Below are 144,179 nucleotides of genomic sequence, written 5' to 3'. Positions count from 1 at the left end.
GTGATTTATTTTCCAAAGGAATACACAAACATTGAAATGCTTACATAAAAAATTGAAAATAAAGTATTCAAAATGACAGATACTGTTAAGAAAAAATATCATGTAAGCTGAAAACCTCTCTGTTTCTGGCAAAGCTCTGTCTTTAATGTTTCTGGCTTATATGTCCGATCTTGAACTTCAGAGTCCTTAGAAGTAAAACTTGATTTCTGTCCTCAAGAGTATCATCCCAAAAACAGTATCTCATGTAGCTTTTTTACTTGTGTTATTCTGAATTAACACCTAGTTCTGCTACACATATAGTCCTCAAACAGGATTTTGTGTAGCTTTAGTTTGAAATTTACAAGATACCATCCTGTTTCCACAGTTACATACTTGTAGAGGGAGGCATGAATAAACTCTGTACAATTTACAAATAAGGTATTACCATGAGATGTAGCCAGAATATTCAAACAACTTTTAGTTGCTTCTCTAAGCTGAAATACCTTTCACAGTGGAAATTGCAGTCTTATAACATTTCTAATTTTTTCATTTACACATTACATTTTTTGCTAAAAAGGAAAGTATAATACGACTTGTTTTACTTTTATGTTTTAAACACTTATGTACACATTTTTTAATTTGAAACACTTTCAGTACAGTTAGTTCATTTTTCATACGTTTTTCTTTAAAAGAACAGTAATATTTCCTGCATTAATACAGTTGTTTGCATACATGGTAGCACAATTTGGGCACTACTGTTAACTTGTCATTTTCCCATGTTTCTGAGATTCACCAATCACTTGTTATGGTTCTGGTTTCCATATCACCTATACTTTTGTTCCCAAGTGCCCTAGTTACTCCTTAATTGTGTTCTAGGATATTCACTTTTGGGAGCACGTTAGGTCTCTTAAGATAGTTTCAGAGACTGTAAAATGATCAAAGTAAGTTCTGCAAAACTACATTCAGTGACAGTGGAGTTATGCATTTTTCTCTAGTGTTGTGTGACCCCAGAATTAGTATATATAAGTTGGGGGGTATCCCACCACATGGGTGAGCAGGGGGAGGATTGCCCCACAAACAGTTTCCTTAGGATGGTCACTGAAGGTAGTTTCAATGAAGATTTGTCAGTGTTTTTGTGTTTGGTGAAACTGCCTTCAATAACTCAACATGAACACTTCACTTTGTTGGTTGGGCCTTCCATATTCTCAGAGGATGATGCATTTTATATATTCCATCATTCTACAACTGTCATTTAATATTCCTATCACAGGAAGTGATGATTAATGATGTCATGAGTTTAATTATGTCATGGTACATACAGTGCACAATTTTACAAGCCCATTCCCCTGCCAAATGAAGCTGTAATTGTAGGAACCATGTTCTCCCTCAGAGCTTAAATTACGGCTAACTCCCATACCATTCTTCTGACATAAGAGAGCTGGTGAATGGCTGTTTCAATGTGTACAAGGTAGCTATACCTTCAAGCAGCTTCATCTACTTGCACTACCCAAGGCACCAGCAGCATAGATGGACATCTCAGTGTTGCAACAGCTAGCCAGTTCAACTATTTTTATGTAGCTGTAACCTGTATACCACCTTAAGTTATAACAGGTATCAAATCTCATCAGACCAAGATACTAAAGTAAATATATTTCACTAGTTGCAATGTAGACCTTCTTCTTCTTTTGGCTTTTCCCAGTTAGGGGTCACCACAGTGGATCACCTGTCCGCTCATGATTGGCAGTGGAGTTTTATGGTGTTGAGTTGCCAGCCTGGTGCCCAACCTTCCACCGAAAGCACACACACACATGCACTCATGCTTAGGGCCAATTTAGATTGTCCAATCCACCTACAGCATGTCTTTGGGATGTGGGAGGAAACCTACACGACCACAGGGAGGACATGCAGACTCCACACAGAAGCCATCCCAGGCGAGGATTGAACCAAAGAACCTTTTGCTGTGAGGTGGCAATGCTAACCGCTGCACCACCACGGCTGCCCCACTAGTTGCAATGTAGACCAAAAAAGTATAAAATTCTTATAGCATACATCAAACAAGATAAGTCCCTTTAATCTCTTCCTATAATTTAAATAATGGACAGTATCATATGCACTGCAGGCAAGTTATCCTGCTCACCAAATAAGTGATGACCATCTACTGTTCACATTTGCTGGCTGCACCTTGACTCTGATCATGCTTTTTGGTTCTGTCACAGACAGCCTCAAGGTTACTGGAGTAAAATAATAACTCGGACATTAGCCATACTCTCAGAAATGTTTGTGAATGTAAGTCTGCATATATACAGTAGAATCTGACATTTGTAATAGCACCCTTCTTGTGATAATAGACCTATATCCAAGTCCTCAGTTTGTTTTTCTCTTTTTTTCTCTCTTTTGTGTAAAAGCTTTCCTATGCAAACCTCCTCCAATTGCACATCTATAAACCTGCATGGCTTTAAATTGGTAACCATGTGAAATGGTGAGACTCACATTGTCGAGTCCCAGAATGTGGAGACTGAACAACCAAAAATCTGGATTTACACATATCAAATCCAAGATTGCCTTTTCTCTTACTATTCCCTTTTCTCTGAGGTATGGGTGCTTTTCCTCCATATCAGGATCATATGGGAGATTGCCTCCATGAAAAAAAAACAAGTTTAAAGGGAAGAGCAATGTTGCATGTTTATTCTTTTCTTATATTTTTGATCTTTTTTTCTTGCTGTTTTAGGACTCAGCATTGCAAGTTCCATCATTTCAAAAATAAGCCCATTAAATCTAATCTAGTGAGCTGACAACCTCTTCCTCCTAGTTTTACATTACCCCTTTCCTTAGCTAACACCCCATAGATGATTTTACATTCTACAACTGACATTTCTAAGGATGTTTAAAAATCACAGGGCCCTGAATCTGACTATGTTCCTTCTATATTCCCAAAATGGTGATGAAGGCTTTAAAGAGTGCAGTCTGCTTGTGAGCTAACAAAACACATTGTTGTATTGGTCCACTAAGTTCTAGTAAAAAGAGCCTCCTTAAATTCATAAGATTACTTTACCTCCTACCCAGTTTCAGAAGTCCTAAAGGCATAGTCTATGGTCTTCTTTCATTTTAAACCACTTGTGAACGTATGCTTAGAAACCATTTTACATATTCAGTACTCAAGCTCTCCTTGATATCCCTATTTCTGCAGGTCAACAGCAATTAGATTTCTTGATCGAAAGCAATAGTCCAGTCTTTCCATTGTACTGTGACAGTTATATATATTTAATTGGGCATGCGGTACGCTGTTTTTGTTTTGTTTTGTTTTTTTTTTTTTTTTTTTGTCTTGCTGTCTTTCTCTCTTTTTGAATAATACTTCACAAGCAGAAGAAAATTGCCACTGGGCAGGTTATTTTAAGCCACCTATGCTTATCAACATAAGGTATTCAGAAACTTCAATCATCTTTTTTCCCCTTCTTTGTACACAATCTTCATCTACTTTCTTAAGGCTAGAATCGCTGTTTTGAACTATTGCCCTGTTCTCTAAAGATTTTAACTCATTACTTAATCCCTTAACTCTCAACTTCAGTTTGATATCCTTAAGGTTAAAAGTTTAACCTAGGATAATATGAATATGAGATTTACATCAGACTGATGACTGATGCACACTTTTGGCTCCTGTTTTCCTCCTACAAACTTTCCATAACCACCTTGGTATTGATATCAATTTGCAATCCACTCCTAATACCTAAGCAGCACGCTTGCTACCATTAATACCTAGGCAACACATTTGGTATCGTTAATACCTAGGCAACATGTTTGGTATCATTAATACCTAAGCAGCATGTTTGGTATCATTAATATCTAGGCAACACGTTTGGTATTGTTAATACCTAGGCAACACGTTTGGTATTGTTAATACCTAGGCAACATGTTTGGTATCATTAATACCTAAGCAGCATGTTTGGTATCATTAATATCTAGGCAACATGTTTGGTATTGTTAATACTTAGGCAGCATGTTTGGTATCATTAATATTTAGGCAACACGTTTGATATCGTTAATACCTAGGCAACACGTTTGGTATCGTTAATACATAGGCAACATGTTTGGTATCATTAACATCTAGGCAACATGTTTGGTATCATTAACATCTAGGCAACATGTTTGGTATCGTTAATACCTAGGCAACACATTTGGTATTGTTAATACATAGGCAGCATGTTTGGTATCATTAACATCTAGGCAACATGTTTGGTATCGTTAATACCTAGGCAACACGTTTGGTATCGTTAATACATAGGCAGCATGTTTGGTATCATTAATATCTAGGCAACATGTTTGGTATCGTTAATACCTAGGCAACACATTTGGTATCGTTAATACATAAGCAGCATGTTTGGTTTCATTAATATCTAGGCAACACGTTTGGTATCATTAATACCTAGGCAACACGTTTGGTATCATTAATACATAGGCAGCATGTTTGGTATCATTAATAACTAGTCAACACATTTGGTATCATGCATTTCTTCTACTCCCCTTTTGATTCTACTACATCATTTACTAACACAGACTGGATAATTGCCCCCCCCCCCCCCCCCCATGCAAGAGAGTGCTTGCCATTTTAGGACTCTTTAAAGCTTTCTTGAACTTCTCTTTCTTTTCATGAGTTAATGTCATGCTGCCACAAACCTCCCAGACCGGTTATTTTAACCCATTAAATCTAATCTAGTGTGCTGAAAATTCTCTTCCTCCTGCTTTTACACTCATATACACCTTTTCTCAATTAGCACCTCGGAGTAGATTTTACATTCTAAATCTGAGATTACAGCTCTACCTTTAGATATCTAGTGTTTATTATCAGAGAACAGGGAAGAAATTCCAACTTCATATCTAACAATTTTGCACCTTTTTATCTCTGGCTTATTTAGTACACTGGATCTTAACTTTCATTCTCTGTCCTTTCTCCTTTCCACCCAGAATGTCACTTTCTTGTTATGTTAAGTCACCAGTCTCTGTAGTCTCGTACATACCTAAAGCATGAATGGAGCTACCTCCTTGCTTTTTATTACATTTCTTCCTTGCCACACCAACTTGCAATTGAAAAGTCACCTCAGAGACATTAACCTTGTTATGTTCACTGTCTTTATTAAACACATATTTCTACCCTATAATTTAAAATCTCTCTCTCTCTCTTTCTTTCTGGCTTTCTGTATGCCCCTTGGTTTTTGAAAACAAATTTTATTACATTGGCTCATACTAAATTTGCAAACAAATTTTGTTACCTTGGCTCATACTAAATGTACTCCTTCAAATGTACTATTTTCACATTTATACTGGGTGGTCTCTGCTGTGGATTGTAACCATCATCATTTTGTGTTCCTTGAAATTACTTTTTTTCCTTTTACTTAATTATATCCTGTTACTACTGATTTCAGCTTCAAGCCAAACATAAAATGGCATAGCACTTGTCAAGTAGGAATCAAAACTAAACATAAATGATCAATCACATATTAAATAAATAAAACCATGTATTTCCACGTAAACTAAAACAGCTGAAATGTTTATGGAAAAGGCTCAAAATACAGGTCAATTTTAATTTGAAAATTATACAGTTTCACTTAACTGAAAGCTGTGTAATGATACAAAATATTCTGTTTAAACACATTCCATGCAGGTACAAATATTAACCTAATAACGTCAAAAAAAGCTGTAGTAAACATCTTTTGAATCAGTCCAACAATATTTTGTAATTACTGAATATACTTATTTTAATAACTCCTAGTACTTCCTTGTTATTAGTCTTGTTTCATAACTATATGACTGTTACAAAAGCAAAGCTTATGGACTGATTCTTATTTTTTTTATAACTCTTTTTGTAATGTGTGCTTTTTCTTTAAATGCAGGTATATTTACAGCTCTCATCCGAGGCGTGTACTGCTTCAGCTATACATTATTTCGAAGTAGTGCTGGTAAAGTGGCTGCCAGTCTTATGAGAAATGGTTCCCAAGTAACATCTTCCTGGGATTCTGACACCAATGATGTCAATGACAGCTACAGTAACACAGTTATTCTAGAACTCGACGTGGGAGACAATGTTTATATGCGTCTGTTTGAAAATAGACAAATTTATGACGATCAAGCAAACTACACATGGTTCAGTGGCTTCCTTTTGTATCCACAGTGAATGTTGCATTTGAGAAGTATGCAAGACAAGAGTTTTGAATTGTTATAAAGATACAGCTAGTCCGAGTTCAAACATTTGCATTATCTTCACAATAAATATTAGAGGAAAGTTATATTTTAGAAAGGTATAAACAGTGAGTCTTGAATTTTTACAATTAAAGATCCAGCTATTGAGAATTCAAATGCCTGCATTATTATTGCACAGGATGTGGTGAAAACACAGGACAACTTAACATATACTTGCTAGGGGCAATTACTTAGAACATGTTTTAAAGTAAAACTGTTTGCATTATCTTCATACAGGGTAACTGTAAAAAATCTCCAGCAGTTGAATGTGTTAGTATATATTATGGCCAAAACAATGTAAGAAACTTCTCTGTGTGGAAGATTTTCAGTCCATATATTTCTAGTTAATCACTGTATATTAATCAGATCAGACAATAGTAGTAGAAGTAGCGACCGTAAACTCGTCTTAAGTCAAAACAAAAGAAAACAAAAAATAATAATAGAAAATATATAATTGTACTGCATTACTAAATATTCGAAAGTAATCCAAGAAAGACAGGCAGTCTGTATAGGGCAGGACCAACTTGAATGTCACAATGAGGGGGGAAGGGATGTGAATAACATGTGTACCAATAACACTTTCTTTTACAGCACAATAAACCACTCCCATGCCTGATAAAAAGTGTATATATATATATATATATATATATATATATATATATATATATATATATATATATATATATATATAAAGCTTGTGAGGAAATTATTACTCTATTTTTGTTTTACTTGGATCGCTTGTCTGTGTACTTAATAAAGGATTTCCGACTGGAAACAGACTGCCTGCCTTACTTGGATTACTTTCGAATACTTAGTAATGCTGTACAATTATATATTTTCTATTATTATTTTTTGTTTTCTTTTGTTTTGACTTAAGACAAGTTTACGTTCGCTACTTCTACTACTATTGTCTGATCTGATTATTATGCAGTGATTAACTAGAAATATATGGACTGAAAATCTTCCACACAGAGAAGTTTCTTACACTGTTTTATTTTTGAACCCACTACACTTAAGTGGGTTGTTTTGAGACTTCGGGTATACCATGTAGATTACTTGTTTTATATATTATGGCCAATGTTTTCGTATGTATTTTTCAGTTGTGTATAAAGTAGCAATAACATTCTGTGCTTACAGTACATCTAAACAGCTGCACACACTCCCAAAGAACTGAGAAGAAAACTGACTAAGTTTAGTTTTTGTGAGGCAGACCAAGTTCCAGGCACTGGCAGCACTCCTGCTTTTATTTTTCAGAGACCACCCAATCCCTCAGAGTCACCCTCTCCAGGATTTAAACCTTGTCATCACAATGAACAAAACATGCTGATGGGATAGGTTCCTGACCCAGAGACTCCCCAGACCCTGGAATAGACTGCCCATACATGTCAAGCAGAGCACCTCCTTGGCCCTCTTCAAAAGGAACCTTGACGATTGGATGGGAGAAAGGAAATTCTCCCCGGGGATCACGTCATTCACCCTGCTAGACAGGGGTCCAGGGAAGTAAATATCGTGGGAAGAAATATCCAGGTAATTGTTATGGCTAAGCTTGTATAGGCCCTAGGGCTGATAACCTAGCACCAACCTATGAACCAACTAGTCCTTCATCTTTCTCTAGCTGTGTCATTGTGTGATTAAGAATATACATATTTCCATTCAGAAGCTGCCAAACAGCAAGAAATAAGGCAGTTGTCAGGCATCTTTTGACACCTGTTAACATTCTTTAATCTAAGCCACGAATACAGAAAATTTGCAGCAGTAAATGGACAGGCTGCAGAGGAAAAGGAGTGTGTGTGTGTGTGTGTGTGTGTGTGTGTGTGTGTGTGTGTGTGTGTGTATGTGTGTGTGTGTGTGTGTGTGCGTATGCATGTGTGTGTGTGGGGGGGGATTTGGAGATTATTTATATAGCATGTGTTGAAGAGCACTGATAGCAGATGGTGATTTCTTTCACTAGGATTTCCAATATGAGTTGCATTTCATTATTTGGATCTATAAAATGCAGATGTGTTCCTTTCATGGTATTGACATATTCAACTACCTTGCGGCCTCTAGTACAATAAAGGAAGCACATTGCTTTGGCTACGTACTCACAGTTTAGTTTCAAATCATGTGACACTCTGCTTTGTCTTAATAGTACATAAATAGGTTGTTGACTAATGGTTTATTAATAGAGGATTTCCCCCAATTTAAAATTTATTCTGTGATGGAGAAATAATATATCTATGGCAAATATCAATTTAATCTATTTAACTCACTCCAGTGAAACACAAAAAGCACAAATACAGCTTAAACTAATAATGTGATGTTGTCAATTTCACCTTTATTCTCACGGATGGTTCGCATCCAATACATTGGATCTGTCTCGGCTTTTCCAGAAGTTCTAGGTCTTCAGCAAAGCTTGTGGGCATCCTTCTTTACACATAACAAACACCCTAATACTGGGTGATTTCAAGTACCCTGCCATTAACTGGGACTACTCGTGTACCAACACCTTTGCCCAACGGTTCTTGGAATTCATAAATTCCATCGCCCTGGATCAACTAATCCATAGTCCCACCAGGGGCTCCAATATCCTAGACCTGGTCATTACCAACATGGGAAATCGATGGTCCACACCTATGGTCACCCCCCTCGTTGGTCAGGGCTGACTATAAGCAAATCACCCTTAACATCCACATCCCACCCCCACACCCCAGTAAGGAAACCTCCATAAAAAACTTCTCCAAAGCCAACTTCATGCTACTCAAGTCAGAAGTTATAATCTTCATGACACCCATGCAGACAGGAACTGAAAGTTTGACTGCTGAGTCCTGCAGTAAGGCACTGTACGAGCACTTCCACTCTTGCATGAATTGTGCCATCCCAAATAGACCCAAGATGCTCTCCTCCAAAAAAAGAAGCCAATCTGGTGGTCCCCTGCCATAAACAAACTTTACAACAAAAGGAAGAAACTGTTGCAGAAAAGAGGAAAATCCCAGGATGCAAAAAACTCCCTTACCAGCCTCAGTAAGAAGCTGAGATCCCTCATAAAATCCTCCAAAGCTAGTTACGAAAATAAAATTGCCAAAGATTCCAAAGACAACCACAAGGCATTCTATAACTATGTCAAGAATCTAAATGGCAATGCTCAGATCTGCTCTGAGCTACAACAGAATGGCATTAAATATACTGATCCCAAGGATATTGCCAATATCCTGGCAGATCGATTCAGTGCCAACTTCACCCCCTCTCACTCACAAAATGGCCCATCTCAATACCGGAAGATTGCCAAATTCTGGTAATAATAGCCACACGTAAAAAACGCACTCTCCAAAGCTAAGAATACTGCATCCATGGGACCAGATGACATCCCGGGCTGTGTACTACATGAACTACAAAATGAACTGGCACCTCACCTAAGTGTCATGTTTAATTATACCCTCACCTCAGACTTCGTGCCCACAGAGTGGCACACAGCTAAAGTTATCCTACTCCACAAAGGGGGATCCACCTTGGATCCTGGGAACTACCGCCCCATCAGTCTGACGAGCCTGATCTGCAAGGACATGGAATGTATTATCATGGAAACAAAGATAATGGCAACCTTAAAACACTGGACCGCACCCAGTTTGGGTTCGTGAAGGGATGATCTTGTCTCCTGAACCTGACTGACTTCTTCAAATCAGTCTCCAGAGCCGAGGACAAGGGTAAGGACAGCCTGTCTGGACCTCGCCAAGCCTTTGACACCATCCCCCACTCTGGAATTATAAATAAACTTACTAAGCTGGGCATTAATCCCTACATCACTCGATGGGTTGCCAACTGGCTTACTGACAGAACCCACACTGTAAAAGTAGCTGACTCCAAATCCAGCTCCAGACAAGTGATAAGTGGAGTACCTCAGGATTCAGTCCTGGGACCTCTCTTGTTTGGCATCTACTTCTCTGAAGTACAGGCCAACACTAAGCTACTCTGGCTAACAAAGGTTGCAGATGACTGCAAACTGGGAGCCATTATTGAATCCCTAAATGATTTGGATACTCTACAAAAGGGCCTTACAGAAACAGATGCTTGGTGCCAGAGCCATGGGCTCAAGCTCAATGCCAAGAAATATATAGTTATCCCCTTTAGGAAAAACATGTACCCGTGAATTACCACATAGGTGGCAGTACACTAAACACTGAAAGTGTGATAAGAGACTTAGGGACACAGGTGGACAGTGGTCTCACCTTCAATAACCACATTGCCACAACAGTCAGGAAATCCTTCTATGTGGCACACCTCATCACTAAGGGCTTTTCTCACTATACTCATCCCTCATTAGACCCATTATAGAATACAATGCCCCATTTGGTATGTACCTCTCAAGACATCTGCAACAACTGGAAAGGCCGCAGAAATAACTCACTAAAAGAATCACAGGCCTAAAGTAGATGCCCTATGCTGACAGCTTTAAAAAACTCCAGCTATACTCTGCCACATATCGTCTACTCCGAGGCGATCTCTGCTTAATATACAAGGCCGTGTCAAACCCAGAGCTGTTGGGCATGCTACACTTAAAGAAATCCCAATCCCTGAGAGCCACATGCTCCAGGGATCTAAACCTTGTCATCACAATAAACAAAACGTGCTGCAGGGATAGGTTCCTGACCCAGAGACTCCCCAGACTCTGGAATAGACTGCCCATACATGTCAAGCAGAGCACCTCTTTGGCCCTCTTCAAAAGGAACCTTGACGACTGGATGGGAGACAGGAAATTCACCCTGGGGATCATGTCAGTCACCCTGCTAGACAGGGGTCCAGGGAAGTAAATAGTGTGGGAAGAAATAGCCAGGGAATTGTTATGGCTAGGCTTGTATAGGCCCTAGGGCCGATAGCCTAGCACCAACCTATGAACCTATAACCCCCTAGCTTCCCCAGATCTTGTTTGCTGCTCTAGGAAAAAGGAGATTCTACTAGCAAGCTCCGGTCTGAGTGTTTATAAATTGGTTTCTTGTACTTTCTCTTAATTATTCTTTTCTCAATGTTTTTTACTTTTAGACCAGTTTATAAACCTTTAGTGTGTGATAGGCTTTTTTAGTGCTTTTACATCTTACTTTCGGTTGTTAGCATCCATTTAAGTTAGAGGGTATCTAACTAACATCTGTTTTAGTTAGAGGATATTTCCTTACCCCTTATTGCTGTTCCTTTCTCTCCTTTCATCCCTTTAACTTAGAGGATGATTAATTAAAAAAAAAAACTTCCCCTTCCCTAACCTGTCCTGTTTCTGTTAGAGGTCCTTTCTTCTATAAGTGTAAGTGTGTCTTTTCTTACTTTCTCAAATATGTCTCAAAAAGAAGGGAAGCCTCTTGGCTTCAAAAAGTGTGAGCAATGTGGAAAACGATGCCCTTTAGTGACTCGCACACTTTATATGTGTATTGTTTGGGACCTCTTCATCTGCAAGACTCCTGTTCAATTTGCCATGGTTTTAACCAGAAAGCACTCATGGAGCACAAGAACAAGTTTATTCTAAAGGGGTTGTTAAAAACTCCATTTTCTGGAGCTATAATAATCGAGTCTTCTTCACCAAAATCAGAGAAGTCTTTAAAATGATCTTCTTCAAAGCCAAAGCAGAAAGTAACTAAAGTGTCATCTCCAACTGAACCATCCAAGACTCCCTCGGAGCAATCACAACCTACAGCTTCAAAGTCTACCTTATCTGAATCTTCAGCTTCAGTGTTGACTTTGCCCACTGAATTTAAGTATTGGAGCCAATCTCCTTCCTTGAAAATTATTCCTTCTCATCTCCCTTCACCTTTCTTAACAAGGTCAAGATCTCCTACCCTCTCCACCCAGATGACCAGACGTCTCTCCAACGAAGATGTGGATAGGGTGGTGCAAAGGCTACTGAAGACACCATCCTTGGCCAAATTGCTATTGGATCCAAACACAGGTATCAGATAAATTACAGTCTTCTCCCTCGGCACCTGCTCCTTCTCCAATCCATCCTTTGGTTTCGGAGCTGGAAGATTCCAACATCCAGCTAGTGTCTGTATCGGATCGAAAACCCATACATTCCTTGGATCCGATAACTCTCCTGACTGTTTCCACCCAGTTGGAGCAGGAAATCTTTGGGAGTAAACACTCTCTGTTTGGATTCAAGGAGCTGGTTTGGCTCTCTCTGGATCCAGCCCTGCCTCTGGAGGCTTCGGTGCAGGTAAGTTTGGCTCCTACCTCTGCTTTGGAACTTCTATCTTCTGCCATGGAGATGCCTTCAGCTCCGACAACTCTTTTGTCTGATCTTTGGATTTCTTCAGAGCAGGGGCAGACAGCTTTTGAAGTCATGAAGAGGGAGCTGATTACTTGCCAGTGTCAGACACAGTCCCCTTTGGATCTTCATACCAACTCTGTGCATGTGTTTTTGGCCTCTCACATACCCTGTCCAAGGGACTGCAGAGACCCCAGGCCACAGGATATCTAACAGGGGACTCCCTCCTCCTCTGAAACCTATCTAGAATATTCCACTGAGGAGGTCCCTCAGAAGAGGACCTGTAAGAGGAAGCATCTTGACTCCCCGGAGGAGTTTATCACTTCGGTCACCGATCTTGATGAAGCAGAAGGGTCCCCATGGTCACTTCCTGAAGATTTCTCCTTTGGAGACATCCTGGAAATTTTAACTCAGAGAGGTGACTGGCAGTCCACAACCCCTTCAGCTGAGGAGTTGGTGTACCTGAAGGCATTTGGGTTTCACCCTTCAACCTCTTGGGTGACCCCTCCTTCCAATGAGCTTATTGAGTTAATCTATCAGACGGCTTGGGAGACCCCAGACTCCATAAAAACTACTCCTAGGAGGCCAAATAAATACATTAAAGCCCCCAAAGACAAACAATTTTGACAAAAGGTGTAGCAGTTGATGCCATGGTTGTGGCGGCGACCACCAATGAAGGGGTCTATATTAGATATTTGAATGCTTAAAAGTTCGAATCACTAAAGATCGAACTTTAGTGATCGAACTTTCAAAAGTTTGAATATACATAAAAATTTAAAAAAAAATAAGAAAAAGAAAAGCTAAAGGGTGTAAGCAGGGGGCAAGCCCCCCTGGACCCCCCACATCCCTCGCTACTTAAATATACCAACTCCAAGATTGCACTACAGTGTAGGAAATGGGAAATTTTCCATTTCCGCACTGTAGCACACTGAAGTGCAGTCTCGGAGTTGGTATATTTAAGTAGCAGGGGGTTTGGGGGTGCAGGAGGGGCTTACCCCCCTGCTTAAACTCTTTACTTTTTCTTTTATTTTTTAAATATTCTTTTTCTAGTATTCAAACTTTTAAAAGTTCGATCTTTAGTGATTCGAACTTTTAAGCATTCGATTATCTAATATAGACCCCCGATGAAGAACTGTCTGAGACTAGTTCCTCTATCCACCCTTCTAGCAAAGATTCCAGGACCATGGATAGGTATGGGAAGGGCATCTTTTCAACAGCAGCCTTTTCCTTGCATTCGCTGAACTGCCTTACCCAGTTCACAAGACTACAGAGGGATCTGTTAAAGGAACTTACAGACTCCATCCAAGGAGCTGTAGCTGAAGTGTTGGCAGATAAAGTCAATGCTCAGCTCATCACCATTAATTCTGTCATCAACTCATCCATGAGACTCATATTGTATGCAGCAGATGGCACAAGTAGAGTGGCAGGTTTAAGCATTTCTCTCAGGAGGCAGGCCTGTATGTGCCTTTGCAATTTTGTGGAGCCCTTCAAGCCTTCCTTGGTGAACACCCCCTTTGATGACTCTTCTCTTTTTGGGAAGCTCACCAGGTGTGAACAGGAGGGGAAGACCCTATCTGCCATTGGAGTGCATTTTTCCACATCCACCAGACCCTTTCCTAAAGGTCAGAGAGGTAGTGGGAAAATGTGGTTCAGAAAATCACAAAGGTCTTTTCAGGACACATAAGGTGAAAGTTCCCCTAAAGGTAGGGGGGGATAACAGAAGATGCTGCCCTCACAACAGGAGAGGCCTTCAAAATCAGGGCTCCAGAGAATCTTTCTTTGGTAGATCCTTCCAGCACTCCTGAAGGACTGCCCAATTGCTCACCTCAGGAGGCAGTCGGAATCGATTATCCCTGCACTGCAAAATCTGGCAAAAGATAACAAATAACAAATGCATGCAGGATGTAATATCCAGAGGATATGTCATTCCCTTCTCCTTCCCCACTCCCATAAACAAGTCAGTTACAGATGTTCCACCCAGTCAGAAAGAACAAACAACATTAGAAATACAAAGTTGCTAAGAAAAAGTGTCTTCCAAGAAGTCTCTGCAGAGCAGAGGTGATCCGGAACTTACTCAAGATTCTTTTTAGTTCCACAGAAAACAGGGGACTGGAGACCCATTTTGGACCTCAGCAATCTGAACAAATCTGTGAAAAAGACCAAGTTCTGGATGGTAATCCTGCAGTCAATACTTCCATTCCTGGAAAAAGACAATTGGATGTGCTCTATAGACCTTCAGGATGCATACCACCACATACAAATGGAAAGCTAATTCTGAAGGTACATGCACTTCTGGCTAGGAGCCAGTCACTTCCAGTTTCGAGCTCTGCCCTTTGGCCTCACTACAGGCAGTAGTGACAGCTTACCTGTGATGCCTTGGATTGTGGGTGTTTCCATATCTGGATGACTGGCTTATAACCACCCTGACCAGGCATCTTCTGCCTAAAACCAGGGACTATATCCTTCAACTCTGCTCCTCCCTAGGTATTACCATAAACTATGAAAACTCTGCTCTAGAGCCATGTTAAAACTTAAGCTTCATAGGAGTAGAGTTAAACATAACAACAATAGTATCAAGGCTTCCACAAGATAGTGTAGATGATCTTTGCCATTATGAAAGATTGATAATCAGGAAGACGCAAGCATCTGCAAAAATGGTTCTTTAGGTAGCGGGAAAAATTACTGTGCCAATTGTAGTCATTCCCCTAGCTCATCTTCATATGAGAATTCTTCAATGGTTACTTTCTGCACAATGGTCATTTTTGGAACTTCCAATGTCACACAAAGTCATGATAACCAACTCCTGCAAAAAGGATCTTCAATGGTGGATTCACTCTCCATTAGTATCTCAAGACCATCACTTCATCCCCCCTCAACCCCAGGCCATGGTGACCAAGGACGCTTCCCAGATAGGGTGGGGGGCATTATCTAGGAAAAACAGTCCAAGGCATCTGGCAAGAGCATGAGGCTCACTGGCACATAAACATCCTGGAGATGAGGGTGGTGCCTTTACTGCTGCATGCATTTCAAGACACTCTCCCTCTAGGAATGATAGCAATCCAATTGGACAATATGCCCATATTCTGGTACATAAATAAACAAGGAGGAATAAGATCTTTTACCTTTTGTTGAGAAGCTATGAGGGTCTGGCAATGGGCTACCACCTCCAATGGTTTTCTGATAGCAATGCACATCTGGGGAAATCCAATGTGATGGTGGAAAAGTTGAGCAGTGCTATTTTATGGCATCACGAGTGGTCCCTCAACCAGAAAGTAATGGAAAAGATGTTCCGGAAATGGAGTCAGCCTTGCTGCAATCTCTTTGCATCACCCACCAATGCCAAATGCAGCAACTACTTTGCCTTGATCCCCTCCACAGGGGAGTCACCAAGGGATGCACTTGTTCACAATTGACCACTGAGACGTCTTTATGCCTTTCCTTCAATCCCTCTAATACCCAACCCTAATTCTGATTGTCCCTATTGGCCTCAGCAAATCTGCTTTCCCTTTCTACAGCCTCACCTTTGGGATGAACCATGGATTCTGGACCCTGCTCTGGACCTTCTGACTCGCCCGTTAGGAATGGCTCATCCAAACCTGGGCAGTCTCTGATTGCCAGGTTGCCATCCCTTTCCTCTCCAGTCAAACATATTTTGTTATCTTCCCATACTAAAGCTACACAAAAATTGTACCAAAGTAAATTGAGGAGATTTGTTACATGGGCCAGCGAGAATCAGACAGACCCTTTTTTTGCACCCATACTTTCTATTTTAGAGTTTTTGACAAAACGTTTCAGTGAAGGAGCTGCTGCATCAACTATTAGGGCTCAGTTGGCAGCAATTTTTAATTTCTATATAGGAGAAAATGGTTCTGGAATCATGTCACATAGACTTTGTAAAGCATTTTAAAAGGAAACACTATGGTAAGACTCCCATATAAAGATCCAACACCCCCCTGGGATTTGAATATCATCTTACCTAACATTATCTGTCCTTCCTTTGAACTATCAGCTATGTGTGAGTTGAAGTACTTCTCCTGGAAAACACTATTTTCAGTGGCTATTACTACAGCTAGAAGAGTTTCTGAATTGCAAGCTTTGTCTGCTAAATCCCCAGATGTAGTTTTTCATAAGGACAGAGTTTTTTTTATGCACTAACCCCTCTTTTCTACCAAAAGTTGTCTCAGAAAGTAACCTCAACAAATCTATAGAGCTGCCAGTTTTGTTTCCTGACTTCCGGAATAAAGGAGAATATTCACTGCATCTCCTAGATGTTCATGGACCGTTAGGTTTCTACTTACATAGAACTTGTGAAATTAGAAAATCAGATCAGCTCCTCATCTCTTATTCTGACATTAAAAAAGGTCACCCAGTCACAAAAGTTACCTTATCAAAATGACTTACACTTTGTATATCCTCCATTTATAATTCAAAGAATAGAAGACTTCTAGATAAGGTTAAAGCTCATTCCACAAGGTCTGTAGCCACGTCTGCAGCCTTTCAATCTCGATTACCATTAGAAAATATCTGCGCTGCAGGAACTTGGGCAAAGCCTCATACTTTATTACTCATTACAAAGTGGATTTGGCCTCTAGGAGTAGAACCTCTTTTGGTTCTGAGGAATATTCTCCCATGAGCCACCCAAGAATCCACTAGCTAGGGACGTGGTCCCACCAGTGAAAATAAAGATGAGATTGAAAACTTCACATAAAGATGTTATGTATTTACCATGATGTTCCATGTGTGTTTTCCATCTCATACTTTATTCTCACAACCCTCCCTCCATACTCCCCTACCTATACTCCTGGGAGACAGAGTAGCATAAGTTGGCTGCTACAGAGCCATATAGCCTCAGAATTTACACTCTGGTGTATATCTTGATATATTTATACATACATAGTTTTTCTGTCTTACCTCTGTAAGAGTGCTAGGAGCAAACAATATCTGAGGAAGCTAGGGAGTTACATTATGGGTGATGAAGGATGCCCACTAGCTTTGCTGAAAACCTCGAGCTTTTGGAATGGCCGAGATGTTTCTGATGGATTGGATCTTACCCATCAGTGTGAAAAAAGGACGAGATGGACAACACACATGGAATGTTATGGTAAGTACATAACTTCTTTTTTTATTCCCCTGATCAGATGTTTTCCCTGGAGCAACACATGTGGGTCTCATGCATGTATCCAATCCTTCCTACATATTTTAAAGTGACTTCAGTTTTCTTTAAAAAAATTCAAAGCTTAAAACTGTTAGACATTTCTGCTAGTGTTATAAATGCTTTACTTGTATAAGGATAAACAAGAACAATGATCTGATTTTTTTTTCAGAAAGTGTACTATAGTTTTCTTTAAAATACTCAAACCTTAAAACTGCTACACATCTCTGCTACTATTATGAATGTTTTCTTAGTATAAAGATAAACTAAAAATGATCAGATTGTTTTCAAAAATCTCTAACTAGCATGTGGTACAATATTAAATTTGACTCCTAAGCGATATTTCAAATGTTGCTGTTAGCATTATATGAAAGCATTCGAGTTCTACTTCACAGGAAAATTATAACTATGCATATACTTCCTGTTCATAGGTTCATAGGTAGGTACTGGGCTATCTGCCCGAAGGCATATATTAGCCCAGCCACGTTGTGCGGTATTCACAACCCCTTTAGTTAGTTCCCTAGGCCCTTGATCTAGCAGCTAGTACCCTTGGCCCCTATCTAGTAGAGCTGTTGGTGTGATCCCTGGTGTGAACTTTCTGTTACCCATCCACTCGTTAAGGTTCCTCTTGAAGAGTGATAGTGAGAGGCTCTGTCTTATGTAGATCGGGACCTTGTTCCATAGCAAGGGAAGTCTTTGCGAAGGGAATCTATCCCTCCAGCATGTTCTATTCATTGTTGTGCTGAGGTTTATATCCCTAGAGCATGTAGCTCGAGTAGATTTTATTTTGCTAAGATGGAGCATGTTCAGCAGTTCTGGGTTGGAAATGGCTCTGTATGTTAGACAGAGATTGCCTCTGAGAAGGCGGCATGCAACAGAGAAAAGCCTTAGTTTTTTCAATCGTGCTGCATAGGGCAACTGTTACAGGCCAGTAATCCTCTTAGTGAGGTACCTCTGTGGTCTCTCCAGCTGTTGGAGATGCCTAACCAGGTACATTCCAATTGGTGCATTGTACTCAATAATGGTTCTGATGAGGGAAGAGTAGAGGGGCACCACTACATCCTTAGATCTTGATGCAAACCCTTTCGTGATCAGATGGGTCACATAGAAGGATTTTCTAACCACCTTGGCAACATGGTTATCAAAGGAAAGCTGGCTATCTACTTGGATCCCTAGATCCCTTATTACTTCTTCAGATTTCAGGGGGTTACCTCCTATGTGGTAGTTCGCGGGTACTCTGTTTTTCCAAAGGGGATTACTACACATTTTTTAGCATTTAGCTTGAGACCATGGCTTTAACACCATGCATCAGTCTCATTAAGGCCCTTCTGGAGGACATCCATGTTACATCAGATCATACAGTACTTAAACTTGATCAACTGAGAATGTTTAACAAACATGGGCACTAAAAATACCTACAAGACTAATACATGGTCCACTAATTCTCAAAACGAAATTTCAGACAAAACTGATCCATGTTTTTTTTTTTTCTGTAGGCCATTTCAGCAAGCAGTCCTGGGGAGAAACCTCTGTGTATAAACATTTTTAATTCCTTCTTATCTTCAGGTCAACCATGTCTGTTATGAATATTAAGAAAAATTATGGGGCCATCAAATTGTGGTTACTTAGCTTGAAAAATGCTTGATATAGTATGTCTCAAAAAGTATAAAATGTCAAAGTCAATCCATCCTCAAACTTCTGCCCTAGAAATATGCTGGATTAGGACAGACATCCTGGGACTACCCTTCTGAAGCTTTCTGTGTGATCTGATGCAACAATTCTCTATTCTTCTTGAGTTGCAGTTTGTTAATGAAATTACCTTATTTGCAGGATTTCAGGCTTCGTAAGATCATCAGATTCACTTTAGGAAACATTTTGCATTATATTCTTACATTGTGTTTTCCTTGAACTTCTTGAATATTTCATATGTGGAAGAGAATCTTTTCCAAAAGAAGAGATGATTAGTTTTTGATTACCCAGATTTATAGGTAAATATCATAAGTTTGTTAATGTTGTTAGTCAATATGGAGCCCAGTGGCATCTTTACCACTGAACACATCTCAGAAAAATTGCTGTAAGATGTTAGCATAGCATTTGTAAAATGTATTGTCATAGCATGTACTTCATGTCACTCATCTAGTCAGGACACAATAGACGAAACTTCGTGGGTTCTCTTCCAGCAGCTTTATTATGTATAAACACATCATAATTGAGGTTTAATACTTTAACTTAAGTAAACATAAACAAACTAGCTATTACATTCATATATGTTCACTCTCTGGCTGCACTGTCAAAATGGCACTGGTATAGCACGTGCTCACTATTTATGTATGCACATTCAGTCCTTGAAATGCTTCTTAAAGGCACAGCACACACACTAAGTTCTACATCCTTCCTCTTTGAGAAATACATCATGCAATGTTAAAAACAGTAATTGACATGCAATCAGTATAAATAATTCTTGGTCATGCAATTATACAGAACTAAATACACATATATACAGTTAAGTCCAGGTTGCTGTGTATTTCACACTAGGTCTGGAAATGCGACCAAATCGTGTAACATAGAAATTAGAAACAGATTTAGCAACTTGGACCGTCTCTGTGGAATGTTCAACTTTTGGGACATCAGGAATATCATCAGAAATGGAAGTAGAAGTCAACACGCATTCTGGAACAGGAACATTGTCTAGGTTGCGCTGAGATCTAGAGTCTGTATCAGAGGAACAATGCTGCGATATTGATTCTGATACAGGTGGAAGATGTCTGAGATTTCTCCTGTACTCCACACCATCAGATTCTATGAAGTAGGATCTCGGCATAGTACATATACCTGTAACTTGATCAATCCAGTCGAAACCTTTCACCATTTGTATCCTCACTGTCTCTCCTTCTAGGATGAAGAAATCTACTTGATTTATCATAGCCGGACTTCTGGAAAGAATGCTTTCTACACAGTTGAGCTCTAATTGTCTTGTTGTTCTTAGCTTTAATCTTCAATAAACTGGAACTGATAGGCAATGTTATTCTGGTTTGCCTAGAAAGAAGTCTCTGAGCAGGTGAACAAAGTATATTGTTATGTGGTATATTTCTGAGATTAAGTAAATTCAAACAGACATTGGTATTGTCATGCTTTGACCTCACAGGTAATTGCTTTGCACTCTGCACTGCACGTTCAGCTAGACCATTTAACTGTGGATATTCTGGACTACTACTAACATGTACAAAGTCCCATTCTCTTGCAAATTTCCAAAACAACTGATTAGTAAATGAGTGCCATTGTCAGAAATAACTTTGTGTGGACTACCATGGACTGAGAAATGATGTTTCAGCTTAGTAATAACAGTGGACGTTAGGTTAGGTAGTAAATCAATCTCAAACCAGTTCAAATAAGAGACTACCAATATCAAGTAATACTGATTGTTCCACTCGAATATATCAGTGGCTACTGTTGACCAAGGTAGTTCAGGAACTTGACTTAGCTGAAGTGATTCTTTTTGCAAATGCCGTTTAGTACAATTACATACTGAAGAAGATGAAAGTATTTTATCAATGTCTTTTGCTACAGAAGGCCAAAATACTAGTCCTCTCACCCTTCTTTTGGTAGATTCAGAACCTGGGTAACCACGATGCAAAATCTGGATACATTCATGTTGTTAGGAAGCAGGAACAACAACTTTAGGACCTTTGAAAATAATGCCATCTTCCATCAACATCTCATCTCTGTAAGGCAAATAAGTTTGCACTTCATGTGGTACACTAGATTGCTTTGACTGTCATCCAACATTAATATAGTGGTTGACCTTTTAAAAAATTGGATCAGTCTTTGTATGATCTCTCAGCTCATCAAGTCACGTGGTAGAAAAATTATGCAATTCCATGACATCAAAGTCAAAATTCTCTCCATGAAGCTGTTCTGTTGTATTTCTGGGTGATCTGGATATGATATCAGTCAGATAAAGAAGTTTGCTTTTGTATAGACCATTTTGAAGTTGTACTTTTGCAATTTGAGCATTATTCTTTGTAATCTTGCTGGAGCGGAATGCATAGACTTCTTTAAAATAGTAACTAGAGGTTGGTGACAAGTTTCGGTCTGAATAGCTTGACCATAGTTATAATCATGAAACTCAGAACACACAAACACTGTTGCCAAAAGTTCTTTCTCAATTTGAGTGTATTGCATTTCAGTTTGGGTAAGAGTTCTTGATGCATAGGCTACCTGTCTGCTTTCTTGAAGAATGACTGTGCCAAGACCAAATTTTGAAGCATCACAGGAAAGAGTTACTGGCTTATTAACATCATAGTATTTTAATGTAGGTGGGGTGGCAATTTTCCGCTTAAGGTCATCAAATGCTTTCTAGAGGTGCTATAACCAAGACCGTGTAACATTTGTGCTCATCAACTCTCTCAAAAGTGCTGTCAACTCACTGAAGTCTGGTATAAACTTGCCTAAATCATCAACCATACCAAGAAACCTGGTTGTTAGAATTTGCACTTCAGAGGACTGAGCTTTAAGTTCACTTCACGTTCTTTGTCTAGAACTCTCTTAAGGTTTCTGTCATGCTCTGTTTCATCATTGCCTCCGACCAATAAATCATCTACAATTATGGCACAGGGATAACCTGAAAAAAATTGCTCCATTGCACACTGAAAGACTTCACTTACAGAATTTATTCCAAATGGCATCCTTAGGAATCTCTATCCCCAAACGGTGTACTGAAAGTAGTCAGTAATGAAGATTTGCAATCATCACTTGCCAAAATGAACTCTTTCCATCTAAGACAAAAAAAAGCAGTGACATTTGGTATTAAGACTGCAACTTCTTTGTATGCATTAAATGATGTGGTCTCTTCAATGCTTTGTTCAAATGTCTTGAGTCAATACATGTTCTGTTTTGTCTGATCCTTTTGTGAGAGCTGCTAGCGTAGATGACACCCATTCAGTTAGTTCTTTAACTGGACAAATTACACCTTGCTGCACCATTTTATCCAGCGGAGCTTTGACTCTATCTTGCATGGCTATCAGAACTTTTCTTGCTGGTCTGACCACTGGACTGACCTCTGGGTCTAATTTCATAGAATATACAACTGGAAGTTTGCTCAACTTGTCATCAAAAACATCAGCATTCTGAGAAAATGGCTTTGGTGAAATTAGAACTAAGATATGTGCTTCTCTGATGAACTTCTTTGGTAAAAGAAAGCAAATTCATTTTCAAACTGTCTCTGAGATGCAATAATGACTACACAGGCCTTCAGACTATATAGAATAACAAGCTGTATCATTTCTTGGCCAAAGAACATGAAAGTTCTGTTGAGCCTTCGGTTTGAATTTTTTTACCTCCATAAGCAACAAGTTTTGCACAACTGGCCACATTGAGTTGCTCATTAGCTCTCACTTTAGCAAAAGTATCCACTGACATAACATTACACTTTAAACCAGTGTCTGTTTTGAACTCGGTGGATTTGCCATTGATCGGACAGTACAAAATACTTCATTTCTTGTTAACAAATTCACTGCATTAACCTTTTCACCAACTACTGATACACCATATGTGTAAAAAGTGGACTGCTGCAATTCTACTTGATCAGTTGGCTTTCTTGAGTGACCTTCCTTTATAACTGTGTGTGAGCTTTACTTGATTTGCAAAACTTTTCAGAATGATTCCATTTTTTACACTTTTGGCATTGCTGACCAAATGGTAAGCATTTCTTTCTTTTAGACTCATGATTGGCACCACAATTGCAACAGTTAACAATAAAACTGGACTTGGGTTTTGCTGACTCATGCCTGTACTGCACTGAGCATGCTGCTTTCTTAGAATTTGCTGGAAAACTATGTGGTTTCCCTGGTGAACCAGCAGGGGCTGTGGCTGCCATGTGCTTAGGCCTGCTTCTATTTGCCATGTTTTGCATGCTATCTATGTTTGTTCTAGAGTTTGTTGAAACCATACTCTTAACACTTGCAAGCATACTTGTGTGTGTTTCTGTACCTTCATGGATTTGACAAATCTCTATAGCTTTGTTCAACATTACATCACTATCATGAAGCAAAATCTTTCTCACTGCAGCATTTAATAACATACATAAGCCTGTCCTTTATCAGCTCATCTTTCAATTCACCAAACCAACATATTTTGGCTTTGTTTCTTAGGTCAGTTAGATAAGCTGCAAACGTTTCCCCTGGTTTCTGATCTCTTGTGTAAAACAAGTTCCTCTCTAATGTAATATTTGTCTGGGAGTTACACATCTCTCTGAATTTGCACTTCAAACACTCAGGGTCTTTCCTTGATTCATCCTGTACAACAATATGACAGTTTTCACGTCCTCCTTCATATACTGCTGGTGCATAGACAAATGAACATTTTCTTTCTTTCTATGGTCACTGACCCATCTAGGTTTATCAAAATGAATGCCCTAGTTTGTGCATCTTTGTCTGAATAAGCTGCTTGTATAAAATTATCATACTCTTACTCAAATATTCTCCAATTCTCTGCAACATTCTGATCAAATACAAGTGGTGAGGGCTTTTCAAATCCATCTGCCATATTAACATATACCAGTGAAGGGTTTTGCAAATATGCATGAAGATACACACATACACATATGCCAGAAATTTATGCCAGTACTTGTAACTATGCCCAATACCACAAGCAGCCTTTGAATAACTGTACTTTGCGAAATAAGTCTCCTAGGCACTGTAATACTCTTGAAATTACTTTACTGTAAGAAATCGCCTCTTATCAGTGTAAGAAACATTTCAAATAATTGCACTGTGCAAAGGAACTGGGCAGAAGAAGCTCAGAGTAAGAAACATTTCAAAATAATTACACTTTGCGAGTAAACAGTACACAGCACATTGAAACTTCCCCCAAATGGTGGTACTTCACTAAGTAACTCTTTACAGTACAATAGACGCACACTGTAATGGCGGCACTTTGCAAATAGACACACCCAGCACAAGAAACTTTTCAAAATGGCTGTACTTTGACTGTACTTCACTTAATAGTTGCACTTTGCACACTAACAGACTCTTCAGAATGCATACACAGTAATAAGCACACATGGTAAGCACTTTTACACACTTTGAGATACTTTGAATAACTTTAGTTATGCCCTAAATACAGTGCAAAGTCATGTGAAAACAAAAAAATGAGAGCGGATTTGTAGAACTAAACTCCTTTATTGGACCAATAAAGGAGTTTAGTTCTACAAATCCGCTCTCTTTTTTTTGTTTTCACTAGTTTTGTTTTTTTGTCAGTACAGTACAAAGTCATAGTTATGCCAAAACACAGCACTTTGCCCAAACAACATGCAGTCACCTTGCTTTATTTATGCTTAATATACCCTTTTTGCCCTTATTATATTTGTTTTGCTAGTTTAATCTCTTTTCATTCCCATTGTACTTTTCTTGTACCCATTTTGCTTTAAACATGCTTGTTTTGCAATCCCGAGGTAATTTATGACCCTTTATGTGCTTTTCTGACAATTGTTTTATCAAATAACTTAATCTTAAACATTTCACTTAATCAATAAACCTTTTGTGCCTTTCGCTTGTTTAATAATGCGGTTTGTGCCCTTGTAATGCTCCGTTTCATCTTTTTTATAAATTAGACTGCTCGTGCAATTTTTCATTACCTTTAGTGCTTTTCTGGTTCCTTTTTGTGCTCTTTTCTCTTTGTTTGCCTTCACTGTTATCTCTACGCCTCGTGGCTCTGAATATCAGTCTCTGGCATCCATCTTCTGACTCCATGTCACTTGTTTAGTCAGGACACAATAGATGAGACTTCATGGGTTCTGTTCAAACAACTTTACTATGTACAAGCACATCAGGACTGAGGCTTAATAAGTAAACTTATAAACAAACTTGCTATATATACATTCATACATGTTCACTCTCTGGCTGCACTCTCAAAATGGCACTGAGTATAGCACGTGCTAGTTATTTATATATCCACATTCAGTCCTTGAAATGGTTATTAAAGACACAGCACACACACACTCTGTTCTATACTTCACCCACTCTCTTTTTTTTAATGATGAATTGTTTCTGTTCTTTAGTTCTTCTAAAATGAAGTTATGTACTCACCACAATGTTCCATCTATGTTGTTCATTTTCATTCTTCCTCAACCTGTGACTCTCAGATCCAGCCCTTGGATCTGACTCAGCTGCTTTCCAAAGCTTTAGGCTCCAAAGCTCGAACTCCTCCCCTACCCATAATGCCTCATTCCCCAGATTACCTCAGATCGAGTTTGCTGCTAACATATTGCAGACTATATACAAATGTACACATCTAATAATGTAACTACTAGAAAGAGAAAGAATAAGGTCCAGTAGCACAAGCAGGAACTTTGGTTCCTATAAGCATATCCATCAGGTCTTTCACAGCCACGGGCAGGGGGAAGGAGGGTGGGAAGGTTAAGGAAGAATGAAAATGGACAACACAGGTGGAATCCTATGGTGAGTACATAATTTACTTATCTGATGTTGTCATTTTCATTGTTTTTTCAACCTAAGAGACAGAGTCCAAACTACAGTAACCTTGGGTAGCCCTCATGGAAGGATATTCCGGAGCACTACAGAACCAAAGGCAGTTCTATTTCTGGAGGTAATATCTAGCTTATAGTGTGAAATAAAGGTATGGGAGTTTGACCATGAAGCTGCTGCACAAATATCATTAATCAAAATCCTACACCCAAAAAGCTTGGTAGGTTGACATGGATCCGGTAGAGTGGTCTTTGACTTGTGTGGGCAAATATATACCCTTAGATGCATACACAAAAGAAGTGAAATCTCTTAACCGGTTGGCTAATGTGGTCTTAGAAAATGGTTTTCCTTTTGATATTGGCAAAGGATGCAAAGAATTGGTCAGACTTTCTGAATGATTTTGTCCTGTTCAGATAAAAATGCAGCTGTCTATGCACATCTAATAGATGAAGGATATAATCTCCCTTGTTTTGAAAATTGACAAAGAAAACTGGTATGTTGATGGACTGGTTAATATTGTTCAATGTAGCAACTTTGGATAAAAAGGAATGATTGGTATGTAAAGTGAGTCTATCTTTATGGAAAATCAAATAAGGAGGATTGGAAGAGAGGGCTTATAACTCAGAAACCATTCTTTCAGAAGTGATGGCCATCAAGAAAACAGTTTTCCATAAAAGGAATTTCAAATCTACTTTAGCAGAAGGTTCAAAAAGAGGATGGACTAGTGCCTGAAGAATCATAGCCAGATCCCAAGAAGGAGTGAGATTCTTGACAGTAGGGTGAAGCAAGAAGGTACCTCTAAGAAAAGCTTTGCACAATTTTGAAGAAGGTAGCAATGAAAAAGTTTCTCTGATGTGATGATTTGAAATGGCCGCCAGTTACACTTTCACAGTGGAGTAAGTTGCCCCATTTTGGAAGATATCAGCAATGATGTTTAGGACTGCAGGAATGGGAGCAATAAAATGATCCAACTGCTTCTTTTGAGCCCATATGGAGAATTGTTTCCATTTGTTCTTATGAATGTTCAAAGTGGATGGTTCGCGGGATGAAATCAAAATCTTTTGGATAGTGGAAGAAAGCCTGGAATGTCTAGCCATCATCGGAATTGGAGAAACCATGCTGTTAGTTTTAGGCCTGGGAGATCCAGGTAAATCTGCCCTGATGGGTGAGACAGTAGATCTGGAACCAGTTCCAATGTCCACAGAGGGCAGATGAGATGAGACTACGGGAAGGCGAACCAGAACTGTCAAGACCAGAAAGGAGCAATGAGGATTACTCTGCTCTTCAACCTGTCTGCTTTTTGAGGAAACCTGGGAATAAGTGGTAGAGGTGGGAATGGGTAAAGTAGACAAGGGGGCCGAACATGAATTAGAGCATTTCTTGGGGACTATCCCTGATGAGGGATCAGGGCAAAGTACATGATGCATTTGTTGTTTTGAGGGTATACAAAGAGATTGCAGTAGGGTTGACCCCATTTATGAAAGATCATGTTTGCCACTGATTGATTTAGAGGCTACTCATGAGGCATCAGCAAGACTCTGCTTAGCCTGTCTGCTAGATATTGCACTCTCCAGGAATGTGTGTTGTAATTAGGAAGTGGTTGGTAGAGATCGCCACTTGCCACACTCTCATTGCTTCTCAACACAGGGGGTAAGACATGGTTTCTCCTGGCTTGTTGATGTACCACACAACTGAAATATTGTTTGTTTGTATTACAATAGTCCCTAGAAGAAGAAAGCTGTGTAGGGCTTGCAACACTAGAAGGGCTACTATCATCTCTAGGATGTTGATATGCAGATTCGTCTCCGGTGCTGCCCACGTGCTTTGGATTTTCCATCTCAGGAAATGCCCCCCCAACCCCAGCTGGGAGGCATCTGTGGTAAATGTGGCATTTTGGGGGAGAAAGAGGAATGAAGCCACTATAGATGTGAGTCTTTGCACAGTCTTGAAAGTTTGATCAGATAGCTTAGACAATGTTGGTGCAAGGACCATTGGACTGCTAACATCCCTTGCAGAATTCTCATATGTAGTCATGCTGTAGGTAACACAGTAATTGTGGCAGCCATAGACCCCAATGGTCTGAGTACTAGTTTTGCTGGTGGATTCAGTATTGAAAGACTCTGTCTGATATGTAGCCTTAGAGTAGAAATTTTGTTTGGAGGGTGGAAGGCTAGGGTTTTTGATGTGTCCAGATGCACTCTTATGAAGCCTATTACTTGGACAGGGTCCAATTGCAATTTCTGCATGTTGATGGTTATGCCTAAGGTAGGGGCTAGGTTTAACAAATAGTCCCTGGCTTGGATGAGTAAATGCCTGGTTGGAGCAGTGGGAAGCTAATCATTCAGGTCAGGAAACACATGGAATCCCTGCAGTCTTAAGCGAGCTGCAACTACTGACATACATTTGGTGAACACCCTGGGGGCTGCGGTGAGACAAAAGGAAGGACTGAATTGGTAGTGATTGGCTCCCAGCCTGAAGCAGAGATACCTTCTGGAATGTCTGTTCATTTTGATATGGTAGTGTGCGTCCTTCAGGTCTATCAAGCATATATATTAGTCCATTTGCAGTAGAGGTAGAATGGAGTGAATCATGACCATCCTGAATATTGTGTTTTTTACTGACTTGTTCAGGAATGTCAAGTCCAATACTGGCCTCAGATCCCCTGTCTTTTTTGGTAGTAAAAAGAATCTTGATTAAATTCCTGATCTGATCTGGAGGGACTAGCAGCAATTTCCAAAGCTACTGATTCCCTCTGATTTACTGGAACATCAGGGAGAGATCTCTTTGTTTGGGATGTTTTAAAAAGGGAATGGAGTAACCTCTGGATATGATCATTTGCGATGGCTATCCAGGCTTCTGGATGCAAGGATAAGCACCCCCTGATGGTCTGCAGATAGGGACAGTCAGGCAACCTTTCAGGACTGCTGAAAGGGTCTGTCCTAGAATGGATCTTGAGATCCTTGATTTACCAGACCTCCTCTGCCATGTGAGCTTCATCTACCATTATTAAAAAGATGTTGAGACTTCTTGAACTACAATTTTTTTACCACCATGCTGATTCCTGGACAAGGATCTTTGTGGGGTAGAAAACTGGATTCCAGTGGCAAACAAGGTCTTTCTATCTTTCTTGCTATGGAAGAGTGTGTCTCTGACAGTGAGTCCAAACAATAATGAGCCATCAAAAGGTGCATTGAGAAATGATGCCTTGAGATGTTCCACAGAAGCACACAGCCACATGCACGCATGACACCTAATGACAATGCCTGAAATGGCAGCATTTGAAGTGCCCTCTGCAGCGGGGAAAATTAACTTCATGGAAGGATTGGGAACTGATTGTACAGTGGCCATTCTGGAGGAGAAGACCTTCCGTTCCTCATCAGGGGCAGAGCTGGAGAGTTCTTTGATTTAATCCCTCTGTAGCCTAGTAAAATGAGAAAGATAGTTTAGCGCTCGTAGAGTGAAAGCGGTCTAAGCATAAACTCTCCTGCCAAATCTGTCCATGGCCCTAGACTCCCCATTAGGGGGATAGACAGTGGAGCTTTCTTGGGCTAGCATCTTTTTGAATACTGCCGCAACAACCATGGCATCTATCAGAAAGCCTTTAATCCAATGAGCTCAGTCTGTTGGGGCAGTAAGAATCAGATCTGGACATTTGGCGATAGGCTCTACAGTGTCCATCTCCTTCCACACCCTTGTTGATACTAGGTTGGCATGTGTATCAGGAGGGAGTGATACCTAAGATGTAGCTGGGCCAGACCCAAAAGCCTGCAAGAACACCATTTCCTCAGGGGTAGGGTTTTGGGTAGACCAACCACCTTCTTGGCACAGGATTTCTAAGCTGTCTCCAAAAGAGACATCCTCAGGTGGAGATCTCAGGGATCCTTCCCCTTCCTTGAAATTGGTATTTTCCATGATGGTTTCTTGCAGAGAAACTAGGTGCCTCCTCTTGCACCATCTCTTTCATGGTACCTCCTCAAGGGGATGTTGCAGAGAGGTATTGAAAGAGACCAGGAGTACCAGAGTGGAATTGCTTGGAGATTTTGCTGGGCCAGTTGTCCTGGAGGTGGCAAATGTGGGGTGGCAGATGTGGGGTCTCAGACACAGTATCCAAGGAGGTAAGGGGCAGATCCAAAAGTACTGGAGCCGAGGATCTCCTTTTTAAGGAGACAACCCTCACTACCACCTTGAAGGCAGATGACCATGGAGACAATGAAGATATTCTCCCCAGAGCAGAAGCTGTCAGGGTAGAATGCACTCAAACCTCATCAGTTGTTCACTCTGAAGGGGGATTCGGCACTGAGCCATTGAATGCTGAGGCTCCAAGGGGAAGTAATAGTTCCAAACACTTCAGAGTTGAAGTCAGCCCTATGGAACTGATGTTGAGGCTTGGTCAGAGCAGAGCGAGTCAGAGAAGCTGTCAGAGTTGGAGTCAGAGAGATAATCACTACCGGCTACAAAACCTTGACTCTTGAGGCTTTTGGATTTTGGATCCAAAGACTCTGAAGCAGGAGGTCAGATTGGAGAAAGAGCAATAGGCCTGGAAGAAGAAAGTCAACTCATGGACCTGGTAGGGGACAGAGCTAGTAAACCCCCCATCTGGTTCTGTGTCTGAAGGAATTGCATCATAAATCTGTTCAACTCAGATCCAGAAAAGCTATGAGAAGACCTGACAGAAGATGTGGAAGGATGTCTAGAGGACCTTTTAGATGACCTATCCTGAAAGGGAGATAACAGTTCAGCGGGAGTCAATCCCAAGGAAGGAAGAGGTGCTCGGGTCTGAGGAGATGAGTTGGCAGACTTGCTCGGGTACCGAAGATTTTGGATCAGATGCCCTGGGAGCCTTTTTAGGAGACTCACTGGGTGTAGAGGCAGACTTGTCCAGGGAACGTTTCCTGTGTCTCCAGACTTCTTTATGCTTCTTGGCAGGGTTTTGAGATCCTGAAGTAGAAGAACCTGCAGCTGAGGCAGAAGAAGGAATCAGGCCCTTTAAGATAAGTTTATTTCAGTGGTAGCCAAAGTACGTGGCTGAAAACCCTCACATATAGAAAAGGTGGTTGCAAGATGTGCAGGGCCAAGACAATAAGCACATGCCCTGTGGGCATCAGATAAACTAATCTTGTGCTCACAGGAAGTGCACTTTTTAAACCTTAATGGTTTATCAGACATATTAAGGTCAGAGAAAGAAAGGGAAAGGAAGGAGGAAAAGAAAAGTCCTGCAATAACGGACCAATGGATGATTTATTTATTTTTTTAATATATGAACCAGAAGATACGGAAAAGAGATAATAAAGACAATAGGAAAGAAAAAAATTACTAATCTGTAAAAAATAGACAAGAAACTCTTAGTAGAGCTCAAGCTTATGGATCAGAATGCTTCCTGACAGAGCAGCAAATGAGATCTGAAGTAAACTGGGGGAATGAGGCATTATGAGTAGAGGAGGAGCTTGAGCTTCAGAGCCTAACATTTTGGAAAGTGGCTTTGTCAGATTTGAGGATCAGATCCAAGTTCCACAGGTTGAGGAATGAACAAAAATGACAAGATCAGATCTAAAGTTATTAAGTTAAAAGTGTCGATTCCTTTATTCTGCATATCATGCACTTCAGTTCCTTTCCTCCAAGATTTACTGTATATATTGAATTGATATATTCTGTCAAGGCCTGCTTTAGTAATACGTTAAACAACCTACACTCTAGGGCTTCACAGCCTGAACTGGCCTCCCAAATGTTCCAAACTCTTGTCACTTCTTAGAGTTTTATTGAAGTTTCATATTTGAAAATGAATTTCCTATTAGTAAATGTCTTGAGACTGAATAAGTAATGGTGGTTCTTTATAGTTCTAATAAAGATCCCCACCTCCACCCCCCCACACACACAGACACAGCCTTATTCTCTTTTAGCATTTGCCAAACTTGATGTCTACAACTCCCCATAACATAGAGTCTCACCATGTCTAAGTCTGGCACTGATTATGTAATCATATTACTTATGATTGAGAAATCAATTCCAGTTCTTTTAAACTCACTTTCAGTGAGCTACTTAATTCCCATTTATGTCTTGCGTGATGTGAGGCTTGCAAAGTGGTATGCAGTATTTCATAGGTTCATAGGTAGGTACTAGGCTATCGGCCCTGGGGCCTATACAAGCCCAGCCAAAAAGGCACCCTGGCGTTTGGCACCCAAGAAAATTATTTTCCTGTGCCACTGTCGAGCAGAGCCACAGAGGTGATCCCTGGGGTGAATTTCCTATTTCCCATCCAATCATCAAGATTTTTCTTAAAGAGTGCTAATGAGGAGCTTTGTTTGATATAGATAGGTAGTTTATTCCAGAGTATGGGAAGTCTCTGGGACAGGAATCTATCCCTCTGGCATGTTCTGTTTATTGTGGTGACAAGGTTTAGGTCCCTAGAGCGTGTAGCTTGGAGGGATTGGGATTTCTTTAAGTTCAGCATGTCTAATAGCTCTGGGTTTAACATAGCTTTGTATGTTAGGCAGAGATCACCTCTGAGTAGGCGATATGCGACAGAGTAAAGCTGGAGTTTTTTGAGACGGTCTGCATAGGGCATCTGTTTGAGGCCGGTAATCCTCTTTGTGAGGTATTTCTGTGGCCTTTCCAGTTGTTGTAGATGTCTCGTGAGGTACATACCAAAAGGGGTGTTGTACTCTATAATGGGTCTAATGAGTGATGAGTAGAGGGGAACAATGACCTCTTTTTTTCTGGATGAAAAACCTTTTGTGATGATGTGCCATGTTGAAGGATTTCCTGACTACTGTGGCGATGTGATTATCAAAGGAGAGACTACTGTCCACCTGTGTCCGAAGGTCTCTTATCACACTTTTGGTGTTATGTATAGTTTTGATTATGGCTCCTAGTTTGCAGTCATCTGCAAACTTCGTTAGCCAAAGACATTCTGTGTTAGCCTGTACTTCAAAGAAGTAGATACCAAACAGGAGAGGACCCAGGACTGAACCCTGTGGTACTCCACTTGTCACTGGTCTGAAGTTGGATTTGGAGTCTGCTACTTTCACAGTGTGGGTTCTGTCAGTGAGCCAGTTGTCAACCCTTCTTGTGACAATTATTTATACCTAGTTTAGTGAGTTTATCTATAATTCTAGAGTGGGGGATGGTGTTGAAAGCCTTGGCAAGATCTAGATAGGCTGTGTGAACCACCTTACCCTTGCCTACGGCTTTGGTGACTGCTTCAAAGAAGTCTATCAGGTTTAGGAGACATGATCTGCCTTTTACAAACCCGAACTGGGTGGGGTCCAGAGTTTGGAGGTTACCAATGTCTTTGTTTATATGTTCCATGATGATACGTTCCATGGCCTTGCAGACCAGGCTCGTCAGGCTAATGGGGCAGTAGTTCCCGAGGTCCGTGGTGGCTCCCCCCTTGTGGAGTGGGATAACCGTTGCTGTGCACCATTCAGCAGGCACAAAGCCTGAGGTGAGGCTATGATTGAACATAGTACTTAGGTGGGGTGCTAGTTTGTTCTGCAGTGCATGTAGAACACAGCCTGGGATATTGTCAGGTCCCATGGATGCTGTGTTCTTGGCTTTGGAGTGTGTGGTTTTTACCTGTGCAGCCATGATTACAGGAACTTTGCATTATTTCAGTATAGAGATGGGCTCTTTAGGGGGTGAGAGGGAGGTAAAGTTAGCACTGAACCTATCTGTCTGGATGTTGGCAATATCAGTTGGGTCTGTATATTTAGTGCCATTGTGCTGTAACTCAGAGCAGATCTGAGTGTTGCCATTGAGATTCTTGACAAAGCTATAGAATGCTTTGTGGTTGTCTTTAGAATCAGTGGCGATTTTGTTTTCGTAACTAGCTTTGGAGGATTTTATCAGGGATCAAAGCTTCTTACTGAGGCTGACCAGGGAGCTCCTCCACTCGTGGGATTTTACTCTCTTTTGCAACAATTTCTTCCTTCTGTTGTACAGTTTGTTTATGGCAGGGGACCACCAGACTGGCTTCCTTTTTCTGGAGGATAGTGTCTTGGTTCTGTTTGGGATAGCACGATCCATGCACTCATGTAACTGCTTATAAAGTGCAATTGTGTAGGATTCAGTAGTTGTAACTGTATTGTCCATCTGCATGGGTGTCATGAATTCACCACTTCTGTCTTAAGAAGCATGAAGTTGGCTTTGGAGAAATGTTTTACCATGGTTTCCTTAATGGGGGGTGGTGGCAGGATGTGGATATCTAGGGTAATTAGCTTATGGTCGGATCAGACCAATGAGGCGTTGACTTCAGGTGTGGAACACCAGTCACTCATGTTGGTAATGACTAGATCTAGGATATTGTTGTCCCTGGTGGGGCTGTGGATAAGTTGATCCAGGGCATTGGAGTTTATGAATTCCAGAAAGCATTGAGTGAAGGAGTTGGTACATGAGTAGTTTTCCCAGTTAATGGTGGGGTAGTTGAAATCGCCCATTATTAGGGTGTTTGGTTGAACCCTTATATTTTCAGTACATCAAGAAAAGAGGAGAGGGAATCCTGGGGCATGGTGGGGGATCTGTAGCAAGCTACAATTTGGATTGCAGTTTTGCCCAGAGTTAGTTGCAGTTGGATAACCTCGGGTGTATTATGCTGAGCAACTAGCCTAGAGGTGTGGATATCCTTAATGAATATCGACACACCTCCGCCTTTGGTGTTCCAGTCCAGGTTACATGGCCGAAAAGTGTGGTATGAGTTATAGCCTGGTAGTGCAGGGGTGCTCTCTTGAGCCTTGAACCAGGTCTCAGTCACTACACAAATATCGATGTTCTCCATTTTAAGGAGTGCTTCAAATGAGTGCATTTTGAGATTTAGACTTCTAGCATTGAGTAGCATTGCCCTCAGTTTTTGCTTGCCTATTCCTGTTACGGTGGTGAATTTGTCATTTGAACCTTGCCTAAAAAAGGCACTATAGGGGCAGCAAGAACCTTAGCCAGTATCCAGAATCCCAGGGGTGACAGGTGCAGGCCATCTCTGGCAAAGCATTGTGGTCTGTCGACCATGTCATCCCAGGCAGACAGATACTGGATCTCTTTAGAATGGTACCAGAAGCTTAGCCAATTGTTGAAGTCAATCATTTTGTCCTTGTACTGCGGCATCATTCTGGGTGATGGCAGAATGCTACTCAGGGCTAGGATCATACCTGTCTGGGCTACAAGATCAGAGAGCTCTTCCATGTCTCTTTTCATGTAGTCCAGGGAGGTACGTCTCAGGTCGTTCACACCAACATGGACAATGACAGAGTCATATTTGTACTTGTTGTGGAGTGACCTAAGTGCGTGGATTATGTGGCAGATCCTGGCACCCAACAGGCAGCTGACAGTAACCTTCTCCTTGTTTAGCTTGGTGAGTGGGACATCAGTGTGACAGGCATTATAGTCACCTATGACTAGTGTGTTGGGTATGTTGTTTTGCCTTATTGGCTGTGGTTGAGTGGCACACTGAGTCTGCAGGCTATGTGTCATTTGGGTTGTGTTGAGGGTGGAGGTTGCTTGCATTTCTGCTTTGGAGGTCTCTGTTGCTTGAGCAGATTATTATTGAGAGCCTCCGTGAATGTTTTTGTGTTTCTGTGTGTGGATTTTGGTGGTGTAGATTTAGTGAGACTATGTGATGAGTGTGGTGTGGTGCAAGTGTTTACCTTCTCCTCTTGACTGTCAAGTTCAGTCTTGATTGGAGATAGCTTTACCTCCAGTTTGGCTAGATAAGTGCATCTCTCACAGGTTGTAGTGTTGGGTGTTAGGAGGAGAGGGTTGTCTGTGTACATGAGGCAATTTCTACATTGCCCCAAGATGCCTAGATTCATCAGATAGACAGGAGAGAACACTGGCAGCTGACTCTTGGACTTGCCTGAATAAAAAACTAATTTCCTCTAGATAAGTGAGGAAAGTGAGTACAAGAACTGTTTTTCTCTAAGCAAGTGAGGAAAGTAAGTACCAAAACTGTTTTCCTCTAGGTAATGAGGAAGGTTGAGTGCTGTAGTAATTAGTAGGTTATGTAGTGCTTACAATTTCTGAACAAGTGCTGATCACGAATAAGCAAATTCAAGTGCTAAAACTAAGAATCTGTATCTGGACTAAACTTGTTACAGGAAAGGGGGGAAACAAGTGCAAATGTGGGCTTTTAAATCAGAAAGTTGAGAGAGATGGAAAAACTGCCCAAACGGCCAATAACTACAATTTCTGGGCCAGAACCACTCCTTATGTGGTAGATAGGTTACCTAGTGCTTACCACTCCCACTGATAAGCTAGAAGGCTTCCCTCCAACACAGAAAGCTTGGTGGGGCTCAGAAGCTTACATACAGTCCTGGATACAGCAAATCTGAATCTGGACTATACTAGTTACAGGAAAGTTTTTTTTTTTAAATATATATACAGAAAAGTAGCTAAAACAGCAGTCAAAACAATTCAAATGCAATGCAAGCTAGCACACTTGAGTATGTAGCAATGTTAGACCAAACAGTTTAAAAAATGCAATTAAATTAAAAATGACTGAAAACAAGTGCAGCAGGAGTCTATTAGGTAGAATGAGATAAAGAGATGGGCCTGGGGGGAGTGTCCCAGATAAAATCTACAGTGGGGGCGAGCAACTGCAAAAGCCTCCAAATTTAAACAAAAACACAGGAATAGAGAGGGTGGGTATGGGAAAACCAACACCTTCAGCAGAGATCTGAAAAACTAGACAGTGAAGCTAAAATAGTGCACAACTCTGAAGTCAGCTAGCAATGATATAAAATTAGTCATACAACAATTACCAGTACACAACTCTGAAGTGCCAGAAAAATATACTCAGCTCTGTATATCTCCAGATAGTTTGAAGAGCACGCTCTTTCAGGACACAGGAAGGCTCCAACAATGATATGCAGACTTGTTTACTAAGAGGGTCTAATTTTATTCAAGTAATCATTGAGATGGTCAGATGACACACAGGATGTAAAACCAGTTATACCAATTTAAGACACAGAGAAATAGGGGGAGGGGGGAAAACACCTTCAGCAGAGATCTGAAAAGCTATACAGTGCAGCAAAAATAACAGTGCACAACTCTGAAGTCAGCCAGCAATGATATAAAATTAGTCAAACAACAATTCCCAGTACACAACTCTGAAGTGCCAGAAAAATATACTCACCTCTGTATATCTCCAGATGGTTTGAAGAGCACTCTCTTTTAGGACACAGGAAGGCTGTAGCAATGATATGCAGGCTTTTTTACTAAGAGGGTCTAATTTTATGCAAGTAATCCTTGAGATGGTCAGATGATACACAGGATGTAAAACCAGTTATACCAACTTAAGACACAGAGAAATAGGTCAAGTAACATTATGTCCTTTTACCAAATGCATCTCATTCTCTTTCATGTTCTTCCCAACCTTTTGTGACACACAATGTTATGGATTTTAGTATAATGCAGATATACAACATCTTTCTGATAAATCATTTTCACACCAGTGGTGATTCCTTCATACAACATAATCAAGTTGGACTGCCAAGAATTCTGCTGCATGAGGTCATGTTGTCCCCTGTTATCTACAGACTAAGAACTCAAGAATTCCTCCATCCTTTCCATGCAGAAATATTGCATGACTGAACTCCACCACCCTGCTGTGCAGAAATATTCCATGACTCTGTCAAGAAAGAAAGCAATAATTACCTGGCTGGATCATTTTAAAGAAAGGAAACCACCATCACTGACTATCCACTTGCATCATCAATGCACTTACCAAGAAGAGACTATAATGTAATTTCTTTGGTTCATCAAACATCACCACAAACTCTTTTAACAACTGAGAGCACTGGCTTGGGAAGGGCACCCACCTGAGCCATGTGACTTGCATTTGACTAGTAGTTTTATTGATGAATTACAAACTTGACTGTTCACCATCTGGGTATATCTCACAGAGAAAACTGTCACCTACAGCTTTCCCACTCTAAGCCTATTATATGATGACTACTCCTTATGTTTTGTCCAGGCACACAATCAAAAAAAAAACAAAGACATAATCAACATTTCTCAGCATTTTCACATTAGTTAGTGTTATATTTTCCATCACAGAAAGAAAGCCACACGATATAATGAGAATTGGGAGACAAATCATATTTCAAAATGTGTTTTAATACCATGAGGTGCAACTTGCCTGGATCTTATGCAGTGTCTTCAAAAATCCTTAATTTTGTTCTCTCTCTTACTTCCTTTTTTCCTTTCTTCTGTCCCTGTAACCTATCTATGGCTACTCTACTATTCTATGCTAGCAGATTACCTTTTTACTCCTAGTTAAGCACAAAGATGAAGAATTACAGGATGGCGACTTCACAGTGGCATAATAATTGCTTGCTATCTGGATAATAGCACAGGCTTAAATTTTGTACTGCTGATACTAGATAAAATGTGATGAGCAATGTATAGTCTATTGAGCCACACTGCTGCAAACTACACAGAAGGTGAGTGGTAACTAGTCTTAAGGCCATATGGCAAATATGCATTGCTGACTCAGGTAATAAGCAATACCTGCCACACCCAAATAAGTTTTACACTGGTCAGCTGTAGATCAGATTTATAATCTCTGGCTCCCCTGGATTTCACCCACCTTTCATTGCACTCAATGCCTTTCAATGCAGTCCTATTAACAGTAACTGAAAATTCTCAAAAATTATTTTACATACACAAGCACACACACAAATATTTTTGACAAGGAGTCATAAATAATAACTCCTCATACCAACAGTCTCTTCCTCATTTTTTGGTAACATTGCCACCAGCCAGCCAGTTCTAGTAAAGCAATAGCAGAGATTACTAAATACCATTAAAATAACCCAACCTTTAATAGATTGATACCAAACACTGGTCAGGAAACCTGAGTCAATATACATATAATTTAGGTCGCAAATAAATAAATCACTAGACACTTGCATTTTGAAGCTGAATAATAAAGTTCTTTATTTGAAGCAAATAAAATAAAGCATTCCACTTGAAAAGTAAATATGCAAACAGGAATAATCTTGAACAAGAATGTTTAAATAAACCTCTGAACAGGCAGATGAGATACAGTAATCTCTACTAGCCATTTTAGACCCTAACTAATTTTAGCTTAGGCTATACTAGGTCCTGTCAGTGATTAATATACAGCAGTCTCTTTCAACTCATTTAGAGTCTAGCTAATTTTAGCGAAAAATATACCTTGTTTTATCTGAAACTAGATTTCAAGATTAGCAATGAATGCCAAAGTGGTTAGGGACACCTCCATCTCTTTGTGTGTATACTCCAGCAGGAAAATCCATCAACTCTCTCCATTTGACAGTTTTACTCTATCTATGTGTATATTTGTACCAGTCTCTAGTAGGTGTGTGTTAACTTTAATTTTGAATCTTAGAAGATTTGGTGTTCCAACAGTTACATACAGTTAAATACTTCTGGGGGAGGTGTCACAAATACAGCAATATTCTTTGACCTTGAGTAACAACTTCAAAGTACTTCAGGCTTTAAATACTGCAAATGTGTACTCATCAGGGTTAGCTTTGCATTTAAAATGTAGGAACATTCCCACTACAGCAAATGTTTATTTTTTTATTACAGTTTTATACATAATTCCTTGAAATATTTTTGGAAAAGACAACTAGAGTGTGATTTCTCTTCTTTCTTTTAAATAATTGCAGCTTGTCTCACTTCCCCTGCTCTACCTTTCTGAAAGAAGTTACTTTTTTATCTTGTTGCAGTTTTATACAGTCTTGACTTCAACCTCAACTGCTGCCTTGGTTAATCATATTCCAGCTTCTCCGCTACCCTTTACCTTTAGAGCCAATCCAGCAGCCTTTACTTTGTTTATTCTTCATCATCCATTCCATCTATAGTGCCTTTTATGACATACTGGATATGCATTGCAACACATCACTATCTCTGTTCCTCCCTTCCTCTATGTGCATCTCAAATTCCTGAATTTCTCCTCCAGGTATGTATCTTTTATTATCCAGGGTTCTGTTATACTTATAACATCTATTTCCTAAATACCTTTAAAAAGACAGTAGTAATTAATTCCCAATGTACAAGGAGATGATTGTTTTCAGAGATGGATAAACAGCATTCTGTTGTTTTACAGTTGTATAATCCCTTACACAAAATAAATATAACAGTTTAGCTCAGCTAGGAATAATGCAATCATTTTATGAGGTTTCATGCCTGTATATTCAAAAACAAATATCAGCAATAGCAATCCTGAAAATAATATTAACATTTTAAGAAACAGATAAAAATAGAAAAGTCAAAATAGCAATAATATAGTTTAAATTCTTTGAGTCTTATATCTTAGTATATGTAACACTCTTTATGAATGCAGATATATTACAAACATAGAATAATAAGAGTCATAATATTTGGCTCTTGACAAGAGAATATTTTCTGAGATGCGTATTTATGTATTTCCTCCCTACACTGGTGACAATCACCTGTGTCACTGTCCATGCCAACACCTCAAGGACAACCTGTCAAGCTTAATCCCCGGAACATGATGACCACTGAGTGCAGCATTGAGGGCAGAGTTCTAAATCCACCTTACCAGGAAAAGTAGATAGGAGGCATTAAGGACTTTCTGTATGGCCCATATGTGACCTATATACATAGACATAGCCCATCCGATAGCATGCCTTATGTTACATTAATCACTGAAACTTAACTCTATACTAACCATAAATGAAAGTCATACCAGAAGTAGTCTGCTTGAAACAGTACAAAAAGTAAAGGTAATTTAGACTGTTGACTGCTCTTCAAAAAAGAATGCAGACCATGAAATTGAAAACTTATTGTAGCTATTTTACAGCTCTGTTTATAATACTGTGGAAATGTGAAAACATACATCAGGTTTAGTTCCATTGATCATACAATGGGAAATACTAATGTCCTCTAATTTGGTAGCAAAAGATCCACAAACACAACCAGAGTATGGTCATATCTCACTCACGGTACTCTGATAAATTTGTGGATTTCTTAATGGAGGGATGTGATTCATTTTAAGGAAAGCTGAATGTCCCACATGAGCTTTAGTTTACTCCCACATCCCAAAACCTTTCAGATCGGTGAACCAGTGGTGTTCATAGTGCTCCCAGGTGTCTGCAAATACATATACTATAATGCACCGCGTTTAGATCCAAAACTGATCCGCCTCTTATTCCCACTGCTTAGGTATGATATGCTTCTGCTCCCCATGATAGTTAACTGGACATGAATGAATGAGTGAATGAAAGTGAATGAATGTATGTAGTTGCACTCAAATGATTAAAGTGCATTTGTCCGAATTTAATAGTAATAATAGTCTTTTTGTTTTTTGTTTTTTTGTAATCTTGGACCTTCTTCTTCTGAAAAATTAATCTTCATTGAGGTTTTACATCTATAACTCACATGTGCTAGAAGAATCCATTATTCTGGTGGAATAGGGGAGTAACTACATATCTGGAGCACATAAACATATGGATAATATTGTCCTCCGCTAAGTTTGCAAACAATATTGTTTTATATGAAGTGATGACACCAATTCATTAGAAAAACTTGTAACTTACTCAAATAATTGTACTCATTTTGTAGGGTATAAGATGGAATGCTTGGCAAATTAAATAACATTATTGGACACTGACATAGCTAGAGATGAGTCCAATAATATTGTTGCATGTATGTATATGAAACCAGTTACACAGAATATATACTCAGATCCTACAAAGCATGCATCCTAGCTATACTAATAGGAATGTCATCCATGATGGCCAGTTGTGCAAAGTTTCTCAATAAACTACTCAGGATGCACAATGTGCAAATCAGTTCATCTCTAGGGCTAATGATTTTATTAACCATAGATATAAGATTTATGCAACTGATACAGCCAAATATATTTGTATTTATATAAAGACAGTGTGTCATCAAACTGTATGTTTGTGATAACTATGCCAGAGCCGTAGACCAGATCAGAATTCCTTACATATTCCTCTGACTTTTTAAAAAATGTAACTATGATTTGTGTTATCATTTAAAAAGAATTGCAATGTCTTAATTACATGTCCTGATATTAAAAGAATAGCAGACCATGTGCCAAGCTTTGGCTTTAAGAATATGAGAAGCCTTGTCAGCTCTGTTGCTCTAGTTTACAGCTTACATATGAGTGATGCAGTAACAGATATGGCATTTTTCAATGTATGACGTGTAAAATGTAGTCGTATCTGTATTACTGAATCATGTTGTCATGATTAATTTTCATTTTTTTTATGCCAACTGAAACAGTGCAAACATTATTTATCTCATCATATGCAACTGCTACTCTTGTTCTTAGGCAAGACAAATGGGAAATTAAAAGAAAGAACATATTTCAGGTATCAGGAATAAATCTGTTAAAATGCTTTAGCAAAATATGAATTAGAGAAAGGAGAATTTAAATGGTTTCTTTTTGTTATTTTAGAATGAATACTTTTGAGTATGAGGGAAGGACAGGTTGTTAACAAAAATGAATACAGTGGCCATAAATCTGTAACACCATTAAAAAAATGCTACCTGTCTAGGACTTATTGTTCTACCATGATGCCAGTTTTTAAACCTAGATCCCATTGATAACTCCATAAAAAATGCACTATCACGTCACCTAGTAAAAATATAATTTACTAGGTGTCAGACTTCATCAGAGCATAAAGTATGTGCAGTCCCAGATATTTAAACTTTAAAATAACCTATTATGTGTCAGATTTCATCAGAGCATAAACAATAAGCAGTCCTAAATATTTAAATTTTAATAACCTATAATGTGTCAGACCTCATCAGAACATAAATAATGAGCAGTCCCAGATATTTAAACTTTAAGAACCCATGATGTGTCAGACTTCATTAGAGCATAAACAATGAGCAGTCCCAGATATTTAAACTTTAAGAACCCATGATGTGTCAGACTTCATCAGAACATAAACAGTGAACATCAGTATCTGGGACTGCTCACTGTTTATGTTCTGATGAAGTCTGACACAAAATAAGATGAAAGAGCTCAGCCTTCTTACCTTTTTATTGAATTTTTATTAAAAGGCTTTTGGATATTTTTACTGGGCAACACAATACTGCATTTTATATGGTTTTATTTAATGTGTATTAATGTTGGTGGATCTGTTGAACTTTTTATTTGTAGATCCTTATGATGCTAATTGTTTAGAAGTCTTTGAATATATGGTCTTGAACATGATATATTTTTATTCTGAATGATACTTTTAAAATTAATGTAGCACAGAAACAACCATTTTACTTTATTCTCATACCTCTATATTTGAGACACTTGAGAAAGCACATTCCTTGTGCAAAAATATAGGCCAGATTCAGAAATGTTATCATGAGGTGTGCACATTGTGGTAACCATTTCTGATTCAGGGACAGTGTTACCATGGTGCTTTAGAATGAAGATTTGAAGCTCAGTGGTAGGCTGATTCTGCGAAAATGCTAAATACTAAGGAGGCATTCCAGGGGAGTGGTCTATGTTAATTAGCCATGTGCTCTTTCCTGGAAATGCCTGCAAAAGGAGCATTGACCACTGATGTTAATGAGCATGGTGAATAGCTTGTGTTCACCCATTATGGTACAGGTAAGTGTCAGAACTGCCAGGGAATTTAGTGGATAGGTAGAGCTGGGAGAATGTGCATGCATGCATGTGTATGTGTCTGGTTGGATGTTTGATTGTATGTAGAAGTTGTGTAAACTGAGAGAGAGTGTGTGTGTGTGTGTGTGTGTGTGTGTGTGTGTGTGTGTGTGTGTGTGTGTGTGTGTATGTGTGTGTGCATGCATGTGTGTGTATGTGTGCGTGCATGTGTGTGTGTGTGTGTGTATGTGTGTGCATGTGTGTCAATGGGTGAGTGAGTCTGTGAGTGCTAATGCCTGGGAGGCAGAGTGTGTGTGTGTGTGTGTGTGTGTGTGTGTGTGTGTGTGTGTGTGTGTGTGTGTGTGTGTGTGTGTGTGTGTGTGTGTATGTGTGTGTTACCCTTCCATACTCTTGTAGACTAACAAGCAAGTCTTGAAATATCAGACGATGGGGAACACTAGCCATTAGGGATTCCCTTTATATGGTGCCTTAAAGGCACTTAAAAATTGGGGAAATAAAATTGCAGCATAAGGGAGGGACCAGGAATAACTCTTCATATCATACCAAAAAGGCACGATAAAAGTTACTAGAAGAAAGTGTTGTATTATGAAATCAGGACAGAAGGGAACAGTAGTCATCAGGTATACTCTGTACTGTGTGCCCTGCAGGCAGTTAAAAAGATTCAGTCCTTGTAATTTCAACATTTACTGACAAATAAAATACAAGCACTCTACAGCACCACTAGACACCAGGGATATGTGTAATATTTGACCTATTTAAAAAAAAAACTGAAGTAAAAGGAGGCAGCTTCAAACCCTGCACCCTTAGTTTATCAATTAAGAGCCTTAACCTACTATGCTAGAATCAGTTAACACAGCAGTGTTTTTATAATTTATAAGACATAGATCATAGGATCATAGGAAGTTAATAGGCTATTAGCCCTGAGGTCCTTACAAAGCCTAGCCAAGAATTTAGCCCATGTTCCAACAAGTCAGCACCCTATGCCACTGTCTAGCAGGGACACAGGTGGAATTCCACGGATGTATTTTCTGTTCCCCATCCAGTTATCCAGGTTGCGCATAAAAAGGGTTTATGAGGTACTCTGCTTGACGTGGAGAGGGAGTCTGTTCTAAAAAATGGGGAGTCTCTGGGACACAAATCTGTCCTGCCAACAAGTCCTATTGATGTGCAAAAACCACCAAATGAAGATAGAAATACGATTTGTATTACCACAAAAGGAAAAACTCCACTGCACTTCTGAAAGTTGATTTAATCCACTCGAAGGTAAAAAAGCACAATAACTTCTTCTCCACAAATAATTTTCTCTTGAGAAAATTATTTGTGGAGAAGAAGTTATTGTGCTTTTTTACCTTCGAGTGAAAATTATTTGTGGAGAAGAAGTTATTGTGCTTTTTTACCTTCGAGTGGATTAAATCAACTTTCAGAAGTGCAGTGGAGTTTTTCCTTTTGTGGTAATACAAGTCCTATTGATGTCACTGACCAGGTTGAGGTCACACGTGTGTGTTACTTGAGTGGAGCTTGACTTGTGGATATGCAGCAGTCCCATCAAGGCGGGGTCTGAGATTGTTTTGTATGCCAGACAGAGGACACCTCTGAGGAGTCTGTAGGAGACTGAGTAGAGGGACAGGTCCTTTAGCCTATCTTTGTAGGGTAGATGTTAGATGCCCTGGATTCTCCTGGTGATGAACCTCTGTGGTCTCTCTATCTGCTGCATGTGCTTTGTGAGGTATATGCTGAAAGGGGCATTGCACTCAATAATGGGTCTTATAAGGGAAGAATATAGGGATGTTATGACCACCTTGTCCCTGGATAAAATACGCTTACTAATGAGGTGAGCCATGTAGAAAGCTTTCCATACAATGGAGGCAATATGGTGGCCAAAAGTCAGTTTGCTATCAACCTGGATGCCCAAGTCCCTCACAACTTGATTGTGTGCACCTATAAAATGCAACAGCAGGAGCATCCTGTAAAATCAGGAACAGTTGAGAGAGATAGGAGTGTGTCTGGGGGGGCTTCTGAACACTATATGACACCAAGAAGAATTTTTAAAGCAGTACTTTGGCTAATTTAAAGAGTTAATGGTGAAGCAGGTCTTGCATCACCTCATACTTTACAAACAATAGAAGGAATACACGTATAATGCCTGGTATTATTGACTGACTGCAAGGATCTGCGATTCATGAGGGCAGGGGCAAAAATAAGAAGATACCTCAGGGTCATTCTGTACACTACCAGTTCTGTGAAGCCTTTTATATAGGCAAAACTGAAGTTACACAACCGTATTTATGAGCATATGTATAACATTAGGATGGAAAAACTACCAACGCGTTATATAAACATTTGCTACTACATGAGGGGCATGAGTTTAAATTTAGTGTACTCAAGAAGGTTGAAAAACCCATTGGGGGGGGGGGTCCATGGTCCTCTTTCTTGGAGAAACAAGAATTAATTTGGCAGATAAAATGCCAAACTAAAGAAGTTTTATGTTTTAAAATGAAAGTGCTTATAAGTCTCCTCTGCCAAGGATTAAAAGAACTTTTCAGTATTTGTTAAGCTGTTTTTTTTTTCCTGTGGTATGGATTATTACATTTTTGTTTGACTTTTTCCTGACTTATTCATCTTTGTGGTATATCCTTATAATCACAAATGAAGTTCCAGCCACCAGCCATTATCAACAGCCTTTGTAGCTGGACTGTTATCTCTCCTAATAATTCTTCTAATTGCTTTTCTGTTGTTTAGGAGGGATGTATATGTTTATAAGCATTACTCTCCAGACCTCCCATACTCTTCTCAAAATCAGATATCTAGCATGTGCATGTACAATATCTTCACATCTAAATTTGCATGTTTTCTTAATCAATGTTAGTACCTCCTTTCCTTCTCTCTCCTCATCTAAGCACTGCTGCCTGACAATTCTCCTTGCTAATCTAACCTCAAATACACTCCATGCAACATCACTACAGCTACCTCACTTTTGTAAATATATACTAGGGTTATCTCCTTTTTCACCTGATTTGAAAGACTATTTATGTTCCATGGGATTATTGCCATTTTACCAGTCTGTCTCTTTTAATCCTGTACCATCTTTCCTTTGTCTGTACCATTTTGTCAGTCTTCTTTATTTCTGAAACTTGTCTACATCCTAAACAACTGATCCACAACTTTTCTAAAACACTAGAAACTTATACTGCTGAAACTTGATGTACATTTCTCACAAACACTTTTGCTTTCTTCTTCAAAGCGTATTCTACATTCCAACTGCATTTTCTACCAGTTAAGTCTCTATTCTATCTTACAGAGTATAATGCTGTTACTTGGTTTGGTTTTGTTCCTATTCTCTCACCCTCCTGAATGAAAACTTCTATCCTGCATTCTCCAATCAATAATTTGCTTTTATTTTCCCTCCAGCTCTTTCTACTACTCCCTCAGTCCCAAATCATTTGACATTGTTAGCTTGTGGTTTATATTGTTCCTGTTCCCTGCATTGCTTTCCTCTAACTCTGTGTTATCACTTATTACCATATTTATTTATATTCAGCCTCCTTTATTAAGCTCTGAAACTCTTTTCTCATTATGACCCCTCACCTTGTGGCTTTGATACAGTAATTCTCACAGGCTCATAGATCTCAACTATAGACTTCCTGTAGCATCTTCTATGTGTTATAACACTACAGTATCACCTGCTTCTTTATATATCATTTACCTTTGACCGCTATTCTCTAGAATGCATTACTTTCTCATTCCTCTCTTTGCTCCCTCACTCTCTCTATATGTATAGTAAACCTCCAGACATGGGACCCAACCCAGTTTGGTTTTGTCAAGGGCAGATCATGCCTTCTCAACCTGGTGGACTTGTTTGAGAAGGTCATCAAAGCAATGGATGAGGGCAAAATCATTTACACTGCCTACCTTGACCTGGCCAAGGCATTTGATACAATACCCCACTTAGGCATTGTTGACAAACTCAAGAAGTTAGGTAGAAACCTGTATGTCACCCAGCGGATAGCCAACTGGCTCACAGACAGGACTCAGGAAGTTAGAACTGGCAAGTCCACCTCAACAAAGAGGCCAGTCACAAGTGGAGTGCCTCAGAGATCAGTCCTTGGACATCTCCTTTTTTATTCTCAGAAGTCAAGGCCAATGTCAGTGGTCTCTGGCTGACTAAATTTGCAGATGATTGCAAATTAGGAGCTGTTATTGAATCTCACACTGACACAAATGTTCTCCAGGTGGGTGTGACACAGACACACAACTGGTGTCAGAGTCATGGACTAAAATTAAATGCCAAGAAATGCATAATAGTATCTTTTGGGAAGTCATCCATCCCTGGTAACTATCATATTGACAACACACCCCTTAGAGTTGACCCAGTAGTCAGGGACTTAGGGACTCACATACATAGCAGTCTAGCCTTTGATCGCAATGTGTCTACAGTGGTGAGGAAATCATTCTATGTTGTGCAACTTATAAACAAAGGTATGGCATTTAAGTCTAAGGAAGTCATTGTTCCACACTGCTTGGCATTCATCAGACCTATTATCGAGTACAATGACCCCTTTGGTATGTACCTAACCAGGCATATCCAACAATTGGAATGTCCACAGAGGTTCCTCACTAAAAGAATACAGGGCATAAGTAATATGTCCCATGCAGACCACCTCAAGGCCCTATCCCTATATTCTGTATCCTACAGGCTTTTGAGGGTAGATCTATGCCTGGAATACAGGGCATTATCAGACCCCACTCTGATGAACCTCCTGCATATCCACAAAACAAACAGTACCAGAATTACCCATTCTAAAGATTTAAACCTTGCCTGTGATATAAAAAAGACCTGCTGAAGAGATAGGTATGTATCCCAGAGACTACCCTGTCTATGGAACAAGCTCCCCATCCATGTGAAGCAGAGTTCCTCCCTAACCCAATTCAAGTGCATCTTGGACATTTGGATTGGAAACTGGAAACTCATCCCTGGTTTGGCACCTATGTCTGTAATGCAAACAGGTAACCTGTAAATGCTTCATCTCCCAGGCCCATGCTTGCACTTGTCAAGGGTATCAGAACTTGTCAGAGATTTGGGATGCATGGCTAGGCTTAAAAAGGCCCTTGTGGTCATTAGCCTAGTAAACACCTATGAACCTATGAACTCTCACTGTGAATCATATGACACCCTCTAAACATCCAATCTCATACCTTAATCAGTCATTTCTCTAATCATGTTTTCAAACAAAATGATTGATGTCCCACCACATATTAGTTCAGTTTTAGCCCAGAGAATTAAATGAACATAATACATAAATCTTTCATTATGTATTTTTTTCACATTGTACTAAGCTCTGTTTAAGTCCATATTTGTTAATATGCACTGAAAGTTTCCCTCCCCTTTACTAAACAGCATTTTTTTATAATCTTTCATATAGTTTCTAGTCACCCAATTTGTGTCATTCCAACTCAGTCATTCTGCTTTCTGTCCAACAAAAAGAAAAAAAATGCAAACCACCTGACAACAAAATAAGCCCATGATTACCTCTTTCCATTCTATTCTTCTTCATAAAGTGTCTGCAGCTTTTCTATAACAGCTTCCTCTGCTCTCTTTGCATGTCACTGCATCCTTGTTTGTCTATCCTTGAGTTTCTTTTGAATTACTGGAAATGGATTTAGCAGAGGTCTCGCATACTGAGTATCACACTTTCCTGGAGTTCCCCTTCTCTTTCCAAGATTCTTCTTTCTGTTCAGCCTCTCCTGTTGTTGTTTCTGGTGGTCATGTAGCACTGGTCTGGGTGCTAAGTATGTCTTTGTACCCATAGAGTAAAATACCTGAAACTCCACTGGATCCCTCAGTTTACATTTGTTGCCAAGCTGTTTACATATCCAAATGGCTGGGATATATTCCTCTGTTTAGTAACAGTTGAATAAACTTTGTACATAAAAACCCAAGTACTTTTAAGTTTTTGCACTTTTTTTTACAGAGAGCAGATAATATCATAATTTTCTGCAGATACAACTGAAACATAACTAGAATAGGTCTTGGCATCTTCCTTAGTAAGAAGTTCAGCAGATAAACTCTGTAAGCCCTTTCTGTGTTGATTTGTTGTATAGGGATATCAGTCCATTCACAAATGTACTTCTGGATGAAGGCACAACAATCTCTCCATCTTTTCTGAGCTTGTTGTAAATATCAAATTGTCCTTTCTGGAGTGATCCTCCAACTCAGCTAGTTTCAACATCACTTCTTCCTGAATATTCTCTTATTCCAGTACCACCCCTTTCAAATATTGTTCTGCTTCTTGCTCGTGTTTCATAAGCACTTCTTCTATTTCCTAGACCCACATGTCATTCTTTTTAATATATTCCTTCAGGGCTCCACTGATTTAAAAAACACAATAAAAAAAACTTTCTGCATGTGTCTTGTCTATTTTGTCTTCTAGTGATGATCTTGCCATGATGTATATATTTTTTTCTTTTCAGCTCTTCTGCCTAAGGGTATCGTCCAATCTCATATTCTCTGTCTCTACAATTTCAGTTTTTCTTCTGTTCTCACTACTTTTTTTTATTATTCCTCTTAGTGCTTAGTAAATACACTGCCCTCTAAAAATCTTACTTAAATTAAAGGTTTTGCTGGGTTTTTATTCACTACTCATTGAGTTCCCAACCAGGAGAGTGATCCCCTCATTACATCTCAGCTTGCCTCCATGCTGATGTCACAGAATATTTTAGCTCAAACTATTATTTCCACACAACCGCCTATGAGCAACTTTAAGAAACTCAGCATGGCTTTTGCACTGAAGAAACTCAATGGCTATATGCAACTGAAGTACTAACTACCAACTCTGAAAGATTTCCTGTTCTTGATTTCTATGTGCAATACTTAGCCGTACACTTTAGGTTCTATAATGAATAAACAGTAGTAATTCAGAAAATGATAAAGTAGTTCAGTTTGGCAAGTACACTCACGTCTACACCTCTTCAAAATAGTTAATCTTGAATGCTGGAAAGGAAACATGTTTATGTGGGTTGTGGGAAATAAGATCAAAACATTAAACTACATTAAGGGACTCCTCCACAGAGCCTAAGTTGATCTACTCTCCTAAAAAGGTAATAAAGAAATGAGAAGATATGATCTGAGGATACAAGGTACAAGATTCAAAAAAGATACAAGGAACTATTTTCTTTAATGAAAAGGGAAGTAGATGACTTGGGATAGCTATCCTGAGGACATGATAGCATGATAGAAAGTGGCGTACCTCAAGAATGAATGGATCAGATATGGTGCCTTTGTGTATTGAGTGAAAGGAAAAGCAGTAAGCTCCTGGATACGCCGGATAGGTAGGATCTGAAGATTACCTTAAAGGTAAGGGAATCGCTGGATTATGTGACCTACATTGTCCTCACCTGCTCTCATTCTCCATGTTTCTCTGTTACGTATTTAATGAGCTGAGATATTACCCCAAACTACAGATGTCAAACAAGTAAGGATGGAGTCTAGAAGTATTTTTGTTTTATGCCTGGCTACCAGCCCTGCATTTTTGCACTAAGGCAGCCATTAAAAAAACTTTGCACCAAAAGAATATCAATGCAGCAGCTTTAGTTTATTATGGGATGCAAAATACTGAACTAAGTAATTAAAGCAAATATTAATATCTGTCTTGACTAAAACATTAATAGCTCAGTTATGGAAATGAATTATTCTAGCCAATGTGTCTGATTTCTGTAACCTTCTTAAGAAACAATATAATACAGAATTATTCACAAAACATTTATTCATTACTTCATTTTCCAGTTCCTGCTTTATCCTATTCAGGTCCATGAGGAACTAGATCCTCTCTCTGCATGCACTAGGCATAATGAAAAGAATTAGGAATATGTTGAGTTATTAGTCTATCTCTCAAGCAGGTCTTATTTGTTGGGTACATTTAGGTCCTTAGTGTGGGTGCTTGTAGAGCTACTGGTTTGCAAAGAAATAGCAGGTCATATAAGATTGCGAATTACAAAATTTAAACCACTTTTGGGAATATGATTGAGTATTACCTTGCAGCAACTTGTAGACTACTTAGTGCTAATCTATCAGGGCAGTTGAAAAATTTAAGACCTTTAATTTTACTGGTTAAAAATATTTGAGTCCTTTCCAACTGAACAATATACCTGGATTTGTACATACCAAAGGTGAGTGATCTTACTATCTGGCTATCATTAAGTCTCAGAACTAAAGATATTTTTGAAGATCCCTTCTGGTCCCCTATTTCACAATGATTGTACTTTCAGGTTGTCTGTTTGCTTTTAGCCATGACTCAGAACAACTACATCTTACAACTTTTTTTATTACTTTTTATTTACTAGGTTAGTTTGATTTCAGAAAAGACCCAATGTAGTAATCAAACTGACTAAGAATGTTTTGGCCAAGACACCACAGAACTTACACAACTCTTTTTTGATAAAACCTGTGTGATCTTCTCATACAGCCAAGTTACGACCAACTTACATAGATCCATACCTCTCAACTGTCGAGATTTTCACAGAATGTCCAGATTTCTGCCTCATAGTTTGTTGTTTTCCTCATATTTTTTTTTCTGGCAAACCATTAAGGATTGCATTCATTAAATAATGACAAGCATTTGAGTTTCAGACTTTATATCTTTAAGAAAATGCATGAGATTGCAAAATCTGTTATTCTAGCAACATTCGACACTTACTGGAGAAATATTTAAAATTTGTCCCCGATTTTAGGCCTTTATTTCCCCCATTATTTTTGGATTTGTTCAGATTTATTCACTTAAAAGTGGATGGGACCTTATTTGACAACTCATCCAAAAGGCAGAATGTTAAGAATGCAGCCCACTCCACTGTGATTCACAACCATGCTAATGCTGGGATATGAGCCAAGCAGTAGGTATAGAGTTGGAAACCTCAGTCCTGTGGTGTTTCCAGTATCAAATAATAGCTTACTGACCGCTAGTCTACTGTTATTTATATGTGCTACTCAGCGATGGGGCATTTGAGGTGTTTGGTGTTCCACCTCCGCTGTTGTTTTTTCCTCTTTAATAAATGAAAAAAGATCATAGAAAGAACAACATAGTCAAGTCTAGCAAAGACTTCTCAAGTAAACTGTAAGATGATAGGAAATGAGCAGCTAAAAGCGAAAGGACTAGGCAAAAAGAGAAATGGATCAAGAGAAGAGGTTTCAATTCTAATGATAGCCTTGCACAGTTATGATTTTAATCCAAACTTAAAAGACTGCAAATATCTTTATATGCCAACAGTTTGGTATATGACCATTGTTAATGCAAAGGTAACGATGCTAACCAAGTGAGTACATGTATGAAATGAAGTGGACACAGAAGAGAGCAGAGATACATATTTTTGTAATTTAGGAGGAAACAAAAAGTCCTGGTACATAGTTTTTTTTCCTGCTCATGGTTCAATATTAGCCATACAGTTTTTTTATGTTAAGTTGTTACCTTCCATACAAATTTCTCAGCTAACATTGTAAGTGTCCTTTCTGAGGACATGCACAGAAGCATGGGTCTGTGGATTTCCTTGTTCAGAATCATACTATATGCATGTCAGGAAATTTAAAGTCTAATACTGAAACAGTATCTGCTGGAGAAGCATTTGTTAGAAGCATAAAAATATGAGTGGTACATTTCCCAAGCTGAGACATGGACAAATATTTTAGAATATTTCATGACATTTTGGAAGCTGTCATGATACTTTAAAGGTTTTGTGTTTAAAATAATTTTTCTCTAAAAAAACATGTCCTCTGAGTTGTTTGCCATATTTCAGTAACAGCAGAAACATACCTCAGCATACATAACCAGCCTTCATTCCATACACATTTTTCATAACGCAGATTAGGAATTAAAACACATTCAGTGTCTGTTCAGGCATGCATAACTAAGGCTCCTGCATTGAACATCTGTAGTTTGAGTATACACAAAATGGTACGTGCAGTGTACTCATGATTTCACACAGACATGAACACATATGTATTCAAAATGAACATAGTACTGATAATAACCTCTACTGTTCAACGTGGAAAACAGTTTTAAAGCAGAAACTCTGCAGCACCATGCATAAACGACAGTTACACACACACACACACACACACACATCACCCTTATTTTTTACATATTTTGATGCATCTTTTCTAAATACTGAAAATAAATGAAACTAAAACAAAACAGGGGATTTCTTGACAACAGGAAGCTGCATAAGGGTTTTCAGTCTGCAGGGATGCATAAACAGGTAAGTCTGTGCTGCAGAAAAGATTGAGCAGTGTACCACATAATGGGATATCGTATGGAAATGAGTTGATTAAATATTATTATAATGAACCTTCTGCTGTTACTAAACATTCTGTTTTTCATTCCCATGCAGGAGGAGAGTTCCAGATGGCATGAACAATAGGATAGCATGAGGAATGCAGTAAATGCATGCCAGTGGCATTCACCATGTAATAAATGCAGTAAATGCATGTCACTGGTATTCACCATGCAGTAAATGCAGTAAATGCATGTCATCGGCATTCACCATGCAGTAAATGCACACCACTGGTACAGCTGTACGACCAGAAGGACAAACATGTTTAGAAAATTTTTTAGTGGTAGTTAACTGTCAGTAATCATTTATATATAAAGCACCAGATGGCAGAAAGGCAACATCATTTACATCTTGAAAACAAATCATACGACAAAGACAATGAGAAGTTGTCCACTGATAAACAAAGCTGTTTTGGTTGTTATTTATTTATACCTGAGGTACAATGAAATAATATAATTTATAACATAGCAAGGAAAAATATATTTAAATATTAGTGATCTGCAGTGTATTTTAACAGCCTGTTTTCTTAAATTATTATCATCTTATCTACTAAAACTGCACCTGGATTACATTTTTGATGTATTTTTACACTTTTCTCCAAATATGCAATTGTAAAACTATATTAATGCAGTACACAGCAGACAGCATGGATACTATAATTTCTCCGGTCCTAGAAATAAGTATTGTATATACTGTGTTCAGTCACCTGAAGCAATGACTAACCAGCACAGTATGCATCCCTCTTCTCACTACGTATCATTGACATACAGCCTTTTATTATGCATTATATAAATCATGGTAAAGAAGGTCCAGCACAGTATTAAATGTTGGATGATTAGTATTATGATAGTAAATATAATGCATTTACTTGTATCACTTAGCTTAGGAAGTGGTCAAGATTTCTTTTCTAACATATCACATCTTACATCTATCATTCACATTATGAGGATGTCTGGCAACATTTCAGTTCTCCATCCTTCGTAAATTTTAGCTTTTCTCAGGTTCTCAAAGTACATAATTTGTCTAAAATTGAGACTGAGTATATTCCACAGTACTTTATTCAACATACTGGCATTTAAAAATAAACATTCATATTCATGTGTTGCTCAAAGACAATACAGACTGAAGCACGTTTTTACAAATTATTCTTTTCATGTGAGTTCACCACTCCCTTTCATGACATGTTTCACATACCAAACAATTTGCTTGCATGTTATTTCACAGTAGCCTGCACTTGTAACAGATACTCCCGAATCCTAGTTTTGAGCCTCATTTCGGAACTGTCTAAACGCTATCTTCCACACTTTCTTTTTCCAAGCAAATATTAAAGCAAGGACAGTAATGGCAAAAATTATAACTGAAAATATTGCAGCCACTGCTGTCCCAGCTGTCCCTGTAGATGCATGGGATACAGCCTTTTTTTCTTGCTGATCCGATGGCAGTGATTTCAGTGTGGATGCTACAACACACTGAGGAGTTACGGAGTTAGCACAAAACTTTTTTGCTTCGGTAGTCAGATCAACACAGATCTTGTACGATGTCCCAGGTGACAGACCTGTCAGGACTGCTGCTTGTTCTCCAATATGGCTCTTACCACCTGAGGCATCCTTTGTGTCTTTGGAAAAAAACAGTACATCCAAGCCAAGTCTAGGTCTCTCTTGCTGGGCTTCCCACTTCAGACTTAGTGTGCTTGGAGATTTGCTGATTACTTGCAAACTTTGAACTATAGGATCCTTGCAGACCTTTGGAGTTTGTGTCATAGGTGGTTTGAAAGTTGCTGGTCTGGGTTTAGAAGCAGAAGGTGATGTTATGCGAGGTAGTTCAGAAGACCTTTGTTCTGTTGTTTTCATAATCTGGGTGGTGGCGGTTATTGCAGTAGCTGTGGATGTCATGTTGGTGTTAGACCCCTCGTATGGTGGGCATGTCAGATATTTCAACTAACAGAAAAAAACAAACAAAAAAATATTAGCAGCAGTTTTTCAAAAGGGAGCAATAAAATGATGAAATATAAAGTTAGTTAAAGGTTACTGGGGTAGTTGCAAAAAAAAAAAAAAAAAAAAAGTTTTACTCTGACTGAGTTTCAAAGTATTACAGAGTATAGCATAAACAATGCCAACAAAAAATGAAAGGAAGTGCAACATTACATTAGACTAGTATGAATTTTGAAGCAGTTACATTAAGGCGGTGTCTGTATTGCTTACATATTCTGACATATTTCTTCCATTGGAGAATTTGATTAAAGGGAGAGATGTGGTACCCACCCTAGCTATTTCTGCAGGCACAAAATAATGGCCTACATATATTATATATAAATTTATTATTTTATATCATTCCTGTATTACAAGAAGCATGCACTAAACAGTAAAATATAATTCCCAAAATATCAATGTAAAAACAGTAAAAACTATAAAAGAAAATATGAAGCTAGTCAAAGTTCAGCAGTTAAAAGTGCAAAGCAGGTTACAATCTGTTTTAACTTTGCAAAATGAGCTTCAGCTAACAGAGGCGACAGTGATACAACTCACGTGCATCTGAATTATCAGTGACAAAAGGTACAGTAAGAGAAAACAGAAACACTAAACAACCATACAAAATCCTACTAGGTAAAACCTGCAGGAGCTCAATATCATGATTTACTGTTAGGTAAAAATAGCTAATAAAGAGAAATGACTTTGGTAGCAGGGATGCTGGGCACTTAAAGAAACAGAATATAACATTTAACACATTCAAAGCGAGAGATACATATAAGTAAAAATACCAGACAATAGTTATATTTGCTATTTAGTTGTGAACTCCTGATTACAACAAACAAAACAAAAAAATATGACAAGACAGGTTTACATATTGCAGAAAGCAGATTTAATGAATCAAATGCTTCTTTATTGAAATATGGGAGAAGCAGATATAGAGACTAATACAAATGACATAATTTAATCCCCCCCCCCACACACACACACACACACACACACACACACACACAGGTGTCACAAACAGAGAATTCAGTAGATTAATTTTAAATCCCAAGATGATTTTAATTAGTTATTTGGCTGACTGAAAGATGTAATTATTACTTGTCATGAAAATACATATTTTAATTACAATTAATTTTCCAACTCTGTCTTATATAAACTTGTCAGACAGCCTATTAGAAAAATAGCTATTTCCCAGCTATGACAGAAACTGGACCTGTGCAACAGAATTAGTTAATTAAACGCCATGAGTATTCTGTTTGCAAATGGCAACAAAGCTACTAAGAAAGGTTTGATCAGGTTTATGTGAACAGTGCCTTCCATTTATCTAGACTCAGCATTGTCGATCTAAGTATAGGATTATTATAGTATTACAATCTCTAGATGTTTTAACACCTACACCAGTGAATGATAGGAATTCCATTAAATGTAGTGAGTTACAATTGCAGATCAAAGGTGTAGTATACAGGGTAGCATGCTCAGGGGTATTGAGTTTTATACTGACCTGACTTCAACAGTCCTATACATGAGAATTTCAGGCCATTTGAAATTTTTGGGTCCCTTGGGACATCATTATTTCCCAGTCCGGCCCCCAGTGCCCAAAGTAGAAGTCAAAATAATGCATGTAGGGAAAGACCACATGCAAATCTACCTACCATTCACTGAAGATTCAGATTTAATGCTAGAAACACAATCCTTATGGGACATAGAATAAGCAGTCTCTACTGATGAATGCATTCACACATCAGCTTAAAGAAAAAGTCAGTATGCAAGTGGAATAGAAATCATCTGAGACTATCAACTCATAATTCAAATCCTATAGTAAAAGGTCTGCATGTAGATTTTACCAAATATATACACAGGTGGGCAAACCATTACTTAACACACAAACGGAAAATGAGAACCGCTCAACATTGCACAGTAACTCCATCCTAGTGAAAGATATACTGAAAGGTTTCAAACACTATACAGAGATTCATTCTAGGAAAATGGGATACGTTAGAAGCAATGCAGTCTGGAAGACTATGATGCATTTAGATCATAATTACCATAAGCTCCAAATAGCTTTCAGCATTTGTTCCAAGGTGCAGTGACACTTGGAGGTTGTCATTTATATAACTTGAAGAAAAATAAATGGCACATCCCTCTTGTAACATAATATTTTTTTTACGTTCTGATGCATTGGTGTCTTATCTTTTGGACTCCAGTGTCTCTCAAAAAGAAGAAAAAGAAAACTAATGAAAGTCGAGATGAGCAACTGTCTGAAATCCGTAAATATTTTCCAGATGTAGTAGTCAGACATAGGCTAGAAACAGGGTGCATATCTGGGTCATTAATATATGCACAGTCAAAACCATTGCTATACCAGAGAAGTAGTACGCAATTACAGAATAGAGGCCAAAACAAAATAATTCTAAAATCCTTAACAGAAATGGGTATTATAAATCAGCATCTACAAGACTGTATTTTCCACTGTGAAGAATAAAATAAAAGCAAGAAACCTGTGAACATTAATAAATAAATTATAATACTTTAAATGACCAAAACAAAAGTGGGTCTTTAAAGTTGACTGTATGTTCGATAAAGCAAGTAAAAAAAAATAGATTTGTGTCAGAAGTACAATGCCTGGTCCCACAAGCCCCAACCATTTTAAAAATAACTGTGATTCTGACAAATTCTGGTAGATAACAGTGATTTCTGAATCCCAATGTTATACCTTTAGGAACCCTAAAACCCTGATGTGGGGTGCTGGCTCCCCATATATCTGCTTGCCTCTCCTTATATATTTACTACAGTACTGCAGTATATCAGAGAAGGGGAAACATTGGAAGGTATGGCAACTTCAGCTTTATCATGTACTCCCCAACATTCACCCGTTCAATTCTGCTGTTCAAAGGTCCACAACTCCGGTCCTGAGAACTGCAGGAGGCACCTCCTATAAGCAAATAGAAAATGTCCATCGTCACAGATTTCAGAAAAATGTTTTAGGTAGTTAGTTATAGTGGACTGATTCACTGCTAGTCTCGCAAGAGCAAAAACGTTTACAGAAAGTCAGAATTTAATAGTTTCTATAAGAGGGCAAACATTTTGCGCACAGCTACAAGCAAACACATGAAAAGAGCAAAAGACATGCATATTATATCAAAAGGGCACGTCAAAGTTTACAATGTTTTTATAATACAGGACAACAAAATAATAAAGTCCAATATACATATATATATATATATATATATATATATATACATATATATATATATATATATATATATATATATATATGTATATATATATATATATATATGTGTATATATATATACATATATATATGTGTATATATATATACATATATATATGTGTATATATATATACATATATATATATATATATATATGTATATATATATATATATACATATATATATATATATATATATATATATATATATATATATATATATATATATATATATATATACTAAATACATATACAGGGCTACAATATTAACATGATAAATGGCCATATACATGTAATCAACAAGCAGCAGATAGTTAGCAAAAGAGACGGGTATTACTAGAATTAAAGTTTTACAAAAATTAAATATGAGAGATTAAGTAGAAAGAAAAACATTAAATTGCTGAGGCTTGTATAAATCAAGAGCAGAAGATCTGTCTTTTAGACTATCTTTCACTATAAACCAGAATTCATTAATGTATTTATTATGTCTGACTACAGGAGACAATTGATTCAAGAGTTTTGGAGTAAGAATCGAAAAAGCCCCATCTCAAGAACTTAGAAAATTATTTGCTGTTTGGAACAGTAGGGCAAAGTTAGTTTGGGATTGAAGATTATATGATGTAATGCCAAAATGAAGCTTGGTGACCAGTTAAGGTGGCATAATTATCTGATGATTTTGTATATAATAGTAAGAAAAAGGCCTGCTGGTGCCACAGTGGTGCAGCGGTTAGTGTTGTCGCCCCCTCAGCAAGAGGTTTTCCTGTTCGATTCTCGGATGGAGTGCCTTCTGTGTGGAATCTGCATGTCCTCCTTGCAATCAAGTGATGTCTAAAGACATGCAGGTAGGTGCGTGCATGACGGGTGTGCCTTCTTTGAAGGTTGGGTGTCGGGCTGGTAACTCAGCACCGTCAAACTCCATTGCCAATCATTAGCAGACCGGAGTTCCGCTGTGGCGACCCCTAACCAGGAAAAGATGAAAGACTATTTTTAGTAAGAAGAAGACCTGTTGCTTCCTTTATAGGAACTTAGTTAACAAAAGACATGGCTGTGCATTTGGAAACAGTAGAATGACTACATCAAATTAAATAGATGGTTATAAGAATTTGTTGTGGCTTGAAATTTTGTGAAGAAAACTAAGGTACAAGGGGGATCCCATTTCAATTTGGGGAGGGAGAATACCTTTAACAATTGGTTCAGGAGCTTGTGGGTTAAAAAAGGGGGAGATTTTTTTTTTGAACACTAAAAAATAGAGAAGTTGATTTTATTCTTGTACTGACCCCTGGAGTACTCTAGAAAAAGCAGGTGCACTGGAATAGAAATATGATCCACCTTTAACTTCAAAGAACCATTTGTAACATAACTATTAAACCACCTGACTGCAGACAGGCCAAATGACATGGAGTTGAAACACATTATTAACAAATTATGACTGACCAGCACAAAAGTTTTAGTAAAGTTTAACAAAAGTGGCATCAACTAATTGCCCAGAAAACAGAGAGGTAAGGATAACATATGTGAGAGTTAAGAATACTAATTAAAAGAAAAATAACACAAATGCTTAGGTTGTGTACAAAGAAATAAAAATAGACACACGATAATAAAGGAAATGAAATGTCTATCAAATATCATGACACTTCAACATAACAACATAACTAATGATGAAATGCATTATCCTCAGATCACACTGCACATAATAATCAGAAATTTTAAATAAACACATTTCACTGAAAGTTATAAATGGCCTTTTCCCCACTGTAGTGCAAACCTGGAGTTAGTATATATATATATATATATATATATATATATATATATATATATAGATAGATAGATAGTAAGGGGGGTGTGGGGGCGTAGCCCCCCACATAGTTTGGATATATATTATGTTCAGAAAAGAGTAATTTATTGGAATTGCAAGTATCAGTGTATATAGTTTAAAATATTTAAAATAGGTAGGGGGGGCTACACCCCCCCACACCCCCCAATGTGGGAGCGGTGTCCCCCACACACCCCCTTACTATATATACTAACTCCAGGGTCGCACTACAGCAGGTAGTGGTCCATGGTCTTGGACAGAAGCAGTAATAACAGTAATACATAATGATTGTAAAGATCGATTGTCCCCCTCATCATGGTGGAGAGTTAACTGAGTAATGCCTAGGATAATCCATGAGGGTCAAATGGGATTTATCTGGGGGAGGAGGACAGTGGATAACTTATTAAAACGTTTGATGATACTAAAGAATGCACAGCAGAAAAACAAAAGACCAGTTGTCCTCTCGTTGGATACGGAAAGTCATTCAACAGAGTCAAGGGCAGCTGCTTATTTCAACTGATGAGGGACTGGGGATTTCCAAAAGAATGGATAATCATGTTTGGTACAAAGGAGCCAAAGCCAGGGGGAACCCAGGCTGAAATTCAGGGCAAGACTGTCAGAAGACTTTGTACTAGAAAGAGGGGCAAGACAGGGCTGCCCCCTCTTGTCATTATTATTTTCTCTTTGTTTAGAGTCATTGGCATTGCAAATAAGGAATCGCCCAGAGCAAGTATACTAACGGGAAGACAGGCAGAGAAACGTCCAATTATATGCAGATGACAAAGTAGTGGTATTGAGGGACCCAGAAACTGGTGTTAAAAATTAGGGGAGGTTATCAGAAATTTGTGAAGAAAACAGCATCAGATAAATCAGGAAAAACACAAGCAATAGCTATAAATGTATTCATTTTATTTATTTATATATTTATGTATTTATTGTACACTTGTTTACTGTGATGGTCTGACTGGATCAGAAAGAACCTGTTTTTCAGCACAGGCCTGGGGAGGAAAGCTCCAGTTACAGATTGTAATATACAAACTTCTATAAGCAGTGCAAGCCATGTAGTATAGTACACAATATTAAAGGAGCAATAACAGTAAAATAGACATACTAGTAGTACATACATTGATATGGGGCAGATGAATAAACATTTTTATAAGTAGAAGGTAAACACAGTATGTACAATAAAATAGAAATACAAATAGTATATACATTGTGGTGAGGCAGATGACGAAACATTGTTACATAGTAGATGGTAAAACATCGTATGAACATTTGACTATCACATTAACATCATGGATGGTAAGCATACATAGATGAAGGAGATCAGCTAGATGAAGATAGGGATATAAGAGGGAGTGGGAGGAAGAGAGTGTGGGACAGAATAGCAGGAGGGAGGGAAATGTACCAGGTAGGATGAGAGTGGAGGAGAGATTTTGGGAAGTAGGGATAGTACGAGAGAGGTAGGGAGAGAGTGAAGGAGTTATTAGCCTGGACTAGGGAGGAGATTAGCCTGGCGACTTTGTTAGAAATACGTCTTATTGGTTGTGGGAGTGAATTCCAGGCATTTCCAACACAGTGAGAGTATAGACTTTGACCAGCTGTTTTAGAGAGTTTGGAGACAGTGAAGAGTTCCTTATCTCCAGACCTAAGGGTTCTGTTTGTGTTGTATGGTTTGATGACATTTCTTAGAACTGGACAAATAAAAGATTTGTAGACCGTGTTGTAGAGTGTTAATAGCTGGATGTAGAGGAGGTGACTGGGGAATTCTAGCCAGTTTAATTTTTGTAATGATGTACACTGGTGTGTTCTAGTTGTTGAACTTTTGGCAAACTTGGCCTCTTTGTTGTAGCACTGTTCCATTCTGGATCTAGTGGAGATCTGTAAGTTGGTAAGTGTAGGTGCGCCATACACCAGGGGGTAGAAGGAAAGTTTTGGCGAGAGTGATTTTGGTAGAAGATTTTAGGGAGTGTTTGTTTCTGTACAGTGTGCCAAGTTTCTGGTGGGTTTTCTTTATATTCTGTTGAACATGCAGATCAAACTTTAGGTGATCGTCTATGACAACCCCTAGCAGTTTAGTGTGGTACACGATTTCAATAGTGGTATTGTCAGCAGAGTGGATTTTGAAATTATGAAGGTCACTAGAGTGGCTTTTTGGCTGGAAAAGAAGCAGCTTTGTTTTTTTAGGGTTAAGAAATAGCGGACAATCAGTGAGCCAGATTCTATGGCAGAGAAAATGTGTTGTGTAATAGTGAGAAGTTGGGGTAGTGTGGGGGAAGTGCAAATTATTGTGGAATCATCTGCATATTGCATGAGTGTTCCACTAGAAGAGGTGGTACATATGTCGTTTAAAAATATGTTGAAAAGTAGGGGTCCTAAGATAGATTTTTGAGGGACTCCAGTGGGGTTAGGTAGAAAGGGGGAGATAATGTTTGAGCATTTTACTGCTTGTTTACAATTGAATACGTAACTGTGAAACCATTTTAGAGTTGAGTGGGTTTAGGCCTAAGTTATAGAGCCTCTTCATGAGTAATGAATGTGAGACAGTGATAATGCCTTTGAGAGGTCAAGAAATAGAGCAGATACAAAGTAACCTGTATCTCTATCTTTGTTTACCGATTCAGTAAAGGCTAGAAGGGCTGTTGATGTACTATGGCCTGGATGGAAACCATGTTGTATGTTTGTAAGAAGGTTGTTTTACTGCAAGTATTTCATAAGTTGAAGATGAATACAGTTTTCAAGTATTTTGGAGATGGGATAAAGTATGGTTATGGGTCAAAAGTTTGTAGGTTCAGCGGCATTACCTCCTTTGTGAATGGGGATGCTATGGGACTTTTTCAAGGTACTAAGTACTTTGAAGTCAGATATAGATTGATTGAGCAGGATGCTGACTTGGTATACTATGGAGTTAGCTGCTAATTTTAGGTATGTAGGAGGGATGTTAACTACAGAGGTAGAATATGGTTTAAGTTTGTGCAGTAGTCTTTTTATGAGGCTGGTAGGAACTGGTTGTAGAGAGAAAGTGGTATGGTTCTTGGAAAGGGATTTTTTGCGATGCAATCTGACAGCTGAGGAAGTTGAGAGAGTAGGAATAAAGGAAACAAGGAAAGATGTAAAATATCTGGGAATCTGGTTGAAAGAGATGGCAGAGGAAACACTTGAGATTACATAAAAAGGATGCTGGGCAAAATTAAGCAACAAATATAGAAATGGAAGCAAGTAAAATTAGAGTTAGACCATAAAGTTCAAATAATTATGTCATACATGCTGTTACAGTTACTATATCCAGGGCAGATGTTTTGTAGTAACTCAAACTTTTTTTAGGAAAGTTAGAAGTATAATTAGAAAGTTTCTATGGGAAATGTCCAGTCTTACACCAACACCCCTAACTCTGATACTTTTTTCAATCATTCATACCCCTACCTTTAATACCTATTACATTCACTCATATAATGACTCTCATCCCATACACTCTTCCTTCTTCGTCCCTTACTTCTCTACAGTCTTACTTCCTATAACTGCCACTTAACTCCTGTACAGAAAGGTCGTCCAAATACTGATGCAGGCATCTTCTCACTCTCTCTGCTGTCTTTTCTTATCTGCTCAAACATCTTTACTTTGCATACCCCTCTTCCAAAGATCAAAATCCTTTTTCCCAATTTAGCAGTCCCAAAGAAAAAACTAAAAAACTCTACTATCCCAAATACAAACAAAAATGTCTCTTTTGGTCTGATGCCCTACTCCTATCAGGTGACATTCATCCCAATCCAGCAGTCCCAAAGAAAAAACTAAAAAACTCTACTATCCCAAATACAAAGAAAAATGTCTCTTTTGGTCTGATGCCCTACTCCTATCAGGTGACATTCATCCCAATCCAGGTCCCAACCCTCATTCCCCTACCAATGATGCTTCTACTCCTATATTAGCACACCCCACATGCACAAAAAAAAAAACAAATATCTCACTCTGCTCAATGAATATTAGAAGTGTACTAAACAAATTAAATGAATTCCATGCAGGGTTGCCTGCCACACTCCAGATATAATCATCCTTACAGAAACCTGGCTAAAACCTCAACACCTTGATAAACAAATATTACTTCCTGAATATAATATCATTTGCCTTGATCGCCAAAAGAAAAAAGGTGGCAGAGTTGCCATACTCTACTCCAACCAACTCACTCTTTCTTGTTCTAGCATACCTATCCCATCCTTTCCTCCTGCTGACCTTCTGACAGCTAACTTTAAACTTAATAACTTCATTATTATTACTGTAGTAACCATTTACAGTCCTCCAGAGGACAACATTCCTGTACTGGAGAATATTCTCTCGCATCTCTCACAACACATCTCCAATGAAACCATCCTCCTTGGGGATGTAAATATTAACTGGCTAACCCTCTGCTCTCCTACTGCTACCTCATCTATTAACCTAAATGGGTTTACATAACTTATATCTGAACCAACCCATTTTAACAATTCAACCACCCACAGTACTTTATTAGACTGGATACTAGTTTCTGATCCCTGCAAATACCATAACTCTGAAACCATATCTAATTCCCTAAGCAACCATGTCCCAGTAAAAGTTCTTAGATTCACTCCCCACTTTACCAGACCACACAGATACATAACCTGTCGCAAAACAACTAATTTCAGCTCTGAAACCTTTAAAGCCCTACTGTCTAGAATAAACTGGACTAATCTAACCCAACTCCCCCTTGATGAAGCAGTTCACGCATTCAACGCTACCTTTCTTAATATTCTCAACAGCCTCACACCCCTTAGTACAATCTGTATAAAGTCTGAAATATCTCCATGGCTAACTAATGCTACTTGCACCCTAATAAAATCTAGAGACAGGAATGTTGAAAATATGGGTTAAAACCAAGCTTCCCACCAACTTATAAAAGTACAAAGAATGCAGAAATATAACAAAGAAACACATTATTAGAGATAAAAAAATAATTCTATTTTAACCCTCCTACAGCTCAAAGATCAAACCCTAACAAATTCTGGAACTCAATTAACCAAATACTGCATCCTGGGAACCCTTCTTCACCCAATCCCTGCCATAAGAAAACACCTGAAGAAACTGCTGCCATCTTTAACAATTACATTACTGAATCCATTTCTAAATTGTTTACTATGGACCCTTCTAACCAAATACTGCATCCTGGGAACCCTTCTTCACCCAATCCCTGCCATAAGAAAACACCTGAAGAAACTGCTGCCATCTTTAACAATTACATTACTGAATCCATTTCTAAATTGTTTACTATGGACCCTTCTGCCAAAACACAACTAACCCTATTAATAACTATGTTACTAACTTCTCCAAATCCTTGTCTACTTCAAATTCTTCTAATAATTTCTCTATCAAATCTGTCCCTACTAGTTACATTAAATCTTTACTCTCTTAATTAAAACCCTACTCTACATCTACAGATAATATTCCTTCCTATTTCCTACAATTAGCAGCTGACTCACTTGCACTCCCAGTATCTATCTTGATAAACCGCTCTATCTCTGATTCAAAGGTGCCTTTGATCTGGAAGGAATTTTACACTCTACCAATACATAAAGGAGGTAAATCTTCAGAAGTTGCTAACTTCTGGCCCATAGCAGTCCTATCCCCTCTCTCAAAAGTATTGGAAAAATGCATTCACAAGCAAGTTATGCAACACCTATGACAGCAAAAACCTTCTTACACCAACACAACATGGCTTCCATCCAAAACATAGTACTACTACTACTGCCCTCACATCCTTCCTCAATACCATTTCTCTAGAAATAATAACAAAATTATCTCCTGCATCTTCCTAGATGCTTCAAAAGCCTTTGACACTGTGTCTCACTCACTTCTATTAACTAAACTAATCTAAACTTCCCCACTTCTACTGTTGCCTGGTTTTCTAGCTATCTTACTGACCGCCTACAGTCCATGAAATGGCTCACTGCTCTCTCCTCCTCTCTCTCAGTTAAAATGGGAGTCCCTCAAGGCTCCATTCTAGGCCAATTACTTTTTAACATCTTCACTAACCAACTCTATACTTTATGCCCTCAGTCATCACTGATACAATATGCAGATAACTCTGCAGTCATCACCATAGCCAACACCCCCTCCGCACTCATCTCTGTCACTCAGGCAGCATTTAACTCAATCAAGACCTGGCTATATAACAACCAGCTTATTCTGAACCCTAAAAAGACAAAACTCCTACTATTCTTACCTAAAAATGCTAACCACCTTAAACCTACTTTCACTATTCTGTCTCTCAATAATACCCCAATCACAGTAGAATCCAGCACTAAACTCTTAGGTGTGATTATAGATGATCAACTCAAATTTTACCTACATGTTAATAACTGCAACTGCAGCTGTTAATAACTGCATTCATCTAAAACTGGGCCTCCTATATAGAAACAAGAAGTTTCTAACAAACAAAGCAAAAGTAACACTCTCTCATAATTATCTTCTACCCAGTCTATTGTATAGCTCCCAAAATCTCACAAATCTTAACTCTTCTCTCCTTTCTAAGCTAGAATCAACCTATAACAAAGTAGCCAGATTTGCAGCTTACCAAACATATAAATGACATCACTGTCTTTCATTAAAACACTTCATCTAACTTGAAATGCCTCACCAGGTCCTCCTTTCTCAGCTCCAAATTATTCATTCCATTCAACATATTCATTCCTATTGCCCCAGCTTATCAACTCTCATCTCACAATACTCTCCCACTAGATCACTTCGTAGCTCAGATCAAAATCTCCTACAAACCTATAAACCTAAGATCAAACAGGGATGTGACCTCCTTAGCTATCATCCTACCATCTCTTGGAACAGGTTGCCATTAGATATCAGGTACCTCAATCACCCTTAAAATATTCAAAGCAGCCACTAAGAAATACCTAAAAAGCAACCGGTCCTGCCACTGCTTTCTCCCCCATTAATCTCTGCTATCCTTAAGACAATCCTCCACCCCCCCATGTTAATTTGCTTCATTGTCCTCTCCCTTCTTTATCTTTATCTCTGTCTTGCTGTGACTTCCTCCCTTGGATTTGTACATCCTTCATTGAAGGCATAATCCTTACACCACTAATTAAATCATTCATCTCTCACCTCTCTCACACAAACCTGAAGTATAGCGACAACAAATAATACTATGTATCCTTACTCCCTGTTCATAGGATATAATAATCTTGTTTCAGTCATGTTGCTTCCCTACTTACTTCTATTGTATTAATTCCTCTGCATCTTTATTTGCCAATACTTTTTAATTGCTTATGCTAATGGTTATGCTTCTTTTAAATGCTTATGTTGCTGTTATTTTTTTGTAAATTGTTTATGTCTAAACTTTATAGTAAATTGTCTGGAGCTTTTCTCTTCAGGCCTCTGCTGAAAAAGGGCTACACAGCTCAGTCAGATAATCCCAGTCAACAAATGTAAAATAAATAAAATAATAAATAAATAATGAAGAAGAAGAAAAGAATGAAGGTCCTAGAGCTATGTAACTATCTAAAAGCCTGTCAATTAGCCAATTTATTAAGAATGCCAAGTGAATCTGATATGGAAAACAACAGACAACTCAGAAGGGGTGAAGACATATGGAAAGCTATTTTGGAGCACATGAGTGAACTGGAGGGAATGAAAATGGTAGGAAAGGGATTATTTAAGGGGGAAGAGTGAGGCAATGCAAGATAAAAATATACCAACTGGAAAGAGAATGACAGACACACAAGGAACAACAGTGGTTTAAGGATGTAAAAAAGAAACACAGGAGGAAGATATTGGGTACAGTTACTTAGAGGGATGACTTGAAATCCTTAGAAGAACTGCAACAGAAGTTTGACTTACCTAGACAAATGGAGTGGGAATACCAAGGGTCACTAGCAAGATGAAGCAAAAGAGTATAACAGGCTCAATTGGAAGTTACTGGAAGAGGTAAGCAAGATGAGAAGGGAGGAGAGAATGAACAGTGGATTAATAGCTAAAGCCATAGGAACAGTAAGGACAAAGGTTTAAATAAGAAGGTAAAGGAAGGATGGGAAAAAGAAATTATGGAAAGTATACTAGAGACCACCTAGGAAGAGGAGCTTAAAATCCCTTACATACGGAAAGCAAGAACATTTAAATTACTCACCTAGAAGTCATTACATTTTTTTTGTATGCCAGCAAGGCTGAGTAGACATTTTGACTGTTAGGGTAGCTGTTGGAGACATGTGATAGGAAGCAGTGAAAATTGTCCAGATTTTCACAGAATGTCGAGATTTTGTACCCCATATGTTTGGTCTGTTCCTCAGAAAATTTGTGGTTTTCTAGTAAACCATGAGGACTGAAGTCACTAAATAATGACAGACATGTGGGTTTCAGACTGTATTTCCTTCTGAGAAAACATGCGAACACAAAACCTTTTATTCCAGCAACTTTCTAAATTTATAAAAAACAATATTTAAAATTTGTCCCTATTTTAGGTCCTTGTCCCCCCATTATTTTTGGTTTTGTCCAGATTTCTTTTGCCAAGAGGTTTTGAGGTATGGCAGGGCATGCCTCCTATTTGCATATCTTCTGGGACTATCTAGTACTAGCAGAATTTAAAGGAGGAATGGAGAAGTTACTAAAGATTGTAGTAAAAATGGATATTAAATTGACAAACAACTGTTACTATTAGGAATGGATAGCCAAATACAGTTCATGAGTTTGAACTTAGTGGCAATGATTACGCTGGGGATTAATAAAAGTAAAAACAAAGAAGTGGAAACAGCAAAATCTCCCCACTATAGATGAAGAAAAAGCTATAGTTTCACAGCTGGGACAAAAAGAAAAGGCAGTGAGAGAAGGGACCAGAGAAAAATGGGATAATAGATAATGGGAAAGTTGGTGGAAAAGATAGAAAAAAGGTGGATTGCATAGAATAAACAATGATTGTCTTGAAAATGTCTCTAGAGTTTCACAAAATTGAGTATTATTAGTGGTTGTCTGAAGTTTTAAAAAAAAAATTAAAAAAAAGGAAAAAAACACATTAGAGACACACACAATTAATGGATACATGGAGGGGGAGACCCAATATGTTATTAATAATTTATTAGGTGAACAACTAAACCTATATAATATTTCTGAAATGGAAAGGCCGTGGTTGTTGAGATTATCCAGTGGTAACGTATAGCATGATGCAATGCAGCTTAATAAAGTCTTACATAATAGTAATGAAACCACTGAACAACAGCTAAAAAGAGAAAAGTGTTATATGTATATACAGAAAACTACAGAAGTACATAAATTATTAAAATGTAAAATAAAGATTTATTTTAAGCAAAAAAGAGAAATGCTAATGAGATATGGTAAATGTATACTCTAACTCGGGCTATTCTACCTGTATGAATATTTATATACTTAAAAATGACTGGAGCTGTATAAAAATGGATGATAACTATCAAAGAAGAACAGTTAACACAAGTTGGTTTCTTATATACTTATCTAGGTCTACATCATGCTTCACTAGTACCATCCTCCAGGGGTTCTTGGACCCTTCTCTTTCCACCTCACAAGTGCAGTTAATTATGGTAATTAGGGTGGCCACGGTGGTGCAGAGGTTAGTGTTGCCACCTCACAGCAAGAGGTTCTCTGGTTCGATCCTCGGCTGGGGTGCCTTCTGTGCGTTGTCTGTATGTCCTCCCTGTGGTCACATGGATTTCCTCCAGGTGCTACGGTTTCCTCCCACATCCCAAAAACATGCTGTATGTGGATTGGATACTCTAAATTGGCCGTAGGCATGAGTGTGTGCATGTGTGTGCCTTCTGTGGAAGGTTGGGCACCAGGCTGGCAACTCAACACCATAAAACTCCACTGCCAATCATGAGCAGACAGGTTATCCGCTGTGGTAACTCCTAACTGGAAAAAAGCCAAAAGAATAAGAAGAACCCATATAGCTAAGGCTAAAGTAGCAGTTAGCAATATGGTGAATGTAGTACAGTTGAGTAAATTGAACTAACCATCACAATAGATGTCAAATGATCACTGCTGTAGTAGCCACTCCTTCTCTCTATCTCCCCTTTCTTTTTTGGAGTGTTTTTATGCCAGGCTGTGGAGAATTATTTTTGTTATTCCTAACCTTGTTCTTTTAGGGCTCAGTCTACCTCTAGCTGCTGGCAGGAAAGTCCTGAAGGGTTTTGTGTTCAAATTTGTCTTTTAATCATCTCACCTCAAGCTGCTTGACAGTTTGGCAGTTGGGAAGGTGCCCTGGAGCTTTGGAAACTGGATGGCTGTTATATTCTTGACAAGATATAATCCATATAGCTAAGGCTACTGCAGCAGTGATCAATATGAAGAACATTTAATGTTAGCTACCCTTTCTGCTATAACAAGCCTCATTCTCTTGTCTACTTTCATGTATCTTACAGAATGACCAAAATGCATTTCTTTCAAAGTGCTTTAATTTTAATGTAAATTATAATAAAAGACTACTAGAGGTTTTAAACATAAATTCCTACTGTATTTGGATAGCACATTAAGAAGATGGTCATACAACATGCCCATTTTAGGCATTCTTATCCATGTTCAGATGTCATGAATAGTATAGCATGATGCATTCCTCTGTCATGTATTTGGCATGTTGTAGACAATGCATGATTCTAGCTATATGATATCTGTAGGTACAGGCTGCAAAACCCACTGTGCAGCATGTAGTTTAAGGTGCAGTGGATTTGTCAGAAATGGGTCAGCTGTCTAGTGCTGTTGATGCACACCTACCAGGCACAGGCCGAAGAAAAGAAATTGATTCTCATGCACTAGAAAAACAAAGTTATGGTTTTCAGAAAAAAAAACTACAACTGTAACATATGTAACCAAAGCCCATCTGCATTGTACAAATGTGATGATAACTGAAAACCTGAAATATTATTTTGGTTGCACTGCATTTACTTGATGGCATAAACAGACAATTGTCCTGTCTTGTTTTCCCTTTTGGTTTATTTACCATTCTACCTCCATTCTTCACCTGCCACACCTTTCTAAATGTCCCCATGGAGAACCTATCACCCGTTTCAGAAGTTCATTTCATGTCAAACTGCCTACATGTAAATGATCTATCATATAAAATCAGTCACTGTGCATTTTTGTGCTGACTAACATAGGGTTTGCAGTATAACTATATCTGGCTTTAATTTTTTTATGTTTATTTTATTTTATTTATTTTACATTTGTTGACCGGGCTAGTCTGGCTGGATACATGTCCATTTTCAGCAGAGGCCCGAGGAGAAAAGCTCCACTAAATACTAAGTACATTACAAAATATCACAAATGTTTATAAGTAACAGATTAGAAAATCATAACAACACACAAAATGCAAGATAGATTCAAGGAGAAGCACATTTCGATGAGCAGTTAATTTGTTAGTTTGATTACTGTGAATACCACTTCAGTAAAGGAGAATACAGTTGAGTATAGCTGATGTAAGTGAGACTATTTAAATAAGGTCTAGAACCAGATAATGCTCTCAGAGTTGTGAGAAATATCATTGGTTTGATTATACATTGGTGAAGCAATATCTGCCTTAGTTTATATATGTATGCCTGTGTCCCCCTTCTTGCTTATATTGTTAGGAGGGATAGCTAGATGGACAGACAGATAGACAGATAGACAGATAGATAGATAGATAGACAGATAGATAGATAGACAAATAGATAGATAGATAGATAGATAGATAGATAGATAGATAGATAGATAGATAGATAGATAGATAGATAGCAGACAGATAGATATTGCCTACTAAAATTTTGTTTAATGTTCTGCATTTCCATGTAATTATGCATCATACATTATACTTTTAATTGATTATGTTATATACCTTGCATTATGATAGCAGAACCTGAAACAGGAGAGCTTAATGTGACTCATTTGTGTGGTACTGTTAAAAGCAAAGTACATAATACAAGATGATATTTGGTTCTAATGGAGAGGGGGGTTTTGAACAGGAGTTGAGACTCTTTGGAAACCCTAGACCAGGAGAAGCAGGGGAATACCAAAACCTACCTGTCAGTTTATCTAAGAATCACCAGGATTCTAACTGTGGATACTGAGAGAGTGCCACAAGTCTGATTGTGATTGTACAAGGAATTATAAGGTTCATAGGTGTGTACTAGGCCAATGGCCCCTTTACAAGCCTAGCCCATAGAAGTGCCCTGGCATCGTGCCACCTGACATTAGTTCCCAGAGCCTCTAACAAGTAGAGCCACTGGAGTGATCCCCAGGGTGAACTTTCTATTACCCATCCACTCATCAAGATTTCTGTTTTATTTATTTAACATTTGTTAACCAGGAAAGTCCGACTTGGAACAAAGCCAATTTTCAGCGGAGGCCCAGGGAGAAACATTCTAGATGCATGCCTTTGTGATGTGTGAGGAAACTGGAGCACCCAGAGGAAACCCACACAAACACAGGGAGGACATGCAGACTCCACACAGAAGGCACTCTAGCCAAGAATCGAACTGGAGAACCTCTTGCTGTGAGGCAACAATGCTACCGCTGCACCACTGTGCTGTCTGCTCTTGAAGAGGGTCAGTGAGTTGCTCTGCTTAACATGTATGGAAAGTCTATTCTAGAGCATGGGCAGTCTCTGGGTGAGGAACCTGTCCCTCCAGCATGTTCTGTTGATTGGGGTAATGAGGTTGGGGTCTATGGAGCATGTGGAGTGGAGGGATTGGGATTTCTTTAGATATAACATTTCTAACAGAGCTGGGTCAGACATGGCTTTGTAAGTCAAGCAGAGATTGCCACTAAGTAGGCAATATGTGACAGAGAATAGCTGGAGTCTTTTGAGTCTGTCCATGTAGAAAGTGTAGGACATGTGTTTAATGCCTATGATCCTCTTCACGAGGTACATCTGTGGCCTCTCCAGCTTCATATTTAGGCACTGAGAGAGTGCCACGAGTCAACTTGTGAGTGTACAAGGAATTATAAGGCAGTTTGATATTGTGGACACTGAGAGAGTGCCACGGGGTCTGATTGTGGTTATACAAGGATTTATAAGGCAGTTTGATACTGTGAATACTGAAAGAATATCACGGGTCTGCGTGTGAATGGACAAGGGATTATAAAGAAGTTTGATACAGTGGACACTGAGAAAGTGCCACGGGTTTGCTATTTTGTTTTCTTTAGGGAAACTTTACATATTAACTGAAGGGAGACTGTATGTAACCAACAAAAGCAATGACCAGGAGTATGCTGACTTTTGTTGGAAATGAATTCTAAACATTCTCTCTTATAAACAAACCACATTTATTAATAAAATAATCTATAGTGTTTGCTAAATACAACAATGGTGTATCCGGCAGGCATAATGTGGCTGATTTACCAAACTGCTCTTTCTTTTCATTCCAGCATCCCAACATGCAAATGTCTGACATTAATTATCTGTCATGAAAAGAGAGAGATAACAAATTTGTTGTGTTGATCAACTGATGCAGTTTGTCAGACAAAATGAAGAAACGCACTGAGACTCTGGCACAGAACAATGCAACTTGGGTTAGCATATAGTTGCTCTTCAACAAAGAAGTGAAGCCATTGATAATCACATGGTCATCCTCCAGAAATAGATTTGCATGAAATTATTGCCCACTCCAAAGATAACCCACCTCAAAACAACTGAGTAAAGATAAAGAAATGGGAGCATATTGTGTTACTTTTGAGAGATATGCTACCTAGGAAAATTGGGCTCAGTCTGACTAGGCCAAAATGTTGCCTTCTCAGCTGTTAGGAGAAGCGAGCAAATTATTTATGGGCATCAAATGTACTGATTTAATGGACTATCAAAAGCTAAAAAAAGGTTGGTGCATCTCCTGCAATGTAAGCTATAAAAAGTATATAATTTCATAACTTGTCATTTAATGCCAACAAAATGGTAATATAACAATATTTTATTAAAGGAACTCAAAATTGCATCAGAATTAAACACTAAAAGTAAAAATAAAATGATAATACATTTTAACAATTGATAAGTTCAAGAGGACACTCCTAAAAATATTCATTTTTTTTCAGGGAGATCCTAAAACTATTGCTAAAGTGTTTATGCTAACCAAAAGGTTACTAGCTAATGAAGCACTATTTAGAACTACACAACCAAAGCCTGTGTCTAAAATGTGCAAATGTGTGTGAAGTCCCAGATACTGTCACCATCTGAAATAGTATGTTTCAAATGTGGGAAGAATGGACAGATTACAAAAATATGTTTAATTGGTCATCATCATCTTCTTTCGGCTGTTCCCGTTAGGGGTCGCCACAGCGGATCATCTGTTTCCATTTCTTCCTGTCCTCTGCATCTTGCTCTTTCATACCAACCACCTTCATGTCCTCTCTTACCACATCCATAAACCTTATCTTAGGCCTTCCTCTTTTCCTCTTACCTGGCAGCTCCATCCTTAGCATCCTTTTCGCAATATACCCAGCATCTCTCCTCAGCACATGTCCAAACCAACGCAATCTTGCCTCTCTTGCTTTGTCTCCAAACTGTCCAACCTGAGCTGACCCTCTATTATACTAATTCCTAATCCTGTCCATCCTAGTCACACCCAGTGCAAATCTTAACATCTTTAACTCTGCCACATCCAGCTCTGACTCCTGCCTTTTCGTCAATGCCATCATCTCCAACCCATATAACATAGCTGGTCTCACTATCCTCTTGTAGACCTTCCCTTTCACTCTTACTGGTACCAGTCTGTTACAAATCACTCCTGACACTCTTCTCCACCCATTCTACCCTGCCTGTACTCTCTTCTTCACCTCTCTTCCACACTCACCATTACTCTGAACTGTTGATCCCAAGTACTTAAACTCATATACCTTTACCAACTCTGCTCCCTGCATCCTCACCATTCCTCTACCCTCCCTCTCATTTACACACATATATTCTGTTTTAGCCCTGCTGACCTTCATTCCTCTCCTCTGTAAAGCATATCTCCACCTCTCCAGAGTCTCCTCAACCTGGTCCCTACTCTCACAACATATCACAATGTCATCTGCAAGCATCATAGTCCACGGGGCCTCCTGTCTAATCTCATCTGTCAACCTGTCCATCACCACTGCAAATAAGAAAGGGCTCAGAGCTGATCCTTGATGTAATCCCACCTCCACCTTAAATGTATCTGTCACTCCCACCGCAGTCCTCACCAATGTCACACTACCCTTGTACATATCCTGTACTACTCTTACATACTTCTCTGCCACTCCCGACTTTCTCATACAATACCACAACTCCTCTCTAGGCACCCTGTCATATGCTTTCTCTAAGTCCACAAAGACACAATGCAACTCCTTCTGACCTTCTCTGTATTTCTTCAATACTCTCAGAGCAAATATTGCATTTGTAGTGCTCTTTCCTGGCATGAAACCATACTGCTGATCACTAATCATCACCTCCCTTCTTAACCTAACTTCCACTACTCTTTCCCATAACTTCAAGCTGTGACTGATCAATTTTATCCCTCTGTAGTTACTCCAATTCTGCACATCACCCTTATTCTTAAAGATAGGTACCAAAACACTTTTTCTCCACTCCTCAGGCATCCTCTGACGTTCCAAAATTTCATTAAACAATCTGGTTAAAAATTCCACTGCCATTTCTCCTAAGCACCTCCATGCTTCCACTGGTATGTCATCTTGGCCAACAGTCTTTCCATTCTTCATCCTCTTCATAGCTGTCCTTACTTCCTCCTTGCTAATCTACTTCACTTCCTGATTCACTATCCCCACATCATCCAACCTTCTCTCTCTCTCTCATTCTATTCATTCATCAGCCCTTCAAAGTACTCTTTCCATCTACTCTGCTATACAAAACAAAATGTGATTTTAACCAACATTCTGTAATGAAATACAGTAAAGGAATGTCATAAAATAACTGCTAGAATAACAGATACAGTATATTGTCTATGTTGTACTTCTACAATAACCAAAAGTAGAGTATTGTTGGATGTGAATGAGCTGAGGAAATTACTGTTTTTGAGAACATGGTCACATTTATTAAGGAACCCTGCATCTGCAAACATAATGCATATGCCAACAGAAAGGAGGAAGTAATATAAGTTCACAGAAATGGGAAAGAGTATCCTATAACACATGCAAAAATTCAAGCACATTTGGGTAAAGTACAACATCCCAGTGACTTGAGTACCTAATATAACACATGATGTTATTTAAGATCAACCTTGGTCTACTGTACAAGGCATTGCAAAAATTGAGTGGAAGAGACAACAGTTAGATAATCTGTGGCCTGAATAAAGCTCCAGTAAAAGTGAAGAGAGCAGCAGCAGCAGCAGCAGCAGTCTTTCACACAACTTAGAATATATAGCCCTTAATATGTTCTTGGTTAAAAGGAAGGCACAACAGCAGCCTGACATTGTCAAAAACATATAGTATTGATAAAAATGGAAACATCTAGAAACAATAACAATTAATTAAACTATGGCTTTTGCTGAAAGTGTTAGAATAATGCATATGCTATCAGAAACCTGTTAACATAGTCATAGAAAATCCTAGTTGTAACGTTACTGAAAGAAGTCTGTATAACAGCTGAAAAAAAAACATAGTGGTTGATGTTTCAACCTTGTCAGAATATTCTAGGTATTATAACGAGGGAGGTTAGTGTAGAGTCATGCAGAACTGATAAATTATGTGAAGAAAAGAAACAGGAATAGAGTATTAGGTTTCCCTCTGTAAGTTCAGAACAGATGACAAGTCAGAAAGACACTGCCAAACCAAAAGCAGAAGAAAGTCAGTTGTTTGAATTCCTTTCCTGGGGAAGAAGTAGAAGAAACAACTACACTTGCATTCATATGTGAAGAGGTAATACCGCCACTTCATTTCAGTGCACTGACAAACATTTCTCTGACTTGACAGAATTGTAGCTAAGGAATGAGAATTTTACAAAGGCACATTGGTAGGATAGCACATTAAACAAGGCCATAGAAAATATAGGTAGAGTAGAAGGAAAATAGATGACCAGATTTGTCTCATCACATACTCATATTCTGAGTTGAAAAATGACTTGCTGTATATGATAAACAAAGATAAAAAATAAATATTATTAGAACTATTGGTTCATAAATGCTTTAGAACAACAGCGAAGAGAATGATATGTAGCCATATTTTGGGAGAACACGCCTACATGGACAAAAACCAAATCTAGAACATCCACTAGATTTTATTTCCTGGTGTAATGAAAGACATTCAGAACAGCTTAGCAACTTGCTCAGAATGTCAGAACATGGTGCCACATTCTTGTTTCAGAAGTCCATTACACATATGTCTATTATTTAGGTCCCCTTTGAGCTGGTAGCCATGGATCTTGTGGGACCATAGGTAAATTCTAGTAATGGGCAGCAATATGCTCTAGCAATTACTGACAATGCTATTACATTTCCTGAAACAGTATCATGTGAAAAGACCGATGCTAAGTCAATAATCAAGCAGCTAGTTGTTATTTTCTTCTCCATTGCATTGATACCCAAAGAGATACTCATGGACCTGGAAATCATGTTTATGTCTGGAGAAATGTATCAACCTTACCAGTGCTTTAAAGTTAAAAAGCTGCGGACTATTATATCCCATCGTCAAACCAAAAGGTTAGTTGAGCAGTTTCATACAACTCTGAAATCATTGCAGAAGAAGGTCAAAATGGCAAGAATTGAGATAAGTTGCTTCCCTACCTTTTTTTTTTGCTGTAAATAGACAACACAAACTTCAATGGGATTTCCTCTTTGAAGTTACTATAAGGGGAGTATTTTTGAGGCTTACTACACATAGGAAAACAGACCAAGGAGGAAGAAAAAACATAATCTAAAATCAATAATATAATTCATAAATGCAAAACAGTTTAAAATTGTTATGCCAGTAGTTAAGGAACATTTAGAAAGGGCACAAAACTGAAACAGAAGGTATATGCTAAGAATGCCAGTCTCAGGGAGTTTTAAATGGAGAAATGCATTAGTGATAGTCCCTTCTCTACAAATACATTTCTAGCAAGAGTATAACGAGCCTCTGAGGTGGTAGAGAATATGAACAAAGTGAAATACAAAGCAAGACAAACTGGGAAATGAAGACCATAGTAGCTTTATCACATAAAGGTGTTAAAAACATGGAGGAAAGGTGGAGCTTTTATAGCCAGCTTTATAGATGACATAGGCACTAAACGAACGATACCAGGAAATTCCGTCCTTAAAGCTGATTTAAGTATATTTTTCTGCACTTATTTAAGATTTGAGTCAGTAAATACTGTGTGTCTTTGATTCTGTAAATACTGTGTCTCTGTCTCTCTGCAGTTAAGTTGCCTGAAGAGTGAAAAAGTGTAGCCATCTGAGCTCACTGAAAGTTGTTAGACTGCTTTGAAATTCCTTTGTTAGTGTTAGTAAGCTTGGGGGTTTCTGCTCGCATTAAAATCTGTGATGGTTACATTTCTAGTAATCATTTTAAATCAAGTTGCTGGCTACTGAAACTTGTCTGCATATATCAACTGGACACAAGCTGATTTAAGTATATTCTTCTGCACTTATTTAAGATTTGAGTCAGTAAATATTGTGTGTCTTTGATTCTGTAAATACTGTGTCTCTGTCTCTCTGTAGCTAGTTCCCCAACCCCCCACCCCTCACTGTTTCTTGTTGTGGTGTTAATCTTGGTGGCTTTGGAATTGCCCGCCCCTGCTGTAAATCTCTTTTTGCACAGTCCTCTTGGACCCATCTCATCTGCTCACTCAACTGAGTACAGTGAGATCATATTTTGATTTTGGATAATCCTACCAGTCCCATATCCTCTGCGGTGTACAGAGAGAGCACTTGGGAAGGGCATTCCCCTATAGTATCTTAATCCACTCTGTTTCCTCCGTCTCAAAAAAAAAATTTGCACTTCATCTGCCTTACTGTATTTGTGTTTCTTCCTACTTTATTACCTTATTTTGCTTTTGCCTCTTCTTAAAAGTACTCATTTGAATTTATTCTGCTGCCTTTATTACTGCTTGTTAGTAGCCTGATTAAATTATAACTGTTATTCTAAGGCCCTTGGTTTAAGCACTTGGGCTTCAAACCAGTTGTTTTACATTAAGAAGGTTTGTGGTATGCACTCTTGTGGGAGGAGAGGCTAGATTCTGCCCTTCTGAGCTGGGAATTTCTGGTTAAAGGCCTATTGCGCATGCTTACTTGAACTGCTTCTTTCTGAAATCGGTACGCCTTGTTTGCTGTAGCATAGACTAGATTCAGGCCGGCTGGATCTAGCTTTGTTTGTATAACTTGTGCACTGATCCAGGCCGTCTTTTTTGGAGAAGGTTTCTCTGTACCCTAGTGGCAGGACTGTGCAGTTAGAACTTGTCTGATTGAAGACTGCTGGAACAGGGCTCAGTTTTAAGCTTTTTAACTAGTTAATTGGGTAAAGTGTTGTTTTGATTGTATGTGCTCTATTTTCTGGAAGAAAAAAAAATATATATATATATATATATATATATATATATATATATATATATATATATATATATATACTTGTTTCTCGCCTTTCTGAACTAGTATAGTCCAGTTTTCATGTTACTGCTGAATCCAGGGCTGTGTTACAAGTTTCTGTGTTGCCATACCTTACTTGGATAGAAGGACGTTTCTCTGTTCACCTGTGAGAGAGGGGAGCTTTGAGCAGGATATCTGTCCCTGGAGGAGTGGTTTCAGCCCAGAAGTTAGTAGTTTAATGTCTTTTTGGGCTAATTTTGATTGTATCTGCTCTATTTTCTGAAAAAAATATATATACTTGTTTCCTGCTTTTCTGAACTAGTTTAGTCCAGTTTCTAGGTTAGTGCTGAATGCAGGGCTGTGTTACAAGTTTCTGTGTTGCCATTACCTTACTTGGATAGAAGGAATTTTCTCTGTTCACCTGAGTACATAGCTATTATTGTTCAGTACTGGTCTTAAATGTAATAAAGGCAGCAGAATAAATTCAATAAATCATCCCTTGGTAGAAGCCTATTTTAAACTAACAGAAGATGAATGTCATGTTCACTATGAGAACTCGAATAAGAATCTAACATATAGACGTAAGGACAACTTGAGTTACAGAGAAAGACAGAGTCTGAAACTGTTACAGACTGAATCATCCATAGTAATTAGACCCGCAGATAAGGGGGGTAAAATAGTAGTCATGGATGCCAGTCATTATGCTAATGCAATGCATAAACTTTTGGAAGATAAGTATTATGTAGTAATTTCAAAAGATGAAGTCTATGATATAATAAAGTATATCACTTGACACATTGCTGGATATGTATAAAGGTCACATCATAGATAAAGAACTCGTTGAGTATTTGACAATTAAAACTCCACTCATACCTGTGATACATGGGCTCCCTAAGATTCACAAAAACACACTTGACCCTCCAATGAGACCAATAGTAGCAGGTGGTGGATGGGTCACTGAACATATGTCTGTATACGTGGAGCAACATTTAAGTCCAATACTGAACAATAATAGCTATGTACTCAGGGACAGCAAACAATTTCTGATGGAATTATATGAAGAACTTCAGTTAGTTGGTGACAGTGAAGCATTGACTTTGGTTACATTTGATGTACAATCTCTATTCACTATTATACCCAACGGAATAGGCATTCAGTACATTACAGAATATTTAACCATAGTGAATATAATGTAATGCAGATAGAACTTATCACCTACTTCTTAGAATTAGTACTGGAGAACAATTTGTTTATATTTGATGAAAATATATATAGGCAGCTGGATGGGGTGGCAATGGGCACCCCATGTGCGAACAGCTATGCCAACATGTTCTTGGCCCATTGGGAGGAAACTGCATTATTTTTGGTTCCTGAATTTATAGAACAAGTTAAATTCTGTAGACGTTTTGTCTATGATCTTTTTGTTCTATGGGATGGCCAAGAATATGAGCTGGACAACTTACTTATGAAAATGAACAACTTGACACATTATCAGGTTTACCATGAATAGGTCAAGTACTAAGATAGATTTTCTCGACCTATATATTGAAAAATTACCAAGTGGCCTGATCAATACAGGTATTTATAGGAAACCGTGTTACAGCAACACCCTTTTGCTAAGATCCAGCATGCATCCTAGCTATGTATTTAGGAATATCATGAAAGGACAAGCAATTAGGGCATCTAGACTCAATCCCACAGATATGGGATTTATGGGAGAGATACAAGGGTTAAAATGTAAGTTATTAGCAAGAGGCTATAAAGAAACAGAGATCACTGAACAACTTGGCATAATTTCAACACTACGTGAGAACACTGCAGCACCATATTTTGGACCTATAGCTCAAAATTACACTGTAGGTCATAACCAACCTTTGTCCTGTGTTAAGATTCCAACATCTTTTACCTCAGATCATGTAGATGTTAGACGTATTATAACTAAACATTGGTCTGTTTTATTAGCAGATGTTAAGTTAAGAAACATAGTTGGAGAAAAACCTAGTTTTATTTTTAGAAATAAAAATAATTTAAAAAGGTTATTGTGTTATTCAAGACTTGATGAATTGATTAGAGAAGATGGACATACCACACCCTGTGGTCAATATAATTTTTGTATGTACATAGACACTAACAAGGAATTTTTGCACCCAGATTTACAAAAGAAGATCATAATTACAGGGGTTGCCACTTGTATGACCATCCATTTAGTTTATCTAGCAGTGTGTCAGACTTGCTCCTCTTTCTATGCAGGTAAGACCAATAGATGCTTTAGGGACAGGATACGTGAGCATGTCTATCATATTAAGAAAGGTTCAACACATAATGCTTTGGCAAAACATGTGCTGCAATATGGGGACATACATAAGTTTTTATTCAGAGCCCTTGAAGTTATAAATCCCTGTATCTGTGAGGGAGACATAAGGAACCACAAGGAGTGTAAAGAAGGGAACTGGATTATAAAATTAAGGGCAGACAAAGGCAGAGACCTGAATGAAAGAGCTTCTATTAAACCTATACTACGCAAACGTAGGAATATTAAACACTAAATAATTATTATTAACTAGTTTGCTAGATCTTTGAGCTGGATTTTCACTAATAATAGTGCCTTGTGCTTTAGCCAGGTCATGGTCTGTCCATATATAAATATAAATATAAATCAATAAGTACATCTTTGTAACATGTCTATTCACATCCTTTGCCCAACTAGAAGTTATTGTTTATTACATGAGAAATTTGATAGCTAGCCTTCAATATTAACACTTATTTTTCTTATTCATAAGTGAAACGACAATATAATTCCTCATATAAATGTTTCACAATTTTACTGAGAAGTTTTACTAATATTATAATAGATTTGTACAGAAACTGTTATGATTTTATCAATGCTATATTACTTTAAATGAGTTAATTGATTCCAAGGTCCAATTGGGTATGAGAATTTTAAATTTGTATATATAAGAAGTTAACATTGGGTTTAGACGTTTTTATATCTGACGATGCTTTATAGCGAAAGCGCTTATATTTGTCTGGACTACTGTGAATAAAGAGTATTTTTCATCGACATTTGGAATATCTTTGGTCTTTCCTACTACATTCCATCCTTGGCTACTTTGGATTATATCCATTTAAGTTGTTTTTGTATTGTATAACTGTTGTAAGCTACACACTAAAGTGTGCCAGCCTGGTTATAGCATTTACAGTGTTTTCTGAGTGTTTTTCTGCTGTTTCCTAAAAAAAAAAAAAAAAAAAAAAAAAAAAATTATTCTCTTTTCCCGCCTTTGCTGAACTAGAATAGTCCAGATTTCAGGTTTTGCTGAATTCCGGACTGTGGTATAGTTTCCTGTGTTGCCCATATCCTTACTTGGATAGGAGGAAGCTTCTCTGTTCACTAGTGAGAGTGGGGAGCTTTGAGCAGCCTATCTGCCCCTGGAGGAGTGGTCTCAGCCCTGAAACTAGTAGCTTATTGGCCGTTTTAGGTCAATTCCTATCTCTTTAAGTTTCTCTGCTTTAAAACCCACATTTGCGCGGTTTTGTGCCAGTATACAACTCTGCACAGCTCCTCGTGGTGTCCTGCAGAGTGATACAGGCAACAGAGAGACCCAAGAGAGACTTTTCCAGTTTTAAGTATTTTTTTCTCTGTTTTTTTTGCTCTGACTGCCTCTTCCCACCTAAAAAGCGAATTTCTAACTGATCTGTGCTTTAAAAAGTTTAAATTGCATTTGCCTTCTGCTTTTTACAGTTTTTGCACTTGTTTTATATCAATTTAAGTCATTTCTGTATTGTATAACTGTTGTAGGCTACACACTAAAGAGTGCTAGCCTGTTTATAGCATTTACAGTGTTTTCTGTGTGTTTTTCTGCTGTTTCCTGAAAAAAAACAAAAAATATTCTCTTTTCCTGCTTTTGCTGAACTAGATTAGTCCAAATTTCAGATTTTGCTGAATTCTGAACTGTGGTATAGTTTCCTGTATTGCCCATATCCTTACTTGGATAGGAGGAAGCTTCTATGTTCACTAGTGAGAGTGGGGAGCTTTGAGCAGCCTATCTGTCCCTGGAGGAGTGGTCTCAGCCCTGAAACTAGTAGCTTATTGGCCGTTTTGGGTCAATTCCCATCTCTTTCAGTTTCCCTGCTTTAAAACCCGCATTTGTGAGGTTTTGCACCAGTATACAACTCCGCACAGCTCCTCGTGGTGTCCTGCAGAGTGATACAGGCAACAGAGAGACCCAAGAGAGACTTTTCCAGATTTAAGTATTTTTTCTCTGTTTTTTTGCTCCGACTGCCTTTTCCCACCTAAAAAGCGAATTTCTAACTGACCTGTGCTTTAAAAAGTTTAAATTGCATTTGCCTTCTGCTTTTTACAGTTTTTGCACTTGTTTTATATCAATTTAAGTTGTTTCTGTATTGTATAACTGTTGTAGGCTACACACTAAAGAGCGCTAGCCTGTTTATAGCATTTACAGTGTTTTCTGTGTGTTTTTCTGCTGTTTCCTGAAAAAAACAAAAAAAAAAAAACCAAAAAAAATATTCTCTTTTCTCGCCTTTGCTGAACTAGATTAGTCCAGATTTCAGGTTTTGCTGAATTCCAGACTGTGGTATAGTTTCCTGTGTTGCCCATATCCTTACTTGGATAGGAGGAAGCTTCTCTGTTCACCAGTGAGAGTGGGGAGCTTTGAACAGCCTATCTGCCCCTGGAGGAGTGGTCTCAGCCCTGAAACTAGTAGCTTATTGGCCGTTTTGGGTCAATTCCTATCTCTTTAACTTTCTCTGCTTTAAAACCCGCATCTGCGCAGTTTTGCACCAGTATACAACTCTGCACAGCTCCTCGTGGTGTCCTGCAGAGTGATACAGGCAACAGAGAGACCCAAGAGAGACTTTTCCAGATTTAAGTATTTTTTTCTCTGTTTTTTTGCTCCGACTGCCTTTTCCCACCTAAAAAGTGAATTTCTAACTGATCTGTGCTTTAAAAAGTTTAAATTGCATTTGCCTTCTGCTTTTTACAGTTTTTGCACTTGTTTTATATCAATTTAAGTTGTTTATGTATTGTATAACTGTTGTAGGCTACACACTAAAGTGCCCTAGCCTGTTTATAGCATTTACAGTGTTTTCTGTGTGTTTTTCTGCTGTTTCCTGAAAAAAAAAAAAAAAATATTCTCTTTTCCCGCTTTTGCTGAACTAGATTAGTCCAGATTTCAGGTTTTGCTGAATTCCAGACTGTGGTATAGTTTCCTGTGTTGCCCATATCCTTACTTGGATAGGAGGAAGCTTCTCTGTTCACCAGTGAGAGTGGGGAGCTTTGAGCAGCCTATCTGTCCCTGGAGGAGTGGTCTCAGCCCAGAAACTAGGAGCTTATTGGCCATTTTGGGTCAATTCCTATCTCTTTCAGTTTCCCTGCTTTAAAAACCGCATTTGCGTGGTTTTGAGTGATTTTGCGCATAGCGCAGCATCGGGTTTAAACTATTCCCGGCTCCACAAAGTCTTTTCTTCACTTTTTCCCTTAGAACTGTTCTAAATCTCAAAGTAAGCACTCTATTTTCATTCTAAAGCCCTGCACTTGCTCGTATAAGTAATCTTACAAGTAAGCACTAATAAACTAAAGCACTACACCCTCTTATACTCCCTTTAAGTACTTGGCTCCCTATTGGTCCTTTTTGATCAGTCAAAAAGTAGTTCCTTATACTATTCTGGCATGTCCAAAAGTCAGTTTCGGGTTTACTCTCCAGTCCAGCTGGTGAATCTGGGAATCTTGAGGCAATGTTACAACTGCCTTATGTACACAGACCACCCTCTCCTCCTCCCAACAAGCTCAAATATATGTGAGAGATGCAACTATATAGCCAAACTGGAGGCTGAGCTCTCTCAACCCAGTACTGGTGCAGTCATTCAGGAGGAGAAGGTAACCATACACGCCACAAATCCAGTCTCACATAGACCTATCGCAACAGCAAACCAAACACATAAACACACAAAAACATACTCGGAGGCTCTAAATAAAAATCTGCCCAAGCAGCAGAGACCTCCAAAGCAGACATCCAAGCAACCGCTACCCCACAACAATACCCACGTATCACATAGTTCACAAAGTCAGTGCCACACAGTCACAGTCCTTAAGGCTAAACAATGCACCTAATACACTTGTAATAGGTGACTCTATTGTCAGACACACTGACATCCCACTCACCAGGCTGAACAAGGAGAAGGTCACTGTAAGCTGCCTGTCAGGTGCCAGGATCCGCCACATAACACAAACACTCAGGTCACTCCAAAGCAAGTACAAATATGACTCCATCATTGTCCATGCTGATGTGAATGACCTGAGATGTACCTCCCTGGACTACACGAAAAGAGACATAGAGGAGCTCTCTGATCATGTAGCCCAGGCCGGTATGACCCTGACCTTGAGTAGTAGCTTACCCTCACCAAGAATGATGCCACAGTATAAAGACAAAATGATCAATTTTAACAATTGGCTAAAGTATTGGTGTCATTCAAAGGGGATCCAGTGTCTGTCAGCCTGGGATGACATGCTCGACAAGCCACGTTGCTTTGTTAGGGACGGCTTGCACCTGTCACCCCTGGGCTTTCGAATACTGGCTAAGGCTCTTGCCACCCCCATACTGCCTTTTTTAGGCAAGGCTCAAAAGACAAACCCACCTCCATAGACAACACAAGGAAAAAGACACTAAGGGTAATGCTTCTCAACGCCAGAAGTCTAAACCTCAAGATGCATGCACTCAAGGCTCTCCTCAGTATGGAGAATATTGATATCTGTGCTGTAACAGAAACCTGGTTCAAGGCTCCTGAGAGCACCCCAGCACTACCAGGTTATACCTCAGACCATGCTTTGTGGCCCCAAAACTCGGACCAAACCACAAATGGAGGGGGAGTATCCATATTCATCAAAGATACCCACACCTCCAGGTTAGTGGCACTGCACGAAGCATCAGAGATCATCTATGTGCAACTAAGAGTGGGCAAAACTGCCTTTCAGTTTGTAGCCTGCTACAGACCACCCTCCCAAACTCAGGAACCCCACTCGGCTTTCCTGAGAACACCGGAGAATATGAAGGTCTCTGCAAACACCATTATATTGGGTGACTTCAACTACCCAAACATAGACAGGGAGCACTACTCAAGCCCCAACACCCTCGCCCAACTGTTCCTAGAATTTACAAACTCAAATGCTATGGAACAACTGGTCACCACTCCCACAAGAGGGGAAAACATATTGGACCTGATCATCACCAACATGGGGACTCTATGTTCCATACCAGAGGTATACTCCTCATTGGTAAGATCTGACCATAAATTAATCTCACTGGACATCCATATCCCATCCCCAGCCCCAGCCAAGGAAACCACGGTGAAGAACTTCTCAAAAGCAAACTTCACACTTCTCAAAACCAAGGTGGAATCCTTCAAAGCCCCCCGGGCTGTTCAATCTCAGCCTTACTACATGATATGTACCCAAGGAATGGCGTACAGCAACAGTGGTCTCACTCCACAAAGGTGGTGCCACAACGGACCCCAGAAACTATCGCCCTATAAGCCTGAATAGCCTGGTCTGCAAAGCTATGGAGTGTATCATCATGGAACTCATAAACAAAGGCATTGGGAACCTCTAAACACTGGATCCTACTCAATTTGGCTTTGTTAAGGGCAGATCTTGCCTTTTGAACCTGGTCAGCTTCTTTGAAACAGTCACCAAGGCCATAGATGAAGGGAAGGTAGTCCACACAGCCTACCTGGACCTCGCAAAAGCCTTCGACACAATACCCCACTCGGGCATCATAAATAAGCTCACCAGCTTAAATATCACCCCTATGTCACAAGATGGGTTGCAAACTGGCTCAGGGATAGAACCCACATGGTCAGAATTGCAGGTGCCATGTCAGACTCTAAACCAGTTACAAGTGGCGTCCCACAAGGCTCAGTCCTGGGACCTCTCTTGTTCGGTATATATTTCTCTGAGGTACAGGCTAACATGGGAGGACTATGGCTGACCAAGTTCGCAGATGACTGCAAACTGGGTGCCATAATCGACTCGCCGACTGACACAAGCATCTTCCTAAAGGGTCTCACAGAGACAGATAACTGGTGCCAGAGCCATGGCCTAAAGCTAAATGCCAAAAAGTGCATAGTCATCCCCTTTGGGAAAAACAAAGTGCCCACAAATTACCACATAGGTGGTAATCCATTAAGTATGGAAGAAGTAATTAGGGATTTGGAGACCCAAGTAGATAGCAATCTCTCCTTTGACAATCACGTTGCCAAAGTGGTTAGAAAGACCTTCAATATAGCCCACCTTATCACGAAAGGGTTCACATCTAGATCGAGAGAGGTCATTGTGCCCCCTTACTCATCACTCATCAGGCCCATAATTTAATACAATGCCCCGTTTGGGATGTACCTTTCCCGACACCTGCAGCAAGAAAGACCCCAAAAGTACCTCACCAAGAAGATCAAGGGACTCAAACAGATGCCCTATGCAGTTAGGCTAAAGAAACTCCAGCTCTACTCAGTTGCTTACCGCCTACTCAGAGGTGATCTGTGCCTGATGTATAAAGCCATGTCCAACCCAGAATTAATGGACATGCTCCACCTTAGGAAATCCAAATCCCTTAGAGCTACATGCTCCATGGACTTAAACCTCAGCATAGAAATAAATAGGACATGCTGGAGGGACAGATTCATATCCCAGAGGCTCCCCTCACTCTGGAACAAAATCCCAATCCATGTTAGGCAGAGCACCTCAATGACCCTCTTCAAGAGAAATCTTGACGAGTGGATGGGAGATCGTAGGTTTACCTCTGAGATCTCTTCTGTGTCCCTACTAGACAGAGGCACAGTAAACTAACCTTAAAAGGGCTATCTTCTGTGACCTACTATACAGAGGCACAGTCAACTAATCTAAAAGGGTGGCGAAAGCCAAACACACTCTGGCTAGGCTTATAAATGCCCAAGGGCAGATAGCCTAGTATTAACCTATGAACCTATGAACCTATGATGTTCATATAGATGAAACCTTGTCTAAGGTCCAGAAACCAAAAGTGGAAGAATGTTTAATGAAAGTCTTTTCCTGAGCACTCTGGTAGAACAAATTAAATTCAACATCATATTAAAGTTGTGCCATGAGAGAAGTTACACCTAAAACACTATAGGATACTAGAATCCCAAAGAAAATCAATCAGTGAAGAAGTGAGCATGATGACAAAAGTGGGAGTTATAGAGAAGTCTCAAAATGAATCAGACAATTTGATTGTGTTGGCAACTAAGCCAGATGCTACCAAAAGATTTTGAGTGATTTCAAGGAAGTAAATAGATGTCTAGATTTGATACATATCCAGTCCCTAGAGTGGATGAATTAAATGAGAGGCTAGGTATTTTGATCAGCCTAGATTTGACCAAGGGGTACAGGCAAATTTCTCTCAATCCCTGGATCCAAACAGAAAACAGTTACTTCTGAAGGTCTTTTTTAATCTACTGTACACTTCAGACTTCAGGAAGGTCTTGCCTCCTTCCAGAGGTTTGTGGATAAAGTGTTGAAACCTCACTCCAGGTATTCAGATTCATACCAGAATAACATAATTATTTATTCAGAAGAGAAGGAGTTAGATATTACCAAAGTACAAGCCATGCTTGAAACTTTATGGCAGACTTGGTTTACTTTTAATGCCAAAAGTAAGATTTATATGACAGAAGCCAGATCCTTATGATATTTGATTGAAAGAGGAGTAATTAAAAGCCAAACAGACAAAATAAAAGCTGTCATTATCTTGCCTGCACCCAGTACCCAACATTAGAAGAAAACATTCTTAGGGCTAATAGGCTACTATTGCAAGTTTATATCCAACTTTTCACAGCTTATCTCCTTACAGACCTTACCGAAGGAGAAGCCGCCATCCAGCTAAGGTTAACTATAGTAGTAGATGAGCCAATAGCCAACTGAAATCTGTTTGGTTCTTAAATCCAGTTTTAGTTGATAGCAGCCAGATGAAATCTATTTTTATATTCAAAGTCAGTCTTAGTTACTTCTGACTTAAAACAAAACTTTATTGTAGTCAGCATTGCATCTAGTTGGGGTAGGTGTTGTGCTATCTCAAACGTAGGTGGAAAGAAACACCAAGTAAGCTACCTCAACAAAAACTTAAGCAGAGCTAAGATGACTTATTCTGCCATAGACTGAGAATGCCTTGCTATTAAGTGGGCACACACTTTATTGCATTACTAGGTGGGATGCAGCTTCAGGTGTGTAACTGACCAGGTATCCTCTATACAGGTAACAGTATGTGAACACCAAATTATACTGGAGGCTTCATCACTGCAACCCTTTAATTCTACCATTAATCAAGCACACAAAAATGGATAGACAATTTAATTCGTACAACATATTCTGGTCAGGATAGGATTGAGAGTTCCATGATGGTAATGAGGTTATTGTGGCAGAGTGGCTGCTGCAATGCTATTTGACATGTCATATATTCATCGTATAGTATGAGTTGGTGGTGTATATACCAAATATTACAGTGGTAAAATCTGTAACAGGTCTTAATGTGAAGCACCTGTAAGTTGCTATTAAAAGCAAGGCATGTGTAGAGGCAGTTTGTGATCAGGGGTGTTGATCATAAGAAAACAGGTGATTCTTGGAGAGTAGAATCTCATTCACTCGTAGTGGAAGCTGTTTCAAAGTTGTTGTAGCATATGTAATTAATTTTGAGGAAAGTATTTTACATCCAAAGTACAAGTTGTATAAGTATTTAATGACATGTACAGAAACACATGCACACATACACTCACTCACACACAGGCACTGACAGACAGACACAAAAAGAAGAAACTGGTCTCACCACGATGTGCTTTGAAATAAAACTCCTTAGTCCTTGATGCAAAAATAGAATTAAAACTTTATATCTTTATTCCATGTGACAAGAAAGTTGATAAGCGCTTTCGCATAGATACAACTATGCTTCATCAGACTCACAGACATATACATAAAAATACACACACACACACACACACACACACACACACACACACACACACATGTCAAACAATTACAACCACTTTCTTTTCTCTCAGGTATCTCATTGCGATCAAATGAATGAACAAAAATGCATACAGCCTGTTCTCTCATTTATACATAGCCCCTCCAACACCTAATTCTATAAACTACATAGCCCTACTATAACCTAGTCTCTAAACCTAAACCTCCCATCCCGTTCCTAACTGGACTCCTTGATCCCTTACTCTAAACATTCGCTCTCCTTTCCTAACCATAAAGTTCCTGATTGTCCTCTAAATTAAAACTTTACCCCATCCCTAGACATAAATTCCCCAATTTTTCATTAACCCTAAAACTCTCTTCCTGCTCCCTGAATGTAAAACTCCAAACACCCTTCTTAAACCTCAGGTCCCCAATTGGTCCCTAAACCTAAAACTCCCTTTCCACTCCATAACCGGAAAACTCCTTTACAACTCCCTAATCGAAAAACCCTCATCCCGTTACCTCCCTAAGGTTGCTTTCGCAAAATCATAGTTGAGTTTGAACAGGAGCAGCAACCAAGTTGAGTTACAAGGAGCTCGATTTTCTGTCTTTGAAATAGTGTCTTTTGAGCACTTGGGACTTGAGCACCTGCAGTGAACATACAGCTAGCTTTACAAAAGCCTTTGTCCTATTGTCCGGGGGTCTAAGAAAAAATAATAACAAGAATAAAACCACTGTACGGTGCTATCAATCAGTGAGTCTAGGAGCTCTATGGGGGGGGGGGGTCGGGTCTTATGCAGACATTTGTGTTTTTCTTTTTTTTTTTTTTTGTCAACATGTAGGAAATGTAATAATCACAAATGTAATGAGCAACTTCAAATTCTGCATCATTTTCCAGTCATGCTTACATTTGTAGGCCCAGCAAAAGGAAGATAATGCTTTCTGTTAAGACATGCTTGTGAGGAAGCAAAAACATTTATAGAAGCAAAATAACATCCTTAAATTTTAATTTAATAAAATTTATAACAGAGACAGAATCTATTTTGTTTTTCTGAGCTGAATATAAAAATATAATAAGTTTTCTAGCATACATATATAATTGTTTTTAAGTTACATATTTAATGTTTTTGTCTGATTTTATTTCAGTGTGTATGGCATTTTGTATGGTTCCTTTCAAATCTATGCTGACATGGCACCTTGTTTTTAAAATACATGGACACATCATAGAACACGTTATTATTCATCTGTTTTTTTCTAAACTGAATGCTTATTTAATGCTTTTTGTTGATTTTTGTTTCAATATACTTTGTATGTCAGCTTACGGTTCCTTTGAAGTTGTCATGTTTACAAGGCACATTGTTCTGTTCTTTTCAAGTGTTTCATTCTTAGGCTAAAGTCAGGACCATTTATGACAACAGTGAACTTGGTAAAACTAAGGCCACACAAATGAAAAAATAATAAATAATAAGCAAATTGCTGAATGATATTTTTTAACAACAGAGTAGCATTTTTGTCACTTTACACCCAGCCCCATTCAAGTGAACATGGAAGAAAAAATATTTAGAAAAACACGGTAAAGGTATCATATCACACATAAACACCAATCAATTAAAAAGACAAATAAAAAGGCATTGAATTGATCATGCACACTAAGATAAAATCACATATAAATAATACATGGATATACTATGAAATGGCAACTTCTTAAATGTTGAGGTGTCAAAACAATGAAAAAAATGCCCAAAAGTATAAAAGGTGAAACCCGATGTGAAGATCAAGCCCCCACTACAAACTTATATAGACCAACTCCATGGTCACAACAACTCAAAAATGGAGGAAACCTCTTTAAAATAGTGAATCTTTGCCAGCACGTAATTAGAAGTCATTAACTTGTCAAGACAAGAGCAGTACCATTTATTAAATGGGCTTTTTTTTCCTTAACATATTTATTTATTTCTGTATGTGTTTATTTATTTTATGGATGAAGGATGTTTAGTGCAAAGTCTTCCAGACAAAATCCTTTCAGTCAGAAGAAAGGTGTGTAGTATATTTTGTCTTAAAATATGGATTTATTTATTTTTAAATAATTAAAACTTTAAGAAAACAGGTCAGCTGGTTGGAGACGCAGGGGACAATCTGCTGTCACTGTGCTACCAAAAACACTTTAAAAGATGAATAAGAATTAAAAGAGGCATAATAGGTGCATTGGGGTAGTTCAACAGCTAACAGAAAAAAATGACAATAAACATTATTTCTTGCACATTATCTAGTGACATAAAATACACCAAAGAAGTGTTTTTTTTTTTTTCTGACAAACTGCACTCCTTAGATTGTAAGTCTCATTACATGGAATAAGAAGAGTCCTATTAAAGCATAAAATACAAAAGTTGTAAATGCAGAAAAAAAGGAGTAAGAAGACCGATGATCTGTAGTGCAGGTACAGAGAAAAGTATATAAGAAACACCTGCACAGATGTTATCCCCATAACAGTCATCTGGATAAAGCAAACTACAAAATACAATGAAAAAGAAAGCAAAAAAGCTAAATTGTGAAGAAATAAATACTTTTCTTTCCAAGAGTGCAAAAAAGGTATTTCTTGACAAGATAATAATCTACCTTACAAGTAAAATAAATGCTTCCTGTTGGAAATGACAATTTACATGTCTCTTTTTAGACTTACACAATATTTATCTAAAATCCGTTAGCCATGATGTGTACCTAGTTTTTAATATATAAAAAGGTTTATACATACATCTATATTTCCCAAGTACTGGTTCTGAAGACCCGCTGGTGCCTGACACATAACTTCCTGTTTAATTTGGTGTTGTATGATCCATGTCCTAAGCCAAATTAACTGGCAGTCACACAGCCAAGGATTTTTTTTCAGCTTCAGCACCTGAAGGGTATGAAGGAAGTTGAGTGGTGAGATCGTCTCCAGCAGGTTCTCTTCCAGTGACAAGGTCTGCAGTCGTGGAAAAACTTTAAATGCATCCACATTCAAGTCTTTTAATCCCATATCATTCACATAAAGTGAAGACAGAGACTTCAGTTCCAGAGGGAATGAAGTCTTATTTAGTACAGCGATAGGGTTGTCCCCCAAATTTAAGTAGTTCAGTGTACCAAGAAGTGCAAGTGGTTCTTTTGGCACACTAGTCAAGCTATTATTCATTAAGCTGATTTTTCGTATTGAAGTCAGTCCCTTGAAAGCCTGAGCAGAGATATTGCTGATAGAATTGTAACTCAAATAAAGCCATCTCAGATTTGCAAGTCCACTGAATACATTAGCATCCACTATTGTGAGGCGATTGTATCGAATGTAAAGGGAATAAAGCTTCTTCAGTGGAGTAAATGCACCTGAGAATAAAAACAGAGACAAGAAGTAAGACCCATAATGCAGTATGCAATGAATACCTTCTCATGTTTCATTCTTGTGGCTGATAATTTTATGTGGTATAAAAAATACTTTTATCTTTATTTAGAATGAAATATCCGTATGAGAGCAAAAAAAGTTGCACTGATTCATTACACAAGTATTGTCAACTATTTTTTTATGAAATAGCATCCAGTTCAAAATATGCATTCTGTGATTGCTTTACTGCCTAACAAGTGGTGATGTGTATTTCCCTCTAATGTTTTTTCAAGTATGAAATGTAAGTTGAGCTTTCATTACATTTCACCAAGTTACAACTCAGTTGAGAAACCAACGCATCAAGCATCAATGGTTTGAAATTCATCCCAATGAAAAAAAATGTAATCAGTTTTTGAGTGTCAAGCCCCCAGTGAACACATATTACACATGTATATATATATATATATATATATATATATATATATATTTATGTGTGTGTGTGTGTGTGTGTGTGTGTGTGTGTGTGTGTGTGTGTGTATATATATATATATATATATATATATATATATATATATATATATATATATATATATATATATATATATATATATATATATATATATATATATATATATATATATATATATATATATATATATATATATATATATATATATATATATATATATGTATTATTAATATATATATATATATATATATATATATATATATATATATATATATATACACAGCCCCATAGTCACAACAGCATGAAAGAAAGGAAAATCTGTAAAACCCAAGGAGTGACTGCTGGAGCATACTTAAAAACTGCATAAGTTCATATGTAGGTTCTAGGCTATCGGCCCTGGGGCCTATACAAGCCCAGCCAAAAAGGTACCCTGGCTTTTGCTCCCAAGAAAATAATTTTCCTGTGCCACTGTTGAGCAGAGCCACAGAGGTGATCCCCGGGGTGAATTTCCTATTTCCCATCCAACCATCAAGATTTTTCTTGAAGAGTGCTAATGAGGAGCTTTTTTTGATATAGACAGGTAGTTTATTCCAGAGTATGGGAAGTCTCTGGGACAGGAATCTATGCCTCCAGCATGTTCTGTTTATTGTGGTGACAAGGTTTGGGTCCCTAGAGTGTGCAGCTCAGAGGGATTGGGATTTCTTTAAGTGGAGCATGTCCAACAGCTCTGGGTTGGACATAGCTTTGTATGTTAGGCAGAGATCACCTCCGAGTAGGCGATTTGTGACGGAGTAAAGCTGAAGTTTTTTGAGACGGTCTGCATAGGGCATCTGTTTGAGGCTGGTAATCCTCTTTGTGAGGCATCACAAATAACTGGTTATAGAAAATAGAAAGTAGTGGGGAGCTCATCATCAACAAGTTGTACTCATCCAGACAGAATTTCATCAAATTTGTACATGTCATGGAGTACGGAATCTGTTAGGCAAGTAGCTTAGGACAGAATTTCATTCTGCCATCTTACTTTTCCTGGGAGAAGGGGGGGAATCCTGCTCTCAGATTATAGCCTACAGAAAAGACCCTGGCTTTTAGTGCCGAAGCAAAATGTTCAGGAATCACTGTATGCTGGATATAGGGATGGGATTATTAGTAATCATAAAAAGAAAAGGCTCCTCCTGATGTCAGGGTGTCACACTGCCAGGTCAACCTCATTTCACTGCCACCCCTTGATGTTTCTGCTAGAAGTTCCATATGCATATGTTATGCAAGGCTTCTATATCTCTCTTACCTCAATTATCAAGTTTCTAGTTTTGTATTAAATGATAGCCACAGACACTGAATGTCCACTTTTTTATGTGACATTACATGAAAAATGAGATTGCCTGGAATTTGGCATTTTAGGCTACAACAACGGTGCACTCATTTGCCTTAACTTGTATTTCTTCTGACATTTACTTATCTATTACTTATAAGACTGCTGTTTTGCTTGATTTACTGGCACCCACTTAGGGTGTAGCTACCAATCAGAGTAGCTTTATAGAACAGTTATGAAACATGAGACCTGTCCTGTGGTAGGTTCGTCAAATAGTCGATGACTCTAGATTTACGATCCTAGCTCAAGTAAATTGACAACGAACTATTTGTTATAGCATATAAATACAGCATGTCATGTAAACAAGAGTTAGACCTGATGAAGCCCAACTAAGGACAAAAGTGCTTATCTATTTAATATAGTTTTTCAAATAAGGAATTATTAATTTCTAAACAAGTAATAAGTGCTTGATTATGTTTAAGCCTCAACTGAGCTTTTTTCCTGATACATTGAGTCTCATCCATAACTGATGCAGCTGGCACAAAAGGTTAAGGCTTTGTGCTGTAGTTCCTGTCATACAGGGTTTGAACCCCTCAGCTGTCATTTCCCTACTGTCCTCAAATCATACAACCAGGCATCGCTCCTCCCAGGTTGGCACCAAAAAGTTACTGTGTGTCCAGGGTCCTATCTGGTTAAAAATGGATATTCTTATTATTACTAGGTTCCCTATGGTTTAATATTTATTAATTGAGATACATATATATATATATATATATATATATATATATGTATATATATATATATATATATGGATATATATATATATATATATATATATATATATATATATATATATATATATATATATATATATATATATACAGTCTCAAAGGATCAAAATGTGCAAAAGTATGCAGGAGAAAAACACCCCCACACTCTCTGCAATTTATCTATACCTACTCCAAAATTAAACAATTGCATCAGAAGGGCACATTTCTAATCCCTGCTGTAGCATGCCCTCATATGCACACACAGACCCCAAATGTTTGCATAACTCACTGCTCTTATCTTAGCTTGCATTTGCAATGAACTCTACTTAGTATTATTCATTTTCTTTTCAATAAAACATAATATTAATTTAAAAATATCAAGATTATTTTATTTTATATCACTATCCTGTGTCAAGAGGCCTCAGGATCTCACTACAGTAGTGTATATGTGTGTGATTGCATGTGTGAGTATGCATGTTTGCGTATGTATGTGTGTTTGATTGTATGTACTATAGCTGCTGGTTATGAAAGAATTAACCATAAAAGTCTAGCTGTTAGGCATGTAACTGACATACTCATAATTCATATATTATTCAGCATACATCTCTAACAAACACATGGTCTTTTGGCAATCTGACCTAGATTCAATGAAGTTCTCGTCTTTCATTATAATGCCACTAAAACATGTCTAAGGTTCTAGCTTTGTTTTTTGTCCTTTCCTAAGTGTACTCCCAAAACATGGCTTTGTGCCAGTTTCATTATAGTGTTTTGGTGCCCCCAATTGTCCCAGTATTACTTCCTTGTCTTTTGTTTGTCCAGTACGGCAAGTCACTTTTCAACTCAAAATGTGGGTATGAGATAGGGCCAATCTGCTCATCTGTTCCTCCTTCTGCTTGGGCAATTTTTTTTGTTCCCTGCTTGAATTATCCTTCCTTATTGCTTCCTTAATATTTTCACTGCATATCTGCATATCTGCCAAGTCAGGAACACTTTCATCTGCACTCTGTCAAGACGCATAGCATGTAACATTTCCACATATGAATACAGGTGCAGGTGTTTCTTCTCCCACTCCTTTCACTGCAAAAGGCATTTCGTGCAACTTATTTTATTCTGCTTTTGTCAGTTCCTTTACTATTACCTTATTAATTTCTGTCTTTTTAAGTACCTGCTTCTGAGAGTTCAGTTTCTTATTAGCCGTGTTATTGAAACTACAGAGGGAAACCTATAACTCTGTTCTGTTTCCCTTGAGTCTCCCTTTCTGTATTCACATACACATCTTTATTTACGTTAATGAGGTAATCTTCTGATAAGGTTCCATATCATGCTTTATAGGTTTTTCCATTTCAGGTCCTTCACGGTCTTCTTTCACTAAGTTAGCAATGGGAGCTTTCTGGTAAGAATTTGTAACATATTTCTGATGGTTTGCTATCAAAATTGTGACTTACATAACAAAATCCATTCATATGAGTGACTCACAACACCAACAATGGCAGAGTAAGTAGGTCAATATGTCAAATGTCATGCCAAGTATTCAAATTCGGTATTATTCGACATCCTGTTTCCCCTGCACCTTTTACAACAGTAAGTTAAGTTCTGGTTTACAGCAGTACGAGCATAGTGCACAACACTGAACTTCAAGTTTTTGCAGGGGGCAAGCCCCTCCTGCACCCCCCACACTTGTGGCAGGCACTGTGCCCCACACACCCCTAGCAAATTATGTATTCCAACTGTGAGATTGAACTATAGCGAAGAAAATAATAAATATCCCAATCCACAGTGAGCAGCAATATCTATTCATAACATCGACCACGTATCAGTAATGCACTGTAGCATCTACTGCACTGGACATTCGCAGATATAAATGTCGGCAATACAGGACTCAGCCAACTGTAATTAACAAGACAGAAAACTGAACCAATAGTTCTTCAAGGTCCAAGCTGCACACATATATGAAATATAGCACAGAAATAAAAGAAAACAGCAGGACCACCATGGCTAATGCCATTAACTTTAATAAAAGACAAGTGCTTTTGCATTTGCAGATAAACCCTTCATCAGATCTAAAAACAATGAATCAGATAAACATTTAAATACACATAATAGGCCAATCCCCAGCACGCTTTAAAGTCATAGCCAATCAAACTCCTCTCTCGATAAATTAATTTACGTCCTTCTAAGGCTAGTTTCAATGGAATACATCCATTTAAGCTTGCGTATCTATCTGCCTGCAATTTTAAAATCCAATGCAATTCAGCTTTCTCTGTGACATTGACTAAATCACCCCCTCTGCTATTAGAACATGTACATTGCAGTACTCTAAAGGAAAAGGTGTATCCTTGGAGTTCCATGCTATGCTTGGCTAAAGCATTCTTAACATTGCCTTTCTTAATGTCATACAGATGCCTTATAATTCTATCCTTCAGCTTCTTATTAATTTCTCCTACATAAAAGCTTGTGCATAAGACACATGTAGCCAAATAAATGTTTTCAGTGCAACAATCCATATAAGCATAAGGTCTGAATACAAAATTCAGTCTTGGATGTTGAAAAACCTGTTCCTTAGAAATGAAAGCACATGCATAGCAAGTTTGACATGCATATGTACCAATCCTCATTGATACAGTATTGACCCTATTATACTTTACATTTCCACATAATTGTCTCTTTAGGTTCAAGGCATTCCTAAAGAAAAATCTGGGAGCTTCACCTACACATAACATTGTTTTCTCATCTGTTATTAAATAATTCCAATTCTTGCATGTAATATCACAAATGGGACCTGTATCATTGGTATACTTAGTACCAAATCTTACTATAAAATGTTAATATTTATTACTGTTATTATTATTATTGTAGGCTGATTGGCCATCAATGAAAGGTTTGCATGAAAAGAATGGTTTATATATAGTCTTGCTTCTGTCATATACTATTTTTTTATTCTCATTCAACATATTCTTGTCATATCCCCTATGTATAAAATTATTGGTCATACATTCTGTAGTGCTATTGAACTCTGTTTCTAACCTAGATGCTCTTATATATTGTCCCTTTATAAAATTTGGAAAGATGTGTCTTGGATGCATACTATACCGTGTTAATAAATAATTTTTCCAACATTTCTTACAATATAGGGAAGTACTCAAATTGCCCATGTAATCAACCTCAGGGTGTACATCTAGAAATTCAATATCTGTATATGAACATGTCATAATAAATTCTAGAAAATCGGTGGTATTGTTCAGATATGTCACAAACACTTCTAATTCCTGTTGTGTACCACCCCATAGAATAAAAACATCGTCCACAAAGTGACAACAAAATACTAAATGTTAGGTATACTCATTCATAGACAGAACTTGCTCATCTTCCCATTTACTTAAGACCAAATTACCATAGGAGTCCGCACATGGGGTACCCATGGCAACTCCCCATTGCTGTAAATAGATCCCATCTGCATACATAGAGACATTATACTTCAAAATAAGATCCAAAAAGAGATAAACAGTATTTGCAGTCATGGTAGTGGGTTCACTCTTATGAGTTAATACATGCCTTATTGCTTCAATACCATATTCTTTGGGAATGGATGTAAACAAATGTTTTATCTCTAGTCACCAACAACAAGCCTAAAGTATTGTCCCTCTGATTTAAAAACTCATATAAATCATTAAAAAATTGTCCAGTATCTTTCAAAATGTAAAGAAAAATCGATAAAACGTTCCTCAAACTTTTTTCTACAAGAATCGAACAACAAATCCATTCAAACCTAGCAAAAACTAGGTCAAGAATAAAAACAAAAAAACTGGAACTAGGCTGAATCAACAAACAGAATTAGCGTACAGAAAAGTTTATTCACGCTTTCATCCTAAGACTTCTACAGAATGCAAGATATTCTCAACAATTAGTTTAAATACAAATCATCATCCAATAAAACCCTAATACTTATACACAACAAATGCAGTTTATAAAACCCTAATACTTTTGCACAAAAAAATACAATTGTATTAGGGTTTTATATTTGTGTTATAGCCTTATATTTTTAATTAGTTAACTGGTCTTTAGATTTTATTGGAAGATGATTTGTATTTAAACTAATTGTTGAGAATATTTTGCATTCTGAAGAAGTCCAAGAATTGAACAAGGTTGTGTCACCCAACCCTCCCCAGCAACAATAGGACATAGGGGTGGGTTAATAGCACTTTTATGCAACTTCGACAATGCTTTAATTAGCGGTATAACAGGACGCACAATATAAAGAATATCATAAATAGATTTACCAATCGACCTGTTCATGAGAAGCTCATACAATGTATTATGTGCATAGTTAACAATGCCCTCTACTTTCGATTTAATTATTTTAATTTTTTTTTATTTTATTATTATTATTATTATTATTTTGTAGCTTCTTCATCCAACATTAAAAGCATCCGTTCATAGTAATCAACCAAGTTCATAATTGCAATGACCCCCCCCCCCTTGTCAGCTGGCATTATACATATGTCTTGATTATTTTTCAACGTTGATAAGGCTTTCTGCTCTACTCTATTCAAATTATAAAAATGCTTCTTATGTGAGGAGTAAAGAAATGTGTATATATCTTCCTCACAGGCCTTAACAAATGTGTTTGCATGAGGAGGTAGTTAAGGCAATGTAATTCGACATCTCGTGTTCACCGAACTTTCGTTATTTATTTTTTTATAGTAAACTGTTTCTGATAACATCAGGTTTTTCTATCCCTTTAGGTAAAGCTAGATTTTAGTTCCTTTTCAGCTCACTACATAAATCCTTTTTCCTTTATTAGAACTATGTATCCTTAACACTATGTCATACTGAAGCCCCACCCCCAACCTCCATTCTTACAGGAGGTATAGTCAGGGTTGTGTTGTCGTAACAGTGTGCCAGGTTTCTTCTCCCTGTTTTTACTAGGGGTATATTCTGGCCAAAGAGTACCAAACTGTGCTCTTGACACCAACAATTTCTACAGTGATTTGAATGGAAAGTCTTTATCTGTCATGTGCTAAAATAGAAAAATGGAGACATAAAGTAAAATACAGTAAGAGGCTTTCATAATATTGTTGCTGTTTCATTCATGTGACTGATAATTTAGACCCAATTAATTTACTCTTGTTTTAATGTAGAACTAACAACTCACCCAATAGCAGAGAAGTTGCAATGGTTCAATATACAAGTATTGCCAGCTATACTCTGTGGCATATCATCTACTCAGAGGTGATCTCTGCTTAACATACAAGGCTATGTCAAACCATGAGATGTTAGACATGGTCCACTTAAGAAATCCCAATCCCTCAAAGCCACACGCTCCAGGGATCTAAACCTTGTCATCAAAATGAACAAAACATGCTGGAGGGATAAGTTCCTGACCAAGAGACTCCCCATACTCTGGAATAGACTGCCCACAGATGTCAAGCAGAGCACCTCCTTGGCCCTCTTCAAAGGAACCTTGATGTTTGGATGGGAGATAGGAAATTCACCTCAAGGATCATGTCAGTCACCCTGCTAGACAGGGGTCCAGGGAAGTAAATATTGTGGGAAGAAATATCCAGGGAATTGTTATGGCTAGGCTTGTATAGGCCCTAGGGCCAATAGCCTAGTACCAACCTATGAACCTATGAACCTATATCTTATTAAAATATAAATATTGTATACGCCTAAACTGGGATATGAAAAATGTCAAGCAGAGAAAGCTGACACTGGAGTTGTGATACAGAGTGTGTGTAGTTGCAGTCATCACATCCAAGACATATTAAATGAAGAAAATTCTAAGCATTACACAATGATTTAAAATGCATCAAAGCAAGTTATCAAATCTGATACCCAGAAGTGGAACACTGAGAATCAGCTATACAAGATATACTTTCTCTAACAGAGAAAAATCACATTTTTAAACAGTGCCTAGAGTCTCTAGCCCATACTAGTCTGAAGTTAACAAGGTAAAAAATATTGCAGTCAAGAGAATCATTCAGTCAATGAATGTACCACTCAGGTAATATCACTGCATGAAAATTTTCCTCTAATAAAGAATGAAATTTTACTACTACATCATCTGCTGGAAAAGGCTCAGAATAAAGGAATTAGGAAAGAGAAAGCCAGTATACAGAAGCAGCTACAGCAGACATTCAGTGATGAACTGAAGACATTGTTAATGTCTGAAGTGTCACTGGTGAGGACATCACAGAATCGAAGGACCTAGAGGCATCTGCAAATGAAAGAAATGTAATTGAAATCAGATGTTGGAGACCAGAGTTAAAGACTATGAACAGAAGTTATCTAATCCTCAAGTAAATAATAATCTTAAATGGAGAAAGAAAAATTAACCAAAGAGGAGAAAGGATTATGATAAGGCCACAAAGACAAAAGGTGTAATATGAGGCAATCTCAAGAGTTCAAGCAGGAGAAAGAAAACTGTTTGCAGGCAACAAGTGGACATAAGCAAGATAAGGAAAATTAGTTACAGGGATTGCACAAACAAATCAACACAAAGAAAGGAAAGTAGAGTACTGAATACAAAAAAATGTTGTTTCCCAACACATGTAGAAGGAGATTGATGTTTTGTTTACCATCATGGTAAGGCCGTTTGTACTTAATGAAGTCAGGGGAGCCAATGCAGGAATCCTGGGAATTTGCAGTTGTGTTTCAACTACAAAACTGACAGGACCCAACCCATGCTGTTTCCAAAGAAATGTCACCTGGCTGAAGAACATTCTAATACTTTCAGATTGTGCAGTTAGGTAGGAAACTTTCCCAAGCTGTATTTTCCAAGCAATCCAATGAATATAGCAATTTTATCACAACATTCAGTCTGTGTTTGCTACTATTGTAGACTGTATGCAAAATGAGCAACATATTCAAATCAATGTAAGTAAGACATTCAAATCTATGCATGGCACTGTAGTTAATCTGTGATATTTTTAAGCATTCAAACAAAAAAGGGTAATGTGTGGGGAAAGAGGAAGAATTTCAACAAATGTAATCAGAGTTTGACTGAAAATGTTCTGTGTGGTATTTCAGAGGATGCACATATTCTGTGCAATATTCCAAAAGACAAACAAATTGCACTGGGTCATAAAGAGTTACGTCTACTAAAATCTGAGAGGTCCAGGGGGTCACTTCAGATCAGTCCAGACCTTTCAGGTCATGGAAAGGCCACTCTATTAATGGTGGAAATTATGGTGGACTCTGTGATAGTGCTGTTCCTGTCTTCATGAATGCCCATACAGAAGTAGCAGCCAGTATGCTATAGCTGAGCGATTGGGAGTAGAATGTCAGTTGGATGTATCATGTAACCTTGCAGTGACAGGTCTGGGTCAACTGGTCCAGGAAACAGCATAGCACATTAATTGTACATTCAGAAATGTTGCAGTGACCCCTAATGTGTGGTTGTGACACACTGATGGTGTCCACTTGACTGTGTTCATCAAAGGGTTGGTGTTACTTGTGGTATAGCTGCTAGGAAGTGGACTGGTATTGGCCTTCAGGACCTTGAGTAGAATACCCAGTGGGATGTTCCCACAATGTAGCCAAGCACGTGTTGGACACATCAAAGAAAACGTATCAGGCCAAGGGATGGAAGCCACAGTTGGGATGGATAAGCATGGGGCATATCCAATTAAGTGTCCAAGGGCAGGAAAGAAGGTGATCATGGTGCCTTCTGTGACATCCAGTTAATATCCCCCTGGACTGTCACCAATATGTGATCTCCCTCACTTAAAAACCCTGGTCAGTAATTAAGGAGTCTCAATCCTCACCACTGACTCCAGTGTGCGAGGGTCATGGAAAAACACCAGATCACAGAGCACACAAGAGTAAAATTCTACAATTTCCCTTAAGAACACAACAGGAACACACTCTGTTTCCCGGGATTGGACTATATGCCTCTGTCCACCCCAAATGTAATCCCTTCTTATACACTTTGGAGCAACGTGTTCCCACTGAAAACCTCTGACTCACTCACATTCAGAATAAATTAAAATCTAACACACTCTAACACTCATGGGAAGCCTGACACAGATTTCTAGCTGTATCACGTCCCCAATACAAATGGTAAACATTGCCACCAGAGTCAGACAGGTCTACACACCCATAAGAGGCTAATCAATTATTAAAAATTAAATATCAAAATAAATGATAGCTATAACCAGAAGCAGCCAGGTATTCAAGGCGACCTGGGGAGTATCAAACAGGTATAAACACTCTGTAATCTCTAAAGAATACACTGATTTTCCAGCCACAGTGTAAAGTAATGAAAAACATTTAATAATAAATAAAATGATTACAAGAATGTAAATCAATAATTTACAATAAACAGCAGAATTCAATCACCAGAAATATAAAAGTAAACTGTAGGATAGAAGTCCATCATCTTAGAAAAACTCTCTAAATAACTAAACTTTCCTAATGCAACTAGAGGATACTATTCCTGATCTAATCTAAAACATAACAGCAAGGCAAAGGCAGGCTTACAGTTTTTGGTGAGTCCTTTTCCAGGTGTCCACCGCTCAGCACTGTAACTGACTGCAACTATTAACTATCTGCTCTTCAACTGACTTCAGCAGTCTCTTTTATAGTCCAGGTTAACAGTCTCAACTGTCGTATTTTAAAAATAACAATCACCTGTTTGAAAAAGTTCTTTTTCCGTCAATCATCTGTTATAAAAATCACATTGCAACCAGGAACATTCTAATGGCATATCCTACTAATCAGCTGATTCTCCACAGGCAGCTTGTACTTTAGAATCTCCTTCCAAACATGTGTAATTAGAAATGTATGAAAACACCAACAGAGTCTTTAAATATTTTGTATACAAAGGGAAATACTCAACATTTAAAAAAATGATTTACATTTTCACAATTAGACATGCTGGCAAACAATACAAGTTAATCTGAGAATATATACAAATCTCCTGCCAGACATGCTAACACAGATGGCAGTGTTTTCATTTTCATCACACCTTTGTAGGGGAACAATGATATGAGTATAATCCCTGCTGGAGTGGCCACTGACATCAGGATGGATCCACCCACACTTGTGTTAGTCAATAATGCACCAGGTCAGTATTACATATAGCTACAGTCTATACAGCAGCACTGACATATAGACTGTAGGCTGACCTTCAGGTATACAGCTCCTGTTAGGGTGGTAGCACTCATCAAATGAGGCAGTGGCACTAATTGTCTGTATTCTGGGTAGGCTCCACAGTCCCTAACAGCTTGCAACTGAGGCAGCCATCCCCTTTTTCATACCCTAATTGTGTCTCTGGGACAACAATCCCCCAAGGCTGGTCATAACATAATTGTTCCACCTGTGGCTGCAGCAGCAGAAGTGCACATAACATTTAATATGGGTATACCCATCACTGTGCAGACTCACAGGAGTGCCTGATGGTGTCCCATTTCACAGTTTTTCAACGACATGCAGGCAGAGCTTGACATCAATCACCAGATGTGACAGATCAAAGAATTCACTGGGACCAGTCCACCCTGGAGGTAAGTGCTGTGTTGCATGACCTTCATGAGGTTGTCAACCAGCTCAGTCAACACCTTTGTCAGGTCAAGTCTAAGAATACAGTACTGATATGCCTGATGAGGTTTTTGGTGGTAGCACCAATTTCATCTCCACCTGCTTGTCAAGATCACCAGTGCCACTATCACAGACCTGTCTGAGTGTGTTGTTCAGTGTTAGGTAGGATATGTTCTCAGTCTGGCCATATATGAGGCCATTGCAGGGTACACAGTCCTCACCTGCATCTAGAAGTACACTGTCACCTCTCATCATGGATGGTCATAATACATGCCCTCCTTTAATGCAAGATCTTAACACTGAACTCCATGTAGATCATAGTTCTGCAGTACTACATTAACGCCACCTGGGGACCACAAGTCCAAGTGTGAGTGTGTTCAAAGTTCAAACTCATTATATATAATAAGCCAACCAGATGTAGTTAACTAGTCACATGTTTGATGAATCCTTCTGGCCAGAATCAATTTAAAGTGCCATAGCCACAAAAAGCTTGAACAGATGTTTAAACAATAAAAATAATAATAATATATCAAATGCCTGTACATTCATCTGAGGAAATTTTCAAAGGAAGACAAAAATGCTTATCTACAATCTTCAGATTTCTTATTGGTTTTAACTTATAGAGGATGGACCTTGTTATTAAAAGAAAATTTTTAACTAACGTAATAATACAATAAAAGGATGAATCCTTCAGAGATTGGCTTTCAGTCAGAGCTGGTTACTATTGAGAAGAACTTGTTAGATAGAGGGTATACTACTTCTGACTTAGAGAAGCAATGGCAAGATCTTGCCCTCCTGAGGGAGACTAAAGCCAAACCATATTATAGTCCACATAGCCTATCTGATAATGTAGTAGGTGATAGTAAAATGAGGGTTACGAAGATTCCTATGTATTATTCTAGTGATACTGGCCATGTTACCAGACTCTTCCAACATTTTTGGCCTATCTTATTAGTTGATGAAAGCATAGGGAATATAGTTGGTGACATCCCCAGATTTAGGTTTAAAAATCAAAAAAATTTGAAAAGACTTTTATGTACAAACCGTCTGGAAAAGGTGGATTTTGGTCATACTGAACCTTGTGGTTCTTGTAATTTTTGTAGCTATATTAATACTACCGAAGGATTTTTTCATCCAGATTTAGGTAAAAATTACTTTTTTATGGGGTATTCATAATTGCATGACTCCACATGTGGTTTATTTAGCTGAGTGTGACTTCTGTGGGGCGTTTTACGTAGGGAAAACCAACAGAATATTACGTGACAGAATCCGGGAACATTTGTATAATATAAGAAAAAATTCCCCTAATAATGCACTTTCTAAGCATGTTAGTGATCAAGGACCACATCACACTTTTAGATTTAGGGTTATTGAAGCAATAGGAATAAGTATAAGAGAAGGTGATGTGAGAACATACACTGAATACAGGGAAACCTGTTGGATTATTAACCTGAAAGCAGATAGGGGAAGGGGCTTGAATGAGAGGGCGTCCATTAAGCCCACTTTGAAAAGAAGGAGGCTGCATAAATGAAATGAATTTATGTTATTCATTGTTATATATATATATATTTTTGAGGTTAGAATGTTTTTTGTGATGAGTATTATATTTGTTTTTATTCACAAAGTTGTATTGTTTTATCTTATTTTGTTTGCTTGTTTTAGTCGTTTTTATCTGCATATGTTAAGTTTATAGGTCATAGGTATACTATGGTTATATTTCTTTAAGAATATTTGATTAGTTGATTGATTCTAATTGTTTCCTTATTCAGCTGTATATACATACCATCTGTGGTTTTAACATTGTTATAAGGTCTGAAGAAGCTCCTAAGTGAAAGCACTTACCTCTAATATATTTATAAATAAACCTGAGTTATTTTATGTTATTCATTTATAGTTTTATTTTCGTTATCGTATCAGATATTGTTATATGTTATAGACTTCTGCCTAGAGCAATGTGCACTGTGGTAGCTCCATAGTGGGACTTGATATATTTAAAGTTTTTAACTAGTTTATGTTTGTGGTTGTTCCTGGTCATATCTACTTGCTTGGAATTTTGTTCTACCCAGTTGGTATGTTGGCACTGTGTCCCTATCCACTTTTGTACATAACAGTGAATGTGGTCCACTCCTCCCTCCATCCATCCATCCTCAACCCATTTTCCCATTTTTGCACATTGGGTCAGGGTATGACTTCCACAGTGACAATCATCTTGAGTCAAGGTTTACACCACCAGGTGGCTAGCCCTGCTGTGGTAGTTCATTCGTACCACTCACACATGCACACACTCTCACCTATGGCCAATTTAGAGTGTCCAATCCAACTACTGCATGTCTTCAGAATGTGGGAGGAAATCAGAGCACCTGGAGAAAACCCACATGACTGCAGGGAGGACATGCAGACTCCACACAGAAGGCATCCCAGCCAAAAATCGAACCAGACAACCTATTGCTGTGAGGCAACAGTGCTAACTGCTGCGCCATCACCATCACTCCTCCTTCCATTCTGCATTTTAAAGGTGGGAATGTCTGATGCACAATGTGGCTGGATCACACACACTGACCAGCATAGCCTGATATTGCAACTGCTTGACTTGTGCTTGCTCTGTGTGACCGTGTGACACTGTTACACTGTACTACTGTTGTATGCTTATTAGAGCTCATAGTTCCTGACTAGATATCACTGCTTCACCTGCACTGTTAGATACAGTGCCTGATACTGTCTGAGGGGTTGCTGATGATTACTGCCATTTGACCTCACTCTCATACGATGATGATGTGCTTTTCTGTCTCTGCTTGCTGTGTGTGCGTGTGTGTGTGTGTGTGTGTGTGTGTGTGTGTGTGTGTGTGTGTGTGTGTGTGTGTGTGTGTGTGTGTGTGTGTGTGGTCTCACTACAACACTATCCTGGGGCTCCCGTATCTGTTTCCTTAAAAGCATTATTATGAAGCATACATCAGGGTAAAAAAATCCTGCAGGCTGTGTCAATATCATATTGGAGTGTCTGTCAGACAGAGGAAGTAGACATTTAAGCAGGCCAAATGCAGACTCTGGGATGCTCTGGATTTGTGGGTGTGCAGTATAGAGTGTGGCCATGCCCTGCGGATTCTGAAGAGGCATCATAAATCAGGACTATAGTGAGTATGCAGCATCACTTACAACAGAACATTAGCCTGTGGGTGGTTAACTACATTTGGAGCCATTATATATGTATACAGCTGTATACTGCAGGGTTAGCCACATTGATTCCATTTACCAACTGGATGGCCCTGGGGAATTTCCATATGTAGGAACTTGCAATATATGTGCATATAATGATCATGTGCACTGTCTGCGTGTTGTGTAGACATATTGGTTATGATCCCAGATGTGTCACATGCACCACCTGGCACTTCATGGAATAGTAACCCTTCTGATTCCAGAACTGTTGTGATGGTGGATCAGATGCAGACTCAGTTATTACATACATGCAACAGTGGCACTACAGGAAGGTAAACAATGTCAAAGAAGGTATGCATGGTAAAAGCTCTCTCCTATGGTCTGACAAAACTTCATATATGGTTTTGCACACATAGAAGCATTATGACTGCCACTTGCTAAGAATTCTGGATGTGGAGGCCTGTGAAATGTCCAGTACGCCCCCTGTTGGTCTCAAAATGTCCCTGTAACCAGAAGAGAAAGAATTATATATATCTTGGGCTCCACAAGTATAGAAAGGCTATGCACTTCTAAACACTCTGGGTGTGGGTAGCACACCCTCACTAAGGATTGTAAAATGCTCTAATCTACTTTAAAGTGATCGATAATCTCCTGGTCAAAAAAGTTAGGGTATGCCATCCACTAGCCGCAATGTTTCCATTGGTTAGAGATTCTACCCTTTACACTTGAGACAAGCTGCTGTGCTGATACTTAACAAATACTGCTGTATGACAGAAGCCAATCCTCCTAACTTCCCTCTGCACTTTTGTGCACTCTGGAGTTCTGATCACTGCCTGACTAAGTCTAGCTGTTCATTACCATTTCCAACACAAGTGTACACTGTTATGACACAAGTTGTCTAGAAATCCCAAGCCAAGTAATGAATATGAGAAATGATGTATAAAAGAATAAGGTTTGTAAAAAATATATTTTTAATAAAACCATTGCTCTTTTTAATAAATGCTGTTGGATCTTTTCTACATCTACCTTAGCAACCAACAACTCAGACGTATTGCACCTTGGCTTTATTTAATATTTCATCCAAAAGATGGTATTTCATGAATAAAGCATGCCTTACCCTACTCTGCAATGTCATGTCAGAACAGGAAAAAATTAATTCAGGTACTTGGTGGGGGAACAGAACCCACAGCTTTCTCATCTTCCAGGATCAAAGACAAGTACACCTGTTAAGGCACTGATGCACAGGAAGAGGTATAATTTCTTGACACTGCTGCAATAATATATAACAAAGGTGTTGGGATTTATACATCATGGTTTAATTTATTCCTAGGTGCTCTGGGCTGCTTATGATTGCAAATCCACACTAGATACACACATCAGCCTATCACCCCTCAACATGGGTGGCCACCTCAGACACCTTAACTTAACAAACCAACTCAACATAGAACTCCAGGTTTGCCATGTAGTATCGATATTAAGAAATGACTTTTATCATTTGTAAATTCATTTTAGCATTTTGAATATTTGTGTTACTTTTTGTTATGTTTGAGCTTTGCGACTGCATTTCAAAAACTGCTGCAAATCTGTTAGTATACATTAATGCCCTTTAAATACCAGCCTAATTTATAAAGCAACATTTTATCATTTGGCATAGAGACTTTTTTCCTGCAAGTATGTACTCTACGATGCAGAAAGAAGGACTACAGAGGCCGTAAATCTTCAGATATCTCTCAAATCAGAAAAGTGATGATACTTGGGGAGCCTAGGAGAGCAAACGAAAAGCAAGCAAAGCATATCATTGTGATTACACAAGTTTTTAGTGAAATGCTTCTTTATGTACTGAAGGTATGCAATCAAATGAATGTTATTATTTTGGATTGGACAATTCTGGACACAAGTATTGACATCACTCCATTCATCTAGGGGAATAAAGGTTATGAACTGCACATAATAAAATTTGCATTAGATGTAGTAGTTGCATTGCACAGACAAGAAATCTGAGTTTGAAGTCAGCATTTATTTTCCATATATTAGATCTAAATGAATGAGATTATGAATGCAGGATACTGTTATGCCGTATCTATTGTGATGTTGATTTAATATTTTCTTTCCTTAATTAAGACTTGCACAGTAGGTATATTGTCTATAGGTTCATAGGTTCATAGGTTCATACTAGGCTATCTGCCCTAGGGCATTTATAAGCCTAGCCAGAGTGTGTGTGGCTTTCACCACCCCTTAGGATGAGAATACTATACCCATTAGTTTGCTGTGCCTCTGTCCAGCAGAGATGATTCCCGGGGTAAACCTATGATCTCCCATCCACTCGTCAAGATTTCTCTTGAACAGAGTCAGTGAGGGGCTCTGCCTCACATGGACTGGGATTCTGTTCCATAGTGTAGGGAGTCTCTGGGTGATGAATCTGTCCCTCCAGCACGTCCTATTTATATCCGTGTTGAGGTTTAAGTCTCTTGCTCTCATGGCTCTGGTGGATTTGGATTTTTTGAGGTGGAGCATGTCCATTAATTCCGGGTTGGACATGGCCTTGTATGTCAGGCACAGATCACCTCTGAGCAGACGGTATGCGACTGAATAGAGCTGGAGTTTCTTCAGTCGGGCATCGTATGACATATGTTTGAGCCCCTTTATCCTTTTGGTGAGGAACTTTTGGGGTCTTTCCAACTGCTGCAGGTGTCGGGTAAGGTACATTCGAATGGGGCGTTGTACTCAATCATTGGTCTGATAAGTGAAGAGTACAGGGGTACAATGACCTCTCCTGATCTGGATGTGAATCCCTTCATGATCAGGTGGGCAATGTAGAAGGTCTTCCTAACCACTTTGGCAATGTGAGTGTCAAAAGAGAGGTTACTGTCAACTTGGGTCCCCAGGTCCCTGATAACTTCTTCCGTGTTTAATGGATTACCACCTATGTGGTAATTAGGGGTTACCTTGTTTTTCCCAAAGGGTATGACTATACATTTTTTGGCATTTAGCTTAAGGCCATGGCTCTGGCACCAGTTATCCATTTCTATGAGACCTTTCTGGAGGATGTCTGTGTCTGATGGAGTGTCAATTATGGTGCCCAGTTTGCAGTCATCTGCAAATTTTGTCAGCCACAATCCCCCTATGTTTGCCTGCACTTCAGAAAAATAAATGCCGAACAAGAGGGGGCCCAGGACTGAGCCCTGTGGGACACCGCTCATGACCGGCTTAGAGTCTGACATGGCACCATGTCTTCTGAAGAGCTGCAGCATATTGAGTTTTTTGTTTGTTTTATGAATTTGCTGTGGCATCAGAAATGAGCTAAGTTGCCTACATTTAGTAAAGCCTTGCTTGAGTCTAATTATGATGGCTGCCAAAAAAGCAATTACCAGAAAATGGAAATCAAAGCCTAGACCAACTTTACTAGAAGTAGTGAATATAGTAACAAAGATAAAACAACTGGAATTCAACCTTTAGAAAAGGAATGGAGCAAACTACAGAGAAAAAAAAAATGGGAATTGTGGGAACAATATATGCAGAGAAAGAATGAGGTTTAAGTGGTAGGATTTGAATGAGCCATATAATGCTTAACTGACAATGACGGGATAGATTATAAGTGATTTATAACGTTTGCAACTACAGTTGTTTTAGTGGTGTCTGTGATGTATAATGTTTGCAACTAAAGTGGTATCAGTGTTGTTTGTTTTTATTTATATAAGTGTAAGATTGCCTATGTCATACATTATAATTTAATAAAGATGTTTATTAAAAAAAAGAAATTAGCTAAGTGACACGCTAAAAAGAAATTCGTAAATCTAAGTCACATGAAAAGATGGTAACAGGCAAGCTAAAGCTTCTTAACTCTTCAAGATCTGTTGAATGATCCAGAACATTCCAAATCATCATTCCATTTTGGAAACAGGAATCAGGATATATTGACTTAATGTAACTGGTAGATCCTTATGTAACCTGCATTTATGACTTTCTTCGATTTGATACTTTTTTTTTCTGATCTAGTGATGATGTGTGTTATTAAAACAGTCGTTAAACATACGTGTACTTTATGATAAGTAATTTATGCATAATAGTTTTCTACCTTGAGCAGGGATATAAGCATGGAGTTGAAATGTGTAATGCAAAATCATACTTAGCTACTTCTGTAGAAATCAATATGTCAGTAATTTTATGTTGTCAGAGGATTGCTTCTCTTTCAGTCATGCAGGTATATAACTCATGCAGAAGTGCATTGTTTTTTCTCTGTATTACAGGCAGTCTGTAAATATGAAACATCTTAAAAACTTGATTTTGATTCCCACAAACTCCAGTCATATAATATAAAACATTTGAGCATATCTGCAGTGAACCAGAGCTCCCACAATAAAACAAAATGAAAAAAGAAAAACTGGCAACTGTGACTAACCTTATATTGCTTTTAACAAAGTAAAACATAAAATGTCAACAAAGTAAAACATATTAATGGAATACAATATCTCTTAGTATAGCATTGATATAGCTGTTTGTCTGTGTGTGTGTGTGTGTGTGTGTGTGTGTGTGTGTGTGTGTGTGTGTGTGTGTGTGTGTGTGTGTGTGTGTGTGTACACACACACACACACACACACACACACACACACACACACACTAACACACATGCAAACACACATTCACACACACACACATATATATACATATATATATATATATATATATATATATATATATATATATATATATATATATATATATAGAGTAGATGCAGATACTGGAAAAATTAAATTGAAGATTAAAGAAAAGGCTGTAGCAATATTTAATATCAAAGAGGCATAAGTTATATACGTTCTAAATGTATATTTCTAAGTTTCTGTCTAAAGGCAGCACTTATTTTTAAAAAAAATATTTGTTTGGAAGGATAGCTCTTACCTGCTGGAATTGCACTAATGTAGTTTCTGTCTAAATATAGATACTTTACAGCTGTGAGTCCCTCAAACATGTCAGCACGTACTGTTTCAAGAAGATTGTTACGAAGATAAACATACAAAAGGTCAGTCGGTCCCTCAAATGCTCCCTTTTGAATATCTTGCAGGCCACTGTTCTGAATCCAAAGGGAGCTCAGGTGTACTAAAGTGGAGAAAGAACCTGTTGTCAAGACAGACATGCTGCCGTTTTCTACCTTTAGTTTTTCTGCACTTTTGGGCAACTCACGGAGGAGTTCCTCTAGTGTCCTGTTCATGCAGTTGACACGAGCGTATAGCTCATTGCAGTCACAGTAATTAGGACAGTGGAACTCTGCAGAGGTGTTCACAATAATAAGAGTTATTCCCATGCAAAATGCAGTAACTATAGAAATGAAATTCTGCAAACAGAGAGCCATGATATGCCAGATCCAAAACTCAACAACTAAAGTTAAATCAGAAGACAGTTGCAGTTCAGCATGAGACGATAGCTCACTGTAGTCCTGAAATTCTTTCTGCCATGGTGACAGAAAAAACACACTGGAGGAGTAAGTCCTGTGCGCAGATTTCCTGCTGAGTATGGAATTACTTTGCACAATAAGAAAAAACTGATAAAGGAAGGAAATGGGGTTAGAAAATGTATACTTCCATTACCATCTAAGATTTTGTACTCATAATTTCCCTTAAGCACAGAGAAGTATGCTCACCCCCACTGCTTCATTCCAGTGGAGTAAAAACGTTAAGTATTCTCAACAGGTAATAAAAAATCTATAGTACTTTATAGACTATTTGTTGTGTTAACTTTTTCATACATCTCAGCAGCACTGCTGAAAATCTTTACATTTATGAGTCCCAGAAAAGTGTTTTAACTAATCTGGTAAAACAGTATTACATTTTGGTAACGTTTTTCTATGAAATGGTACAATGAAACTGTAGAATTCTTTCTCACCATTTCAAAAAACTGTTCTTAGAAACTCATTTCTGAGTAACTACATCAGACAGCATAGTAGCTAAAGCAGATTTTATTTACAGACAAAGCAGAACATATTATTTTTTCCTAAAGAGTTTTTTCAAACAGAATAAATGCTGTGTTCTCTGATGATAAGATTGTGTTATGAACTGAAGTTTATAGTAACTGTTTAACTTTGCCTGGAAGTCAGTGACAGACCAGTGAGCAAAGTAACTTCACCAGACCATATTCACAAGATGTTTTAAATGTTTTAAATGCCACAAACCATGACATGCATAGCTAATGGTGCATAAGGGGCTTAGTGCATAGCCCTTTAGCCCACCTCAGTCACACCACACTGGCCAGTACATTGTGGAGTTATCTACATGTAGTCAAAGTTCCTTCAACAGAGAAATATTGGTGCCAATTAAAGATGGAGGCTAGCTGACTCATTGTCATCATGACTATACCCCATGGCTTTAAGTAACCTGGAAATGTTTTAGGGTACATCGAAGCTGCAACAAGCTTTAACTTTAGACAAGAAAGGAGCCAGAAGATTCTAGATTCAATGATATGATAAGCAGTAAAGGCTGAATCATGGTCACCAAATATAAAAAAACCTTTAGCCCACTTTGACTAATGGTGAATAATGCACTTCTTTGCAAATGGCAGTGACTTTTGATCTCATACACAACAGCCAGAAGTAGAAAGCATGATTCTTTTCCTGGCATTCTTACCTGCTGCTTTGAAAGTAATGTTAATGAATTTCTGAAGCATTTGCTGAGTTGGCTACGGATGACGTTTATCTTTCTGAAATGAACCCAGATGTTCTGAGGCCGAAGGCCTACTTCTTCTTTTTCTTCTTCTTTTGGCTTTTCCTAGTTAGGGTTTGCCACAGTGGATCGCCTGTCCGCTCATGAATGGCAGTGGAGTTTTACGGTGTTGAGTTGCCAACCCGGCACCCAACCTCCAATGGAAGGCACATACACACGCATGCACTCACGCCTAGGGCCAATTTAGAGCATGAACAATAATATATAATAGTCTTAGCTTGCTGGAAAATGACATAAGCTAAAGCAAATGTCTTTCTAACTTATTTCTTCACACTCTACCCCTCTAGTAATAGATTTTTTTCTAATTTTATAATTTTTTTACCTTCCACATCTGTCTTTTCTTTTCAGAATGCCATTAATAATACTAGTGAAGTAATAACAGGTTCATTCCCATTAATATTTAGCTGGGAAATTGCTGAAGAGAAAAACAATATTCAAGTCTCTGCATAAGATACCTTCCAACTTTTGGACAGTTATTAAAAACCTGTGATGCATACATCTGGTTGCAAGGAAAATGCTATTCACAATTTCCAGTGAAAGCCATGGAGATGGTTGACATTTCACTATCAGCATGCAGAACCATGGTCAATACACTGTTAATTGTACATTTGATTGCTGACATGATGTAAACTTGTACAGTAGAATATTCCTCTGTTATGTTACATGTAGGTTTTTTCAGTATTTCGAAACCACAAAGCTGAAAACCCAACCACAACTCATAAATTTGAAAACACACAACCACAAAATTCAAAATCCCGCACCTACGCTACACATGCAGTACACACATAAACATGCACAAACCCCCCCCACAATCAAACAAATACATCTAAACTACATGTAAGCAGAGGGGAAGCCCCCCTGCACCCCCCATGTGGGGGGCTGCACCCCCCCACACCCTCCCTATTTATATATTCTAACTCCGAGATCACACAAACAGAAACACAAACGAAATTCACACACAGACATATCTTACAGTCCCTCAAACACACACACATAACAGTCATAACACATACTTACACACACTAAACCCCTAACCAACATACTTACACACACAAACTTACCAAAACTAAACCAAAACATCCAAATACCGCACAACCAGTAGCAGAAATTCATAATATCCGTGCTTCAGTATTTCAAATTTACAAAGTGGACCCATATATATATATATATATATATATATATATATATATATACATGTGTATATACATACCCATACATATGTAAAGCCAAAATTATTTTCCAAATAAATGTATATAAGTCGTGCGTGGCGGTGGTTATATTTCACTGAACTTAGACCAAAGAACTCAATACTTTATGCAAGTTCTGTGGCACAAGTCTAAATATTTAGGTTCATAGGTGAGTACTAAGCTAACTGGCATTGTGAACCATTTTAAGCCTAGCCAATTATCCCATGTGAGATTCAAACCCAGTACCCTGTGTCTTAAAGGTAAGCATCTTAGCCATTATGCTAAACTATACCTATCACTGTTGTGCAAAAAGACTTGACTGACCAGATAAGTTATGTGTGGGGTTAGTGATGAACATAAAAAGGATTGCTTCACTACTTGAATCACAGTGATTTTGGATGTAAAGTTGGCACCACTGTATCTCAACTTATAACTTAGAAACAAAGGAGAAGAAACCCAGTCTGTCTATAGGACAAGTGATAAGGTTTCAAACTAGTTAAATGTTATTCCCCAGAAGCATGTTTTACATTCTAGCTTTAAAACTGTTTTCTGCTTATTAGGCAAAGCCAATGAACATTTCTGTTGAAAAGTAAGGGATTAGACATCTTCCAAAAAAGACACACCAGTGGCAGCATTCTAAACTGGGTGTAAGTCACAGTTCTGACAATGTACCAAAAACGCCCATCTTTTCTGGTAAAACATGAATTATATTGAAAAAGATATCTATGTTAAAGTAAACATTTTCTCAAATATCCATAATAATGTGAAATTTCTCACTTTGTGATTAAACTGCAGCTTCAATGAACACATACCATGCCAGTCAACATTGTTGACTGATTAGACTGCATATTCAGTTTATTCAAGGTTGTAGGTTCTACCTCTGTACAAGGCATAAGTTCATATTCCAGTGGTGAAACTGTGATACATCAAAAAGGAAGTGCTGTAAGATGAAAGCTGCTTTTCTTGATGAGATACCAAAAAAATCCTGCACTGGTGATACATTAGGCGGATACTGAAGTCTCCCTAACACCTGATAGAGACCTGCAGCAAATTTTATTAAAACAAATAAAAATGACAATAAAATAAGAAACTCAGAAAACACTCAGCAAATCAAATACAACCCCCCTTCAAGACCTAACTACTGTTTACAACATTATCATTAGTACACCATTACCCCTGCCCTATTTTACTGTCCCTGCCCCTCATTCTTTCTCCCTCTCTCTTTCCCACACTCTGTCTCTGTCACCTTTCTACATCTGTCCAGAGCCTTCGTCTTTTCCACATTATGGGTCTATATACACATATCAATGAACCAAAAGAGCTAACACTATACGTTTATAATTCTCTGATCAGAATATGCTACCTACATTACATGCATGCAACACAATGCATATTTGATAAGTTAAATATAATCTATATAACTGGGCCCCTTTTTAGTTCTTTAAATGTACAACTAAACATCAAGGGAATATACTCTGTTTGCCATAGCTCATTCTTCTGTATTCCTTTTAACAACTTCCCAAACCTGTGGTTTAATATATATAAATATCTTAAATTGTATGCATGCAGAGCTGTCCGCAATGCGTATCTGATTATGTTAAATATAAGAAAAAACAAAAGAGCATAGCTGTTGGCCAAGACTGATATTCTACATCCCTTCATGCAACTCCCAAAATCTCTTATTTATCCTGTAATCAATAAAGAAATGCTCTTAGGTATCTGTTTATTATATGTATTATGTAAACAAAATATTTTATATTTAATCTGTACCGGATTTATTTTCGGTTTATTGATGACTTGGTAATTATTTGTAAAGGTGGACAAAGTCAAGTAACAGATTTTGTTAAAAAAACTGCATGAGAATGACGAAGGAACAAGCTTTGACGGATTGCAGATAGGTAATGGGGTGCATTATCTGGATGCAACCATAAAAGGAATACAAAGAAGATATTTAAGAACCAGTATACGTAGAAAATTCAAAGAAGCAAATTTTGTTCTACATGGAGAAAGTTGCCATCCCCCACACACCATAAAATCCATTCCATACGGTGAATTCCTCAGGGTGAAAAGGTTATGTAATGACCTGGCTGAAGCTAAATTAGAGAGGAATGGAAGCTTCAAAAAATGTTGCATTAGAAGTTATAATGAGGAAGATGTAAGGAAGGGAATGGAAAAAGTTAATAGTGTGAGTAAAAATAAAAAAGTTACAATAGAGAGAATAATGAACAGGAACAGCAACAATATAACAGCAATATAATATTTTACATCTACTTATACCCTATTCTCTGAATAAAGGTACAGATCAAGTTAAATATTTTTGGAATATGTTAAAAAGGAATGTAGATTTTTTTACAAAATAAAAATATAGGCTTCTCCTTTAGGAGAGGTGGAAGCATAAAAGACATTTTGGTCCATGGCAAATTTAGGATGCCTATAATAACAAAGACTAAGGAAGCAAATATTAGGGGGACATTAGCTTGTGGCAAATGTAGTATTTGTAAATATATAGTGAAGGATTTCACAAGTATTAATGGAAAAACATTTCAAACTAGTGGAACATTTAATTGTAACACGGAGGGAGTAATATACGGCTTAAAATGTCCTTGTGGTAAATTTTATGTAGGGGAAAGTAAGAGACATTTCTCATGTAGGCTGAAGGAACATATAAGGGATATAAAAAAGAACAGGCAAGCTAGCCCTACAGCAATTCATTTTAATAAGTGTCACAATGGGAACTCGGAAGGGTTGCAAGCCACAATGTTAGATAGAGTGGAAATTAATAATTTTATGACTAGTCATCAAGTGAAATATTTATTAAGAAGGAAAGAAATCTATGTTAATTTTAAAGTCTGATACTATGTGCCCTAGGGGCTTGAATCAGGAATGTATCTGGAAATGTTTGCTTTGAGCTAGAATGAACATTATGATTGTTTGTTTTATTTAATTGTTTTATTGACTAATTACATTATGAAATGGGTATAGGAGGGGTAAAGCATATGAATGTATACTCTGTTAAAGGCTGTATTAGCCGAGGCGCTAGAGACTTGAGACTTTTGTATTTTTTTTTTATTTTTTTTAATAAAAGTAATTTTGACTTGGACTTCATTGGCCTGCTGTGTGTGGTCAGACTATTCCAATGTTTTTGTGAAGTGGTTCAACCTTATTATTGATGCTCCCCACAAAAAATTACAGATCCCAACTCTACAAACCATAAGCAGTCATTACAGGTTCATAGGTCATAGGTACTTACTAGGAGATTGATATGTGAGGATCTTTAGAAGCTTGGCCATACATGACCATGAAGTTTTTAGCTCTCCCCTTATATGTTAAGTATGAATAACCCAGAGATGAGCAGAGCATTTACATGTTGCCCTATCCATTATGGACAAGAGTGTTAAACTGGGGTAAATTCGTAGTTATCCATTTAGCAAGATTATGTTTGAATAGTATAAGAAAAATATTTTGGTTTATGTGGAGAGAAAGACAGTTTCAAATAAGTTTTATTTTCTGTGATACATATATATCCCTCCAATGTGTTCTATTTATTTTGAAAACAAGCTTTAGATTTTTGAGTGGTATTTATGCCTTCACTGGACTTGCAACTGTGCAGAATGTTTGAAAGGATAGAGTCTATTGAGATTCTGTATGAGATGCACAGATAGCCCATATGATGTAACAAAGAGCATTGTGGACACTTGTGTTGTGTCAAATGTTTGGATACTTGCATACCAAAGAGGCCATTATACTCAGGAATAGGCCTGCTGACTACTTAATACCATGGAATGATCACATCCCAGGACCTGAATGGCGTCCCTGTAGTAATAAGTTGTACAATGCAAAAGTAATTTCTTAGAATAATATATAAGTAATGTGTGACAATGTGAGGGGTTGCCATCTATGCCAGGGAGAAAAGGGCAGTGCATGTGTAACATATGCCAACATAGTTTGCTGATTTAAACAATCAGTATCAATTTATAAACAGCAGTTACAGCTTTACCATGGAGTAAGGGGGTCAGGAACCATTCCCAGAGCTCTTGGTCAACATTATATTGTTTACATACTCTTTCAAATATATGAATAAAACTATCAAAGTCATCCCCCTCAGCAAATTGTGGAAGAAATTTACTGACCCTTATTTCTTCCAGGGTCCAGTTATTCCCTTCCCCATTACCTCCATGACCATGATGAAGGGTTACCATTTCTCTCTCATGCTGGTACTGCTTTTTCTTTAATTCAGCCTCCAAATGCCACAGTTTCTCTTTGGTCTCCAAATGCTGCAGTCTCTCTTCTATCTCCAAATCCAGCAGTCTCTCTTTGGTCTCCAAACATTTGGCCTCCATTTCATAGGATCATAGGAAGTTACTAGGCTATTGGCCCTGAGGCCCTTATAAGCCTAGCCAAGAGTTTAGCCCATGCATAGACAAATCAGCACCTGATGCCCCTGTCCAGCAGGGATACAGGTGGAATCCCAGGGATGTATTTTCTATTTCCCATCCAGTTATCCAGACTGTGCTTAAAAATGGTGTAAAGAGGTACTCTGCTTGACTTGGAGAGGGAGTTTATTCCATAGATGGGGAAGTCTCTGGGACACAAATCTGTCCTGCCAGCAAGTCCTATTGATGTCACAGACCAGGTTAAGGGCACGTGTGCGGGTTACTCAAGTGGAGCTTGACTTGCGGATAGGCAGCATTCCCATCAAGGCAGGGTCCAAGATTGCCTTGTATGCCAGACAGAGGTCACCTCTGAGGAGTCTGTATGAAATAGAGTAGAGGCATAGGGCTTTTAGCCTATCTGTATATGGTAAATTTTTGAGGCCCTGGATTCTCCTGGTGAGGAACCTCTGTGGTTTCTCCAGCTGCTGCAAGTGCTTTGCGAGGTACATGCTGAATGGGGCATTGTACTCAGTAATGGGCCTTATAAGGGAAGAATACAGGGATGTTATGACCTCCTTGTCCCTGGATGAGATACCCTTACTTATGAGGTGGGCCATGCAGAAAGCTTTCCATAGAATGGAAGCAACATGGTAGTCAAAAGTCAGGTTGCTATCAATCTGGGTACCCAAATCCTTCACTGCTGACCACATGCTTATTACATTGTCATTAATGTGATAATTTGTGGAGACATCTCTCTCCCCAAAGGGGATAATGATGCATTTATTTTTGTATTCAGCTGGAGCCCATGCTTCTGGCACCATACTGATGCTGCTGCTCCTTTTCTTCAGCTTCCAAATGTTTGGCCTCCAGTTCAAGTCTCTTTAATTCCAGATGGGTTTTAAGTCCTCTGAGGAAAAGGTGAACTGCCTTGTTTCTGAAGACTGCACATCCCCAACACCATACTGGTTGTCTTCTTGGTCACTGGTCCATGATGCAGCTGTAATTAAGGCTGAAATCTTTCCCTCTTTAGTCCAGTTATCATGCACCAGTACTTTGGATTCAAACACCTTTGTTAACTAGTGGTTTGTCAGTTTACCATAATCCTCTACTGACATCTTTGCCTAATATCCCTGACTAAATTAAACTAAAAACAATAAATAAAAATGTTGTGAAAATGAAACTCAGAATGTTTACTTTGTGGCTGTTGAGAGTACACACACCTTCAGTGACAACTGTCTTCAGGCTACTACAAGTTCAATTACTATCCCACCGCTCACCCCAGGCCAGTAATCAAGGAGCCTCAATCCTCACCACTGAACACCTGTGACAGACGGTCACTAAAAGCAGGAATAGATTTACACAGTATTTTAAGCTGCAGCTCTCTGCATCAAGCACAGTTCTCCCAAGAAAACACAGGGAACCCACTCCAGAACTGAGACTAGACTCTCTGTCTCTCCAGATCCCAAACAAGACTCACTTTGGAGCACCATGTCCTAGTTCCAATTAGCTGACACACCCATATATGAATATTTGGTTTTCACACACACACACACACACACACACACACACACACACACACACACACACACACACACACACACACACACACTCCTTGAAAAGTCTGGCAGAGATTTACTAGCTGTACCCCCTCTGTCCAGACTATAAGGGGCCTACAGTGCTACCAGTCAACCACTCTCAGACACTTACAAGAGTATCCAATTATACTGAGAAAAATCAATACTAAAATACATGGTAAAGTGTAACCAATGCAGCCCGGATTTTTTGAGTGGCCAAGGCATCACTAAAATAACCACAAATACTCTCAAGACATTAGAAGTATTCTCTAAAAGACCAGCCTCAATGAAAGGTATAAAAATATTTAACAGTAACTAATAAAATAGAAAACAAGAGAATAGTAAATATCAAAGAACAATAAACATCAGAGTTTCAATCACAGAAGAAATAAGAATAATGCAGTTGGACAGATTCAAACAGATGCAGAAAAACAATACCCAACTAATCTCACTGTATTTCCTGACTGTCTAAAGAATAACTGTTCCCTAGCTAGCTTAATTAATACAGAAAGACAAGATTAGATGTTGAGATGGTTACTTCCACAAGGCAAGGTGATGAGTTTCCAACTTTTAACTAAACTGAACTCAACTAACTGAATTGTGATAACTGTCATAGATTTTTATATCAGGTTCCAAAGAAAACAAAACAAAACTAGCAGCTGTGTGAGTTCCATTCTCTCAGTGCTGGTTATGGAATGACATCACATTTGATCACTTGACTCTGGTACAATACACACTCAGAGCTTTGCTAAAATCTGTTTCAGTATTTGAAAATTATAGAACAATTTCAAAAACTTCTACTCTTCCCTTCCAGAATTCTTTGTTTAAACATATACATTTAATCAGTTATAATAACACTGTTGGTACATTTTTAACACAAACATCTGTACATGTCAGTGTGATAGTCAAATGACACAACATTATTTACAAAACTCCAACTAACTATGCTGGCATATGTTACACATGCACTGCCTTATTCTCCCTGGCACAGATGGCAATACCTCACATCATCATACCATAGGTAGTCACAAATCTAATGTATGCATTGTCATCACATCGTTTTGCATTCCCAAAGACTTTGTGCAAGAGAATATGCCTGTCCATGTTATTGGTCCTAGTTCATGCCAATTTCAGCTGGTGTTGTTGATAATTCCATTGCAAAAACCTGTTCATTATCTCTTCAGCATGAGTATGATACTCATTAACACTACATATCATACAAATTCTTAAATATTAGCAATAGGATATGTTCCCAATCCTGTACTTAGGGTGGCAGCTATCATATGCTAAGTAAGAACTTTCAGTCAAGGGTTTCTGGTAAACAGTTACCGTTAAACTACTGTCACTTGACTTGCATACTGTAACATCCAGAAATTTCAAATTTTGTAAATCACAGTTCAAGGTGAACCTCATAGCAAAATAAATGTCATTCAAATAAACTAAAAATTCATGTAGCTGTTCCAACCTCCCATCCAATAACATTCAACAATCATCTATGAATATACTCCATAGGTTTATCTTGGACAAAAATGGATCCATAGAGGCATTATAAATATGTTTAATTTCCACATAGCCCATATATGAATCAGCATAAGTGGGTGCAAACATAGTACCCATCACTGTCCCATACAATTGTAAAAACATTCCTCACCAAAAAAAAAAATCTTTACTAGCATCATTTCCAACAAGCTTAACAAAAAAAAAACGAAGTCACTTGGGTAAAGCCGGAATTTGCATAACCTATATTCCATAGCTTTGAGCCCCTTTTGATGGGGAATAGAATTTTATAAACTTTCTACATCAAGTGAGCACAATATAGTATCTGGTTCAAACAGTTTGGTTAAAGATTTCAAATAAATTTGGGTATCCCTCAGCATTGTTTGTACTAAATCTAACAGAGCTTAAGCAAAACTCTAAGTATTTAGAATAGGGCTCAGTAACAAAGCCATGGTCTGAAACAGATTTAATTATATTCAGGAAGCTTATCAACAACTTAATAATAAGAAATGTTATGTTAAATTAGATTTTAACCCAGACATGCTGCAGGTGGATTGGACACTCTAAATTGGCCCTAGGTGTGAGTGTGTGCATGTGTGTGTGCCTTCTGTGGAAGGTTGGGCGCCGGGCTGGCAACTCGACACTGTAAAAAACTCCAATGCCAATTATGAGCAGACAAGGTGATCCGCTGTGGTGGCCCCTGACCAGGAAAAGCCGAAAGAAGAAGAAGAATAAGTTCAAGAATGGCAATGGTGCATTTTCAAGAGATTCTTTAGAAAGGAGTGTTATTGACTGTGATATTAAGAACCAGCTTACCATAAAAGTATCAGACAGACACTATTTTATTCATTGCCCAAAATTCATAAAACTCATGAGACCAGTACCTTCACATCCCATTGTTTCATATCATGGGTGGGGGGACAGGGAAAATATCAAAGAGACAGGGAGATGGGATAAGGTGAAGGGGATGGGTAAGCATGTGATTAGTGTTTCAGGGATGGCAAGTGCATTGGTGGACGAATTGAGAAGATGGAGTAGTGTGATAGACAGGGTGCTGGGCAGTACTGTGTGGGAATCATTTTGGTGGTAGGACTTTGTAGTACTACCTAACATGTTGTCCAATTGTTTACACACCTCTCCATTACCTACAGATAGCTCTGTTGTAGTCCTTCAACATTAGTCACATAATATCAAGTCAGTTCAGGCAAGTGCATAGATGAAGGAATACAGTTGTCAGTTTATCAGGATGGTAGTAGTAGCTGAGGTCAACTGCCAGACCTGGGTGTCTGTGTGTGTCATTATTGCACTGACATCACCATATCACACTTCATGCTGGCCCAGGTGGGACTGAGCCTTGAATTGAGCTTGTTCCTGCATGAAAGTGCATCGAGATTGGCAACCTTCAAATCAGGATGACAAGTTTTTTTTTTTTTAAAAAAGGAACCCCCACCATCCCTTGGTGCACAGAGTTAAAACCCTTACTGAAACCCAGATGACCTGCATTCCACTAACAAGCATGGGAGCTGTAAAGAGGTGGTGGAGGAATGGGATTGACATAGTAGACAACTCACCCATTCTGGGCAGGAATGTTTCTCACTGTGGTGACATCCAATGGGACCTCTGGATGCTACAGTCCATGGAGCTTGGACCAGAGGGAAATGCTGTTGCTTCTACATGCAGCATAGGTTATAAGGCAGTCATTGGAAAACTCACATGCTCTTGCCTTCAAAAACTGCTAGCACCAGCACATTCCACAGAGTTGCCATGAGAAAGGTATGTGCTCCTTGGGGACCAAGGGATGGAGCCACTATATTTGCACAGATGTTCAGCTCTTGAGGACACAAAGGTTGTTCCTGGCCCATGACCCCATATAGGAATGAATGTGCCAGTTGATTATCAGATTGGATGTCTGGTAGACAGGAAGGGAGTAAAAAAAAACAAAAGTAATAAATATATTTTTCAATAAATGAAAGAATGGTCCACTTTAATGGTGGGGGTGTTCAGTAGTGGGAAATGTAGTAGTGGTAAGGGCTAGCAGCAGCACTGCATCATAGGTTAGGGAGAACAAAAAAAAAACAAAATGAATGCTGCAAAGGTAAATCCAAACCTTTTTAATGTCTTAAAATCAGAAGTCTTACTGCTTTTATTCACCACCATTGAACTTCATCAAAAACAAAAAAGGGAAACGTGCTTGATCCCTTCAAGCAGACTGCTGATTAATAAAGTTGTGGTAGCTTTAAGACCAGTGTAGTTCTCAAGATTTACAAAATTGGCATATTTGGATATCTGCAAATCATTTAAAAATCAGTGCAGAAATGGACCAGCCAAGAGTCAGAGAGAACTTCTTCAGTAGAAAGCACCACAGTAATTCCATCAGTAACTGCATGACTACATTATCACACAAAACTAAGAAAAAATGGCACATTATACTATCCCTGACACTTTCTATAATGCCATCGCAGAAGTATGAAACAACTGTATACTATTATTGCCAGATGGTTTTGGACCTAAAGAAGACAGCATAGATGCCCTTTTTTTTCAAAAAAACTTTTTATTGAATTATTAATATATGCATATTTACAATACAACAAGAACACAATAACCAAAATGAACATTGGATATAAGAGCATGGGAGTTCAAGTATAAATGCAAGACTATAACAATGTAAATGCAAGAACTCCAAACAGGACAACTATAACATAACTATATACAAAGTATGAATATGTTAAACCAGAGGCAACAAAGTATATAATCTTGTATATAAAGGAGTATGCATGTAAATGTAAGTGAGAGAGAGCTAGGTTAATAAAACTGTAAAAGAAAAAAAAATGCCAGAGATTATTAAACACTATCCAAGATGTGTAATACCTTTTCTAAGACTTTATTGTTAAGAGCTAACTTCTTTGGACTCTTCACCAGTAATTTCTGAGCTGAAATATAAGAGTAGGCTAAGGTTCTAAAGTTATTCCAATTTAGTTTGGTGCGGTCTAACCAATTTTTAGTAATATAAAACTTAATGAGTGAACAAATATAAACTAACACATGTGTATCAAATTTTGATAGATGAATAATAGGAATATGAAGAATCGCTAATTCCCAGGATAGTGTGGATTTTTGGTATCCCATTTTTTGTAATCTGATTTTAAGGGAGGTCCAAAGTTTATGTGAGTGCTGACAGGACCACAAAATATATAAGAGATCAGCATTAAAAGAAGAACAGCAAGAACATGAGGAGGGAATTCTAGAGTCAAACTTGTTAAGTTTGGAAGGAGTATGATACGCATTATTAAATATCATTAACTGGGTATAAAAAAGCTTCTTGAATGGGGAATAGTCTAAAGTATCCTTGATGGCTGAAAGTTTCTGAGTTAAAGACAAATGAACATTCTGTTTATCCCAATAATCAGAAAATAGACAAGTATTATTATGTATTATCTGATTAACCAGATTATAAGATTTAGATAACATCTTCTGTGGTAATGTTAGAGCTTGTATAACAGTGGTAAGATTTGTAAAATCATTTATACTTACTTTAATGTGAGCAAATTTCACAATGATGCTATCTCTCAATTGACGTAGTATGGTAATGTAATTAATATTTGCTTTCAGCTTTATGCGTAGGTTAGTGAGAGATAAATCGTTATATTGTAGCAAGTCCCACACAGTGAAACTTTGAATAAGTGGAAATTTAGAAAGATTAAAAGGTACATTATTAAACTGGATATTAGGATTTAAGTGTAAAGGTTGTGTTAGTTGAAAAATGCTATCTAGATTAATGAGTTTTATTAATTCTTGAAAATAATTGATCTTTTGTTTTAAGGGTTTGGAAATTTTCAGAATGTTAGCAGCTTCCTTAGAAAGGAAAGGAAGAGCAATCGGGTTAATATTTTTACTTGAAATGTATTGATGCCATAATTTGGTCCAAATGGGGTACTGCCTATACCTATCAGTTTTCAAGTTCACAATGGTGTGTAGATTGTAAGACGAAATAATTAAATAATACATGTAAAAGTTCGGAAGACCTAGGCCTCCTTTATTTTTAGGACACGTTAATTTAAGATATGATATTCTGACTGACTTAGGAGACCAGATAAATCTAGTTAATTCCTATTGACTTTTGTAAAGAAAGATTTAGGAATAATCTGGTCTATGGCATTAAATTGAAATAGGAGTCTAGGAGTATATTCATTTTGACTATCGCTGCTTTGGATAAGAGTGATAAATTAAGTAATTCCCATCTATGTAAATCTAAAACTATTAATGACCATACTCTGTGAATATTATTTTGAAATGTAGAAAGACCATTATGCTCAATTTGAGTACCTAGGTATTTAATTGCATAGGTGAAAGAAAAGGGAATCTGAAAATATGTGAGGTTTATGGGCAGATGGATTTATAGGAAAGATGAAAGTTTTATGAGAATTCACCTGATAATCAGAGGCCTGTGAAAATTTATTAATAATATTGATTATTTTCACAAGGTCTGTACTAGGTGTTTGGAGGTATATCACCAAGTCATCCGCAAATGCAGAAAAGGGCACCTCAGTATTTAAAATTTTGGGAATCTTATGAAAAGTGTTTTGTGTTATATATAATAACATTGGCTCTAAGTATAGATTAAAAAGAAAAGGAGATAATAGGCATCCCTGTCTCGTACCATTAGTGATTTTTATAATCTTAGAGGCATTTCTATTGATATGAAGAAAGGTGGAAGAATCCTTATATAAAACTTTAATAAAATCAATAAAAGTATTAGGTATATTAAAGCAAGACATAGTACGAAAAAGAAAGTCCCAATTTACTCTGTCAAAAGCTTTCGAAGCGTCAAGGATCAGTGCATATATACGATTTCTATCTTTTTGCGAAGTGTATAAAGGCATCTAGAGATAAAGTATTGTCCCATACATGCCTGTGGGACATAAAGCCTGATTGATCTGGGGAAATTAATGATGTTAGAACTTTTTTCAATCTTTCAGCTAATAATGAGGCTAAAATTTTAATGTCAATATTAATTAAGGAGATAGGTCTATAATTATTAGGATCTGTTTTGTCTTTATTATTTTTTAGAATTAATATGGTTTTTGAGACATTCCAATGTAAATCTGATATACCATTTATTTTTATGTAGTTAAAAACTTTAAGAAGAAAAGGTACAAGAATTGACTTGTGAGTATTATAAAATTCTGGTGTAAATCCATCCGGACCTGGGGATTTATTAGTTTTAATCTTGTCAATGGCTTCTGAAATTTCTTGAGATCTCAAAGGGGTCGATAGCGTTTTCCTTTGTTGATCATTCAGTAGTGGGAATTTAATGGAAGATATAAAACTTTCAATATGCTGTGTAGTCATAGGGTCAGGCTCTTTAGAGTATACATCTGAAAACAAGGTAGTGAAAAGATGCATAATTTCTAAGTCCGTATTATATATTTTGTTGTTATAGTGTATGGGTGTTATTCTAGGTAAGGACTGATTATTTTTAATTATTCTGGCGAGGACTTTAGAGGGGACTTGAGCCCATTCGGAATAAGTAGCTAAGAGCCTTTGTTCTATTATAGAGAGATTATGTTGGTGTAGTAGTAAAAGTTCTTTTTGGAATTCACAAATTTGTAGATATATAGAAGAATCAGGATTCAATCTGTGCCGGTTTTCTAAAGTTTGGATTTTTAGTTTTAATTTTTTTTATTTCTATACTGTGTTTTAAGATAAGAAGCCTTGCTAATTAACTCTCCTCTAAGGTTTGCCTTACAAGCAGCCCATTCAACATCATATGGAATGTCTGATGTATCAAGATTGGAAAACATTTCTTCTATAATCTCAGTAATTATAACATGGATATTCTTATTCAAGAGAAGGTTGTTGTTAAATGTCCATCTATTTTGTGTATATATGCGTGGCCTCGTTATATCAAAGCTAATCTTAAGTGATATCCTTGAATGATCAGATAAAAATCTAGACTCCATGAAGTATTCAATTTTTTGATGCATAAGAAAAACAGAAACAAGAAAAAAATCTAGTCTTGACCATGCATTATAACATTTAGAATAATATGTATATCTATCTTTCCTGTCAGTATGTACATTGAGGGTAATGGGATCTATAAGGTTGAGGTCTAACATTAATTCTTCTGTTAGAAAAATAAGAAGAGAAATAACACCATCTACCATCTGCGTCATAATTTATGTTTGTAATATTACCTAGGAAATTGTTTTTGACTAAAATTGCCACACCACTTGAATTAGAGCAATCCCCAGCTTCAATTATCATTTTAACCCATTTCTTATTGTTTTCTTTTTTCCAGTCATCTCTATGTATGTGTGTTTCCTGCAGAAAACAAATACTGGCCTGAGATTTGAACACTAAATGAAACAATAGTGATATCTTAGTTTTGTTCTGTAACCCTCTGACATTCCAAGAATCAATATATAAAGACATTACATTAGTTGCTTAAAGTCTATGTATCTACTTAAGTGTTTACTCAGCAAAATCTTAAATACTTTACTTAGTAAAATCCTAAAAAAATAGAAAATATTGAACCTAGTCTCACTGTATAAATTATAATGTATGTTACTGCCTCTCAAAAGTTCCAAAATCAAAACCAGTTCCCTCCATACTAACCCGGTGCCTACCCACCTGTCTACAACAAAAGAAGGAACATATGAATCATCACAAATAATAAAGTTAACTTTGGTTAACATAATAGAAATCATAACTGAAATAGTTCTATAAAGAGTCCTGAAAAGGACTATTATATCTTTAAACATAACTATACATATATACAAAAACATGGAAAACAAAATGTCCGTCATAGTAAAACCTCACCACACCAACTCTCCTTCTCACTGTAGTGTTTAAAATAAAATTAAATGTATTGACAAGTTTCTGGTATCCGCTAGATGTAATGTGTATATGATAGGTGTTGATAGGGATATGAACCTATTTGTGACTCTGGGATATTAGACTCAACTTTTATTAGTACCCATTTATCACCTGTTTATGTAGCTGTCATACTACATATATAAATATAAATGACGACTGTTTATATGACTTAAGAAGTGTTTAAGAAAGACAATTCTACACACAATCTTATTATTCCCTAAATATCATATTTCATTAAACACAAGCTTCACAAATTCTTGCATTCATTTTCCAATTATCCATGTAATCTAATGCAGAAATGCAGGGCAACTAGAAGTCATCCTAGCACTCATTGGGTGCAAGATGGAGAAAATCAGATCAGGATAGGATGCTAATCCATCACATGGTGCACATATGTACTTGTGTACTTGCAGACAACATGATGAATTTCCAATTCACCTACAACAGTATTTTAGGACTGGAAAGGAAACTATGGTATCCAATCACCCCCCACATACACATATGTAGTGAGGACATGAGGATTTTGTTGAGAATCAAAGTGGAGAATAAAGTGCTGTGAGATAGTGAAGCTATCTGCTTTGATACCGTACATACTGTACAAACACATACCCCACAGCTAATAATAAAAGTTATTCCTGCGACACTGTTTTTGCATAAACAGACACAAACTATGCAATATTCTACTAAGTATAATTGAACAAAGTTAATGTATCTGATGAAAGTCAAATTAAAAGCAACATTCTAACATAGAGAAAAGAAAAAAGCAATGTATAAATGGAATATAAATGGTTCTTAGCAACTTTTCTCTTTTGAAAGCTAAACCTTGAGTGTGTCTTAATGTTCGTGTTAGGCACGACAGGCACGTCAAACCGAAGGTTTACTGGAATACAGAAGAAAGTGCTCTGCATGACTGAAGAGGCAACGTCATCTCTATGGGTCTCAGCGACGATCACAGAAGAAACCAATTGTGGCATTCCAATATACAAAACGAAACTAAAGGGTAAGCAGGATTACAATACAGAGAAAAGTCTCATCCAGCTACCATGTAAGTCGAAGACAATAAGCTATATACGTAGCTACAGTCTATGTTAGGTGAGCGTGCCTTCATAAAGATAGATCGATGTGATACAGTCACTACAATTGTCGTCGAACAAAAATTCCTATTGGCATAAAGCACTAGTTTTAAATGTAGAATGGATGCGAAACGTGAAAGATAGCTAGCCAAGATTGTCATCTCAACACAGTTTAGAACTTCACAATTCAGAGTAAAAGCGGCATAACAAATGCACAACATATGAATAAAACTAGATTAGCACAATGACTTATAAGCCACCAAAGACTGGCCAGTTCTTGTTAAGCTTCTCATGTTGTGGTGGGCACTACTTTAAAAAGCTTTAGAAAAGTGTTTTGCGCTTCTTGCACAGTATTCACTGACTGTCTCTTGTCTTTATAAGTAAATGTTAATGCATTTGGGTATCGCATCTGAAATTTTATACCACGTTTGATTAGGTCAGCACAGTAAGGAGACAGCTTCTGTCTGTTTAACTTAATTTGGTGAGGTAAATCCCATGAGAAAGTGAGTTTGTGATTATTCCATACAAACTGTGTGTTTACGAGCTGTAACCAAAATCTTCTGGGCATCTTGAAAGTTCAAAATCTTGGTGTAGATCAGTCGGGGTACAGTGGTTACTTGACGAGAATGTATGGCTCTGTGTGCTCTTTCTACTACTAGGTTTTCAGAGTCGCTGTCTAAAGTGAGAAGTGCTGAAAAAATCTGTTTTGTGATTTTAAGTAAATCTTGGTTATCGTATGATTCTGGCGAACCTCTTATTAATATATTGTTACGACGGCTTCTCGCTTCCAAGTCCAGGAGTTTATCTTGTATTTCAGTAAGCAGTGAATCTTTAGCACACAAGTCTTTATTTATTGAATCTATTTGGATTTCCATAGTATGATTTTTACCTTCAAGTGTGTCCATCCTATCTGTTATTTGTTTTAATGTTTTGCCAAAGTCTGTAAGCTGAGTAGAAAAACCTTGTATGGCTGAATGAATTGGTTGTAAAGCCATTTTTAAGTCTTCCATGTGGAAATTTGAGTCAGTTTTTTCTTTAGCATTTGTTTTTGGAGTGTCACCTACTTGTTTATTGGTTCTGAGTCTTTTAGAACTTGTATCTTTCTCCGGAGATGATAATGATAATGAAGAGAATTTGGCCTTGGTAGTTTGTGTTTCCATGGTGTCAGAGTTTCCAGCCATGCCTTAGATGAGAGTACTCCAGTAGGATACAGTCAAAACTACAAACCTCTTGGATGCACGTGGCCCAGGCTATACAGGCTGAGAGAAGTTTAATTTTTTCCACAAAAGAGATTTGACTGGATTTTTTGATAGAAGAATGATCTTTTCTTAATGACCAGATACACAGTTATTTACTAGACCAAATCCTGTGAGAACACCACACTGAAAGTTGTTTAAATTGTCGGTTTTTAGCTGATTTGTGAGGAGCCTCGTGTGAAAGGTGTCAACTAGACAACCACCATCTTGGAATCACATAGATGCCCTTTTGATGAGGTTTAATACAAAGCTTACCATATCTAATGTTGTACTATTTCTTTCAGCAGTCTTGATTCCTGAAACCTGATTTGTTTAACCCTGCCATTTCAGCTAAGATAGCCATCATATAAATTAAATAATTAGGGTGACAATATTACAGCCTAAAGACACTCAATTTTTGAACTGCTTATTCTATATTCAGTGCTAACTGAGGCTTCTGAATCTGCATACAGATTCTCCAGGAAGGAAATAAGATGACCCCGTATTTTAGCTTGTTCAGATTTACTGTGCTCACAGGTTAACAGTTATGATAGCTGCAGTCCTGGAGGAGGTTTCTCATCATGTGGTATTGACAGGACAGAGTATCCAGTCTGTTTGGGTTTTATATGAAGCCTGCACCACTGGGAGGGACTGTCTGTTCTCACTTAGAGTGCAGAGGCCTCAGGATAGCAATGCAAGGCTGTGGGCAACTCTGCCTGTCTTTCTGCCTCTGTATATAAATATATATATATATATATATATATATATATATATATATATATATATATATATATATAGATCTAGGACGTTTGCTCGACTGAGCAAACGTCCGAATCCATAATAACCAAACACACTTTAATGAAAGCACTTTTATCAAAAAAGCGCTTTCGTTAAAGTGTGTTACAAAAAAAAAATAAAACACTACATTTACATTTTAGCTTTGCCCCCCCTGCACCCCCCACACCCCCCCTACTTTAATATTCTCCCTCCAAGACCACACTACAGTGGGGAAAAGGGCAATTTCCCTTACCCGCACCATAGTATAACCTCAGCAACAGGCATACTTACAGGAAAGGGCTTCTTCGGTGAAAAGCACTTTTGCGTAAGTATGCCCGGCCATTTGGATTTCGGTCATTTGCTCAGTCGAGCAAACATCCTAGATCCATATATATATATATATATATATATATATATATATATATATATATAGATTCACTTTACAAGCTCGAGATACTGAAATATTGAATTTCAGTATCTCGAGACTGTAAGGTCGACAATGCACAAAACCAAAAGTACAAATTGTCGAGACTCAGAATATTGAAACCCCAAAATATTGAAAATCAGGGTTTGCGAAAACCATTATTTAATTTATATGTGCTCCAAACTCTTCCTTTATTTAGTGTATGTGCTCCAAATATTTCCCGTCACCATCACAACTCCAACAACATCACCAGCAAATACATAATGCATCCCCACTTCCTGTGCTGGCAACACTCCTCGTCACTGTAAGAACTCCACCACCATGACACGTACATAAAAATCACACAATCCCTCACTAGTAACACTGTTACACCACTGCAATCACAGAGAGTATCCTGTACTGCTGAAGAATAGGAATAGTAAGCACACAGATTGTAATGTACATGGCTCACACTTTTAGAACTCGTGCAATTGCTCTCAAGAAACCCAGTATATCATAAGATCCAATGTTATTCAGAATATGCTCAAATTGTGCATGTCTCTAGACTACCTGCTGTCTTTTCGGCAAAGGCGGACCCCCACCAGCCATCCGAACCCTGAGTTCTTCTACCTGATCCTGTTCCCTGGCCAGTGTTGACCATCAAGATACCCAAATCTGTAGCTCTGGCTCCTAATAAACATTTTAGTCTACGATGCCAGGCCTCCACAGAGTTCTGCATCTGAGGTAGAAACAGGGCATTTAAGTCAAACACATTCCAGAACTCAACAAGAAAAAGGGGTGGGAATCTACATTGAGACACGGTACATGTACTGAATTTCCTACATTTGCCCAGAACATATCAGTCTAAAAGTACTGTATCAACTCCCTTCCTTCCGCAGGGAAGGACTCTCACAGCAGTACAAATGCTGGTAAAACGTCCTCCTCAGGCAGGAAAGCCATTGCCACCAAACACTTGACTGGTAACTAAAAGTTATTGTATTATAAAGGGATGCCAAACCCAACCGTTGTACTTTTCGCCAGATATTCTGGCCAAAGTGGAACATACAGCCTTTAGCTGTAACACCATTAATATTGGATTTGATACTTTTAATAGCCACTATTTCGAAATCTGACAGCACATAATGTAGAGAGGTATCAAAGCTGTGTTCTGCAAGCAGCTGAAAAACACAGTGCCACATATAATTATATGCCTTCAATGATTTTTTACTCATCAAACAGAATAATAACGGTACAGATTTGCTATAGCCACCGTATCTGACTAGTCCATGTATAATGTAAAGTTGATGTCAGATGATGCCCTTATAGAAAACCGTGCTGTACATAAACCATATTGTAGCGTTGCTGAGACCATATAGGTTAGTGACAGCAGTAAGGAGAATTACTATGTTATCTGTGCTCGTATCAACAATCCTCTTTTCTACAAATACCCCTATTTTTGTGGGGAAGAGGTTTGCATCTATATCCTGTAACTGCATGGTGGGGTTGATAGTATGTCTGGTGCCTTTCCTCTTCACCCTCCCAACTCTCTGTAATAGTGCTTTTTGTGAAGGTAGGTTAGGGATTATATCTACAGATGTGACACTTCAGCCCTATGCTTCAGTTTTGAACATACCTTGCACCTGGCAACTTCGGTCGGATCCCCTGCATGATTATGCTGGACAGTTTTAAGTAACTCTTCACTAGTGGCACAAGTCATTGTAATTGCCCTACATTTACACTGTTGGGCAGCTTTCCACTTGCAACACCAATACTTTTTATTTTTCAGGGCTCTTTCTAGGTTCATAATATATCCTTGTAGTAGCAGCACCGCTTTCCCTTTTTGTGATATACCCGTTTCATAAATCGTGCCTAAACTTCCTGGCGCAGGGTATTGCACATCAGCCATACTGCCTAAGGTGCTCCGTAGACCCAGCTATTGTACGAAATTGCTGTGGGAGGTGTTAATTCAGTTATTTATGAGGCAACTTTACAGTCTCAAGATACTGAAATTCGATATTTCGGTATCTCGAGCTTGTAAAGTGAATATAGATATATATGGGTCTACTTCAAAACATTGAAATCTCATAACACTGAAACTCAAAACACTGAGACAATAACATCGAAAACAAAAAATAATGAAAACTCAAAACACTGAAACTTTGCATCATAAGATTGAAAACTACAATGCACATGTAAATAACATCCCCTCCACCTATAACAACACCAAACAAACAAACTTTTTACTACGTTTCTGAAGGGGGGCAAGCCGGGTGGCTCTGCCCCCAACACCCCCAGTAAATTAAATATACCAACTCCAAGATCACACTACAGTAGAAAAACGTTAATTTCCTAACCTCAATGTATCGCGATCACCATATAGAATGCAAACATAAAGTCTAAATCATTTACTTGTACGGCATAAAAACATGCACAGATTGGCAAAATAAACACTTTTCCCCTACTCACTTCTCCCAGCACTTATCAGAACACTAACTTAACTTCCATGAAAACAACACATCCATATGTTTACATTCTGTATGGTGATCATGTTACAGTGGGGTTAGGAAATTAACTTTTTTCTACTGTAGTGTGATTTAGGAGTTGGTATACTTCATTTACGGGGGTGGGGGGGGCAGACCCCCCCACACATGGGGGGTACAGGGGGGCTTGCCCCCTGCAAAAACATTGTAAAAAGTATGTTTCTTACTTTTATGTTGTTATAATACAGGCAATATTATTTTCGTGTGTTGTAGTTTTTTATGTTTTCTATGTTATGATGCACACTTTCAGTGTTCTGAGTTTTCATTGTTTTGGGTTTCTGGTGTTATGGTCTCAGTGTTTTGACTCTCAATGTTATGAGATTTCATGTTTTGAAGTAGACCCATATATATATATATATATATATATATATATATATATATATATATATATATATATATATATATATATATATATATATATATATATATATATATATATATATATACATACATATATATATATATATATATATATATATATACATACATATATGTGTGTGTGTGTGTATGTGTCTGTGTGGCTACTTTGTCTTATCCAAGTTATAAAACTTCGAAACCCATATAGCAGAGACCATATGATCAAAATTTTTAAACTTCAAAACTACAATAAAACCAGTAAAAGAACACAAAACAGGTTATCTTCACATTTTTTGCAGGGGGGAAATCCCCCCTGCACCCTACACCCCCTGCTGATTAGATATACCAACTACGAGATCGCACTACAGCTAGGAAAATGGTAAATCTCCCATTCTGCCCTGTATGGTAATCTCAATGCAAAGTGTTCGAAGTTTCAAAACTTCGATCATATGGTCTCAGCCATATGGGTTTCAAAGTTTTGAAACTTCAGTAAAACAAAGTAGACCCATGAATATGTGTGTGTGTGTGTGTGTGTGTGTGTGTGTGTGTGTGTGTGTGTGTGTGTGTGTGTGTGTGTGTGTGTGCGTGTGTGCGTGTGTGCGTGTGCGTGTGTGTGTGCGTGTGTGTGTGTGTATGTTTGTGTGTGTGTGTGTGTGTGTGTGTGTGTATATATAAGGATCAGCAGGGGTCAAAGCCCTTTTTTAGGGGGGCTTAGTGGGGGTTAAGATGATAGTACAGAGAAGTAAGGTGGATGTGCTGGGAAATGGGTGGGGGGATATGTTCAATGTGCTAAGTTGGGATATTGATAAAAATATCCCTGGAGAGCAATGGCTAAACAAGTAGATATACAGATTTAGACATAGTTAGGTGGACATGTGCATATACCTATGTGGCGATATTAATAGAGGTATATAAGCTTTATGACGGGGAGGGACATTGTACACATGGTGTACAGTGTTACCATATAGTTGATTTTATTTGGGAAAAAGGAAGAATGTGAAGGAGAGAGACCAGTTATGGGAGTGTACAAGCAATGGGAAATAAATGAGGAGGCTGCAGGGAAAGCATTGTCAGTTCTTGATGATTGTTATTAATGTTTTGTTTTCATTGCAGGATGTCTACACTGTTGGAATTACAAAGGAAATGGGAACTGACTGCCTCACAAGCAGTGTTCCTCTTTCAGGAGACAGCTGCCCATCAGACATCAGAGGAACTGGAGCAACGTTCTCCTATGGAGAAGAAGAGGAAGAAATGATAATCACAGGGGGTCTCTGCTCCTATGAGGCGGCCCAAGAGCCAAGGCAGAAAACTAGGTAGGTAATGCTCTTGTGTCTCGTACTCAGTTGGAGGATAGTAGGGAAGAGTAAATCACTAGCTTGTTAGGAATGTTGGCCAGGAGTGAAGGTAATGGTTGGCAGGAACATGGAGAAGACAGGACTAAGGATTGATGAAGGTCAGGGCAAGAGCAGAGTTCATATGGAATTGTCATTGCTGGAAGCTGCTTTTCCTCAGTTACCTTTTTAGCAGAGAGCAGTGAATGGTGGTGACTTGCAACCAAGAATCTTAGCTATGAGTCAGCTATAAGAAGTCTTTTTGGTATGCGGTAAATACATTTTCATTATGCAACACTGTCCAGTAGCAGTAAAGAAGAAAATCTGGGGAAGTGGAGTTGGTGGTCATTTTCAATCTTATCATCGGGGATAGAGCTCAGGATATTGTTAAGGCAGAAGTCCTGTAGTCTAAGAACCTGACAGCAGCACTGGCTGCATTGGAGAGGTGGTGAGCAGGCCAGTTTAGTTTGAGGTCATGGGATAACTGGGTATTGAGGTTTATGTACCATATGGCAGTGATACTAGAAAAGGACTCCAGACAAGGCTTATCACTAGTAGCTTATTTCCTGATGATAATTGAAGTGCAGCAGTTGAGGTGAGCAATCCTTAGTTGTGGCATGACTAGCATTTTATGAAGCTGAAGGCAGTGGATAATTCCCTGTGTTGGGAATGCAGACACTCACATAGTTGGTATGATAGATAAGGTAGGAGGTATTTCCACTGTCAGTCAGGAAGAAGGTTCAGGCATGGCTAAGGTTTGTTGCATGCTCAGTGTCAGTAGTTTTAGTTGGACCATGTGCAGGTTTGCTCATGCTTGCTCATCCTGTGTGGGCCTGCACATTGGATCTAGGTGTAGGCAGAAGTAGTGGGGCTAGAGTTTCACAAGATAATAACAGAGCAGTGATTGTAGGAAAGACTGGTACATAGGGGAAAGGTTTATTTAGATGTCACGGGACCAACTTCCTTTTCAGGGAGGGGATGGATGACAGCTGTGCCACTCCCATTAAGGCTTGAACTGTTGGAATTCTGTTTAATTGGTTACCCTGACAGGGCCAATCCAGAAGGGGTAATTGGTGTTTTTAAGTGGTGTTCTCTATTAAATCATCTGTCTGTGGATGTGAGAATGTTTGTGATAATGTAAAGGTAAAGAAGATGTCATTCAGGCTGGCATGGTTTTATGGCCTATGTTGGAGATGTGTCTCTGAGCTTATTTCTATTTTGACAAAGCCATACCCATAGGTTGCTCAGTAATATGTGTGCTATCTGTGAAAAGTTCAATTCAGTCCTATACAGAATTTGGAAAGAGAAAGTTTCAGAGCAAAGGGCAGTACATTATTTAGATAATATTTGTTGGTAGAAGGCAAAGAAGGAGTATAGGACTGTGTCCAGAGTTTTGCAGACTTGTGCCAATTTTGGGGGTGCCATCTGTGAAACAGAAACAAAAGGGGATGGATAAAATGCAAGCATTCCTAGGTTTATCAGAAGGTGTGTCTTTATGCCTTTTTGCCTCATGAAACATAAATTAATCAGATTATTAGAGAAAAATGATAGCATGTTGGGTAAGTCGAAAGTGAGGTTGAGTGAAGTAATAGAACTGCAAGGTTTGTTAAACTTTATATGTAGATCAGATGGTCCAGATAGAATAGTGGACAGGTCCTTAGCAAATCTTTTAAGAGGTTGTTAAAAAAGCATCACAAGGTTAGGGTATGCAAAAGACTTAAGGGGGACTTACTGATCTGGAATAAGGTTTTAGTGAGTTTTAATGGACTAGCTATGGGTTTTGTCAGATGATTTGCATCTCTATAAATGAGGACTTACTTTAAAGGCAAGTGGTTTTCCACAGCTTGGACACAGGGGAGGTCTTATGCAAAAAAAGAATGAACTTATGCCAATTTGGGCAGCAATGGTTGCACGACTAGGAGGCTTGCCCAATAACAGGGTAGTTTTTCATTTCAATAATGAGGTGGTTGTACAGGTGTAGTTGAAGAAGTCAGCAAGGAGTAATGTGGTTCAGTTGTTGTTAAATAAATTGTTTTTACATTCCCTTAGTATTAATATCTCATTTTTTATTAAGCATGTTCCTGTGAGATTAAATGCAATCACAAATAGACTGCCTCATTTTCAATTCTGCATGTTTTGGGCCTTGTCCTTGGAGGCAGAAGAGTTACCAACCAGAGTTTCCGAGAAGGTTTGGGGGATTGTGAATTTAGACTCAGACTGGTTGATTCAGCTTACTTGGTCTGAATCTATCAAGAAGTCTTACAGGGCTGCAGTGTTGCCTTTTAGGAGTTTTAAGGTTAAGTTACCTTTGCATGATAGGAATTGGTACAAGAGTTTGATTTTGAAGTATATTGGGTATAGACTGGGAAAAGTTGATTCACTGAGAGAGATAAAAGTACATTAATGCCTCTGAGTACAGCTGCAAGGTGTGTTAGTACTTTGAATTTTACTAAGCTTTAGTCAATCGGCAGAATGTTGAAGGGATGGGAGAGGGTTAAGGGTATATCAACAGATTGTAGGATACCCATTTGTAGGCACTTGTTGAAGGTGGTGCTAAAGAGAGTGCATATGATGTCTACTTCTTTGGAGTTTGATATGTTGTGGGCAAATTTGCCAGTATGCTTATATCAAGGCACATTTAAAATCTGTGCGCCTTTAAGGTGACATTTGTTTGGCAGATGAGGTGGTGTTCATAGGTTCATAGGTAGGTAAGAGCTATCGACCCAAGGGCCTAAGTAAGCCTAGCCAACAAGATTCCCTGGCTTACCCCACCCAAGAAAGTTAATTTCCTGTGCCCCTGTCAAGCAGAGCCACAGAAGTGATCCCTGGGGTGTATTTCCTATTTCCCATCCACTTATCAAGATTTTTCTTGAAGAGTACTAATGAGGAACTTTGCTTGACATAGATGGGTAGCTTGTTCCAGAGTATAGGAAGTCTCTGGGACAGGAATCCATCCCTCCAGCATGTCCTGTTTATTGTGGTGACAAGGTTTAGGTCCCTAGGGCGAGTAGGTCGGAGGGATTGGGATTTCTTAAGGTGTAGCATGTCCAACAGCTGTGGGTTTAACATAGCTTTATATGTTAGGCAGAGATCTCCTCAGAGTAGGCAATAGCTACAGAGTAAAGCTGGAGTTTTTTGAGACAGTCAGTGGAGGGCATCTGTCTGAGGCCAGTAATCCTCTTTGTGAGGTACTTCTGTGGCCTTTCCAGTTGCTGCAGATGTCTTGTGAGGTACTTTCCAAAAGAGGCGTTCTACTCTATAATGGGTCTAATGAGTACCGAGTAAAGGGGAACAATGACCTCTTTTTTCCTGGATGAGAACCCTTTTGTGATGAGGTGTGCCACATAGAAGGATTCCTTGACTAGTGTGGCGATGTGATTATCAAAGGAGAGACTACTGTCCACCTGGTACCAAGGTCTCTTATCACACATTTGGAGTTAAGTAGGCTGCTGTGTATGTGGTAGTTTTTACCAAAGGAGATAACAATGCACTTTTTGGCATTGAGCTTGAGGCCATGCCTCTGACACCAGGCATCTGTCTCAGTGAGGCCCTTCTGTAGGATGTCCATATCATTTGGGGACTCGACTATGGCTCCTAGTTTGCAGTCATCTGTGAACTTCATTAGCCAGAGGCCTTCTGTGTTAGCCTGTACTTCAGAGAAGTAGATACCAAACAGGAGAGGTCCCAGGACTGAACCCTGTGGTACTCCACTTATCACTGGTTTGAAGTCAGATTTGGAGTCTGCAACTTTTACAGTGTGGATTCTGTCAGTGAGCCATTTGGCAACCCATCTTGTGACATAGGGATTTATACCTAGTTTAGCGAGTTTAGCTATAATTCCAGAATGGGGAATGGTGTTGAAAGCCTTGGCGGGGTCAAGACAGGCTGTGTTAACCACCTTACCCTCATCTATGGCTTTGTTGACTGCCTCAAAGAAGTTGATCAGGCTTAGAAGGCATGATCTGCCTTTCACAAACCCGAACTGGGTGGGATCTAGAGTTTGGAGGTCACCAATGTCTTTGTTTATGAGTTCCATGGTGATACGTTCCATGGCCTTGCAGACCAGGCTCATCAGGCTAATGGGGTGATAGTTCCCAGGATCAGTGGTGGCTCCCCCTTTGTGGAGTGAGAGAAATGTTGCTGTGTGCCATTCAGTGGGCACAAAGCCTGATGTGAGACTATGATTGAACATGGTGCTTAGCTGGGGA

At 38.2% G+C, this 144,179-nt stretch overlaps 2 protein-coding genes across 2 annotated transcripts in view; one reads left to right on the top strand and one right to left on the bottom strand.

The window, feature by feature from the left end:
* The window catches only part of LOC122812923 (complement C1q-like protein 2), a 100,147-nt gene extending 93,820 nt beyond the window's left edge, over positions 1 to 6,327 (top strand). Inside the window, exon 3 of the mRNA XM_044084981.1 lies at positions 5,865 to 6,327. Coding sequence (XP_043940916.1) covers positions 5,865 to 6,145 — 281 coding nt within the window. The 3' untranslated portion in view covers positions 6,146 to 6,327. The remainder of the gene's footprint in view (positions 1 to 5,864) is intronic.
* Positions 6,328 to 54,385: 48,058 nt separating this feature from the next.
* Positions 54,386 to 115,711, bottom strand: LOC122812921 (chondroadherin-like). The gene is made up of 3 exons (XM_044084979.1): positions 114,935 to 115,711; positions 94,204 to 94,805; positions 54,386 to 55,915 (listed from the first exon to the last, which is right to left on the bottom strand). Exons 1-3 carry the CDS (start codon positions 115,383 to 115,385, stop codon positions 55,235 to 55,237), a joined length of 1,734 nt encoding a protein of 577 aa, XP_043940914.1. The 5' UTR covers positions 115,386 to 115,711; the 3' UTR covers positions 54,386 to 55,234.
* Between the last annotated feature and the right edge of the window lie 28,468 nt (positions 115,712 to 144,179).

This window comes from Protopterus annectens, chromosome 10.part0 (genome assembly GCF_019279795.1).
Source record: "Protopterus annectens isolate FY-2018-M chromosome 10.part0, PAN1.0, whole genome shotgun sequence".
Taxonomy (NCBI): domain Eukaryota; kingdom Metazoa; phylum Chordata; order Ceratodontiformes; family Protopteridae; genus Protopterus; species Protopterus annectens.
The sequence above is the reverse complement of the archived record's forward strand: the minus strand, read 5'-3'. Positions and strand labels throughout refer to the sequence as shown.

Coding starts and splice junctions, on each gene's coding strand:
- LOC122812921 (XM_044084979.1), bottom strand. CDS start 115,385: ATGGCTCTCTGTTTGCAGAATTTCATTTCTATAGTTACTGCATTTTGC. Junction 94,806..114,934: donor CATTAGTGCAATTCCAGCAG/GTAAGAGCTATC, acceptor TTTTATTCTCAG/GTGCATTTACTCCACTGAAG. Junction 55,916..94,203: donor AGTACTTGGGAAATATAGAT/GTATGTATAAAC, acceptor TTTTTCTGTTAG/TTGAAATATCTGACATGCCC.